General features: G+C 38.4%; 2 protein-coding genes across 2 annotated transcripts in view; one reads left to right on the forward strand and one right to left on the reverse strand.

Annotated features, from left to right (window-relative positions):
* The first annotated feature begins 13,324 nt into the window (after window positions 1-13,324).
* On the forward strand, window positions 13,325-75,766 carry LOC133984537 (contactin-associated protein-like 4). The gene is made up of 22 exons (XM_062423936.1): window positions 13,325-13,396; window positions 19,795-19,942; window positions 21,511-21,714; window positions 31,550-31,725; window positions 32,455-32,601; window positions 35,042-35,309; window positions 35,823-35,969; window positions 38,192-38,363; window positions 46,453-46,559; window positions 49,466-49,585; window positions 49,849-50,049; window positions 51,114-51,276; window positions 53,710-53,837; window positions 54,540-54,710; window positions 57,482-57,700; window positions 61,719-61,958; window positions 66,789-67,013; window positions 68,306-68,439; window positions 69,094-69,181; window positions 73,241-73,456; window positions 73,946-74,017; window positions 75,570-75,766. The coding sequence occupies exons 1-22, from the start codon at window positions 13,340-13,342 to the stop codon at window positions 75,764-75,766; spliced, it is 3,600 nt and encodes a 1,199-aa protein (XP_062279920.1). The 5' UTR covers window positions 13,325-13,339.
* A 58,046-nt stretch (window positions 75,767-133,812) lies between these two features.
* Window positions 133,813-144,179, reverse strand: part of cp (ceruloplasmin) — a 12,503-nt gene continuing 2,136 nt past the window's right edge. The window contains exons 4-24 of the mRNA XM_062424800.1: window positions 143,760-143,930; window positions 143,359-143,450; window positions 142,552-142,714; window positions 142,318-142,456; window positions 142,060-142,199; window positions 141,412-141,552; window positions 141,260-141,304; window positions 140,627-140,841; window positions 139,726-139,876; window positions 139,415-139,627; window positions 138,236-138,440; window positions 137,300-137,439; window positions 137,002-137,130; window positions 136,137-136,243; window positions 135,994-136,049; window positions 135,771-135,842; window positions 135,245-135,336; window positions 134,947-135,086; window positions 134,788-134,844; window positions 134,174-134,279; window positions 133,813-134,071 (exon numbers count right to left, since the gene is read on the reverse strand). Coding sequence (XP_062280784.1) covers window positions 134,046-134,071; window positions 134,174-134,279; window positions 134,788-134,844; window positions 134,947-135,086; window positions 135,245-135,336; window positions 135,771-135,842; window positions 135,994-136,049; window positions 136,137-136,243; window positions 137,002-137,130; window positions 137,300-137,439; window positions 138,236-138,440; window positions 139,415-139,627; window positions 139,726-139,876; window positions 140,627-140,841; window positions 141,260-141,304; window positions 141,412-141,552; window positions 142,060-142,199; window positions 142,318-142,456; window positions 142,552-142,714; window positions 143,359-143,450; window positions 143,760-143,930 — 2,600 coding nt within the window. The 3' untranslated portion in view covers window positions 133,813-134,045. The remainder of the gene's footprint in view (window positions 134,072-134,173; window positions 134,280-134,787; window positions 134,845-134,946; window positions 135,087-135,244; window positions 135,337-135,770; window positions 135,843-135,993; window positions 136,050-136,136; window positions 136,244-137,001; window positions 137,131-137,299; window positions 137,440-138,235; window positions 138,441-139,414; window positions 139,628-139,725; window positions 139,877-140,626; window positions 140,842-141,259; window positions 141,305-141,411; window positions 141,553-142,059; window positions 142,200-142,317; window positions 142,457-142,551; window positions 142,715-143,358; window positions 143,451-143,759; window positions 143,931-144,179) is intronic.

Here is a 144,179-nt window from a genome sequence, read left to right on the forward strand (position 1 = left end):
TATCTTCCGGTCACAATAGCATGTAGCATTGCGCTATGTTTTTAAAAAAAAAAAAAAAAATTATTTTTTTTTTATTGCAAAATATAGATAGCCATTTATTGTCCCCAGAGGGAAATTCTCTTTCACAAACTTTCAACTAGAAACTGATGGGTTGAAGAAACCCCACCAACATTGAACAATATACATACAAACACAGAGTGTTCGACCTATAAACAACATGTAAATACACACATACACCACCAGACATTGAACAACCGACACATATATATAGCACACTCAGGAGGGCTGGGTCCATATGAGGTTATTGGGGGAGGTTATTGAGTGCTGAGATGGCAGATGGGACCAGGCTCTTGCTGAAGCGTGCCCGTCTCCATCTCAGAGTCCTGTATCTGCGACCAGACGGCAGCAGTGTGAAGTGAGGGTAGAGAGGGTGATCCGGGTTGTTGGTTATTGCTTGTGCGAGGCGTGTGACTGCTCTGTGGTTGAGCTCTGTAAGGTTGGGTGTGGGATGGTTGATGATCTTGGATGAGGTGTGTGTTATTTTTGTTAGTTTGTTCCTGTTAGCGGTGGACAGCATGTTGTATTAACAGGGTGAACAGTACAGGAGGATGGGTTGGATGATGCTGGTGTACAGTAGTGACAGAAGGTGGGGGTCAACAGAGAGGGCACAGAGTTTGCGGATGACATGGAGTCTCTGTTGGGACCTTTTGTGTATGTTGGTGATGTGTTGATCAAATGTCAGTTTATTGTCTATGGTGAGTCCGAGGTATTTGAAGTGTGCATTGCGCTATGTGCGCTAATAACAGAACACACATACCTTTTGTTCATTATAAATAATAATGCTGGTGTGGCAGGAAGAAAGACCGGAAAAAGCAACTGCCAGAGGAACTGACGTTTTGAGCGGACCAATCACAGCCCTTGTGGTCCGCATTGCCGTGACGCGTAGTTAGGATTTTTCGGAGGTGCACGTCAGGCTACGGCGTAGGGGTTCGCGTCGACGCAGAGAACTCTGCGTAGGTACGCTGTAGCTACGCGTCGTTCCGACTCAGAAGCCTAAATCAGGCTTAAGGCATTCTCACTTGTTCTCTTCCTAAGTGCACTTTAAGGCATTCTCATGTTAAAATGTTAAACTGTTTTACAAAACAGCTGTTTAGCAGTAATATGCAATAATAATTTTAAAAAAAAAGGGTATTGTCCTTGTTAAATTGTGTATAATAAATAAAAATACACATGAAGGTGAAGAAGTGACTGTTATTTAGGGAGGGAGAAGGTGGGGAGTAGGGATACGGCTCAACTTACCCCATACACGGGGTAAGTTGTGCCACGAGATGGACATGCTATATTATCGAAACAGTTATGTTTACACTCATTCTGTTTGTTTGAAGGGATGCACAACATCCTGAAATATATGCAAATATATTAGTTAGCGACAAAACTATGATTGCCTTGATGTAGTGATCCTAAATATGAAAAATGGCTCATCTTACCCCAGTCTCCCTACAGTGATTTCCTAATTTGGATTGCACCATTAAAGTTTAGGAATTGTCTTAGCTAATTATTATAATATATACATCAGGTAATATCTATAGCATCTTCCAGTGTATGTTTCAGAGTTAGTATTACATTCAATTATTCAGTCTGATGGTAGCCATTGTATTATTTTTGAAATGTAATATAACATTTTTCCAGTTTACATTGTTATTGACTGACTATATTTCATATTTCCTTTACTCCTCAATATAATTGGGTCATATATTCGCAAACTAATGTTAGTTTGGGCAGTTGGCTCAATGAGCCATGCAATGGTTACCCATGGTGGGTAGCATGTTTCAGTCCAGAGTACTATAGTTATGTTCAGGGCAGGTAAGGTCATTCAGAAATAATAATTTAGCAGTGGGAAGTTGATTCGTTCACCAACAAAGTGAAATCTGCTCCACATTCAAGTTAATTTGTGTCCCAGTGGCAAAGTGATTGAGGTTTCCAAGTTGGGTCCACTAATGCAGATGCATATTATGTCTAAGATGGTGCTCTTATTGAGAGTAAATCAAGGACACTTGTAAAACACTTGTGGTTTCTGATGGGCACAAACTCTTTGGAGCTGGGGACCATAAACATGTAGTAATCCAGCCCTGACACCACACATCCTTGGCCTGTATCCTAGCATGGAGCCAGGAGGAGGCAGCCGAAATAACATTCCCTTTGATGCTTTCATGCTAGCCCAAATAAATGTATGTATGATTAGCAGCAATGACACATATTTACTGGAGGAATGCACATATCTTTTGGGTGATAATAACATGGACACTAAAATCCTCCATGTACCTTCAGTAGATTAACACAGGATTGACCTTTTAGTAGAAAAACATTTTTTCAGTAGCTTCTTTATGAATACATTTTAATAATAAAGCATCCCACCAGCCATGGGATGCTTTATTTATTTCACATCCTAGGAAAAGAAAAAGGTCACTCCAAACTTGTGGTTAGAGAAAACTTTTGGCGTGATATCAGAATCATAATTCAAAACAGGATAGCTGAGTATCAAACCTCAATACTTGTTGGTATACATTAAAAAGTATTTCTTTAACACTGTCTCAAAAACTCTCAACTACCCAAAAAAACCTAATTTCTGGTTTTATTTAAGTTTGGGGGTAAATAGAGTAAAGATTGTTGTCTTGGTTAAATATGAAAAAACATGATGTGCTGTTTGTCAGTTAACAGTTCCAGGGGTTAACTTGTCTTGCTCAAGGACACATTTAATGGCTTTGACTCAGTGAGGAAAGGATCATTATTCACCCACTTTTCATCTGGATTGATGACCTTCCATCTCACTTCTCCATCCTCAGACCACTGCTACACCCTGAAGTCAGTCCTCTGATGTAGTTGACCCCAAAGTCATACTCTCTTTATTAGTTAATTCATTGTGGTAATGTGCTCATTTGAATGTCCAGCAGAGCAGCGATGCAATGCATCTGACCTGTCTTTAACCTCAATTACCTTCATTAGTGCTTTGGTGTCATAACAGGCAGTTGTTGAGAGAAAACAGAGAACATGTACTGGATCTGTACTGACAGACCTGCTTGACAGAAAGTATTATTTTAGTGGTCAAACAAGTACTGGGTGAGTAACGTGGATTTAATGTATAATTGTACCACATAGACATCCATGTTTACACTTTTGGCTCTTTCATTTGTATTCTTCTGCTTTCCTCTCTAGTTGTTGATGAGCTGTGGTATCTACCTCTCTTCCTGTCTCTCTCACTTCCTAATTCCTCCTCTGCAATCCCATATATGTCAAGTTACCTCTCTCTTTCTCTCCCTCTCTTTCTCTGTCACTCCTTCTCCTTGCTTCTGTTCTTCCCTCTCACTTTCCTCTCCAACCCATACATAGTGGGTAAAGGTCAGTGTGTCTGCTCTCTCCTGTTGTGCTGTCAGTGTTCATGTCTGTTACCGGGGTACTTATTAGCCCTGGCCTTTAGCTGCTGCCCTAACGAGCACTGAAACAGCTGGTGGAGGAAAAACGGCAAAGCCAGAGGAAGGAAAATGACCTTAGACACAATTCAAATCGCGATACCACATCTGTTTCTTACTCATAAACCCAATCAAATCAGCTTTTAATTGGCATGGAAACAAAACACTGTTCATCTTGAATTTTATATCTATATTGGTTTTGTAAATGGTAAATGGTCTGTACTTATGTACCTTTATCAATACATTATATTCATTAAAAAATGAAAAACTCCAGCTGGTACAGAACACAGCCGCCCGTATCATAACCAGAACTCCCTCTATTGAACACATCACTCCTGCCCTGCAGCAACTTCATTGGCTCCCTATTAAATCCCGCTTTGACTTTAAGATTCTGCTCCTCACTTACAAGATCCTTCACAACCTGGCACCATCATATCTCTCGGAACTGATTCACATCTACACACCCTCCCGAACTCTCCGATCCTCCTCTGCCAACCAGCTCTTTGCCTCATCTGCCAACTTAACTACCATGGGGTCAAGAGCTTTCAGCCGATCTGCCCCCCGCCTTTGGAACTCTCTCCCACCAGACATTTGCACTTTCCACGTTTCCACCTTTAAATCCCGCCTGAAAACGCACCTATTCAGAGTGGCATACTCTGTCTCACACTAACTATGCAATCACGTACTTGTTTATTTACTGATGCACTTTATTGTCACATTCATATTTAATTATTTATCTTTGCACTAAATGTTACCTGATTTTTATTGTTTGATGTACTGTTGTCATGTTTTATGTGCCTTGTAAGGTGTCCTTGAGTGCTTTGAAAGGTGCCTGATAATGATTTTAATTATGCAGCCCATACATCAATGGAGAGAGTAGACAGGAGTCCAGGATGTCTTGCATTGAAAAGGTTTATTTACTTCATCAAGGAGAAATGAGCAAATGATCAGTACACGTTATGTTCTGATGCTCCCTTCAATTCTGAAGTTTCTGTCCTCCGGGGATAGACTTTAAACCACACAGATAATGCCCAAGGTTGAGCCATGCCCAAATATGGGCAGATCCAACATATCTACAATATACAGAATTTAGTCTACTGGTCTATAGCCAAAACATTGCTTAGACCTCACTCAGGACCTTTGTCCTACATCCAACACTTTATCAAACCTCTGACTCCAGTTACCTTTACCCCATTCAGGGAAAACAGTCAAAGACATATCTGACCTTGGCTGCTATAGCAACACTATCATAATGCCTCCTGTTTTCCCCAAAAGGAGCAGCCTCACTGCTTACCACTATCTCAAGAGGAGACAGTGTCTAAACCCAATATTTGGTGTGGCCTTGCTATGACCGCAAAGCCTAGTTTGACCCAGTGCATATTAGTTATGGAAAATTCCCTAACAGCGCCTTTAAATAAAATGCATTATTATTATTATTATCATTATTATTATTACTACAGCCTTTGTTAAGTTTTGAACACTCACTCCTCACATATCCTGCTTAAATATCCTGTGTCACCTGGAGTATGAGTTAAATAATATGCCCAAGGTATTTGGGTATTATTTCAAATGAATGGGAAAGTGTGTCCACATTTTTGACTGGTACTGTTTATATAGTATATACACATTTGTAGGTGCATAATTTGCATACATTTTATCATCAAATGAGTAGAGCTTCAATGATTAGTCAAATATTTGATAAACAGAAGTTAATCTCTAATCTATTGTGATAATCTATCAGTTGGTTTTTTCAAGCCACAATGTTAAAAATTCACTGGTTCCAGGTTCTCAGATGTGCTTCTACTTGATAGTAAATTAAATCTCTCAGGGTTTTGGACTTTCGGTAGAACAAAACAAGACATTTACAGATGGTACCTTGGAGTCTGGGAAACTGGGATTGACATTTTTCACAGCTTCCTGCAGTTTTAGAGACAAAATGAATCAATTACCTAAGAAAATTATTGGCAGATTAATGAGAAATGAAAATAATTGTAATTTGCAGCTCTAGAACTGAGTTTTAGAAATAAAAACCTTAAAACTCTGTAGTGACACCCTGTGAGACAATTGCTGCTCATTACACTAACACACACAAAAAAAGAAATGTTGGATTGATGGAAGATGAAGAGCCTTCATTATCACTAGCCTGGATTAGAACATATATTGTTTGTAAAACTTTGTCAAACTGCAGGCAGAGATCGGTAACAGGTAGGCAATTAAAACACGTAACCAAGTTGAAAAAGGCAGGCAGGGTTCACAAAACACGACAGGCAGCAAACAGTAAGCTCAAAAACTGTAACGAGGAAGGTTATTGAGTGAAGTGTTGGTGCAAATGAGCTGGTGTTTACTACGAGGAGGGTAACAGGTTCACAAGTGAATCAGTGGTGTGTGAATCAGGTGTGAGTCAGGTAATGTCACATACCTTTTTGTTTTTGTATGTGCTATAGTATTTTATTTTCTGCATTTTGGGATTTGGAGGCCATTTTTGTTCATATTTCTGCTTTTTATTTTGTATTTTTTTCTTCCTTAGTGGCAACTGTACTGTAGTTACTGATGTATTTTACTTTCTACCAACTGAATTTCAATTTCCAACTGTGGCTGCATGCAGCTATCATGGTTCATCAAGAGGCATTGTGTCAACAGCGTGTAATCCTAATGAGGTTCATAGTGGGTTATGATACTACAATAACAGTGTTTTCCACAGAATTAGTGTGATTAATAATGATACCGCACATGAGGTGCTCCACAGCAAATATTTTAATTGCCAAGTACTTTGTTACCAACAATTGTGTTGTCGTTTTATGTAAGACGTGTTGTGGAAACAGCTTTAATGTAGTAATATTAATATGTGTCACTGTATACATCATTGTAAGATCAGGAAAAATACCTGTTGAATGACGGCACCAACAGCAGCTTTCCCTATTTATTCTTAAAATATGAATAACTGAATCATGAATCGTCATAAAAACATGAACCAAAAGGATTCTCCTTTCTTCTTTTCTATCTCAATGTCTCAGCTCCATCAGGAGGACATGACACCACATTTTTAAAAACATGTTATGCAGGATAGAGCTGTTTTTATTGTTCCTTTACGTCAGTTCTGTTCTTTCAGTAATTAATGCATTTAAAAAGATATTTGTATCTCATTCTGTGAGAGCCAGATGCTGCTTTAGATCTATAACCAAATTATAAAAATTGGAGCAGTTATCAGGTGTTTTCCTCCCAGTTACCACTACGTACACATGATTAACAGTAACAGTGTTGAGTGTTAATTAATGTACATTCATTTTAAGTTTAAAATGAAGAGTTTAAACTTTTAATATCGTAATATTTTTCTATATGATATATTGATAGATGATTTCTACTTACTTGACAGTTTAGATGCTGGGCATCATAGTCGTCTCCTCAAAATGACACCGAAATGAGCGAGGATGTCTCATTTGATGAATTAAATTCCCCCTTTTCTCACATCCTCATTGGGAGGACCGGAGAGATGAGTGAAGGAAGACAGGAGGAGCCACATGAGGACTCTCACTTTTGTCAAAAATCAAGTTAGAAGAAATACCAAATGTCATGCAATTCGTCAAATGTATTCCAATATCTGCAAACCTCCCCCGCCCCCCCCCAAAAAAACAACCCAGTGTAACGCAGTTTCAAGGTCCGTGTATCATTCGTTCATTTGATCTGCCATGTTTGTCTAAATGTAAAGTGAAGCGTCATGTTTTTACTGGCCAGAAACTGCTAAATTAGTGCTTCAGATCAGGGGTTCCCAAACTTTTCCATGCCAAGGCCCCCTAAACAGCATTAGCCTCTGCCCGGGGACCCCCTTGGCAAACCCACTGACAAAATGTGGAGAGACTTTTAGAATGATTTCCTTATTTTTATTCAATATTCAATTATTATTTAAATTTTAGATTTCAAGAACAAAAAAATAAGATGTAATAACAAAAAAGGAATACAATCAAATAAAAAACATATATGACTCTAACCCTTCCTCACTTATTTATAAATAGATCAAAACCGCTTAAGAGTCTCTTTACAATGAAATATAAACATACAAACTACTTTCATTTACCACAAAGAATTAAAAAAACCCCAAGAAACATTGATCAACGGTCAACAACAATCACCTCATGACGTCACGAATGACAATTTTATATTATAAGTTATATTTATAATAATGATTTTAAAATAATTCGAATATTTCTTTTATATTTCTTTTAAAAATATATTATTTTAATTTTTTTTTCATATTTGCACTTTTTTGTCATCTTCCCTCTGATTTCCTGAGGCCCCCCTAGCGCCCCCTGGCGGCCCCCCAGGGGGCCGCGGCCCCCACTTTGAAAACCACTGCTTCAGATGAATTAACATTACTTTACACACACAGACAGGGCGTGAATACCTAACCATTCACAGCGTAGAACCCACAATATTTCCATCTGCTTTTCAGATGACTTGGAGTCGCAATTATCCGCTCAAGGCGCCTGCTCTGCGTGTCTTCCATTTTCGAAACAAAACATATAATTTGCTTAATTCACCGAAGGGTCAAGAGAGGGCATACTAGCCCACTGCTGCATGAGATGGCAAACAACAAAATAAAAACAAATGTGCTACGTGTCACATTTTAAGATTCGATAAGGTTAATTATAGTTCCAATATCAAATAAAAAGTGACAGCCCTAAGCCACATTAGCTGAATGAAAAGCACATATATACATACTTTTCTTTTTCCTTCTTCTTCTTCTTCTTTGGTGTTACTAGCGGACTACAAACCAGCGTTGAAGGTGCATGCTGCCACCTACTGTACTGAAGTGTGTAACATCATGCTGTTCATAGACGAGTCTGTTGACATGTGTTTGTGTGAAAAAGAGCAAGCGAGAGCAGCAGAACAGGAAATCAATATGTGTGTATAAATGAAAGTATGGGAAACCCTGAATAATTGTAGCTTTATAATAGATGTGGTTAGTTTGATAATGGGAAGCTGTATGTGTCCACTTCATACTGCGTGTCTAAAGTGTTATGATATTGATTTGTATTGGCCTTGTGTCAGCATGACATCACCTTGGCAACACAATCTAAATTGCTCTTTAAACTGGTTGTTTGTATCATGTGTGACTGTGTGTATGTGTGTGTGGTCTGCCATAGACTACTTTTGGGAACAAATTCAGACTAAGGACTGGTTAATTGGGAATAGCTTGCAGACAAAAGTTAGGATAAGTCTCCAGGAAATAAATGTAAGTCAATGTAATGTCCTCATAAGTGACCATGATCTGATATGCGTGTATGTGTGTGTGCTCTTTGGAGGAGAAATCCCTCCATCTGCTGTTTGGGCACCACGTGTTTGCTTTGGCCTGACTCAGCACTTTCTCTCAACCATATACACACACACACACACACACACACACACACACACACACACGCCCTTCTCAGTATTCAAAGTGTCGTTATCTTGTAGCAGCCTTTTCCATCACCTCCAATGTTTCTTCATAATCAGGTTCTGCCATTGCTCTCCCTTCACTCTGTCTCTGTTTCCCTCTCTCACTCTCTCTCTCTCTCTCTCTCTCTCTCTCTCTCTCTCTCACACATCCACACACACGCACACACACACACATGCAAACACACAGTCCTTTGAGTAGTGAATGCCAGCAGCATCCAAAGTAGAAATGAGATTGCAGCTGGATGAGTTTTGGCAATGTCCTTGTTGCAAAGGTTAGCTACTGTATTACAGTTGTTGTTGTTGTTGTTGTTGTTGCTTTTTAACAATTGCTAATATTCTTTTGTCCAATCTGTAGTCACATTTTCCAAACTCCTAAACACAAAACAAATACAATCTAAGCTGTCCCAAAATGAATATGAAGGTGACCTTTAACATAAATAAAACATCATACAAAGATCATCTGAAAAGATTAAATTAGAGACTAGAAGTAAATCAATCACACCACAAAGGACTCTCATAAGATGAGGAAAACTGATAAAAACTGCTTTAATGGAGCAGAAACTTTTAACTGTGTATAATACATAAAATAAACCCTGATAAAACCTTTTAAAATTCCTCTCTGTCTGACACATTACAGTAATGCACAGTTAATGAGGCATTTTTCCCCACTGAGTGATCAGTTGAAGAAGCAACTTCGACCTCTAAAGTCTTGAGCAACATGATATTCACATGCAACCTTGGTGAAAGAAATATTAAATAATTGCTCTTGATTATTCAGCTCTTAAAAAGTCAGGTGGCCAGTTTATCACCAGATGACTCAACTTACCCCTAACCTCAGATCAATTTACCCCTAAAATGGGGCAACGTGAGCCACAGAAACACTTTTTTTCTTTTGAAAAGTCAATTTATTTTCAGGCCCCTTTTTCATAGATGTATTCTTACATGTGATAGGAGACATCCTGAAATAAATGTAGATGTTTTCATTCTACTTCTGTACCATTTTTCTTGGACTCATCTTACCCCACTCTCCCCTAATGTGGGTTGCTGCCATCGACTGTATATAAAGATGGCATAACGCATTCAGTCGTTCACATGCAATCACAAACTGGTTTGCAGCCCATCCAAGACGGTTTCCCTTTTCTTCCCCCCTACTTGCTTTTCCTCAATCCCAGTGAGGAATTTTTTTTCTGTCTGGAGGTGGGAAGCGTCAGCCACATGACCTAATGTCCCTCCATGCCAGCTGCAGAGAAATCTCAGCTGAAGTCTGCCAGCGGTGGATAAGGCTGCCAAGCTGAGTTTAGAAAAAGTTTGAAGATGTCACGTCCCTGAAAATGTGGGATAAGGGGAAAATGAGGAGGGGAAAATGAATGTGTGAACGAAATTAAAAATTGATTCACGTAAATTTGGAATTACATTGATGGAGAGCGAATTTCCTCTTCAAAAGGAGGAGACCAGTCTACGTATTACAAAGTTAAATTTAGTTAGACCAAAGCCAACAACAATCATCATCCTCCCTTCAAAAATTGAGTAAACCTACTGATCCCAGTGCACAACCACTCGGGTATGGTTAACAGTCATACAGTACAAAGGCTGCCAACTGGCCCACTGGACCCATCTAGAGCTCTCCTCAAGCTTTTAAGCTCCAGACCTTGATATCATAATTGATCACTGGTGTGATCCACCACCCACTGCAGGAGTAGGAAGGGGAAGGGTGGAAGCCTGAGTAACACAGGAGAGAAAAACACACAGAGAAATGCACAAGTCCACAGCCATAACGTAAGTATACTGTAGGTTTATGCTTGTAAGCAATTGTAAATAAGCAACAACTGTAAGGCACAATTGTCTTTCTGTCTTTTCTTTCTCCGATCCTTTCTGCAACAAGTTATACATTTTCTAATTAAGACACATCAAACTAACGGGTTCTCTGGTCATGACACAGGAGAGAGTTCAGATTGTGTAAATACAGGAGGGTTGATATTCAGGCCATGTTTCCCACTTAGCACCGGACCACTCAGTGAGATTTATGTGAAAACACTACACCTTTCTGTGTTCAAATCGAGCCCTTTTTACTTTCATGGCTTTTTGCTGATCTATCAGTTTTAAATACCACGCACTTTTAGCTCAGTTTTAAAAAGGTTGACCATACCAAAAGGTTAAATTAGAAACTTAAGCTCAGGATAATTACTGGGCATAAGCAAGATAATGTATAACTGGAGCTTATTATATTTTTTTTATTAGAATGTATCCAGAAATATATATATTAAAATGTGAAAATTAAGTAGAATTGCTAGGTCATTAAAGTTTTTTTTTTTAGCATAAACAGTTTAATGTATTCCCACTTCTTGTCTTCTACACCTTTAATGAACCATGGTGCACCTCAGGTCATTAATACGTTCAGCTCATAGCAACAGGTTCTTGTTTATTTTAAACTCTCTTCATGAAGCAGGAAAACAGGCATGCTGAGTGTCCTAAAATCCAAGTGAAAGTCTATTTAAACCTTCCTTGGACAACTTTTGGTAGGTACTGACCAGTGAATCCTGGGAAGACCGCACAAGACCTGCCGTTTTGGTGATTCTCTGGCACAATCATCCAGCCATCACAAATGTCGATCCTTACATTTTTCCTGCTTCCAACACATCAACTTCAAGAACTGACTGTTCACTTGCTGTGTAATATATCCCAGCACTTGACAGGTGCCATAAGAAGATCAATGTTATTCACTTCACCAGTCAGTGGTTTTTATGTTTTTGGCTAATCGGTATATGATCTTTGGCACTATACTCTTACAAGATGAGCGACAATGATAAACCACCCAGCAATATGATGAAACCTGTCCTTGATCATGTATCCTTATACTTTTTCACATAAAGAGTTGTGTACTGTGTCTGCTGCTGAAGCTGAAGGTTTTTTTTCTTCATATATTTGCCGTGAACCACCATAATAGGAATGAAAAAAGGTGTTAAGTACTTAGCATTGTCTGCTGCAGATAGTAAAACACCTTTGTCTTTTTGCGTGGTTGAATCATTCCTGTTCCCTACTTGGAAAATGTATCCCAGAAGCAATGTGGAATACATTTTAAACATTTTAAATTGAACTGAAATGTCACATTGCACTTTATACAAACAGATTATTTACATGCAGTGGTATCAAACTTAAAAAAATTACTTTGTCATATTTTCTATGAGTTTGCCATTGCCATGACAGACATCCCACAGTGCTGATACCAACTTTTTATTTATTTATGAACACAGTGTGAGATAATCTCATACCTCCCTGGATGTCCCCTCCAGCTGTTGCAACAGCTGTTGCCAGGACAGAAAGAGAGCACATTACCCTGAAGAACATCGGATGGACATCAGCTCTGCAAATCTCTGTTGAAAAGACCAAAGCTTCAGCTCAGTGATTTAGATCATATCAGAGTGGAAATGCTGAGTGAATGAACTATCAAATAGTTTAATGGCATATTCCACACTGCAACAGTGTTGTCACCTTGGTGGTCCCATAATAACCAAAGCAGATACATTAAATGGCAGCACATATCGTGACACCTATTGTGAAGCGTCATCACATTGCTTTAAATACCATCCCACTGCTGCACAGTCTGATTCATTTCCTTCAGGTGTCTGTGACTGGGATATATCCTTCTTTATGTCTTTAATTATGAGGATTTATTATTTATCATTACCAAACCAGATGAAGTGTTTGGCATATCACAGGGTTTTAACTGCATGAGTGAATAAGTGGACTTAAATCAAAGCCAGTAGCAGCATAAACTATATTTATACTATATTTTGCAACTTATCAACTTAAAAGCAGAGCTTCCTCTATATGTGCTGACTGCCGGTAGCTGCAGACACAGAGCTTTAGCTGCTATACCTTCTAGTACCTTAACCTTTATCTTTGGCATTCCTGTCGTATGCAAATACCTCACCACTAAACACATTTCTCAAACATATAAGCAAGCTGTTTGCATTCATATCCAAACTGTGAGATTTATTATTGCCCAGCTTTACAGTTTTAGCACGGAGTACCTACTCCAGACTATAAATCCACAGATTTAAAGTTTAATTTCAAGTAGATTAAAATGTAATAAATCACATTTCACTTCCACAGTTTGTCTCTTGAGCCTCGCTCTCTTCTTTTATCTCTGCCAGCATCTGTATCTCTCCGTCACACACACACACACACACACACACACACACACACACACACACACACACACACACACACACACACACACACACACACACACACACAGTATTGTTATATGAAGTGAAAACTGATTGTTTGTGTTCTCTGCAGGGGCTGGAGGTTGGTCTCCTCTCGTCTCTGACCGATACCAGTGGTTGGAGGTGGACCTGGGCAGGAGGACTCAAGTCACTGCTGTTGCCACACAGGGACGCTATGGCAGCTCTGATTGGCTGACGGCTTACCTGTTGATGTTCAGTGACACGGGTCACAACTGGAGACAGCACCGGCAGGAAGACAGTTTAGGGGTAATTACACCAACATCAAATAAGTGGTAAATGGAAAACAAGTACCTGTTCCACAAAACCAATTTGCTTACACAGAGATCACAAAAAGTGGCAGATTCATATTTCGTAAATGACTGTCGCTTGCAAATTATAGATAAATGTGTAGATTCTGTGTAACAAGTGTGGCATTTGTTTTGATTGTTGAAATCTGTTAATATTGATAGGTGAGGAAAAGATTGGTGAAAATAGGAAGAAAAATTAGGAGAAAATTTAAACTTGCATATCTGGTGAAATGGGGCCTTGCGTCAGTGAAAAAGGAAATATACTGACTCCAAACCACAAATGTTTGAAATGGACAACTTTTCAATGCAACGTGGATTCAACTCCAAAATATGATTTTCCATTATCACTGATAGAAAAACACATGTTAGTTAGCTGATGGGTCAGTAATGCTAAACACATAAACAATAAGGGCAATGCATAGTGGTAAGTTTATAGTAAAAAATAGTTTTTATTCATACAATTACAATAAGGTCAAACAATTACTTTTATCAACCCTCAGATTGAAAACACACATATTTTTTGTCTGGTTCATTTTTTTATTTAAATTTAATTCGGTTTTTAAAGTAAGTAGCTCATGCAACTTAAAATCTCTAAACAAAATTTATTTAAAAAAAGGTTTCCTGTGGGACATTTATCCAAGCAATTCTGTAATAAATGTCAAAGTGTACACCATTTATTTTTTTTACTTGGATTAAAACATACATATTAACATTTGTTTTACACAATACTGTATATTTTGACAGCTTAGAAACACAACTTTGGAGAACTCGAAACTAAAGTTCATTGAAGTTAAAACAGTTGGCCTCACTGTCATAGACATAATTTACATTATCTGTGGGGACTGGTACTGCCTGCAGCGGCAAGCCTGCTCACCAGGAGCCTTTCACTCTCTATTAATAATGGATGGAATAATGAAAGGAACCTGGGCATGGCTCTGTCGACTGCATGGAGCTGCTGTCAGACAGTTTAACCTCTGCTGACAGGAGGTTGGTGCTGTTGTTAGAAAGCTTGCCTGGTGTACAGAAAGTCACAGCTTTGATTCCTGCAGCGTTGAAGGTGTCCATCAACAGTCTTGGAGCAAATAACTAAAGACTTGCTAGCTCAGGCATTGTGAGCCAGACTTGATAAGAGTGTCAGCTCAGAGCCTTAAAATGTAAATGTGAACGAGAAATCGGCAGTAAAACATCAGCCGGCTGAGATCATATGGTGACTTAAAGATTTTGTAGTGCAACTAATACTCAAAGCTCATGTATGAAGTCGTCCCTGTAGACTGGGAGGAAATTCACAGCTGAATGACTTTCCTCTCATCTCCTTATATCTTCCTCAATTTATGTTTCACTCTAGAAATCATTATTTTCCAGCATTATATAGATTTTTTTAGACTAGTACTGATGCCATGTTTCAGTGAAGAAAAAACAATACTAAATTGCAGAATGATCAAGACTGAGCAAACTTCAGTGCTGTATGTCAGAATGACTGGAAGCTGTGTTAGCCTCTGTTGATTGAACAATATTAGATATGATTCAGAGACAGCTCAGCATCTCTTCCCTCCTTTATAGAAGACAGTACACCCTTCTTGTTACAACAGCCCAACCCAGAGAACAGCTTTTGATTTGAGTTTGACAGATTACCATTTTCTCACAGTGAAGAATTCAAACTCTCTGAAGCCCGGGAGTCATTGCTAAAAAGAGGGAGAGCGTGGTATGACTTCTCACAGCTTAAAAACTTGTTGATTTGACACCCAGCTTGAAAGGTGGTGAACCCAGATTAGCTTTCAGAGTGTTTTTAAAGCTCCATATATTAGTCATGGCAGCTTAGTCTGTCGGTTAAGGAGGACATTTGACTGCAAAAACATCTGTAACTATCACTGCTCCTCACTGACTTCTTAACTTAGATGCTCCATCTTTCTTCTCTTTCTTCTAACATTTTGCTATCCATTGGTGGATAGTATCATAGTAGATTGACTTAAGTACTGTACAAAACGATTATGAGGTACTTATTTGATGGGTATAGTTAATAGTTAGTTTTCAGATTAGGAATGTATCTATAAAACATTGATTTATTTGATGTAATATTTTTTCAAAGACAAAGACAGAGGCAACTCCCCTCCAGACTTTTATGGTTTAATTTAAACATCTGCTAGAGTAGAGGAAAGGACAAAAAAAGGACATGTGCAACAAAACTAGTTTATTTCTATTCTTTTATACCCCACTATTCATCTCATGAAACCCCAGATTAATGATATCACCCTTCATACCCTTAGGTTGAGAGCCATAGTTACAGTTTCCCATCTAGCCTCCAACCTAATCACCCCCTGCAGAATACATTTGCACAAACACACTGGGGAGTGATGAGTAACTATCTTCTCCCATGCCAAAGCTTGCAGGTGGATACCAGACTTGTGGGGGGTAATTAACAGGCAGCAATATGTGGTGCAGAGAAGCAGTGGCATTGGTATAGCAGAGAGAGAGAAATTGGGATTGGAAAGATGTGTGTGGTAGATGATATGGAGAGTGGGGCATGTCACATGTGTATGCAGCAGTGCAGCTGGACATGACTACCTGAACTAGCTCAGATTCAGATCAATTGTATTATCCAACAATGGGAAATTTGTTTGGTCGCAGCTTGCAGGCTTCTCTTCATTAGTTAAAACTATGCACCTCAACAAGCTACAAGAGTAAAATGCTCTTAACAATCCGATAATGTCATATACTAGTATCAATCACAGGGGGCATTTTTCTGTACAGTCAGCACTTCTACTTTTCATACTTCATACATAAATCTTGTTTCTGCTGACATCCACTGGTTTAACTTCTTACCTTGTTGCAGTGATGTACAGGTGTGCTCCAGGACCAAATTAAATCACTGCTGGGTGTGGTTCCAGGTGTAACAGAGCACACTTTCGCTTTTCATACACACCCGTCATTACTCCTGGGTGTGGTCAGCAGGTGAAACAGACCTGAAACTGACAACATTGCTTTACTCTTGTTGGGATCTTTAAGATTTTAGTCCTGGTCGATTTGAAGAGGCCTGTGACACAGCATGTGTGGTTTAGTACTCAAGCAAACACTCCTTCAGCAGCTACTTTCACAGAAGAGAAACTGGTGTATTTGTTTACTATGCAGCCAAACAAACTCACATTGCGTTTCATACTACACACGGTGCAAGTAGTTTTCAGCACAATAGCAGGGCACAGTTAAGTTTGCTACCTTGCTGAGGAGTCTTGACCTAAACTTGTTTCATTACTCCCTGCTATATTTAAAATTGACCCACAATAGCATTTTTTTGGTAATGGATAGCCGTCAGCAATAACTGCTGTGATAAATACACTGCGTTTCCTGTGACTGCTTCACCATAAAAAATGACAAGAATAAGGACAGTTTCTTCCTGTCTGCAGCTGGCCTTATCAGCAAGGCCCGGGACACCCATTGGACTCTATCCCACCCACAGACCTTGCACATTAATATAAAAAATAATTATCTTCAATTTGAAATTCAAACCTGTAGCAGCGCTTCTCGCTTTGAATATATATTTACTTACTAAGAAATCTTTTCATTCTTTCCCTTTTTATATTATTTCATTTTGTGTATATTTCTGACTGCTACGAACTGCAGCACAAAGGCAAATTCCTTGCTATAGATAGATAATTGTTGAATGTAAAGATATAGAGTGGCTATTACAGAAAATATACCATAAATAGTAACAAAAACAGGGTTTGATTTCTTGAACATCTGAAGGATGAAAACTTGAAGTAGAATTTGAAGGCTGGAGCTTACGTTGCTGCATTTTACTTACATAAAGATTTATTGAAAATGTATCCATTACATTTCTTGAAAATCTGAAGGATGAAAACTTGAAGTATAATTTTGAGTGCTGGACCTTTAGCTGTTGATGAAGTATTTTTATGTTGCTGCATTTGTACTTACATAAAGGATCTGAATACCTCTTCCACCACAGTTTCTCTCTGATTCATTCTCATGCCCCTTCTCTTTCTTCTCTCACCCTCCTTGACTGAAAGCTTGTCAGAGGCTACTCATATTTCAAAAGATGCTCGGCAAGTAAATGAGATGCCGCTCTTCTCAGCCTCCTCAGCGGGAAACAGAGCCATTTGTTGAGCTTAACGCTCTGTTGCCCAGTCGGCTCAGCCCTTCAGAGCACTGAAGATGGCACTGAGATCACAATTATGCAGCTCCAGGGAAGCCAATTTCACTCACGTAGCCACATCAGTACACACTCAGCAGACACACAAACATACAATGTTACACACTCAGCTTCCCAAGTAGGGAGTACATGCACTTGAACACATCTACATATAACCACAAATGCAACTTGGTTATTTTTTCCCCTACATATGTTAATACAAGTGTTGCTCTGAGTGTGCCTGTCAACCACAGAATCCCCTTGGATTCCCACCGGGAGCTGATTGGGAAAATAGAAGCCATTAGTCTTTTGGTACGGAGACAGAATAGATCCCAGAGTTATTGATCACTGAACAGAGAGAGGGAGAGACATTATCAGCAGTTAGGATCAATGGCCTCTGTGAGCTCACAGCTTGAAAATGCAGAAAGTCTATTTCGGGATGAGAAAGGTTGCTGAGAGTTTTTCCTAAACACTCCGCCGCAAACTCAAACGTGGACTAGTGCTGCAGTTTAGGACACTTTGAATAAATGGGACCTATTATGCACAATTTGAGCTCTATATATTTTTTATTCTGGGACTCCACTAGAATAGCTCTACATGATTCAGAGCTCAACAATCTCTGTATATATGTTATACTGGACCTTTATGCAACCCCTCAGTTCAGCCTCTGTCTGAAACAGGGCGTTTTAGCTCCTGTCTCTTTAAGCCCCCCTCCCTCCTAATGAGCACCCTGTTGTGATTGGCTAGATTTATGAAAGCTGATGCACACCCAACATGTTCTGCTTTACTGCTAATGACTTTAATTGTGAAGAATTTACAGTGAATGAAATGTGTTTCTCACCGAATTAGCAGAGCTTTATCAGTGCCAAAACAACATATGTATATATTTGGAGCTGTTTGTTCAGTGGATGATTGACTAATGCAAGGAGGAAAAGTACAAGCAGAAACAGCCACATTGATGATGATGCTTGATAAAGAGCTGCAGACGACCAGCACACCTCAAACAGCTAAACTACTTATTTGACTAACTGGGCTGTGTAATAGAGTCATGGCTCAGCGTAACTAGCCCCAAAACAATGGAAAAATGCTATATTAGCAGAGCAGAACAGTAAATTTGTGTACTGTGCGTAGAGCAGATGACTATATGAAGTAGAAAAAAATGTTGATGTTAGGGACCAAGCAGGTAATGAGGAGAGAGGAGTGCAAATTAGAAATAGGGTTTTATTTACCCAAAAGAAAGCAAATACTTTTACAAACCCAAGACAAACCTAATAAATAGGCCTATAAAAGAGGTCAACAAAAGATAACTACACTCAATATAACAACAAAGAAATGAGACCTGAACTGAACAGAAATTACTTGAGATAATGACATAAGGGAACACATACTGACTTGGCCAAACAAAATAACACACAAGGCATACTAACTAAACCCAAATCCCCCCCATGACACAGCAGCACATGGTTTGGCCTGAGCTTTCTCCAGGATTTAAGAGTCCTCAGCCCTTAGCTACACCTTTTGCTCAAACCAGGAAGAGTCCTCTCCCAACCATGGTAACTCAAAAACAAAGAAATATAATTATTAATGAAACAGAAAATTGTGCAGAACCCCACATTGTCAAAATGTGTGCACTTCATCTAAAAATGTAAGGCTCAAAGTAAATAAACTAATTCCAAGTCAAACTATTGTCAAGTGTTTAATGTTAAGTGTTCGGTGTGGTAGTCTGCTAATGAAATTAACCAGGGTAGATAAGCAAACTAAAGTGAAAAGTGAGCAGGGTGGATATTAAAATGTGTTGCTGTGACCATCACAGTTGGAAGATGAGCATTCAGAGCAGTCTGAAGCTGGTGCTTTTTGCTCACAGAGATAATGTCTGTATATGTTCACTTCATTATTTGAAACATAGGTCACAATTAATATGAACAATCCACATTGTAAAATTATATATATATGACTGAGAATAAGGAAAACCATAATAAGTCCCCTTTAAGAAGGCTGCATCACACTTTTCATCTATATGAAGTTCAAAGATTGTAACTTTTTGCCTCTAGACTGGCCATGAAACTTCAAAAGATCATGAAGGAGACAGCTTGATTATGAGCATCAAAGTACAAAAAAAGAGATCCTATTTCCTTGCTGGAGGAACTATTCATTACAGACTATTACATGGTTTGCTGTCAGAGCTGTACACCTAATGTGTTGCTCTGTTGTTTCAGGCTTTTTCAGGTAACAGTAACGCTGACACCGTGGTCCAGTACAAACTTCAACAACCGGTGATAGCTCGCTACCTCCGCCTGATCCCTCTGGACTGGAACCCTACTGGGCGGATTGGACTTAGACTGGAAATATATGGATGTCGATACAGTAAGTGTTTCTGTCTGTGGCAGTTTTAGCTTGTGCACCTCAAAAACTTTTTATTTGCATTAATGTGCTCATTGAAATGTTTACATTTATTATATTAGTAGGGAAAATGTTAAGAATATTCATTATTTTACATGATTAAGACAGTGATACAGTAATATAGATTTAAGATATTTTACCTGTAAAACTCTAATATTGGTCATCATAACTACATTCATTTTTATGTGTCACAAACAAAACTCATATAATCTATTAACCTTATTTCTGAGAGTGATATTAAAAAATAAATACATTTTATGTCTGTGTGTTTCGCACAGAGATGGATTCAGGTGGTTAGTCTAGGTTGGAGGCAGGGGCAGCAGGTAGCCTGGCTCTTTCCAGAGTTATAGCTACAGTACATGTCTCTGTATAGGCATTATGGCCCCAAACCTGTCAACTTATATCAGAAATAGTCATTTTTGCATTACTGTTTGTGTAGAGATTTACTAAACAAGATATGTGATAATTAATTTGTGAATTTTGAGGTGTAAGAAGTTGTATTTTAGATTTTTGGATTAAGAAAGTTTCCCTTTTTTCAGTCTTTATGATAAGCTAGGCTAATCATGTCCTGGGTCTAGCTCTGCACCTAATGCACAAACATGTGAATGGTGTCAATCTTCTCAGGGAACCCAATCATGATGGTCCAAGATAGCACTTTGGTTGGTGAGAGCCTGGCCATATCAGGTGGACCCATGTTGGCCAGATTGTTCCATTGTGAACTCAGGAAGGACTCAAACACAGGACAGTGTGATGTTGGTTAAGGGACAATGTTTATAACAGGATAGTTCTGGGCTTACAGTGAGGATGGGGAAAGCAATCTGGCGGCAGTAGGTGGATAGAAAGAGGGAATGGAGGTGCATGGCTGTGAGTGGGGAATGAGGGGAAGCGTAGTTGGCAGGTGGAGCTTGGAAACTAGGAGGCGGCTGGCAGACAGGCAGGATGGCAGGCAGGAATGAGGATCCTGGGACACAAAAAATACAGGTTAGCATTCAATAGCACCATTAACGCAAGGATTTTACTGACTAAGTTGGCCTGGAAACATGTACTACCATTGAGGTTGAAACAAAAATCTGCAGACAAATGGATAACAGTGTGGGGTTGATGTGCTGGAGAGATGATGGATTGTGAGTGTGTTGACTGAGGGAGAATATGATTGAAAGCAGATGTGCAGGTGAAGAAGGGAGCCAGGAAAGTGAAGCCACACCCACATCAACACACACACACACACACACACACACACACACACACACACACACACACACACACACACACACACACACACACACACACACACACACACACACACAGAAACTGGCAGGGGAGCACTAGTAACACAGAGGAGGGAAACACAAGAAAACTGCCAGAATAGGCCATATTGTTTCCAAATGGTGTTTCATATATATTTTTAAAAAAGGAGAAAAAATAAGGGACACTATCAATACATGAGAAATTCCTCCACAAGCAGCACACTTCAGCTTGATTAATTATAAACATCCAAAACTGAATGTTGCCTGTTCTGTGTTGTTATGTAGCTTCTGATGTGGCAAACTTTGATGGCAGCAGCAACCTGGTCTACAGGCTGAGTATGCTGCCGAGCCGGACGTCCATGGAGATCATTTCTCTGAAGTTTAAAACCCTGAAGAATTCGGGGACATTGTTCCACGCAGAGGGATGGCGGGATCACAGCCTCACTCTGGTGCTGGAGAAAGGAAGGCTGCTTCTCTATCACCAAAAAGGTACAACATTATTGCACAGCTATGTATTGATAGTATGATGGTATTGTATTCCATTCAAATATCACTGAACACAAAGTCCATAACTGATTATTTTTTGATCATTTACAGTTTACATTGTATTTAATATTACTGTTAAATATGGATTGTCATCAAACTTGTAGCACTAACTGCACTTACTAACTACAAAACAAGATTTTTCTGGTTTTGGTGAGATTAAATTAGATTAGTGATTAACAGTTATTTTCATCATCAATTAATCTGTCTGTTACTCTCTTGATTCATCACTTGGTCTATAAAATGTCTGAAAATGGTGAAAAATGTTGATTGCTGTTTCCCAAAGCCCAAAGAGATGTCCACTTGTCTTGTTTCACTATCATAGAGGTCTTAATTACCACATTTGAGAAGCAAGTTTTCTTAAACACGACTTAAAATGATTAATCTATAATGAAAACAGCTGGCGATTAATTTTATGTTCATTAACTAGTCTTTGCGGCCTTAATTTTAACCCTAATCCTAACCAATCAGAATAGAGTGGGCTCAGCAGAGGGGGGGCCTTAAAGAGACAGGAGCTAAAACACCCTGTTTCAGACAGAGGCTGAACTGAGGGGCTACATAAAGCCACTGTAAGGCAGTGAAGTTTTAAAATGAAAATCATAAAAAAAGACATGCAGTGGAACCACAGAATATAAATATATATAGACCTGGAAAAGTGCATGATACGTCCCCCATAAGTAGTCTATTGCTGGTAGTTGACTTCCTGAGGACAATAATTAAAAACAACTACTTTAGGGTAAATTTAATGAAGTATTTTGAAAGTTCTTTTGGACAACTTTGCTGGAAAACTTTGCCGCTTTGTCTATTTGTTCTTTCATTGTTCATTGCTCTGTGTAAATGCAGAGCTGGGGACTCGGACTCGCGACTCGGACTCGAGTTGCACTTAAGTCTCACTAAACTGTGACTTCAGACTCGACTTGGACTCGACCTCAAAAGACTTCAGACTTGACTTCGACTCGAGGCTCGAGACTCGCGAACAACCTTTATTTCATGTTATTATTATTATTCTCATTATTTATCTGTCATTCATCTTTTTGTATGATCTCTGGCTCTGAGCTAGATGTAAACACCAACGTCATGCCACGCGCATGCGCCATGTGTGAAGCGCGCATCTTCAGTATCAGACATTGACAATGGCGAGTGCGATAAGTTCAGCAGGAGTGCCTCAGATCATTACGTTTGGATACAATGCCTTCACACTCCCGTTTTTCCCTGGTTCTCCCATATTTCGAAACCATCTCCCGCCGCCCTCCCGTCATTTCTCCCGTAATTGACAAGCCCCAAATTTGTTTGTTAATAATAATAAGAAGCGCACAATAGCAAAGGTTTTATTTTAAAAGCTCAGACAGGAAACCACCGCAACTCTTATTATGCTTAGTGCCACTAACTTAGTGGCTCCGCTACTAATTATTAAAAAACACAACGTTGCGTTAACTATGGTCATTTTATATATATATATATATATATATATATATATATATATATATATATATATATTTTATAATATCCCCACACATTCCCTGCTGTGTGTTGTGTTAAGCAGCAGATAAAAGGCAGCTTGGAGAAAAAAATAATGAACATGTGTTTGTACCACAGTGTTAAACTGCAGTGCAGTGTTTCTGTGATGTTCATGTTTTGTTCATTTTGTTATATTTTACAACATTGTTAAAATAATTATTTTTTTGTTGAAGAAAATACAGTTATGGAATTGAAATAATTCTTAGTGTATGTTTCTTCACATCACATTGCAGTAGATTCTCTATAGTGAACCTACAATTGGTACATTTTCATACTGTCCTATATCAAGGTCTAGGTCAAGGTAATAGCCAAAGGTAAATTTGGTAACAGTTTCAGGAGAGGACATCTCAACATACAAACAGATACATACATACAAACTTCAGTGACAGCACACCACAAAAACAGACATGGGCAGGTGCTCGCAAGGCTAACTGATCAGGATGAAGGATTGTACAGCTCTAAGGTCAGAATTTGAATTAGTGTTGGCGAGAGACTTGAGACTTGACTCGGACTCTTGACCAGAGACTTGAGACTTGACTTGGACTTGACCCTCAAAGACTTGAGACTTGACTTGGACTTGACCCTCAAAGACTTGAGACTTGACTTGGACTCTAGCTCAAAGACTTGAGACTTGACTTGGACTTGTAAAAAATGACTTGTGAACAGCTCTGTGTAAATGTCAGCTAAACGCCTAAACCATACGGTGTTATTATACACTCACTCAGGCTACAGAGCCTCAACCATCCAGTTTCTATATGAGGAATTTAATATCAAACACTTTTTCGTCCCCACAATGAAATGAAAGGTGCTTTAAATCAGTCTCCATCCATCTGCTGGTTTGCTTATGTTTGTCAGATGTGATTTTTAAGATACCGCTGATCCAATTTTGGGGATACTCGCGAGGATTGTGCATCTTTCTGCATATGCCGATTATTCTCTCTGTAGTGTTTATTTGTTTATCCATATGTCAAACAAAAACTAATTAGATTCGGGAGAAACTTTGGGAATTGGTGCATGTCACTCTTGCAGGCTTGCAGTTACAGGTCAATACAAAGAATTATACATGCTTTTGATTTTGAAGGAAGACAGCGTCATCTGTCGGGGGAAACATGTTTACAGTACACTTCTTTTAACTCTCTGTTTCTTTTTCATCACTCTCCCTTCCATCTACCACATCTCTCTCTCCATCTCACTCTGTTTTCCTCACAGCTTGAAACCCTCTCTCATATTCTCTCTTTTAATCTATGATGGATGGAAGCAACATGTGTTAAGAATGAATTCGGTGGAGCACAGTGGGCAAGCTCAGTACTACATGATCCATGGTCTCCACCTACCCTGAGTGGAGCACTTTAGAGACCATGGGATGAAGTGTGTGTGTGTGTGTGTGTGTGTGTGTGTGTGTGTGTGTGTGTGTGTGTGTGTGTGTGTGTGTGTGTGTGTGTGTGTGTGTGTGTGTGTGTGTGTGTGTGTGTGTGTGTGTGTGTGTGTGTGTAGCTGTAGCTGTAGCTGTAAACAAGGTTAAACCTATCGTATTTTCACCACATGGCAAATGCCATGCCATCTGGCATCTGGAGTACTCATTCTTTTCTGTCCTTCGTTAGGGTTGAAAGTTTTTATCTGTGATTATTTCTCAGGAATATATCTCATTTTTTTCTGGGTAAAACTGGATTTTTTCCCCTAATTACATTTGGATTTGAAAACACTTTAGGCACTTAGTCATAAAATGGAATTAATCAAAATGTTCTGCTGTTTCTAATGTGGACAAACCATTGTGAATTGTGATGCTCTTTTTTTGTCAGAATATCCTATTATTTAATCAAAATAGGTTAATGTAAATTATTCATGCATTTTTGATGGACTTTGTTATTTAATTGTTATTTGTAAGACTATATGGTGGAATTAGATAAACATTGATGGTGGCTGGAAAAGTGAGCAGGTCACGGCATTCAGATGAGACTGCCTGTCAAGCCAGTAGGGCCAGGCGATGCTATTTAGCTTAAGCAGATACAATGCACATGTAAGGCCTATAAGCAGCTGAGTATATGCTACTTGCTTGGGTAAGATAGGGATTCAAACACAGTTTAGGTTGGGTCTGGGTTAGAGAACGTCGTCACCTGTCAGAGGGTAGCAGATTTATGTCAGCCTGATTCACCCTTTAGGGGTATAATAATAGATCAAAATATCATGTAATATTTGTACTTTCATTTCACTATGTGTAAATGTGGAAATATTAAAGTTTATGTTGATAGTGTAAAGCTGAAGGGAAATGTATCCTTTGCTAACACTTTGGTGTGTTGTTTTAGTGTTCTGATATGTAGTTGGATGTGGTGTTTTAAGATGGGTTCACAATTTTTTAGGTCTGTCTTAGAGCAATATGAGCATTGAAACAGGTTTTGCTTGCAGTATTTCTATAATTAATTATTCTCCTACTGACCATTAGGACATCCCCTCCTTGTGCACTTACAATGTAAGTGATGGGGGACAAAATCCACAGCCCTCGCTTTGAGCAAAAGATGCATTTAAAAGTTTGTCTGAAGACAGTATGAGGTATCTCTCTTTGAGTTGAAAAGGGAAGTGTTTTCCACTACACTGACAGGGTCGTCACAAAAAGAGGCAATTTGGCACTCAAAACACTGACTGTGAAATATATTGACTTGATTTGACTAATTTGGACATCTGAAACCTCATTAGCTTCAAACAAACTAAAATTAAATACATTTATGAATTCAACTGGAGTTGCTATTTCGGCATGAAATGTAGTTCAAAGAAACCACTGCAACATTAAAGTTATATTGCTAGTAATGTTTGTAGAATGTCTCTTTCTTTTATTTCTGTACATTCAACAGCTGCAAACAAACACACAAGCACGCAAATAGAAAAACCCAAGGTCCTCACAATCTCAGGCATTTTCCAATGAAAAAGTAAATTTTTCCAAGAATCCTAATTCATTGTGTTCAACCCTTGTTCATCTCTCTCTTCTTCCTTCTATCCTTCACACTTGTCTAAACCCCCGTCTGTCAGTCCCTCTCAACAGTCCTACAATGAAAACAGAATCTCACTCTTTGGGATGGGGTGGAGGAGTATTAATTCCCAGGTGGTATTGTCTAGTGTGTATGTGTCAGCTGTAGAGGGGTGTCATCTGCACAAGCCATCAGTCTGACACTAGCTCCCTGAGTGACGTCTGTCACATCTCCCTGGAAGACCAGAGCTGATAGTCAACAAGCTGCTTAAAGAACTGAAGGTAGCAGAGGACGAAAATAAACATTGCCTGTTCTTGTAAAGGAGCAGAGGTTAGATTGAGCTATGATAATCAAGCGATACAGCCAACACTAGGAAAAAAAACAACCCAAAAAACATTGTCTGCCTCAATCACACCACTGTCACTGCCTCCTGCATCATAACTCTCTCTTTCTCTGGCTCTTTGTTCCCTTGTCTGGATGCCCCTCCCCCCATAGCCTTTCTTTTTCTGCCTTTTTTATTTTCCTCTTTCTCTCTCCATTGTTATTTATCACAGCCTTTCTCATATTTTGCCCCAATTCTGCCCCTGCTGGAATTTTCTTTTTCTTTTTTTTCCAGAGGAGATTATTTGCCTTTTTCAATTGCATGCTCGCTCCCTCCCTCTCTCCCTCTCTCCCATGAGTTTACAGTCTGCAGACAGTGTTATTTGGATCAATAGCTTGGAGCATCCACCCTGAGCCACAACATGCTCTTCTACTGTCAGCTGTTGGCTCAAGAGTAAGAAAGAAGAGAAGAGAAGAGCAGAGATAAACCTGAAGATTTAGATTTAAAAGTATAATCTCCAGAGTTTCCCGGACCTCTTTAACATTGATGAATGTTGCATTATGAGGAAAACAAGCTGGCTGTGACAGAAATACACTAATGGCTAAAACTGAGTATTGAGCATTATAAAATGCATGCATAAATAGCTCAGGAATGGCACACACTAAAAAACAATTAGCATAAATTGGCGATTGCATGTAACAGTCACACCAATAGAGAGAAAGCAAGAAGATACACAGATAGGCTAACAAACAGATAAATACAGCAGGTCTTCTCTATCTGCCTGCAGCTGCCCAAGCAGTTGGAATAAATTGGCTGGCTCATTAAGATTTATGTCTGCTATCCAAAACCATCTCATTTCCTCTCTGCTTTACATTTATCAAAATGTCAGTTGGCTGTAATGTAGTCCACTGCTTCATAATTCAGTTCAATTCTGAGCTGTCACCAGGAAGCTGTAATACACATCAGTAAATACACCGAGGGCTGGTGTGTCCTGCTCCAGTGCGTTCTGGACAAATGGTGTTAAGTGTTGCTGACTAAATTAGGATGGCATCAGAAAGACATGCAGGGCAATGCTGCATGTTAAGTGAAAGCCTGTTTTCCCCCTGTATTCCCAATAAATGGGGATCTGCTGTTGTTAGTTTTTGGTTGCTGGCTATGTTTTGGTTCTATAAAGCGCAGCCAGTTCCAGCTTTTACAATAACAAAACATAACCACAATCTCAAAGGTTTTCACTAATCGCACAGAGCAACATAAGCTATGATCAGATCCTCCCCTGGGTATCTGCAGTACGCTGTTACCAGACAAAAAGATGGATATCTCCGGACAAAATATGCCAGTTGGCAGAGAAAATAGAAGGCTGTGAATCGTGGTGATTACTGTTGCATTTGCTTACTTTATTACTCTTTGTCTAAAGTGATTTACAGTGAGCCTCCAGGAGTGTTATAAACGGCCTCATAAGACTTTTATTCAGCAGCCTGTGTATTTTCAGAGCAGCCTGAAACTGCTATGATAGCCATGGGACTCTTACTGTACTGTACTCCCCTACTGTGTAATATGTTGCTCACTGATAATTCTCTCTGTGCGGCAACAATACAATTTGTGTTCCAAAGCAAAACCCTGAAGCTTGAAAATGCATACCTTCATGCAGTTACACTTTCGAGAACTTGCTACTGTCGTCCTTGGTCTCTTTCCAACATATAACTCATTGAGCCAAAAACAAGACTCTATAACAGAGTTTATAAAATGTAGTCTTAAACTTCCTCATTAAACTCATCACTCTGTAGTGCTTCGCAGACTAACGCTTTGAATTTCATAATTGCACAGAATAACTTTCTTCTGTCTCATGTTGTTTTACAAGACTAACACTGCAAGACGTGGGCTAATCACCACAGCCGAATAAACTCAAACACACAGTATGGCTTAAGATATATTTTTTTCTGTACATATAAATGTAATAAAATCCCACATAAATGAGAAGCACTTCATCCTTTATATAATTTAACAACCCTGTCTATGTCTTTTAAATGTGTCTATACCACTAAATTGCTTTGAACTCATCACATAGCAAACATAATTGCTGCCTGGATTATGTTCGTAGGTACAATTTTTTTTCTAATGAGAGAAGCAATGCATTTGTGTATACCTCACCCAAGTCAGGGTGGATGGCGAGTGTATAAAACACAGACCAAGGTTAACACCCTGAGTCCTGTCTATGGTTCGGTTTAGGCAACAAAAGCTCTTTAGTTAACGCTAGCGAAAGGTCGAGGCTTCATTTAGATACAAATAAAGTTTCAAGTCACTGAAGTATGAGACAATATTATGCGTAAACCAAGATCATGATCTGTCCTTAACCTTAACCAAGTGCTGCCAGTGCCTAAACGGAACCATGAAAAAGTTTTATAATGCAGTAGTCACTGTAGCTACTGCAAGATTGGATATTTTGGCATAACAAATTATACACGTCGCTGAAAATGTTTCATTAATATTAGATATGAAATATGAGTAACTAGTTGTTTCATTCCATAGTGTAGACCACCACCAAATGTATTCATTACTTTACTCTTTTTACTTTTACTTTACACTTTGGCAATGTCACAATATCATGCTAATACAGCTTCATCTATTTAAATCGAATAGAAACAGAAAGAGAGAAAAGAGAGAAAAAAGAGTGAAACTGTTGCCAGAATACCACTGTGCCATTTCCTTTTTTCCCCCAGTTTGTTTTAAGATAAAAACCCAATTCCCAACTGTGTCTAAAGCTTGAAATATGTTTAGATAAAGTACATTATTTTTTACAGTCAAGCTGTATTTGAAATGCTAGCAACACGTGGTACAGTGAAATTCTGAAACAATTGAAACAACAGTCTGTCTCCTGATAAGACCTGTCACTGCCGTCCTTCACAAACAGATTTAGAGCCTGAGTGAAAAAGTTGTGCTGGAATAGCAGACAGAATATGATTAGCTGATATTTCCTCAGGGTACTGTCTGGAACGGTAGAAAGTGGAAACTAGTGTTCAGCCCGGACTCCTTAGCTTAAAGACAAGAACATTCAATATTAGTCTACTCGGCGTGGATAAATCAAGCAGTTATTGCCGTGTGACGCACTTGTGTTACTGCCAGTCGGACAATAAAAAAGTAAGTTTGGATGCTCTCAGGCTCACAAGCATGCAGACACGGAGAGCAGGGAAATAAAGACGAACATGAGAGGGAGTTTTATGAATCAAAAGTTTTGTTTTTTTGCCCTTACACTTCTTGTATTCATGCGATGCTTTCTATTACCACTTAATTAAGCCTAACAAAATATCTCATCCCATTAAATGGCCAAATCATTAAAGGAATAGAGCTACATTTTTGAGACTTTTGTTATCGATACCATTCTCTCAAACTCTATTGTAATCTTATTAAGGAGCACATATGTGTTTGTTTAAACAGGACTCAAAGGTAATGTAAATGATAATGTGTGGTTTTGAGAGGAGTTCTGTTTTGTAGTATATTCCTTGCGTTTCTAAGATATAAAATGTTAATTAGTGAACATTAGAGGTGCTGATAGGCAGATTTTTCAACTCCAGAGAAAGCAAGGCTAGCTGTTTTGCCTTATTTTCAGTATTGAAGCTAATCGCTAATCACCTCCTTATCTATAGCTCCAGCTCCAAACTTAACCCATGACAGTGGTATAACAGTATTTTCAAAATAAGATGTAGAACTTTACTTTAAAGGAATAATTTGACTTCTTACAAGAAATTCTTATTCTCTGTCTTGTCTGGAGTTAGATGGGAAGATAGTCCATACACTGTACGGGCATAGAAATGTGAGGTTAACACTGGAGCAGGTTTGAAGCCCAGAGCTGCACCTTATGCTCAGCGCCATCTTTTATGTTTGGAGCCAGGACTTTCCAAATAAGCAGGGTCTGGTGTTACCATTCACACTCTGGAAATACAACCAGCCATCTTGGGCTGAAGAGAACAGCTGGAAACACTTTTACTGAAATATTGCAATGATAGTCTGACTCAGTGCGAGTCCTGGAGCCGGAGAGAGCAGCAGGCTAGCAAGCTGTCAATCACACCTGTCAATCAATGCTGACACGGCAGATATTAAAGCTGCTATAAGTTTTAAAATCTTAAGAATGGAGCAATAATTTTCAAAATGACCACCAGACTCAGGCCCATTAGACATCTGAGTTTAGCGATTAGACCATAATGGCTCGTTGGAGAAAAAAAAGAGAGAAGTTGAGAGAAGTCAACACTTTATCGCAGCATTTAGCAGCTGTCAGTGGAGTTGCACTTTAAGGTACAAATGCATTGGCTTTAGCCTCAATCTATCTATCTATCTAGAAAATGTCCTTCATACTCAATGAGTGTGTGTATTTCTCTCCGTCTCTCTGTTGTGTAGCTCCTTTTGTCAGCAGAAACTCTTCTCCCTTCACGTTGGGGGAAGCAGAGATGGATCCACTGATTTGAACCTGCTATTGGGTCTGTCATTAAATATTTCCTGTTGTCATTTTTGCAGCATCATCATTTATTGTGCTCAGTCCTTCTCCCCACCAACATACAGATATGATGACGCTAATGAGAGAGGTATGACCTCTGTGACCTGCTCTCTGTTTGAAACAAAGATGAAATATTCCACTTGGGCGAAATTTCTGCAGTTTCTTTTGATAAATCAAATGTGAAACTTCTTTCAGTTTTTCCTGCTGAGAAATAAAAGACATTTTTACAGATTTCTTAAAGCATGTTTGTCCTTGTTAAAATTATGGAAGAGGGGGACACAAGATGCTGACCTTGAAGTGGTTTTCAGTGCACTTCTCAAGTAGTACATCTCATAAGAGAGAAATCAAAGTTTCTGAGCAGCATAAGTGCACATAAGAGGGTTTCCACATTAAATGCTATCAAAAAAAGCACCATCGTCAAAACATAATTGATTGCTTTTCACATTCTCACCTCCTCCTCATTCTTCTGCTCCTCCGTGTCTTCATGTGTTGCAGGTGTGACTTCACCCTCCGGCGGCAAGCTTCTTGTTTCTCTGGGAAGTCTACTAGACGATCAGCACTGGCACTATGTAAAGCTGGAGCGTCTCAGCACTCACCTTAACCTCATAGTGGATAAAAACACACAGCAAGTTCACATACCAGCAGAGCTCAGCCACTGGGACATTCACCAGGTGAGAGAAAGTGGTTTCCAACCTGGTTTTAAGCATAAAACACTCATCCACTTTATACTTGAATAGCAGTTACGAAAGTGTGTAGCTTCCTTTTATAGATAATGGCATCAATTGTCTGCTCAGGTTCATGCTGGTTATAATTGATTCCAGTAGTGACCAGTTTAGGGTGTAAAATATGTATCAAAATCAAAGAAATTCATGAAACCACTCCTGCAGCATATTCCACTTCTCTAACCACCAGCAATTAGTTTCCTTTTATAGTTCACTGATTGGCTCCCAGGCATGCCACTTGAATGTCTTCTTTCTCATTAAATAAACCAAAAACCAGACGCAAGCCAGGCAGTTATCCTGACAAAATATCTGCACAAATAAGCAAATCACAACCAATTTGACTGAAAAGATAGACTCGGATGAGATAGAAATTGTGCATTTAGTCATGTTCTAGTGAAATATGCCTGCAGATTACAGCTGCATGCTGAGTGAATGATAAAAAAACCAAAAACATTTTTGGCTTTTTCCTTTATTTGAGGGTGACTGACAGGATATAAACAGGAAATATAAAGAACGTTGCAATTATGTGGAATATGTCTTAACCACTCGGTTACTGTAGTGGACACAAACACACAAAAAAAGCAAACCTTTTATGGAAATCTTTGTGGAAGTAACTGTATTTTGTACTGCCGTTTTATTATTGTACGTTGTTCTTTTGTATGTTCTTTTCTTGTGCAGCTAAGTCTGGGAGCTGTCCAAAGCCACGGACTTCAGAAACCCATCCTTTCCAACAGGAACTTCCATGGCTGCCTGGAAAACCTGCTCTACAATAATCTCAACCTGATAGACCTGGCTAAAAAGACCAACCCCCAAGTCACTGTGGTGGTAAGTTATTGTGTTTCGTCATCTTTGGAGCATCATTATGGTAATCTTCCTTTCAGAGTTCATCAATGTAAAAAATAGGAGACTGTGGAGATATGTTGGTTGACAGTGGACTTGCTCACACACAGACCAGTAAATCCCAACTGTTTTGTGACTCTTTATATCAAACCATTTCCTACTCACAACCCTTTATTATAGTTATGTCTAAGCTGCTATGAACAGTTCAACCAGTGATGTTTAACCTCTAGATTTCATTTAATAGGTTCTAGTCATGAAGAGATGGAATAATCCAGTATTTCAAAAGCAAATATTTGATATTTGAAGTGATTAATCTTCTCACAACCTCACATTTATCTTGTGACTGCTCTGAGGGTCCGTATCCTCAGCTTAAAATTACTTTTCTATTTTACCTTACCAGAAAAGATGAGATTTCTTTAGGCAGGTTTCACATAAATGTTTTCCTGGGTTTCACTCATATTTTCTCCCAGTGTGTTCACATTTTGTTGTTTCTCCTGGGAAACCCTAATTTGCTTTGCTTTCAACCATTATTATGAATAGTCATCATACACACAGATCCATAAGTTGTTTTATGTTTGTCTGATGCTACCCAAGTTGCCAGATTGTCTGTGAAACACAATCTAACCCCCCCTACTCACCTGCTGAAAAAGACGTTTTGAAACCTAAATGTTGGCAGGTATGGATTTATTTGTACTGCATCCTTCAACAAGGCAAAGAGCTTCACATAAAACATAAAATGCATTAACACAAAATATATAAGAATCAAAAGACATTATAAAGGAATAGCATGAATAGTTTTTAAAATAGTTAGATAAAATAGAAAATTATAATAAGCTAAAATAGAATACAGCAGATAAAACTAGAGAACAGAAATAACAGTGCAGCTATGGTACAGTGTGAGATATAAATAAATAGTCCTAAATGTACTTTATTAAAGGCAAACAAACAAAAAAAGTTAAAAGAAAAAGCTTATAATTTCTAAAAGAAGTAGAAATGTACTTTGTTTTTTAAATTATATTTATATATTCTATAATTATGTATTGTTTATAAAGCTATTAAATTACCCAAAAGTACTGTTATTGAATAATCTAGGGCTGTATGTGAGACTGGCCTCTACACATACTGTAATTATATGTTTTTTCTACACTGAATCATATCTACTGAGTAACTGTAAAAAGGGCTTCATTTGATTTCATATTATTCAGCTTGGCAACAACACATATGAAACCTTTGAGTATGTTTGTGTGGGTGACTCCAAAGTTATTAAAGCTGTTGTCTGATGGTGTTACAGGGCAACAGTCAATGAGACACAGAGTTACTTATGTTAAAACTTTGCTTCCTTCACATGCTTTATGATCCTAGTAAAGCCGATAAGTGTAGCTTTGGCTATCTCTTATCATGTCGATAACTAATTATGTTTGTCCAGTACTCAGCTGTTAACCTTTCTGATCAGCGCAATAATTAAATGCTGCCATGATAAGAAACTTTACAATGAGTTGATCACTTTTGTTCATTTCAGAATCTTATGTGCTCTTCCTCCTACTCATTCCTCCTCTTCTTCCCTTTTAGCATCAATGTCATTATCACACTAAAGGTCACTGTCATGATTATTATTATCATCATCATTATTTTCATCATCTGCATCATAGACCCTCTTCATTTTTATACCCGACATCATCACCAAAATCATTATGGTCTCCCTCATTATCATCACCATTGTCATCACATCTGCATTTTACAAAGCCCAAAGCCAAAAACTAAAAAGAGAATCGGCAAAGAAAGTAGAGAAGACGAGAAGAAAAAGAAAGGAGGTGGTGAATGAAAATAGAAGAGAAGTGTGGGAAAACGGAGACAGAGGAGTGAAAGACAGCGAGAAAACAGCACTGTTTGACGCACATTGGTTATCAAAGTTTATATGATATAAATGTTTATGACACTGACTTCTCTGAATATATCAATTAATATTCTGATACAGTCAATTAACACTAACAATATCACATATCCATTCCACTGAGTATCTTTATTTCCCTACAGATGCATAGACAGTATGTACTAATGGGTGAAAGTTTTGGTAATGTGCTATGGAAGTTTTAGTCATGGATCATTTCTGAAAATAATTATTCTAGTCTGATATCAGTTTATTTGTTGTATAAGTTGTATTTTGTGATGCCACGCTCTGATTAGAAGATGACATGGGGTGCAAAAGCTGTGTAACTCTGATGCTTCAGGTTTTCTATATCATCGCTTATTTTAGCTGTTCAGCAAATATCAATATGGAAATACAGGTGGCCTTTTTCAGAGAGCTGCTGATGAGACCTCTGGGACACCAAGTCAAACCAAGTCAGCCACTGCAATGACTGAATATTCATGTCTTATTATCTCTTTTACAATCATTTTTCTCTGCCTGTCCTCCTCTCTTTCTCAGGGCAATGTGACCTTTTCTTGTGCTGAGCCAGTATCAGTTGGTGTGACGTTCACTGACTCTCACAGCTTCCTCCAGTTGCCGGGGCCGACATCGTGGTCATCAGGGTTCATCTCCGTAGCTCTGCAGTTCAGGACGTGGAACAAGGCGGGGCTGCTCTTGACCTATAACCTTCCGCAGCAGCAGGGCATCGTCTGGCTGTACCTGAGTGAGACCAGGCTCCACCTACAGATCAATAAAACTGGCAGGACCCTGCTGGAGCTCAGCGCAGGTTTGTCCAATCATGATCTTACAACCTTTGTTAAACCTTTGTCATTTAAAGTTGTTCTGCAGCAATTTAATATCATTCTTCCGTGAAGTACATAAGGGACTCGCAAAAGACAAATCAAAGCAAAAGAAGCTGATTTTTAGTCCCTTAGTGTGAGAAAGCTCCAAAAAACAATGCACCCTACATTTCCCATAATTCAAACCAATATAAAGTAATTTTGATTGTTGTATACGGACTATGGCACGTTAGTCCTGTCAAGCTACATCCACTATGGAAGACCATGAGATTTGGTCAGAAGCTCTGGAAATAACTTGCATTTTTCAGACCACTCATTATTACAACTATTCCTCAATCCCAAACTTAAAACCACTACTTGATACAGTTTAAACCTCATCAATCTTCAGAAATTGAAATATACGTTTTTAATCCTGATTTGATTTTAAAGAAAAAAATAACCGAAACCATTAATTGTTACTTGCATGTTTTATGTGTCTGTGTGTCCATGTGCACTGTTAGGCTCGGGTCTGAGTGATGGTCAGTGGCATTCAGTTGAGTTCAACTCTACACACGATCATCTGAGCATCACAGTGGACAAAGACGAAGGAGCCATTGCTCACACCAGCATCCCACTTCCTCTCACAAATAGTCAACTCTTGTTTGGTGGTAAGAAGAACTGAAATAAATTCTTCATTATGTGCACTGTTCCTAGTTCTGTTTACAATTGTCTTCTTCTGTTAGTGGTGACAATATATTTCTGCAAAGTTAAGTAAAACACTGAATGTCTTTTCTTTCTTTCTAGTTTTCAATTTGACACCTATCAGTGCTTCAATATATCTAAACTAGGAGCCTCTGCTCAGTCAAGTTACCCTGAATGAAATTACATATTATACCTAGATGTTTTCTTATTGGGAGCTGATTTGCTTGTACATATATATATGACTTTGCGAACTCTGCCCATGTCCAAGTTCTATGCTGTTGATCAGGAAATGATCTTGTCAAAAACAGTGCAAATATTCACCATGTCAGTTGTACTTTCCGCTATGGAAAGCTTCCAAATGGTGTGTTTCTTCATCTAAAAGCATTCTCATGTCAAATATTTAAAAGTTTTTGCTGTGAAAGATCAGGAAAATTGCTGACATGCACATTACTGACTGGTTAAAATTCATGGAGGCACTCATGGAGGTAATAATTATCATCTTCAGATCTCCTTTGGAGGTTTAGTGCCACCCAGAGAGAGATGAAGTCATAAAGCTGCTTATTCTCTCCCTCTCTGTTCCCTCCTCCTCTCCTTGCTCGTTCTCTCTGTGTTCTGTTACTTTTACTTTCCTTCAATCTTCCCTTCTCTTATTTTTCCAGTGTATTCTCTCATCCCTTCTCTTTTAATCTTTCATCTTTGCTCTTCACTGCACTTCTTTCCTCTCTGAGGTTTTCCCCCTCTTTACTTGGCTAAGCAACACTTAATTGCAGTGTTTTCGTATGATCTCTCTCCATTCACGTAGACTTTTATACCTTAAAGTTAACTTACAGATGCAACTCTGCCATTAATTAGCACTTTAACACCAAATACCATCTGTCTAAATTCACATAGGCTGTGAGAACTTCAACCACACGTCACTGTCACAGGAAAAAACAGAATCTTCTTTTGAGCCCCTGATATTCAAAGTAACAATAAACAGTGACTCATCATCCTCCCCCTCCTCTGCTGGGAGGTGGCAAAGTGTGCCTGATGGGCCAGCTGTAATTAGAGCAATGCAGTGCCTAGAGCAGGAAAGCAGTATTTGGCCACAGAATGCCGCCATCCAGGATCAACATCAAACAGGCGTCACTGACGGATAAGACATGGAGCTTGTTCACGCGCTGTGGTGACGGTGCCTGAAGTTTTCCACTGTAAACGGCTCAAATAAAGGGAAAAATAGAGAATCTAAAATGAGTGTCAAGTTTCATCACACAGGCCAAGATAGCAGGGTGGATAGGAAAAACACTCACAAACAAGTCAACGGTATTTGCTATTTTTCCAAACTGAATGTGGACTTATAGTCTTGCATTAACAGACAATCAGATCTGTCTACTGAAGTCTGCAAGGTTTCTTGAGCTGCAACAAGAATAGCCAATAAAAAAACCTACACCCCCTATATTTTGTCATGCCTGACTGGAAATGAGACCCCCCTTTTCGTACCTTTGTGTACTACATGTCACCACACCAATATGTAGGGCCACCCAAAAGACTTTCAAATGGTTCTGCAATGCAGGTTTTTTTTAATTCTCTAATTGTTTCCTCACAGTTTTTAATAACAATTCCTGAGAGATTGTCCTCAGTCTCTATGAGCCTCTGGTGAGGCTTCTCTCAGCAACTAGCTGCTTTGTTCAGAGAGAGAATCAACCTACAGCAGGGCTCTAAATGATAATCCCTTTTAATGTGACAAGGCTAAGAGTAGGCTGTAATACAAATGTGGTGCATAATCACCTGGACGGGCTGTTTTCTGGACAATGGTGGCGGTTACAGTGTCTGTTGGCCTTTATGTCATCCTGTATCACGAGTGTCTTGTTGGCTTGAATTCTCAATCTGTGTCTGAGATGAGAAATATTCAGTGTTCTTCCCAACTTGGCACTCAGAGATAATTTTACACTTCAACTATAAATCACAATCACTTTTAACACCCGGCAATGTGTGTATTAACCCCATATAGTAATTTACAGAAGTTTAAACCCCTTTTAACCTGAATTGATCCACACATTTACACATGTTAACATTGCCCAGTAGAAGCTGCCCAGTACAATCAAAGTCATTCAGTAATTAAATCAGCATGAACATTAATGACTCAAAGTTCACTGCTGCCATTAATCTCAACAATTGACTGAGTACTGTCATGTGTTTCCATCCTCAGGTTGTCCTGTTCAGGAGAGCAGTCAGGAGTGTAGGAACCCCTTTAAAGCTTTCCAGGGCTGTATGCGTCTCTTGAGTCTAGACAGCCAATCTGTTGACCTCATCAAGGTGCAACAAAGGCTGCTAGGAAACTACAGCCACTTGAAGATTGACATGTGCGGCATCATCGACAGGTTAGTCTCCTAAAGTAGAGTCTGAATGTTGTTTTTTTACTTGCTGTTACATCCATTAAACCCACACCTCCCACAGGTGTTATGTGACACCAGTCAGCTCCCCCCCTCCCCCCCCCCCCCCCCATTTTTCAAGGTAACTGCCCTCATTAGTGTTCTTACAATGTTTCGCTTTTTTATATATTATTTTGGTTCAAAGTGGCTTCCACAGCCATCCTGAGATTTGTGACCACTGTGGTGGGAATACGTTTTCTTATTATAATTTATTTACATTTTTTGTAGACACTGCTTCTCATTTTAGCATGGTCAGTATGATACACAATACACAGTTTAATGTAATTGAATTTGTTGCTTCCCTCTCTGTAGCAGATTAGAAAATCAGTAGATGTATTCAAGTGACTTTTGTTGACTTTGAACAAACAAACAAAAACGAGACTACAGCCAACAAGTTGTGATAGAAAGACTGACTCCAAAAAGAACATATAGCCAAGGGAATCATGATTCAAAGAACAAGTCTGGTAATATTCTACATTTTTCATACTGCCAGCAAATTACAGACAGTTAGAGTTACCAGTATTGTCTTTGAAGCCTGATACAGCGTATTCCTCTGTGTCATATATCTCTATTTTACATTTGCTAAAAGTGAATGTCTAGCTGCTTTAGGAAATTATTTTGCGCTTTTTAAACTTGAAACTATGTATCTGTAACCTGTTTTTTGAAGTTTTTCCATTTTCAGTGGGAGTGCATAGGCTTGTGAGAGCCTCAGTCACGCCAGGGAGGTTGGAAACAGACTAGCGCACTTTTGTTTTTTGGGAGTTTTTTTTTGAGGATTTGTTGGCACTAACAGGAATATAGATTATTGCCAGCTTTTAACAGAGCTGCTGGAGAGAGGCAGTGAGACAAGTAAATAAGACGAGGGAGGTGAACTCGAGTACTAGCCTAGTTTATGTTTAAGCTATCATAGAGATTAAATCAATGATTATATATGGTGCTCATTGGCTGGAACTTTTCAGTGGCTGTGTGTGGACAGCTCCCTGCTGCAGATGCTGTCTGCAGATCAGGACCTTGGAGAGTGCTGCAGCCTCCATGTTACTTGTCTTTCTAAACCCATTCATAGGTATATTTATATGTGCATTTGCTTTTTAATGGGTGCATTGTGGGTTTTTTTCCACAGCATACAAATTCACAGTCCTTAACAATACCTAAGTGCACTCAGATAGACAGGTAGAAAATATAATTCACAATCAAAGAATAAAAGAGGTAATTTGTATGTGAGGTGAATACAAAGTGTTGCATTTACTGGGTGTCGCCTTACATTAAGATTAAAGAGATGCAAAGAAAAATGGTGGTAGATATCAAGCTATTATATTTGACAACTTGCTGACTGAAGCTTTTTACTGAAGGAATAGCTCTGGAGGCTGAGGGTTCTTACAATCCACAATCCTCCGTCCACACACAGTTATGTATGTTTCCACATCTGAGCCGTCTCTCCTGGGTGGCTAAATCTCTTGCTTGTTAGGTAGAATGGAAAAGATCAAGTTGAAAAACAATCTCCTCCTGAGGCACAAGAGCTTATTAATCCACACCTCCTGTTCTTGGACACTTAACACAATGGTTGTATCTAACTGTAACCGCCTTACAGAGAAAAACTGCAAAGGAGAAATTAAAAATGTACTGTATGCATAACTGATTGGATTAATTAGCACTGATACGTAAAAGTGTTTCATTTCCTTGTTTATTTAAGGTGATTATCAAATCCCAAAATGGTAAGTATTGTAGGTTCTTTCCAAGCTGTTTTGGAGAGAATCTAACTCTTAAGTGCATCCTAGGACCATCATACAATCTGTCTAATTCACTTTCTTTTTTTTCTTCCCCTTATATTCCTCAAATTACTGGTTTTCAAAGGGTAAAATTGTTGAAAATCATTGTTTTTCTGATGTTTATGCTTAAACCTTTACAGGGATTTTAGATACCTTGTGTTTATAACAGTGATGCATTTTTTTCATGGTATGCAGGTAGCAGGTAATAGCAGGTATTCCTTGTTTTCTGTAAATAGTTTCATTTAATAAATGTTTCTTTTGTGTGCCCTCCCTCCTCCTTTGTGAGAGATCACAAAAAATGTGGGCTTCATCCAATCAGTTAATGAAAGGACCTGCAGTTTGGATAGCCTGGTCTAATTTGGCTGTTTTCTGAATTGATTTTGGTAAGTTAATGTATGCTACGTTTGGTGGACTCTGGTGGTCATTGTTTTAGGTGGTAGAACTATACTTTTTTTGTTTGTTTCAATTGTTATTTTGAAAGTGAGGGAGCTTCTGTCAGTCCTGTGCACAGTTGAGCCCAGAATGGTCAAAATAGCTTTTGACATTTAATTAGACTGTGTTTAGACTTGTTCCTCTCCCCTAATGGGTTTATGCCATTGGTTATTTTTTGGAAATCCATCGTGTTTACTTTAGGATTTAAAACAAACTGTTACTGTTTTCCTGTTCTGTGCCACAGATACTAAAAACCAATGCAAACAAAAGGATTAAGAAGTTGGTTTATGTTATTTCACTGTACTGTTTTAGCTCCGGTGTGTCACGTTTGTTTGTTTATTCATTTACACATATAAAAATAAATACTAAAAATACACAGTAATGATGTGTACACAACAATGTGAAGGACATTTGCTGAAAAGCCCTCATGGGGCTTGCAGAATGGCACTCTCCAAACAAACAAGGATCACAAACACACAATTACAATACAATAATTCAAAGTTCACTGCAGACCAGCTGTTTGGATGATAGTAACTCTGAAAATGAAGATGTGTAAACCAGCTCATGAGAGTATATTTTTGTATTTGATCAGACAATTTAGAAGCATAATATTAACATGGGTGCAACAATGGTAGCTCAATGGATATGAGCTTGACTGCAATTGTGTTAGCCACTTGTGTAGCACTCCAACATAAAATTCAAGACAAAGGTATAAACAAGTGTCAATAACAAAGTGGAAACAGTAAAACTGTAAAAACATCCCATTAAAAATAAGTTAGGAATGCCAACATCAATACTGATAATATATTTATAATAACAAATCATATTATTATCCCACCCACTTCTTGTACGATATAGTCATATGTTTATTTTTAATTATCTTTGTTGGGTTTGTTTTCCTTTTGTATCTTTCTGAAGATTGTTGTGTGTAAGCACATTGAAGGCTACTAAACCAGAGTCAAATGTATTGTATGTGTAGACATACTTAGTGAATATAGTTGATTCTGATTCTGAAATATAATGGATTACATTGAAAGTTATTAAGTTCGGTAAATGGCAGTTTTGTGCTGTGAAAAAGATATGGAAGAACAAAATTATGAATGAAAAAAAAAACTGTTTTGGGAGAGGGAGGTTATTAGTGTTGATATGTTTTGAAAACGTTAACAAGCAATGTTGTTTTAATTCATAGCTCGATGGGTCTCTAAAGACCTGAGGTGTGTAGGAAGGTTTGACAAAGCACCATTTAACCCTTACATACTGTTCATATTCTGACTCATAATTAGTCTCTTAACCAATTCACATTCATAAATTCCTCCATCAGTTATTAATACATGTTTTATTAATCCTTAATGAAGCTGTCAGAGAGCAAAAAGAGTATTCTCTTTGTGTATCAGGTGCACAAATTTAAAAAAAAAAAAGCGTTTTTATTTCCATTTTTGTATACTGTGGGTCACTAAAGAAATGTGTTTAGGGTGTTTTTACAGCAGTCAAATGTTTAAAAAAAGGGTCAAAATAACCCTTAACAGTATGTAAGGGTTAGGGCTTGATTACTCATTAATATGAGCAAACTGATTTTATCCATCAAACTGGTAATACATGTTGGACTTCCCATTGTTCCTTTTGGTCAATATATTAATTGCCTCCTCATGTGGCTACTGCAGAAACTTTAGCCACCCCTGTTTTGTTTTTGGCTATTGAATATATATAGAACACACCATGGAGGTTGCAAGAACTGACAAGATTGAAAATTCAGGAAGAGTTTTAGTTTACCTCTTGGAGGAAACACTTGTTTTCGAAGGCTATGAAGTGTCTGAACTCACTGTCTCCTCGCTTCCGACCTCTCTCCTCAACGTGCAAGTGTGTGTGAGTGTATGTTTTGAAGTAAGATAGATGAAGCTGTCTGAAGGCAGTAATTCTGACCTCTTTCTTCTGTTCCTGTCGGTTCCTGACAACTTAATAATACACCTTGTCAAAGCAAACCCACACATCCACATAAAAAGAAACACAGGTCACCAAAAGGTCCATTCTGCTTGTAGTGTCTGACTGTCTGTGTATGTGTCAGTACGTCTGACTGTCAACCACTGACTTCATGACACGTCTGTTCCTCGCTGTGGCCAGGGAGTCGCATGCACACGTTCATGCTCATGCATACATCTTACCCTGCAAACTGTGTGTGTGTGTGTGTGTGAGAGAGACCAGGTAAAAAGCAGTCTGAAAGGATAAAAATACACACCTTTACTGACTGCAGTTATTTGAAGTCTTTTTAGGACGTTCCCGTCTACCTGTCCAGTAATAGTATGCAGACCAGGGGGTTGCAGAGCTGTGTTGGTTTAGCCAGAGGCAGTAATAGAAACGGGTGAGATTGGATGTAAGCTCTGTGATCCAAGCTACATTACAGGACACTGTCACACCGCACTACAGACTTTTAGATAAGCTACAAAGTCTCTTCTCAGTTAAGTCAGTAGTTCTGTGATCTAAGCTCTGGTTCAGTATGCTGTCACGTTTCATTGCAAATTCTTAGTCAAGCTAGGAGGCCTGCGGACATTTATACAGTACAATGTGTTTGCAAAAGTAGGAACTTTTAGCCCTGAAAAGATTTTTTAATGATAGAGGCCACAGTGCAGTTCACTGTTTGACCCAGACTTGTTTTACTGATTTTTTCTATTTATTTTCTTTCTGCATTCCTGTTCGAGGCTACATGTGGCAGTAGGCTGGATGTGGAGGCAACGACAGAAAACTCAGTCAACGCTGTTGGAAAGAATTGCCCACTGGAGCCACAGATGGTTCCTGGAGTTGAATTTTCTCAACTTTTTGCAGAGTACAGTGGGAGTACGGACAAATTCAATAAAATGGGTGGAAGAAAATGGATTTGTCTACCTGCTTTTCCTACCCCCTCTTGCAGTGAAGATAATATGAATAAACCAGAAATGTTATCTTGGCATTCATTCTGAGGCCAGCAAGAAATAATGGTTTATTGATGGTAAACTGTTTGGTTGGTCCTATTTATTTGGGTTTTTTTTAGGAGAAAGGTTTAAAGGTTTGATGAAAATATGGCTTATTACTCATCTTAAAATGAAACGAAAAATAATTAAATTAACGTGTCTTGATACTGTGCCACCAAGGTCCTCTTCATGAAAGAGCCTCTACGTGATGGCTGCTGTTTCCTCATGAAATAAATACCCATGATTCAGATTAAGACAGTTTAGTTTCAGAATTGAGTGGAAAAGGGGAATAAGTTAATTGATTCAGGATTACAGGAAGACAGTTTCACCCATATTCATTTTATTTCAAGTTTCACTTCAATCACATCGTACCACAATTCAGATTTTTTTTTTTAAATCACATTTCTCTGTCCCCTGTCTCTCTCAAGCCACAGCTCCCTGACCTCGTTTCCACTGGTTCACTGTCCAAATACAGTTGATATCCAGTCACTGTCTACATCTCACCGCTGCTCTCTTCACCTATGCTTACCTCATTACCCTCAGTCTCACCTCATCCTCCCAACCTCTGCTTCTCTCTTCTGCTGCCTCCCTCAAATCCATGCTTCCTAATTCTTAAATTCTCTGGTCCTACATCCTTTCCTTCATCCCTGTGGATACCTACCTTTCCAGATAAAGATTTTGTGTCACTGTGTGTGCACACTTTGTGAGGTCCAAATTGAGTTTTAGACCTTGAAAGTGAGGCCATTTTGGTCAAAGTTGGGGGGGATGAAGGGAATGAAGTTATGATGGTAAAGGTTGGGGTTAGGGGATAGGGTTTTATTTATTTGAAATAGGGTATTCACAAGCATAGAGGTACTTGTACTTGTGTGAATGTGTGTTGACAGCCACTGTCTGAAGTATTTTGAGGAAAATTATGTTGTGGAATTAGTAGAGGGCGAACCAATGCATAATTCAATACATCGTTTCAAAGTTTCACATGAAAACATTTTAAATGAGTCCAAGTTTATTTCCTATCCTGTTGTGTTGTTTGCTAGTATCTGCATATGACAGGAAATTAACTTGAATCCAAGCTATTTCTGGGAACACAATTACAGTAGAATGCATTTTAGAGATTAGATGGTGTTGAGTGTTTTTCATTAGCGTGTTGACTGTTTAGTATGGACCACTGGTTTGGAATTTACTTTTGTGGCTCCCCAGCTTTATATTTGTTTTTGTTTTCTTATTAATTCAGTTAGGAAATACAGTTAAGACTGTATATTTAATATTGAAAATTCGCTGATGAAAAATGCATGTTTGGATTGTGCATTAACGTTCATGTGGAGAAAAAAAAGATATTAGATAATGTGCCATCTAGAAAGTTTGAAATAAACAACTCAACACAACAACACTAAGCTGACTTCTGGTAGAATCTTCTTTTATTTCACCAATTGCATTTCACACTGGGCCTTCATCAACAACAAAAAGCAGGTTCTACAAAATTTTACATTGGATAATAATAATGCGGGAAGAGGTTTTTGCACAGTGGCATTGGCACGGCGATGGGTGCGATCCCCAAATATACATCCTATACATTGTACTCCAGCTAAATGACAACAGAGACAAGCCAATAAATAAAACCATATTTTACTGAATGAAACTGTAATTTAGTGTCCTGGAATTTATATGAACAGAGGACAAACATATCTCTCTTTCTCTCTGCATTTATTTCTTCTCTCTCTCTCTGTGTCCTGTCACCTCTCTCTTGAGTTTGTTGTCCTCTGTCTCTCCTGCCTCTCACTCTGATCTATTTTTCCATCTCTCTTCCTCCTGTCTTCAGAATTTTAAAAATGTTTCTATCAGCAGACTAATCCAGCTACTGTGACCTTCAGAAGCCAGAATGTGAAACGATTTAAAAAAACAAACAAAAAAAACAACTTAATAAGAGAGTGTGATTAAACTGGAATAAGTCAAAACACTCATATCACATGTTGTGTGTATTTGTGTTGCATTTTCTGCACATGGACAGTAAATAAAAATGATTGTATTAGTATACAGTTGATTTGATATCAATTGGTCCCACAGCTAAATATGCAATACATTAAATTATTTTGCAGCTAACACTTAAATGTCTTAGGATCCCAACAGAAGATAATAGCATTTCACCTCTGACAGCACCACCACATCCACCCTGAATACAATTCCATCCTTAGGGGAAACAGTTTGGACATCATCCACTGCAGACACTCTCTACTGCACTCTTTTACTAGCTTTGCTGTTGCGTTTGCATGTTGTATGGACATTTTGAAAGAGGTAATACAGAGCAGTGAGTGGTTTTAGTCAAGCAGCCACAATAATATAGCAGCAAGTGTTCGGTACCAATAGTTTAAAAAAAAAAAACATAATAGAATTAATAATAATAAAAACAGGAACTCACTGCTCACCAATTAATATTTCATATGTGAGAAAAGAAGAAAGAGAAAGTCCAGAAATGTCTGGCAGCCATGAGGAGCAGTGTTTAATGAGGAACTTGGCAGATGTTAAGAAGATAAATGTCTCTCCACGTCTTCTTTCATAGTCTCCGAAACATGAAAATAAATAATTAAACTTTATTCTTTTAGAGACAGGTTGGGTGGGAGTTGATGCAATGATGGTTAACATTACCAACAAAGAGATATTTCAAACCACCTTCTTCTCAGAACATGCACCTGTGCTCCGGTTGACGTGAAAATAAAGTATTCTGAGATTTTCTTTAAAGTTTTAAGACTGCTTTTATTCAGGTTCCTCCTACACTGCTGCTCATCAGAACAGTCAGGTGTGCTGAAGCCCATTGTTCCTTTTCATACCAACATCCTTGAGAAACTATTTTAAGAGAACATTTGACAATTCACTTCTCTCTCTCCCTGTTTGTCTTTCTCTCAGGTGTTCCCCCAGTCATTGTGAACATGGAGGTAGATGCACTCAGTCGTGGAGCGCCTTCCACTGTAACTGCTCCAACGGTGGCTACAGAGGAGCCACCTGCCACAGCTGTAAGCCACATGTCATCCACAGGTCGTTAACACGAAGATACAAGATCTTAAAGTGTTGAAATGTGGTCAAGAAAGAATAGGTTTTGACCAAATTTAAGTTTCATGTGAATGTCCCCTAAATGCACCGATAGAAAAACATGTTGAATCTTTAAACATGCAAACAGTTGATGATTTACATATCTTGCATACTTGGAGCAACCTCAGCATTAAGTCTGGGCAATGTGGCCAACAATGAAATCTTTTTTTCAATCCTGGGGATGATTCACTATTTTAAATTTTTTTCCTGCAAAATGCATCCTTTAATTTTATGACATGATGTGTAAGAACAATGTAGACCTTCACCTCATAGTCATTTGACCAATTGCCTATAAAAATCTTGAGCAGCCTTTGATGAATAAAGTATAGAGTTAATATTCCAGACATGTTTTCATAGTAACAGCTTTAATAACGACACCATGTCCCCTAACCTTAATGTTCTTGTCTTTTTTTAATTCCATTGTTTCAGAACTTTAATTAGCCGTGTTCAGTCGGGAATAGGCTAAACAGATTGGTGATACTTTATTGTGCCGAGTAAATTAGACTTCCATTTAATTTCAGAGTTTTTTAAGGTCTTATTTTTGGCTTTCCGACACCTGCAGGTAGCCTACTGTTTCATTTTGCATTTTGTGTGTGCATGTTTGGGAGGTGTGTGTGTCTGTGCATGTTTGGGAGGTGTGTGTGTGTGTGTGTGTGTGTGTGTGTGTGTGTGTGTGTGTGTGTGTGTGTGTGTGTGTGTGTGTGTGTGTGTGTGTGTGTGTGTGTGTGTGTGTGTGTGTGTGTGTGTCAATGTCTAGGCCAGTCTGTATAGTGATGTGACAGGTTGCTTTTCGCTCAAGTCCCATTGGACATGATTGAGGCTGAGGTTCATGCTGAAATCAAACACCTGTCACTCAGACTTTATCACTTTGTCACATTAAGACTCTTCTTATAGAGTAAAGTAAATAAAAACATGGAAGTGAGCTCTCATGTTCTTCAGAAACTGGTGAAGGGAGGAAAATAATGTGCTTTGCAGAACAAATGCATGATTTGAAGATTGGCACCTGGAGGAAGTTAATGTTTTGCAGAGATTGGTCAGTTTTGAGATAGTCGTATTTTTGTCCTAAGCTTTATAACAATGATCAAAGCAATTCTGAATACTTAAGTTGCTCATTTTCTCCCAGCAGCATTGTTGCATCAGGCATTTCAAGTGCAAATTAAGTTAAACATGCTTTTAGTACAAAACAAGCTCAAAAAAATAAATAAATAAATAAAACTAAAAATTATACCTTACCTGCAGGGACATTGTGAATAATTGCGCACCAAATTTGATATCCTGCTTCTTAACAAAAATAGCCTGGTTGGTAATTCATAATGCAGAAATGAGGTGTCACTTTAACCACTGAGAGAAAGCTGAAGACAGAACAAAGGGATGGCATCCTGCTGTAAATGGAAGCTACAATGTTCACCCACTTCTCACTTTAAACATCACACATCAACCACAATATCAGCACAACTGATGTGAACTTCTTTCTACTTACTAAGTATTTCGATTTTAGAAGTACGACGTTTCCAGGCAAGTAATTGGAGAAGGTTAACAGAAGATAATTGTAAAGTGGTTATATCTATTCTCAGAAGCAACCTTGATATAGAGTGCTTGTTGGCTAATAAGTTATACATGTTGCTATTTAGATCAAAACATTTGAACTGGAATTAAAGACTGCAAAATTAGTCAATTCCCCCCAGTGTGGTATCAATAAGAATGACAGAGATGAAATGGAGAAAATGTGATGAAACCAAAACAGAGGACTGAAGGAGTCATGCAGAGTGAAGAGAAGAGAGTAAGAGGGAGGTAGACGGAGAGATACAAGGAGAGAGATGGAGATAGAGGCAGAAAGCATGTCAGAAAAGGAGTCCTAAGGCAGACTGTTCTTTCCACATAAATGGATTTCAAACGTAGACACTGCCTACAGTATTTTAGTTGAGTCAAATTAGAAAATTAAAGAAATTGTTGCTTTGATTACACTGCCAAGCATTGATTGAATCTGCACTTGTGATCAGCTCCAGGCTGGATCAAAGCACACACACACACGCGCTGCTCACCTCTCTGAATCTTATATTTGGGTCAAAACCTTTCTGTAGCTGTATCAAGGCAACATCTTTGAAAAAGTCTTTGAATAACATGAGAATAAGAACATATGTGCACGCATGTGGGAAACTTTCTGTGTAGGTGTGTGTGTGTTCTTATATAATCAGGGGAAGGGTTATATAATTTGTTTTCACCTATTTTAGTTCCTAACTTTCATCTGGTGCAATACACACTCACTTTGGTGCCCAGGTACACACATTTTCCAATTTGTTTGATACTCAAGATGACTTTCAAAGTAAAGTATTTCAATTGGAAGTATCTTTGACTGACACACACCATCTATGACGTCTATAAAATGTACAAATTTCCATGTTTGGAGTTAGCCGGATAGATAAGGTGGAGACCAGTGTTCGCCTCCCATTTCAAACAGCAAGTCAGGATGTTTTTTTGTCTTTTGAGTTTCTATCTATATCACCTGTGTAAGGATAATGTTGACAATGGTTTGGAGAAGAGAGTGATTAAGCTTAACTAAAGACAACTTCTACAAGTGTAGAACACTGAACAGTCACATCTAGAGTTTTTATAAATCAATTATTAAATACCATCTTTCCACCAACATCTGCGCTGAAAATAAAGCTGATTGTGATTTCAACCTGTCTTGGTTTCTTTCTTCAGTCAAATAATATCAGCTGGGTCTCACTAGGCGCTAGATTTGGGGAGCAGAAATGAAACTAAAATTGATAAAAAAAAGTTGTTATTCTTGAGATAAGTTGATTGCATTGTGTATGTTTTTTGTTCACAGCAACATATGAACAGTCATGTGAGGTGTACAAACACAAAGGCAACACATCAGGACATTATTACATAGACGTGGATGGCAGTGGACCAATCAAACCTCAGCTCATATACTGTAACATGACAGGTAACACACACACACACACACACACACACACACACACACACACACACACACACACACGTACATAAACACACCATCAGGCTCAACCAATTTGACTCTCTAATTTCATTTCACAGAAATGTTATTTCATAGGATTCAAAAAATAATAATTATTGTTATAATTTCCTCCTCTACTCCAATATTCCTATTTTCACTCAGTACTTAATAATACATTATTTATTTTCCCTGTTTCTCAGCCTCTCTCCTCTGTTTTTTCCCTCTACCAGAAGACAGGGCATGGATGGTGATCCAGCACAATAACACAGAGCTGACCACAGTGCATTCATCGCCTGAGATAAACCAACATTCAGCCCATTTTGACTACATTTCTGAAGAGGAGCAGATAGCTGCCATCATCAGTCAATCAGAGCACTGTGAGCAGGAACTGTCCTACCACTGCAGGAGGTCCCGTCTCCTCAACACACCAGGTAAACACAGCAGGATCCTTTCTCTTGTATCAACATTGAGACGTGACATTTTGGAGGGCATTAAGATATCTACATTTTATTGTTAAGCAGGTTTGAGTGCAAGATGGAGAAAAGACAGGGGTATTTAAATGGAAAATGGATATTATTTGCCAAGCAAGCTTTTCTGCATCTGGTCTACAGTATATCTGGGGCCAGAGAGGAGTGGTGTGAAGTACTGATTTAGTTAATATAGTAACTAATTAAAACATCAATTACATTTATGTTGTGCATTTCTCCTCCTCATTCCCACAGCAGCAGCTAAACATTTATCTGCACTTCTCAATTTCTTTAGTAAATCTTTAGCCAGTTAAAAGCTGATTTTGTTTCTGTTCTTTTTCTTTTTCTTTGGTAAGGACTACACAATACAACAATTAGTTTTTACAATGCACAAGGTAAAAAATAGGCACTTACAACGTGATGCTACACTGCTTGCCAGAAGAATCTAAACTTTGACATCTTCTTTCCCTTATAAAAGGGAGAACAGAGTACTTTAGTTTCAAACTGTATTGAGGAATTTTGCCTATTTTGTTTTGACCTAAGAGCCACCACTGTGTACACTTAGAAAGCCTACTTACCACAAGGTGTGTGGGAGAGATGTGTGGATAGAGAAGCTGCCCATTATCTATCCAATTTTAGCCGGTGTAACAGCAGTAAAACAAAGTTGAGGGGCTGGACAGCAAGAATGCAAGTAAAGTAAAAATAAAGGGCAGTGACAGAAAGGTGTTGTTGAACAGAGAGAGAGAGAGAGAGAGAGAGAGAGAGAGAGAGAGAGAGAGAGAGAGAGAGAGAGAGAGAGAGAGAGAGAGAGAGAGAGAGAGAGAGAGAGAGAGAGAGAGAGAGAGAGAGAGAGAGAGAGAGAGAGAGAGAAAACAAGTCAGCTGCTAAAACATACATCTATAACATCGGTTGTGTTTAAAAAATATGAGTAACAATCTTCTGTTTGACACATCTCTCATTAAGCCCTCAGTTATACATCTATCTTGCCTTTTTCCTAGTGGTTAATGGTGTGCCTGTGCGTGTTTCAGAGGGTGATCCATTCAGCTGGTGGGTGGGAGGTCCAGGTCCAGGCCAGGTCCAGAAGTACTGGGGTGGAGCTCTGCCAGGAAGCCAGCAGTGTGCCTGTGGCCTGCAGGATAGCTGTCTGGATCGAAATCACTACTGCAACTGTGATGCAGACTACGACCAATGGTGCAGTCATTTACTAGGCTCCTATGTCCTCCTGTTCATATCCATCACACAAATTGTGTTTTTAATGATTCACCTACAGTAGGAGGTGGTCTATAAATGCTGGTCTATAAAAACACCTCCCAATGGCTGTATGTTTATGAGAATTTACAGGCCTCTACAATCACATTTATTCATCCACATTATAAAGAAAGGTAAAATGCACTCAAAGCTGTTCCAATATAAGGAAATAAAGGATGAAGTGATGGCGAAGGATCATATGACAAGTCGATGTCTTTTGTATAACAGGATACCTTGAAGTGCATTTAAGTGATTGAATAGTATCAAACACAAGAAGAAAATATATGTTTAGATCGTTATCCATATTTTAAAGTTTAATATTAGTTTAACCACTACTTCATTACATTTTCACATGCGTAGGCCTAAGTGAATATGATTTGACCATGACAAGTAATCGGGCCGACTTGAAGCAGGTATGTTTCAGACGGGCTCAGTTAATGTTGACAGTCTGCAATGTTAAAGATCGTGTAAAGTGAATTCAGACATTTTCTTCTAAACACATTAAATAGGTCATAAATGTATTTCTAAAAAAGGTGTAAAAAGCATTTCAACCATTTAGATTTGAATTGTGGAGCTAGGCTTCACAAACTGTGTTTCAAGATTTCTGTGTCTGGATTTAATGGGCGGGTCTGAAAACACTGCTGCGTTACGTAACCGGCGGTGTGTTAACCAATAGCACGGTTACACACCGGAGCATAAACCCGCCCCTGCTGCTGTAGGTATAAATACAGTCAGCGCACACTACTACTACTACTACTACTACAGTCTACAGTTAGCTGAGTTAGCCGCCGAGCTAACCGCTGAGTTAGCCACCGAGCTAGCCGCCGAGATAGCAGCTGATTTTTTTAATCATTCAAATTTGGCAGGGTGGTTAACAACACACTTTTTTGTGGTATGTCAAACTCAGAACACATATTTATTTTTTACTTTACACAGACTTTAAAGCTGGAGTGTGACTTTTTTGTACCCCTTCTGGCCATGAGGGTAATTACAAAAATACTGTCGACACATGTTGACGTCAAAGGTTCGGCTGTAGCCTATTCCATCACCACTGTTGCGGCTGTAAAGTGGTGGATGAATTGGTTTGAACATCACAGAAACCCATAAAATGACTTATTTCACTATCAGAATCTGATCCATTTGGTCTGATAACATTTGGAAAGTCATTAGAAAAGCTGCACAATTAGTCCTCAGGTTTGTCCCCAGTTTAACTGGTAACATCTTGTGAAGAGTAACTATTGTCTCCATGCTTCTCTGCTGTTTAATATACATTAAACCATGATTAAAAATGGTTGTTAGTCTATGTATAACCAGAACTATGTCTGATTTTTAACTGACACCTGCCTAAAAAGCCTCTGAAGAAGTTATTAATGTTTCCAATAAATACAATTATAAAGACATGGTTAAGACTTTAAAACATGTTTAACAGACATTTTTTGTTTGATTTATCAAAATTTCAGTTTTGGATGCAATCGTGAGTCATTAATTAGAAGTCTTGTTTCCATCACATCCTACCTTACTGGACAGAAAGAGACATCTGCTACAAATCCCAAGATATTTAAACATCCCACTTCACGTTTTATCCAATCCTGTATTTAAATCCTTTTATCCATGCTGTCAGCAATTCTGTATTTAGGTCACCTTCTCCAATCCTGAGACCAATTCTGCTGGTAGACCCATTTTCCCTTTATTGTAACCAATCTCACTACTGTCTGCATAGCCAAAGGTCCTTTTTTCTATTATCTTCCTCCCCAAATCAGTGCAACTCTATTTTTATAGACTTTCTCCTGCCATCAATATCTCATCAGTTTTCAGCTGTATGTGCCTACAGTCCTAGATTTATTCTTTGACTAAAAATTCCCAGGAACGTAGTTGGAAACACCACAGAGCTGTGTGTGTAGGTGTGTGTGTGGTGAATGTGCAGATGAATCACTCAGTCTTTCGTTCCTTCAGAAAAGGGTTCCACAAACACGTCGGCTCAGACATGCTGTGTCAGCCCGAAATGCTTGTCTTCATTTGAACACCTGTAAACCTCCAAGAACAAATGAACAAAGTTAAGAGATGGAGTGTTACTAATCTGAATCTCACTTTTATAAAAAGCTTAGTAAAAGTTTGATACAACTTTTTAGTGTTGATGTCTTCCTCTTCCTTTTTCTTTTTCTTCTTCCCTTCTCCTACTACTCCATTTTGTTTTTTCCCACATCTCCATTGTGATCCTTTTCCTCTTTGTTCTCACCATTCTCGTCTTCCTTTTTCTTCTTCATTGTCCACCATCTCCTTCCTCCTCATAATCTCCTCCTCTTCATATTTCTTCTCATCCTCCTCTTTGTTCTTCTTCCTCTTCCTAACTCGTGTCCACTTTCTCTCCTCCTACAGGGCTAATGATTCAGGCCTGCTCACCCATAAGGAGACACTTCCTGTCAAGTCTCTGGTGCTAGGTGACATCCAGCGGCCGGGGTCGGAGGCTGCCTACAGGGTGGGACCCCTCCGTTGTCATGGAGACAGTAAGTCTATTTAAGCATCCTGGTAATTGCTTTAGACAATGCTTAATTTTCACATAAATGTTGACATTTTATGAGCGCTAATTTGTGTCACCATTTGTTACCTCTTTGGCTATTTCGATATTCTACACATTGAGCATTTTTTAATGTGTTGTTTTGAATACTTTTCAAATTATAGGTTTTATCCAACTGTACAGTGAACTGAAACCCTTCATTCAATCTCCCTCCTGACATGTAATTGGTTAATGGAAAAATAGGCTGCAGTCAGTTATCTAATTAGCAGATCAATTGCTAAAATAAAACTCCCCATGTGCTCTCTAATAACAAGGTCTAATGAAAATATACATAATAAACTAATCTAAGTGATATATTTTACCTTTTTTAATTGCTTCTAATTTCAGCCTTCAAATAAATAAATGCCTTGCGAGATAAATCAACATAAATGAGATAGCGTAGATGGAGTTATGCCTCCGTCCTTAGCTAATTAGCTGAACAGTTGGTTCATTTGTTTACTACATGATTTTCATTATGCAGCCATCATAATGAGTTTTCATTTAACAAGCTTTGTTCTAGAGTAATTTATACAGTTTTTTGAAAAAGAGATTTACATCTTTTTATATTGGACAACAATAAAACGAGGACGTTTTAAGACATTTTATAACGATATGAAGCGTTAACTAAGTGAGGCCTTTGTTTTTGTCGCAGGGAACTTCTGGAACGCTGCGTTTTTTGACAAGGAGACGTCTTACCTTCACTTCCCCACATTTCATGGAGAGCTGAATGCAGACATCTCCTTTCTGTTTAAAACAACATCCTCCTCTGGGGTCTTCCTGGAAAATCTGGGTATCAAGGATTTCATCCGGATTGAACTCAGCTGTAAGTAAGAGCTCAGTTTTTTTGTTGTGAGAAGTGTGCAGGTGATCTGTGGGAGCCGAGGCGTAATCTCTCTCTAATATATCCCTTTCTCATCTCACACACATTGACACAGCAGGATAAATGGTCCCTCCTCCTTAGGGAAACCCCGTATTGTTACGGCAGAGCACGTCTCTTATCTCGCCGCAGCACTTTCTGTTATTATGACAGTCCGTGTTGAGATGGCTCTGTATCATTATTACTGCTGTTAACATGACTGTACCCGGAGCCAGAGAGCGCTTTCTAAATTAAGTTATGCCTCTGGGTTTTTCTATCAAATGGTTCCACAATCCCACAGCGGTGCAGCTTCTCTCTCCACAGGAATGATGTTCAGTTCGTGCAGAAATGTCACCACTCTGCTAACTTCACCCCTAAATGAGGAGCGCAGACATTTCGGCAGTGCAGTGGTGGATGAAAGGACATGTGGCCTTGAGCTCACCTCTCTTTATTATAGGTTAAGCTTGTTTTTGGTTGTTGGAGCTGAGTAAATGTTGTGAAGATTAATGACTAGAGCACACTAACCCAGATTACTTTCAGTCTCACAGGGATAGCACATCCTCACAATGTTATGTCCATCTGATGACATACAGTACATTTTAATGTCTTTAAATTGTTTGTTGAATGTTGTCTAACTGCGTGATATGCCTAAGTGTGTGGAAAAAGTATCAAATCATCTAAATTTAAATACTATTACTGCAAGTTTAGTTAAGTAGAGGTAAAACTACAAGTGAGAGTGACAGTAAGTTAGTGGCTTGGTGAGGCTCACAATGACAAAAGTATAACATTAAGTATGTTATCAATTTCACATTATAGCATTCTAAAACTAGCTAGGTGGGTGGGGTCTCTGATGATGTTGTGAGCGCTGGTCAGACAGCGTTTTTGTGCAACTTCCTTGCTGGTAGGAAATGAAGCCCAAATGATCAACTCAACTGTCTTCATCACTTTCTGCAGGGACTTCCAGTCTGAGACACTGCAGGCTCCTGACCTGACAGAGATGCAGCTTGTCAGTATGTTCTCTATAGTGCCTCTGTAGAAAGTGGTGAGGATGGGAGGGGGGAGGTGTGCTCTCCTCATCCGGCGTAAAAAGTGCAAATGCTGCTGTGCTCTCTTTAAAAGAGCTTCGGTGTGAAGAGACCAGGACATAGTGTCTGTTATCTGCAACCCTAGGAACTTGGTGCTGTTGAATCCCTCCACTGCCTTGTTGTTGATGAGGAGTGGGGTGTGACTGTCCCGGTTCCTCCTGAAGTCGACAGTGATCTCCTTTGTTAGTTCAACATTCATTGTCTTGCACCAGTCCACCAGTTAGTTCATCTCCTCTCTGTAGGCCAAGTCAATGATGGTTCTAGATGAAAAGTTAAGGGATCATTATTCATTGTGGGGGAAAATTTGTCGCAATCCATCTAGAAGCTGTTGAGACATCACACTCAAAAGCACAAATTCCAGGTTCATGGTGGCACTATAGGAAAATTCAACACATAACCAAAGTTTTTATGTAGCATACAAAACTAGCACTGGATGTAAATCTGATTTTAAGATCTAAAATGTTATTAAAATAACAATGCTTAACTTGACAAAGCATAGTTACGTTAAAGTCAGATGATCAATTTTAGAAATTATTACGATTTGGGGCGGGGGGGGGGACTTTATGCTGGTAGCAGATTGTAATAGTGGGGAGATGACAGGAAAAGTGGGCAACAAAGGTCTCCAACCTGTTTCGAACCAGGGATGTTGAGGTTTATGGTCAGCATCTTAATCCCTTTGTCAAACAGGTGCCTTAATTTTAGAAGAGGAAAAAATCAACAGAAGTGTTGTTTATTTGCCGACAGTGCAGAGCTGGACTAAAGAATGTAGTACCTATAAACATAGATGACACCACACAACTGTACAATGTTTTTGTAAATGGTGTTTCAGCAGCTTTGGCACTCACAAAAGAGTTGGACCCAGAGCTGGTCTCTGAATCATCTCAGATCTGCGTCCAGCTGTGTGTCCATCCTGCCAACAGATGGACGGGTGGGAGGAAGTCACCTCACACTTTTGCCAACATATGATGAACATGACTGACTAATGCGTTCATTGAAAGGCGGCCCAGACAAGAGCCAAAGTCTGAAAATAATTTTTCAGTTAACAATGTGACAATAAAAGGAACTTGTACACCAATCTTTCAAATTTTAACAACTGGAGCATCTGTCATGGTTAGAAAAACAAACTATTTCTAGGGGGGGAAGAATATTATTATTAAAAATCTTAAACAAAGAGAAAGACTGTAATCACTGCCATTCCTCCCACTACACCCCTATAAGTAACTATAGGAAGAGGTCTATAAAATAATAAAAAGGACATACTCTTCAGACTTTGCCATAGACTTACATGTGAAATATGTGAATTCTTGCAAATACAAATAATTTCCATCATTTTAAGAGTGTCAGAATCATCGCAGGGCCATGATGGATTGTTTAAAGTCTGTTTCTCTCTGCACAGATGGACCTGCGGCATCTTTGGCAGTGACACAAGGGATTTACAATGTCTCCCTCATCAGAGGACACAATTATCTCAAAGTGTCAGGGAGGGTTTGTTAATTAGCTCATTAGAATTCGGCAGCAAGAAGTCAAACTCACTCTGTTGGTGTGACAGTCAACCTGTAGTCTAAATGCTACACAGTCTGTGGATACTACCATCTCTCTCTTTTTATGTTCATTGTGTGATCTCACTGTTCTGCCCGTTGCCCTCTTCTCCAGCCTCCTTTGAGGTCCTCTTCTCTTTCGATGTCGGCAACGGGCCATTGGAGGTGAGAGTGGTGACGAGCGTCCCGCTGAACGACAACCGATGGCACAGTGTACAAGCCGAGCGCAACGTGAAGGAGGCATCACTTCGTGTCGATGGGTTCCCTGCCGCTACACAGGAGGCTCCATCTGATGGACACATTCATCTGCAGCTCAACAGCCAGTTATTTATAGGTGAGAAGCAAACGTGTGTGTTTTCAAATGCCTTCAATATTGTAAGATGAAGAAAATTCAAAGTGAGAGCATTTTCAAGACTTAGTAGGTTTAGGATTTGGGTTTAACGGGTGGGGGTTATAGAATGAATTATGATTAGGAATGTAGTAGACACAGTTATGATGTTTGAACATTTGCCTCATTAGCAGCTGAGTGCCCGTGATAACTGCTCCCCGGTCTTATCCACTCTTATCTTAAACTGTGACTCTAGCAAGATAGACACACTGTATACACTGTAAAAGTATGCAAATGTGTCCACAAGTACACACACACAAAGGGAAAAAAAAATACTTAATGAGCGGAGGGAACTACAGTAGAAGATTACTTCTTTTTTTTTGTCTCACCGGCTCATCTTGAAGTATGCAGATGTTTCGAGAAATTAAACCTCAGCAGACTTCTTCCTTTTAACACAGTAAATGCTGCAGTTTCACCCCTCTTTGCCATGCAGCTGTTTAGGTAGCACTGTGGGAATTAAAGTTTTGCTACTACAACACACAAATCCCACACGGGCAGCTGCTCAACACTGCCAGGCTGCATATGCCTAACAGACTAACAACTCATCCTGCAGTATATAACTGGCCTAACTGTGTATTAACAAATGCTGATGCTTTTGACTGTGTTAGAGGGAAAAAGTCTTCAGCTTATGATGGAAAAAGGAGTTGCTGAGTCCATGCTTTCGAAGCACTGAACAATAATTACCTTTGATGGATAACCATGTTTTTAAGTGTGCTGATAGAATGGATCATGCTCTGTGTGTGTGCGTGCGTGCGTGCGTGTGCAAAGCCTGTAAAACTGCACCTGCGTCTGTATGGAGCCATATTGACTTGCTGACTGGAAAATTGCATGAAAATAGAGGCAGAGGCAGTGAACAAGCTCTCCTTTTACCATGCAATATCAAATTCATCACGCAATGTTTCACTCTAATTTCAAGCAGCTAAAGACTGTGCAGGCGTTTATGGGATGACACATTGACTTTGGCACTTTTAAAGTTAAGGCTGACAAGGCTGGTGTTATTCTATTTCTCTTAACTGTCAACAAATCACAATAAAAAGACTGGCAATGCATTAGTCTGTCTCTCAATCCTCTCTTGCTTCTCTACCCTATGCCAAGCATATTTTTTCCTATTGATGATGTAACTATGTGAATCTTTAATATTAGGTTACACGTATATAGTTTTATTTTAAAAGTGTTAAAAAAGGTTAAAGGGGAACTTTTATATACTTTTTTTTTTATCATGTTTGCGGTTGTGTGTTAATCTTATATTGTTATGACATTGGAGATCTACGTTAAACATGGCTAAAAGTCCAAAACTTGAGATTAATATATGTTTAAAAAAAATGCTGCTTGCAAGTCAAAAGCCAGGTGCTTTTTTTTTTACAAATATACTTCTCAAACATGTACGCATGTATTTGAGAAGTTGAAGTTTCAAGTAAAGAATGAGAAAAAAGAAGTGAAATCACACTATTATTGTTTGTTCATGTAGACTACCGAGCTGCCAGACGTTCCTCTAGAAGCCACTCAATCAAAAACAGAGTGGGCTCAATGGGAGGGGGGCCTTAAAGAGACAGGAGCTAAAACAGCCTGTTTCAGACAGAGGCTGAACTAAGGAGATGCATTAAGGGCCAATATATAAGATCAATTCGTTTTTTAAATCATGAAGATATTCCAGTTGAGTCTTAGAATGTAAATTTAGACCTGGAAATGCATATGATAAGTTTCCTTTAAGTACAACATCTGGGCCCTTTAGTTTTAAGCCAAGGTGACTCAAAGAGGAGTAAATAGTGCATTTGTTGGGGACCATTTTCATCCATAAATGAATACACATTTGGTGTTTTAGCGAGTATTTACAACAGTGGTATGACTCCAAATAAACTCCATTGCCCACATTCATCATAATGAAGGGACATGTGCAACGGTGTGGCTCACTGATGTGTTTTTAATAGTTTTAGGACAACAACAGAGGAATATCAGGCTTTTACTACACAGGCATTACTTTCTAATATATATAATTTCATCACTGGCTTTGTTTTTGTTTTTTTACAAAGAAAATATTTAATATCACCAGACTTATCAATGACTGAATGGCTGGAAGCAGTAAGATTTTTTATTTTTGGTTTAAGAAAATAAATATGTAATAAATCCTAGCTGAATTGCTACTGAAATTATATCTATTGCGCCATTTTAAGGCACTGAGGCCTTTAATAAACTTCTACGTAGTCCCTCTGTTTTCTGTTTATCTAAACTCCACCAGTTCAAACTCTCTTATCTTCACTTCATCTCTTCCACAGCTTTTCATAATTCTGTTTAACCTCTCGCCATTATCTGCCCTGTTTGAGAGGAAGAAAATCCATCTTGTATTATGAGGCTTTATCTTCCTGCAAATATTGTGGACATTCATTCATTTGTAAACACACATTTTGAAGGGAAAATCAACAAACAATGAGGAGAATTGAGAGATGCAGACAGACAGGAGATGAGCATTGATTGGATAGCTGTGTTAAACTAATAATCCTCCCTGAACAGTTAGGAAGAAGTGAACATGTGTCGTTATCCTTGATTTACAGCAGCACATTTCATCTCAACTCTTTTCCTGTTACAGAAAATGAAGAGCCATGTGTTTTAGAGATTGTTATTGTTAATCCATAATGTTAGCAGCATGCCTTCATATTTCACAATACTGCAAAGACATCTATATTGCTGCAGTTTGAATAGTGTATCTCATTTGTAATATATAACATTGTTCCATATAACTTAATAAGACAGGGTATTCCATAGTTTGAATTAATAAGCCGTAATATTGCCTTGGGTGAATTTATATGACACAAAGTTATTCTAGTCCAACTTCATTTATTGCCTGAGGAAAAAATCATTTTGCACACACACTGTTACACAAATCCTTGTGCAAGCCATATTTAAAATTATACTCCCATGCAAAAGTCAATGTGATGTTGGCTGCTGAAAACATATATGTTTAAGTGCTCATGTCCGCTTGCTTAGCTTGTTATGTCACATTAGAAAGTTGTGAAAAGTGATTGGCCCGACTGACATACTGCCATAAAAGTATTGTCGCATATCAGTCAACATATAGGCCAATACTAATATTGGTTGACCCATATATCGGTTGGGCTCTAGATCCGATATTATTAAAATACGGAAATCTTGGTCTTGGCTTTCTTTCTCTGGCACTTACTGTTGTTTGCTTTGTTCCTTCAGTCAGAGGAGGTGTCCCCCAGGAGTCTGTCATTGGCCTTTTTAGCCACAGTGCATTCAGGATTTCATCCCTTTTTGCAATCACAGCCAGCAGTTTATACATAATAGCCTTTGCCAAAAGCATATTCACATAGAAGTTTGCTGTGCAGGTGTTCTTAAAACTTTTCTTTATTGAGGTTTTTAGAGAATGCGTAATTAAATTTCCAAATCTGAGTGCTCCTAATGTGTTTTGTCTGTACAGAAAGAGAGTCTCATTGAGGTTATTGAGTTAGCGTTATGAAAAAGCTGCTCTGGCTGAACATTTGAGGCTTTTCCAGATACAAACTGAGAGAGTAATACCCTGCCAATTCCAATCTGCAAGAACAATAACAACTGTCAAGCATGAATATAAAATAAGATGTCACCAGCTTGGAACTCCAAGAGAGAGATCATTTTGCCAAGTTTAAACTGTTTGAACAGTGTGAGGTTGCTATATTAGAATGTTAATTGTCAGATGAAAGGAAAACGAGATTCTTCTTGTCGCCTGTTAGAGGGAAGGATGAATATCAGACACCCCACCTGATGGCTCATCAGCAATCAACAGCCAGCACAATGCAACGCAATGTCAGTGTTACAGTGTCCTACAGGGTAGACATGGCCTACAGTGGCAATATGTGGCTGTGAGAAGATCATCATGTAGAGACAGAATTATAGTAAGAGTGTGACATACTAAGAGAAAAGCTAACAGCAGTGTGTATTATGTGTGCGTTATGTGGGTTTTTTTTGGCAGGAGGCACAGCATCCAGGCAGAAAGGGTTTCTAGGCTGTATCCGCTCTCTGCAGCTGAACGGCATCACTCTGGACCTGGAGGAAAGGGCGAGGATCACCCCAGGGGTCCGACCAGGATGCCCAGGCCACTGCAGCAGCTACGGCTCACTCTGCCAGAACCAAGGTCGCTGTGTGGAGAGAGCCAATGGTTTCTCCTGTGACTGTGGCCAGTCAGCTTACACTGGAGCCTTCTGTCATAAAGGTACAGACATTCAAATTCACACCACTGTCTGTAAATACACAAACCCATTGCTTTGATTTGTTGATGTTCTGTGCCGTAGTGTTAAAATGTACTGTTGTATCATTCAAACAATAGGGACTTAACTAATACCCAGTACATGAGAACTTTTATAAGTTATGAGTAATATGACCCTTAATTACAGCTGAAGATAACATTATTTAGAATGTATAACATTTTCATTCTGCGGATATCTCAAGATCCAACAGGCTGACAGGTTAAATCATATTTCTCTCGTCTTCCTCTTCTCCCTCGTCTAACTTCAAATTAGTTAACAAGTGCCTCGACAATTTAATTTTTCCCTATATAGTACATTAGAGATGATGGGATTCAGCTCAAAGCTCATTATAAGTTTGTGTCTAAGGAAGGCAGAGTGAGACACTTGCTTATTATAATACCTGAGAAATAACTGAAGGGATAGAGAATGAAAAAATAGATTGAATTGTAGGTTTTACAAATGACATTTTTTCTACAGCTATTTTAAAGTCCATTTTATCATTCAAAACCTTGTATAATATTACAGAACACACCTTCATTGGACAAATATATACACATTTCTAAACATGTCTTAACTCATTAACTTTATGGTTTAGTAACTTAAATGACCTTTATACTTATTTTCTTTAGTACTCAACAGAAAGTTTATCATATTTTTATCATACCAGTATAGTATTATAGGGTTGTTGCCGTTTTATTTGAACAGCAACCTATTCCATTGGTTTTTATTGCATTTTACTTTGCCAGCTCAGTCTGGGCGTCCTATCCAGAGGCTCTCCAAATGAAGAGGAAGAGATTTGTTTGCCAGTTTGATATGACAGATATATGTCAGTGATGCATTAGTCAATCTCACAGTGGAATAACACACATACATCATCAGTGTCACACTCATTGTAATGGTATGGGTAGGTCCTGCAGACAAATTAATTTTAAAAAAATAATATGATTTTATTCTTCTCACCATCTCATTTTTTTTATATATAACTAATGAGTTGTCAATGTTGAGTCAATGTTGATGTCATTAGATGTGATCTTTGTGGGGGCGTGCCCTATTTGAATCAAAAGAAAAAAATGAAAGAATGGAATAAAGTTTGTTACGAAGATTGCTGAAGAAACACTCCCCGGACGTCAGGTCAGCCCAAATCATCACAAACCACAAGCTGGAAGGCCTCCCATGCTATGACTGTGGCCATCTTCAACAGATTTAAACAGATTGCTGACTGGATCCAGTGGCATGACTCTGTGAAGACCATACTGGCCGGTGCAAAGACTGAAAAAGTCATTTTTAACCAGAAGTTACATAACTCCAAAGTAACAGTGAACAGGCTTGAGGCAGGTCTAATGACTAAAGAGAGGGAGTTTGCAGAGGAACTCAAAAAGGGGAGCAACATCATCTTTGAGAGAGATTCTGAGATTTCCTCCATCAAGATAAAGACCCTGGAGACTGACAAAATTGAACATTTTTTGAAGGAGTGCATCTCCTTGAAAGCAAAATGGGAGGCAGAGAAAGGAGCTGCATCTGAGCTGAGTAAGGAGTTGCTCTAGTTGAAGCTGCAGATTCAGAATGAGTGGCTTTAAAAGGTGAAACAGCTGGAAGTTAGAGACACTGAAATCCTCACTCTCAGGAAGGAGAAGGAGGATTTCTCTGAGACACTGACGAAGACCTCCAACCAGCTGACCAGCAAAGATAATGCACTTTTCCAGATACAGTGTCCCACTCTGGAGAAGTTTAAAAAATAACTAGATAGAGGAGCAGAAGGTGCTTAAAATAGCAGGATGATCTCTCCAAGAGACTGATGGATACCTCCAACGAGCTGGGCGGTAAACAGATCAAAGAACAGATTTTAGAGCCAGGAAACTCTGGAAGAGAAACTTAGAAAGGAGCAGACAAAGGGAGAAGAGATCTGGAAGGCCAGACTAAAATAGTTGAAGGAGGAGGAACTCTGTTTGAAGGAGAAAGAAGATCTCACTAAGAAACTGATGGAGATCTCAAACGAGCTGATCAGTAAACACACCAAACTTCTCTGAAGCCAGAAAAATCTGAAGGAAAAACTTTCAGAATATGTATCTCAATTAGGTTTTTTATAGCTTGGTTTGCTAGTTTGTGACACATGGCCTCTGTAACTGTTTACAGACAGCTCTGTATGTTGTAATCAAACCAACTAGCCAACAGTTTGCAAGGCTTGGGTGGAGATGCAAGCCCTTAAGTTAAGCCCACATTTATGGTTGGAAGGAGAAACACATATTTTAAACATTTTGAAAGACTAGGATATCAATAGGTTTTTGGATATGTGCAAATGTTGCAATGCTGACCTTTTCAAGCACTATGGTTGAACAAATGAAAGAAGAAAGCTGTGTTTGCACAGTCGAACAAGTCTGCCATGGCTGGAAAACTTGGTGGTCAACTCCATGGTCTTTGATTTCACATTTTAGTTAGCTTAAGTTGTCATTATACTGTATGATGTGTGTAGAGCTAAAGCTGCATGTAAACATTCTCACCAGTTGATGATCCACACAGACAACGTGAAAAATAAGGACACAGCATTGTTTGCTTTAGAGCTGGTTAGCTACCTGTAGTGTTTTAAGTATGATTTGACAGTTATAATAGAGCCGAAAAGACTCACAGACATTGCCCTAAACTCTGACAGCATCAAGGAGCAGCGTTGTGCATGAACACATTCAGTGAACGATCGTTCATGAACTCGTTCATATTTTGGGCAAACGTGAACTGAACGTACTGTATTTCTGCCTGATGAATGTTATTGTGAACGTGTTCATTCTGGCGTTTGTAAACGGCGCTCTCTCTCAGTTTAACTTCGTTCAAGAGAGTGCCAGATTTCCATAGAGCCTTCCAGGCGAAAACCCGGCTAAAACACACTGTAAACAGGCCTTAATATGTAGAGGAAAAAACAGCCAATCTGGCAACACCAGCCACCACAGAGTCGCACCGCCGCATGAGTCATCAACATGCGAAGCATGGAGGCAAAAACAAATGAAGGCAGCAGCACTTCATCAGACTAATTGCTGTCTGTGGTTCTATATGGGCTGTAGCAATAATTTTGAAAAATAATAGCTCGCAGCAACATATGAACTAGTTCATTTTTGGAACTGTGAACTTAGTTCAGAATTTTGAATTATGAACTATGAACTGAACTAGTTCATTTTAAAATGTGTTAACTGAACTTTGAACTAGTTCATGTAGAAAGTGAACTTTCCCAACACTGTCCAGGAGACACTGTGGATGTATGAAATGCCCCTGGCTTTGGAAGTAACGCAGGGTTACTACTGTAGGTTACTGTAGATAGCCGGACTTGCTAACATTTGCAGCTCACAAAAGACCAGATCAAACAAAATTATTATGACCTATCATGCCCTGGTGCTTTAATGAGGAGGAGAGAGCTGAGATCAGACAGCTTTCTGAAGAGGATTCTTCAGACAGCAGATATTAGACTGACCCTGATTTTCTATCTCATTCGTTGTCTGCATAGCTCAACGTCTCAACACTGGCTCTGAGTGGGTCATAATGAACCCATTCTGTCCTGAAGGTCAAGCATCAAGATTATCTCAAAGGACTGTTGTAACCCACTATGCCATTGTGTCTAAAATATGATGCATCGAGGGCTTTTTGGACAGAGTGGTAAAAGTCAACATATGTCAAAGTCAATCAGTGTTGTAGAAATATATTGTGTTGTGTTGTTAAGGTGCGACAATTTCAACTGTTAAAGACATAAATTAACAGTAGAGGACATTCAACAAAAAAGTATTTATGGTCTTTGATATATGTTGTAAAGAAAAATGAAAAAGAACTTCAACCAACTTTCTATGTAGAAGGTTTTACTGTAGTTTGGGACATGGAGTAACAGAAATATATATGGAAGTAATCCATCTAGTTATCTGTGTTTGCTGATAGTTGGCCAATTGTTAACACATTTAATCACATTTCCAAACAAACAAAGGAAATATTAAGCTTATTAAGTTAAAGAACTGAGCTTATGTCCAATACTGTATATGTATCTCATTCAGAAAGTTTCACATGAAAATGCAGATTCATTTTTGTTAACAAAATAAGGAGGTATTTTAATTAACATGTTAGCCCATTCATAAAAAGACTGGCAATGTATTTAATTTACATTTACATTTTGTCCTTTGGAAATTGCTTTTATCTGAAGCGACTTAGAAGCAAGGCAAAACAATCAAGTGTAATAGGACAGTGACTCAGAAGAGCCATGGTACTAACTCACAAATAGCTGACCAGGTGCAAGCGCAATAAAAAGAAGAGAGGTATACAAATGCATAAAGAATACCATTAACAACAAGAAAGTACTTTAAAAATGTAAATGGTTAAAGGGGCTGTGTTGTGATGAAATGTTCATGGAAGCACTGAGTTTTTAGGGGTTTCTTGAATGCACCAAAGGAGTCAGCAGACCAGGTGGAGATGAGTACCTCATTTCACCATTGGGGAACCACAGTTCATTACTACAATATTCATTTGGCACAACTAAATCATGATAAAACATTGTTGTGGCTCTGTTTAGGGACTAGAGATTGGGGTGTCAGTTAAATATTGAAAAGGTCAACATTGACTTGAAGCACAAAGCAGGCAGTGTCAACTTTATTAATATTACCTAAAGCCGTGATCTTCCCTAACGAGTGTTTTGTTGCTTGTGTATTACCAGACACGGGACTCTAGTGTCTGGTGTCAAAGCTCTATTACTTCACCCATCAACCTCGACCTTCTTCCCATGAGTTGTGTGCAGCTTCACCACTGACACACTTCAATAACTTCCTAACTTTCAGAGATTTCAGCCAACTTCAAGTCAACAACGTCCATTGCCTACATCCTCAAGGAGCCCTATGAACTGAGCAGGAACAGCAGTGCCTTGCCTTGGTCCGTCTACTCCGATATGACTCTGAAAGGAGAAAACATCTCCCTGAGCTTCAGGACCAGCCAGAGTCCTGCTCTGCTTCTCTACGTCAACTCTTTCTACAGAGAGTACCTGGCTCTGCTCATCAATAAACATGGTGAGGAAGCCCAATCATTTTTTTCTCTTTTTGTTTTCTGTATTTACTCCTTTCTTCTTAGATTACTTAATTTCTTTGTCCCTGTAGAATCAGTCAATCATCCTCTCCTGACACCTTTTCTGTGCATCCTGGCTAATGCACAGCATCAGATTCAAGGAAAACATTTGGTACAGTTACTATTAAATAATAATCCTATCTTCAGTGGGTGTCTTCTTCCCCAGTGTTTTTTGTCATTGTGATTATTGATTGTGTTTAAATTTTCATCACTTTCTTCATGTAGGGGCTTTACATACTGTAGCTCCACATCCCAGGGAGCAACTCCAGCATTCCTAATAGGATGTTCTCTAATCCGGTGCCTTAAACATACACAATATTTTCAATTGAATGAACAACCCTAGGTGTGGATATTGTTTGTTTTTTTGTAATTTTGAACAAAATCAGCCCTTATCATACCAACAACTAAGCATATGAAGTGAATATATTTGGAGGTATTTCCTCACCAGTAAATTATCCAGAAAATTTAATTTTGTTTTGGCTCTTTGACTTTAGAAAGGTTAAATACAAGCAGCAGTTATACATCAGATCAATATATTGCATATTTTTAAATAATTCACAGCATGGGCTTTTCTTTATTGTTGGTGATCCCTGATAACAGCCCATAAAGAAATTGCTAGAAAAGCAAAGCACTAAAGCACTTACAAGCTATATTGTTAATAAAAATGTATCGAATGACATGTAATGTCAGAGCTTTATCACTCAACTCTGCAGCTCTCCTTGGCTTTACAGGGCTTCCTAGCAACTTTCTGCTCATTGGTTATCTGTCCAAAACAGCTCTAAAAACTCATTCTACACTACTTGCTCAGCACCAAAGGGCAAACAGACACAGTCAGTGACTAGCGGGTGAAACATAGTGGAACATTTGGCAACTAAAGAGCCAGATATTTCCCTCAGGAGTTGGTAGAGTGCAAAAACAGAACTGAAAGAGAGTGAATATTGACTTAATAAAGTGGACAGAAACATAACTCCAAATGACTGATAATGTTGCCAGAGATGCCAAAAAATCTGATTAATTCAGGGTCATATATGAAAAGAAATTATTGTGTGTGTTAGATCTGTTTCATCTGATGGGTAATAAAAGAGGTAACATTTAGAATATGTTATAGATGTACTGACCTTTTAATAAGGCTCCAATATCTCTTCAGTATTGTATCTTTTTAAAGATTTGATATTTTTGATTCTGTATGGGTTTGCACTGTAGAGTAAGAATGTGTTGCTATTTTGTGTTTGCAAAGATGAGCTGGAATTGAGGTACAAGTTGCACAGCAGCAGAGATGTGGACGTGTTGGAGAGCAGAGTCATGAACTTGGCTGATGGAAATCTGCACACGGTGGTTATTAGGAGACTTGCAGACTCTGTCTCCATTCAGGTACCCTTACATACTCTCACACATTCCCTTTATGTTTGCTCACACAGCCACCAAATTTGTCACCTAGTTTGACAGAGATGACCATAATGATATTTCTGTGAACCCAGCATTGGGCTTGTAGAATAAAATTTTATAAATAGTTTCCTGTTTTCAAGCTACTTTTTCTTGTTAGTTTTCTGTGGCTCTGCCGAAGTCTCAGGCTGATCAACATTAGCAGATGTCTTAGTGATAAATGATTCACTAAAGCATGAATCTCTGTGTTTGCGAGCAATACATCACAGCCTCTCTGTTTTTATTACAAAAGGTCTGTCTCTCTAAGGTGTTCACTACCTCAGAAACTTTCCACTTAGACTTCTCTGCTCAGCCACTGTGAACCACAAAGTCTCATGGGTCTATTGGTTTCCAGCTTTGAGGTTTAATCCCAGTTGAATATGCAGGTCAGACCAGAGGTTGAGCTTGCAGCTAGCTTTTCATGTTTAATTGCTGGCTTCTCTACAGCCGTTTGTTGAAGTCTCTTCAGAAAGCAGCCCTTGTTTAAACACTTAATGGAGACAAAATCCATCCTTGACAGCTTGTCATTTACAATGTTATCAGGCTTTGCTTTCAACCTGTTAATCCTTTGCCTTTACAGATGTGACATACATTATGTTTCAGATTGACCAGAATGCCAAAGAGGACTTCAACTTGACATCTGATGTGGAATTCAACAGCATCAAATCGCTCATTCTGGGTAGAGTGCATGGTAAGTGGTGCAGAATCCTGCACTTAGACTCCCTCATTTGAATAACCGCACTGAGATGTTTGGCCTCATGTGACAAAGCATTGTTCTGGAGCCTTCTGCTTATTTTCTATTCATCATGTTGGGTGGACCAGAGGGGAAACTGCAGTCTGTGCAACAGCTGGGCTGCTTTAAAAAAAATAAAATAAAAAAAAAACAGATGACATCCATATTTAGATGGTCACAAAGAGAGCACTTTACTGGTGAAATGCAAAATAAGGAAAACTTTGAATATGACTAAAGGTGGAGCCACTCAAGTTGATGTTATGTGGCATTAAGATGCATTTTATAACCATACAGTATGGGTAAGTAATGTATTTGTATAAATGGCAGAACTGTTTTTTGCTAATGCAGAAGTTCAGAAAATACAGGATACATCAGTGAACTTTTATCTGTGTTATCGAAGTGGTGAGTAATCCCTCATGTCCTTCTACCTGAGCTGGGCTTCAGCCAGCTGTAATGATAATAACTTGAGAAAGGGTCCTTCACTTTGTATGGTAATGAGGAGAGATTAAAAAGAACAAATTACTAGGAAGATTGGAGTCAGCACCCTGCGTTTCAACATAACAACCAATAAGCCTTAGCTGGTGTGGGTGGGGTCAAACTAAACCAGGAAGTCAGGCGGTACAGTTAAACTTCGATCTGCATGACAGAAATTGTACTTTAATATTACTCCTGTCGGTCTCTACAGTGCTGCTCTGTCTGTGATTCATTTGGGTTTTCCTCTTCTGTAACTAATTTATTTTGGGTAAGACCATCTGAGACAAATTGGGAAATACACAGTTTTAAGAAGGAGGGGCTCAGACAGGTTTCAGTATCAACAAAGGGTTGTTAATCAACTAGATTCCAAATATGTAAGAACCAGAAATTTGTTATAAACTGCATGTATTTCCAAAAACATAACTCAATGGTTATGGGTGTAGGTTAGCGTTACTGTATGATTAACTGTATCATTAATCATTAACCTATCCCTAAAGCTGGATTTATACTTGACATAATGGGTCAAAGCAATCTCACCATAGATACATACGGCTTATGTTTTGATTGAACACAGTAAATCAGAGTCAGAACTAGAATCGATTGAATATACCAACCCTAAGCTGACATGAGGGGTTTTTAACTGCAGTTGAAAATATAGTTTAGGCTTATACTGTAAGTACTGAAATATTTTGACTTTTAACAGAGCATAAACAACTCAAAAGGTCTCATTACTGATAAGTGAGTGGCTTTGAAACGTACAAATTGATGCTTGTGTGGTTTTTAGGTTCAGCTCCCTTCTTTCTTTTTTATTTTGTTGTTTTGTTTGTTTTTTGTTACTGACCCAGGCCATGTTAAATGGAAATATTAGATATCCTTTCTAGTCTTCCAACTACTCAAAGTTCCTTACATTACATGTCAACATTCACCTATTCACACACACATTCATATACTCAAGGCTGCCAGCCGGAATAATTTGGGGTTCAGTATCTTGTTAGACGACTGGAGGAGCTGGGGATCAAACCTCCGATCTTTCAATTAGAGGATGACCTGTGCTACTTCCTTAGCTACTGCCAGCCCGGCATGTGACTTCCCTCAACTGAGCCAGGAGACTCAGACTGTCATATCAGTATCAGAGAGGCAGCAAGATAGTTGATATACTGTCACTCCCTTCCAGCTCTGTCATCCATCAGCCCGACTAATGGACCAGGAAAGAATGGAGAGACTGAGATACTCAGAGAGATAGACAGCGAGAGAGTGATGGAGGACAGACAGAGGCAGGGAAAGATAGCGATATATGAGAGGGGTGGAGGTAAAGGGCAGCAGCTGGGAGGAGGTGGACAGTTCACAGTGCTGTCGCTGTGGAATTTGAATACTTTTTGGTGACGTTACAGATTATTTTCAGCTTTTTTAACATTCACCAATAGGTAAATAAAGTAACATTTTAATGCTTTTAATATCTTTGAAGTTGTACCATATCAACTTATACTGCTGTCTTTTACATAATTTAGTTTTGCATCAGTCTATAGATAAACTCCCCTATTTAAATTCATTAGAATAATAAAAATGTGTCCTATTAACCACTTAAGAAAAATATTGTACACAAACCACTAGAATATCTGCTGCTTCAGCTGTCACTTAAATCTGTTGTGTATTGAGTTTTTCCTCCCATCTCCATCATTTTGCCCCCAATCCTGCAATAGATATGCATGTGCCATGAGATATATAATTCAAAGTCAAATTATTTCCTGCCAGTCAGAGGATCACATTCAATTTAAAACTCAATCAAAGCTTGATCAAATACACAGCTGATAAACAGCTCTCTCCAGCCTGGCCACTCTGCAATGTCCCATTTGAGTGGTGAAAAGTTAGATGACTGGCGATGATGTGCTGTGTAATCAAAGTGCACTGCAGGAATAATTGTAGTTCAGACTGACATTTATAGCCACTGAAGATTTTATTAAGCATCTGGTAGAACTGTCACAGGGATGTGAGTACATTAGCCAACACTGAGACTCACTGGTAGATTTCTTAAGGAAGCTGAAAAGCATTGCAATGACGGAAACAATGAGTTTTCAATGCTGGTATATTACCTGCGATGCTCTATCATCAGTTACAAAGATATTAAAAAGCATGTGACCAACTACAATAGATTTGCTGGCAGATATCTATTATACTTGTCTAAGTCACCACAGCAAACTTTGGCAATTGATTACCTACCTTTTCCTTGACCACAATGTTCCAGTCACTCAGATGTTTTCCTCCAGTATTAGACTAAAACCTCCACTTTTACACAAGACATAGGCTAATTATGAGATGAAAGGAAGATCGCCATACAAATTGTCTACACAAATTCATGCAATCAAGGGAATTAACGTTTTTGATGTTAATGAACCAACTGGTGTTTTTCTTCTCCACCTTCTGGACGCTGGATTTTATTTTCTGTCACAAAACAATTGATGTTTCTAATGAAAACATAGAGTTTTAGCTACCTAACCTTACCTATGACTTAATGTCCACTCAAAAATATGTTATTCTTCTTGTTCCTACAGTTGAATGGTTGAGCTTTACTGAAAAGAGTGATATATGTGCAGAGTTTGACACTAGAAGGCTGTTTTCACATTTATCAGCTGAAATAGGAAAGCTTCTGAAAACTCAATGAACATCCAATTTTAAGGGGTGGACTTACCTGCATGGTTTGTGGCATCAAAACAATTTTGGAAGCCAATTCTGGTCCTATATTCAACTTACACAAGTGTGAATTTGAAGCCTCCAGTGCACATACGAGGAGACATTTTGTGTTCAGCAGTTGAACTTATATATTTACATATTTATAGATTCAAGAGTTTTCAATTAGGGAGAAACAGATGCCATTTTAAGGAATATAACATGGTAATTAAACATCTTTGTGTGAAAAACACATTATAGTTCCAAGGAGAGTAATTGTTTATGTTTGGTCTCAAGTAAAGCTTCTAAAGCATATCCCTAATTACTACGGGTGTGGCTAATTTGCTAATCAGCAGCCAAGCTTTCAATCAAAATCAGTGAATCAGAGCCCTAACCAAAACATATAGGAAGTCTTTAAATAATAATTATTCTTCTTTCTCATGCAGGAATGACTCTACCACTTACAATTAAAACTTTTGTATATAAACGTTATTAGGGAATGTAAATACAATAAATTGCTTTTACTTAAAACATGTCGATAATTAACAATATCAATTACAATGTTTGATTTATTGAAACTTTAATGGATAGTAATTTAAGTCATTCTCCAGATGCCATGGATGGATTTTGTGAGAGAATGATTTCAAAATATGGTGTCTTTCAGAATTGTGCTATATCTAATATATATGTTTTGTTTGGGACGTGGGTTTGGAAAAACAACTTCCATATATATCTATAATGATACAGATAGAAGCTACTTATCATCAATACTCTCATCAAGATAAATGATATAAGAACCATTAGATGTGTAAATGGACCTCACTGATAATAAATCTCTCTTTTATTTTCTTTTGTGTGCTTTTCTCTGTCTGTATCCAGAGTCTGATGAGTTGGATGCAGAACTGGCCACGTTGGCCTCTCTTGGGTTCACTGGCTGTCTATCAGCAGTTCATTTTAACTCCATCAGTCCTCTGAAAGCTGCACTGCTCCACTCTGACAGCCCTGTTATCATCACAGGTCCACTGGCCGAGTCAAGCTGCGGTTCGTCCTCTGCTGTCAATCCCTATGTAGCAGAAACCACACACTCCTTATCAGGTACAAATAATTGACTCAGCCCTTTGAGTAGCCCATATTCTTCTATGTATATCATTAGAGTAGCTACGACTCCTCCAGTGTGGGCATGATGCTGGTAAGTCTTTACTATTATTCTTAAGGCTGTTCATTGGACTTTTTATGGGCTTATCAACCATCCTCCTCAGTAAACAGACAGCGATGGCACAACAACAGATTCAATTGGTCTGACAACTGTAGTGAAGAAATTATTTCAATGAGCCCTGTATGCAATCACTGACCTATGATTCTCACTCTGAGTCTACCTTTTCTCCTTTCTATATGCCAATTTACTTCATCCCCTTACCTTTCTTATTTTTTTAAATTCTATTTCATTTTTTTCCCTAATGTCTTCTGTTTATTCTCTCCCTCTCATCATCCCTAACATCCTCTCTCCTCTGTATCTTTTTTGTCTATTGCTCCTCTTTCTCTCTCTCTCTCTCTCTCTCTCTCTCTCTCTCTGTCCCCCTGCAGACCAGCCTGCTTCAGTAGATCCAGGTCAACCTTTAGTCAATGCCATCAGGAGTGACTCAGCTCTAATTGGAGGTAATACAAACTGCAATCCATCTCACCAGGATTCATGAAACAGCAATTACAAGCATCATAATAGCTGATGTAAACCTTTACATTTCACTATAGGCATCTGCATGTCCTATGGTACAAACAAAATATACAATTTCCAGTTTTGAGGACAATTAAAGTGATGAATGTATTATCATGGAGGCTAAGAGGGGAAAAAAGGAGTTATTGAGGAGAAAGTCTGAGGCTGGCTTTGGAAAGATAACATTTTAGGTTAGAATTCACACAAAGAGTGAAAATGTTGCTGTCAAAGAGATGTTTAAAGCATTTTAAAACCACTTTAATGCAACATTTAACCCAGGCAACTACCAGCTCAACTTCACAGAAATTCCATTATCTTTTGATAAATATGAGTGTGCTAGATTGAGATGAAAATGTCAGCAGGGTGACGACTGTCAGAACCCAAATTGTCCCAGAACAAAACACATGCAGATATCAGAGCTCAACAGCAATACGAACACAGCGCTTCCAGAAGGATTAATTAACACCATAGATCATAGAGGATAAAAATGATCTAATCCTCAAACATTTTGTTTTACATGTGGATGATTTAGTTTCATTCTTCAAGGTAATATATATTTACCTGGGTTAAATGATACTCATTCATATATTTAAATGACAAAGAGTCTAATCTGTAAATATTAAGATGCCTGCTGTATTTAAATGGTATGTTTTGCTATCAATATCAATCATTTCAGAATACAGTAAGTGGTAGCATATGGTAAATAAATGGTTAATATCACATGGATACATAGTTGATAATATAATAGCTGTATGGTTGCTTTGAATATTAAATATTTATACTGATTTGTAGGTATTATGATGATCTACTATGACGGAGCATGGATGAAATCCTGTTTTATATGTTTATGATCAGTGTACAGTCTGTATATGAGGTGATTCAAAGAAATTAGGCTAATTCACAAAGCAGGATGTTGTTACAGTACATGAAGTGCAATATTGTGATTATTGAACACCTGCATGCAGCTCATTTCAGATTTCTCCCCATATTCTTGAAGCATGGCTGGCAATTAATCTGTGTTAGTGATAAATGATGATTATTTTTCTTTATTGGCCACAGCATTTGGACTAATGGCACAGTTTGAGAACAGGCCTGTGGTGATAGAGAGTGTTAGAGGTAGAGTTTCTCCTTCAGCCATGGAAATCAAATTATATAGACTTTTTTTTTCAATTTGAGTTTTAGTCGGAACTTGAATTTAATTGTTTTGGACAGAAGCAACTTTCAAGTTATGATATTTTCTTCATCCTTCAGCACTGATACCAAAGCAATACTTTCCTGTCTGAAGTATTTGTAATTCAAAACCTTTTCATAAATGTGGATATAAATGGAAAAAAGCATTCCAGTAAAAATAACCTGGGCCGTGTGTCTCTTTTAAGTGATGTTCAGGAAGTCACTGCAAAAAAATGACTTATGACTCCCCTAAGCAACTTTCTACATGTGATTTTGATTTATTTTTTTTAAAATTAGTTTCAAAATCTTTGTTTCTGTGGCGTTTAGGGGTAATTGCAGTGGTGATCTTCGTTGCTGTGTCTGCGTTGGCGATAATGGCGAGATTCATCTGCAGCAGGAAAGAGACGTATCGGAACCAGGAAGTAAAGGCAGCGCAGCCTGAAGACAGTCATGAATTCCCCTTTAGTAGCCAGGCGGACTCCCAGAGCGCTCCCAGTGAAAACCAAAAGGAGTATTTCATTTAGTAGGAGCTTTGACTTCTCACTGACCTAACAGGACAGAGCGGGATGATTTACCAAGCACTCAGTGCTTTACAAGACACCACAGGGTCCCTCAGCTTCTGGTAGCCATGGATCAACAAGATGTGAAGGCACAAACAGAACAATTTATAGTTTCCTTTTTTCTTTTCTGGTTGTAAATATTATACACTTTGCACAAACTAGCAAACGTGTTAAACGAGGACATGAAGTGAACTTTAAGTTGTCAACGAGGTGTAAATATTTATAAATGTAAATGGTGATTTGTGTGGTTATTACAATTTGTTTCTCTGCCATGAAATGTGACAAATAGAAGGGATGTCCCGATCCGATTTCAGAGATCAATATTGGGGCCGATCAAGGCATTTTTTAACTGATCAGTATCTGCTATAATGAGAAAGAGCCTAAGCCCGGTCCTTTGTTTTATGTCTTCTGTCACATAGGTGTCGTACACGGAGAGCACAATTTATGGCAATATACAGAAGCATACTTTGACATACCTGCGGCTAAAATGTCTACAGTGTGGAAGTATATTTATTTAAATTGGAAAATGAAAGCAGTCCATCATCCATTTGTAATGTCTGCAATGCAAGTAAATATATATTTTTTGAGGCGGTATTAACAGAGCTGCATTCAATGCTACCAATTTGATACGGCACCTAAAAAATAAACACTCAACAGAACACAGTGAGTTCACTCAGGTAACTCAACAAACACTGCAGGATACATTTAAAAAGGAGAGACATTTCCTCCAGACAGCAACAAGGCCAAAAACATTACAGACAATATCATTGAATTCCCTGCTATGGATGATCAGCCCATCGCTATCTTCTGGAGCTTTTAGAGTCATAGTATGGCTAACCCTCTAAAACCTTCATTTCAGACTCTACCCTAGAGCTATACAACAAAAAAACAAAAACAACCCATTAAGGAACAGCTTAATTCATTGCAGTGCTATTGAACTGTCAAGCATGTACACTGGATTAATCTTAATAACTTTAATGTACTTGAAGTGTGTTCTGTGCAGAAAATACAACTATCAGATCAGTACTCAGTTTTGGCAGATACTTAAGACTGAGATCAGCAAAAAAAAACTTGATCGGGATATCCCTAACAAATGATTTATTAAAAAGGAAATGTGCAGAGTAGATGTGATGATCAAAACACAACTTTGTTCCAGTTAAACTAGATTTTTGGACTCAGTGTTGGTTCACAAAAAACACTTTTTCTATGAGGACGATGACTCTTATGAAATTTGATATGCTTGAGCCATCCACCGTGTGTCCAAGTAAGAAAAGGATTGACGTGTTTCACATATAAAAGCACAACCACAGAATCCACTCAAATCTATCTGTTATGACTGAACATAATTTCAACCCCTGCTGTATATATGAATACAAAATTAAAGTTACTCTAAAAACTTTATTTCCACACTTGGTTTTAAGGCTTTTATGTTACTCACTGTGCATTTTCCTTATATAAAGAGCAAAATAAAAGCTTTGCAATTGTACAAATACTTACTGTTACTTTCTGAATGTGCCGCCAGTTGTGAGCAGCAAACACCCAAACTCTCAAAGTAGATTTTTAACAGTGAAGCTTTTAGCTGCACTCTATAAAATATTGTCTGTCTGTCACCTTTCTGCTGAAGCACTAATCTGTGTTTGCCTGACAGGTAGTCTAAGAGATTAACAGAACAGGAAATAGTGAGACCTGGAGAGAGCGTGACAATGAGACATAAATGATGCAATAAAAGCCAACCACCCAAATATTAATATTGGATATTTATACTTCACTGTCTCTGCAGTACTTGTGGGGGAGATTTTAAAGGCATGATGTATAAAAAAGTACAAAATTGATCTCTCTTCTTGCTCTATGATTCTACCTCCTTATTGCTAAGTGGGAGTATTTTATGTTTTAAGTGTTAAAAAAGTAATGTGCAGCCTTTTCATATGAACAAAGTGTCTCTTTTGATACTCTTTAGCTCATAATAATATCACAATATAATGATATATGGCTCATGGAAGCATTTACACTCACTGTTCTTTGAAAATTCCTGTCGTGTTAATAAAGTGATGCATTTTTCAGTTCCTGGGTAGTTAACAGGAGCACTGATTGTATCTGTACATGGGCAGACAAAGATACACCACCAAACTACATGAACAGAAAATACCATTAAAAGAACACAGTGCTTGAGACCTTTTTTGATTGACAGGAAAAGTATAGAAAATTGTAATAAAGTAAAGTACAATAATGTCTTTGTTGTAAGGAAGATGTCACTAGAAAAAAATGAAGATCTTGTACATAGAGCAATCATAAAGATGTGTTTGCAATTCTGTTTTGTACCAAACCTGTAGGCCCAACTCATTGTTCGAAACAAAGTCTTTAAGATGTGTCACAACTCAACCAAGATGTTTTTATCAGTACTGATGAATTCAAATTACCTTGCAGCTCGATTTAAGTCGTCCACTTGTGGTCGATTCCACAGTGGTTCTGACTGATGGGCATCCTGTGAGGAACTACCGGCAGCTTCAGGTGTAGTTTAGGTGTGACGACAGCGAGAAGTTAGCCCGGGATAGACAGTGATAGACAGATGGCTCATCCAATCACCTGCCATGTTTTTTTTGTTTTTTGTTTTTTTTAAAAGCCTGCCCTTTTACAAACAGTTTCCAAACAGGACGTTGTTGGAAGCAGCTCAGATAGGCACAGACATCTGAGTAAGGAGTCTGCTGATGGCCTTATTCTCTGGTGGATAAAGAGGTTAAAGGGTGATACATTTCAACTTGGATCCTACTGAAATGATATAAGCTGTGCAAACACCCTTTTTAACTGACTGTCTGCTTCCTCGTGTGCAGCTTTTGATCTGCATCACTCTTTTGGCACTCATCGTTACAAATGAGGCATTCAGAGAAAACTCTGGTAATATGTGTCTAATGTTTTTGAATCATGAAGATGTAAGATGTTTACATTTTGTCCTGCTAGTATGGGGGTTTCCATAATCATAGCTGATGATCCTAAAGTAAACTTTCATGGATTGCATAAATCCCAGTGTCAGAAATAAAAAAGAATCATTACTGTAGCAGAAAATGTTGTGTTAAGAGGCAGCTGAGGTCTTTTGTTTTCCTGTTAAATGAAGCTGAAACACAGCAACACTTTCCCTCTCTACAGCAAATTAAATTAACATAAATTTACATCACAGATTGTTCAACTTTTCAGTGGAGGGTTGTCTTTATGCACTACATGACATTATTGATGGGTATTAATATGCTTCTGTCTGCAGAGTGGAGATAAAGCGGGTGGACTAAATGACTAAAACTGAAACAGTCAGGAGATGGAAATGTCAAGTAGTTTTTTATGAAGACCAAACTCTTCTCCGCTGTTCTAAAAGCTGGAGGTTGAAGCAAATCATTAGAGTTTGCAGTGACACCCCAACACTGTGTACCCCCCGTAGAGCCCTACGACAGTGCACCTCCAAACAATTGTAACTAAATCGAAAAGAACTTCGAAAGGTTCACAATGGTGTTGAGGCAATGGTGTACCTCCGGTGTAGAGTTGACGTAGTACCATAAACCTGGCTTAAGAAGTAGCAAACCTACTGCAGTAGTGTTAAGTATTTAACAAAGGACTAAAACCACTTTAACTGAAGGCATAAAACAAACACGGCAAACATGCAATCAAACCATTAACTACACAAGTCAGACAATCTGGAAATATACAATACATTTGCCGAAATTATTCTGAATTGTTTACAAGTCTACGATGGAAAAAAAAAAGCTCAGAAACACATGATGCTACAAAAGCTGCACCGGGCAACATTGACTCTCAGTAGCAATCTGTCAACATCGTATCGTCAAAACAAAGTGTTACGAACCAGCTCAGAGTCTGTAATAAAAAAGGGAATCACACATGAATAAAGCTTCTAAAATAACATTTACTATCAAACAAATATAATAATGTTAGTCAGTGAAGTCAGTAATGAATGCAATGTGTGAATGAGTGGGTGTGAGATGTGTGCAAACAAAACTAAACCCTTACCCTTCCAGGCTGGTGGAGGCCTGGAAGGAAGACAAGAGAGAGATTGGTTAGCAGAGACGCCAGCTACATAAGCTGAGGCCTAAACTACCCAAGTCCCGGGCCTGGAAACTTAAGCAAAAGGGAGAGAGGATGTCACACCAGATACTGTAAAACTTAACAGTAAACACCACACAGCCTGTTCATATCATCAATGGATGGTTTAAATCAAAGAAAACCAAACAAAAGATCAAAAGTTGTTAAAGACTGCAACTTTCTCAGCTTCCTGCTGTTTTGGATTTTACACTTCAGTTTCAGTTCATCACTCTACACTGAACACCATAATTTAATTTTAAACAAAAAGGCTGCATCTACAGCATCTCAAATTAGCAGAGATCTTTTTTTGTTGTGCTGGAGTTGATATCACAAGTGTTGTTTTCAATATGAATATTGCATAATAAAGTAGAAATGCCTCCAAAGATTTAGACTTAGATGGTATTTTATCCTGTTTGCATATTATCTGCATGAAGTTAATAGAGCCTCTCACGAGTCTCCCCAAGACGATGGACTGAAAGTGGAAATGAAGTTCAGAGCAAGATGACATCTAATTATCCTGTAATGGAACCGTGGGGATTGCAGGTCTGATAGAGCATCCGTGGAAGAAGAAATAAGGAAAATATTCATTAACTCCTGTTATACAATATAGTCCATTTGTCCCAGAGGTGCTTAAAATCCTATTCAATGGGTCATTTGAAGTCATGGCATTTTCAAACTAATTGAAGTGGACATGTTGAGTGTTTCCAGTTCTTTGACCTTTGCCCTCTTTTCTACTTTTTTTGGCTCAGATTTTGTCACACATTTATTCTGAAGGACATATTCATGGGAGATTTCTGGTAATATCTCATCATGTCATAAACATTATGTGGCTCCAGGAGATTTTGATTGGGATGAATTATTTAGATTATTGCCCTTAAAAATTGAGAGTATGGTGAGTTGCCAAACGATATTTGGTCCTCTAATGTCAGCTATCATTACCTGATATCGGATGTGACATGAATTATGCTCTTTATACATACAAATGTGTAGTTTGGTAGATTTGGTACAACTGAGGCTGATGGAGTGTTCCCAGTTTTACACATTTGGTCAAAAACCAAATTATCCATTATCCATTCCATGGTCATATGACGGCATTATGAAAAGTCTCAGAGGTTTACCAAAGTAATTACAGTTTATCTTGTGAAAAAAAATTAATGTATGTACAACATATGTTGCACAATAACAATGTATGTGCCAGTCCATCTAGAAGATGTTGAACTGGATATCTGAAACCGTGGTTTGCTAGTGAGCTAGATGAAAAGTACAATAAGGGTCCATCAAAGACACTCAGATTTACGTATCCTCCTGGGACCATGAATATTTGTCCAAAATGCCATGGCAATCCATCCAATATATATTGACATATTGGACCAAAGTGGTAGACTGACTGATTCACTGAGGCAGGGTAGTGTGAAACCTCAAATGTCTATAATAAGATGAAAGTAAAAGTGCAAGGTAAGAGCTGGCCAAAGCAGACAGGTGTATGAGCTGGAACAGCTGCTATTACCATCAGCCTACTGGGAGGATGGGTCATACAGAGTTCAGCAATGACGTTATGTCCCCTGGACCAGCGGAACAAAACACACAAACACTTGTAACAGGAACATCCTCACATCAAACTGGGGACACAGTTTCAGACACACACACACAGGCCGTGTATCAACTCGCATGACTCTAGCTCAAAGCGTATTCTTACGTCTATTTTCTCTTCGTTCTATGCATCTAACTGCAGTTATTGTGTGCCGGGCTCTAAGCACTTCCAAAACGCTGCTGACCTAAACTCAACACTGTGACTAAACGCCTGTTTACACACACAGACAAAGCTGAAACTGCTGCTGCTGCTCTTCTGTTGAAGATTTTCCCAACTTAACAACACATGTGTGATGGCGACACTTTGAAGCCTCAGACAGGCTGTTAAAATCAGATTCATCCCACGGCCAACCTGCCTGACATCGTCTTTTTGTTTGTTGCCTTTTCTCTCTTATTCTTTGTATACAAAGGAGAAGTAATTCAAGCCTGTAATCAACAGCTACCTGGGCAAAAAATTGTAAAGGCAGAAATCCAGAGAAATTTTTTTGCAGACCGGCACTGCCTTTCTTCTCACTTTTTATGATTCCAAGTAATCAAAGAAAAACACAGTAAACTGTTAAAAAATGTGTTACACTGTGTCAGGAAGCTATTGATAGAAATTTTATAATACATGTTCTCCTCTTTAGCAATTTATTGCTGTTTTTCATTGTTTTAAAAATGTAGAAACTACTACAGAGGCACAGAAATGAAGAAATGGGTTGAATGTTAATAACTGTGATTCTGACTCTGTGGGACCATTCCTCTGATAATCCATCTACAAATTAAACACTGTCTGCTTGACATGGAGAGAGGTTTTTGGATTAGTTCTTTGAAGTCTGAAAAGTGGACCTCAGTGTATTCATTCCATGCCTTTTGTTCCACAGATTCGCTCCTTTTACTGTTCAAAGTACTTTTTCATTTCATCACTCTGACAGGACAAAGCATTGCAGAATTCCTGAAGGTTTGACTTTGCTCAGTGCAGCATTTAAATTTACATGACCGTCAGATTATTTTACAATCCCTCAGAGCAATTTTTACAACTGCTAATTTTTTAATAATTCAATTGTATCAGTACCAGTTCATGCTTACATGATTCAAAATTACCTAAATACCATTAAGATTTCCGCTCATCTCTAATGTATTGTGTGGGCATGAGCATTGTACGGCTCACTAGAATGATAATTGAATATAACATGCTGCTCACTCAAGTTTGGTGTCAAGTGTTATGAATAAACGGGCCCTCACCTGAATGAGGAGAGTTGATTAATGCTTCTCCACACAGATGAAACAGCAGCAATCAGCGGTAAGAGAAGAGGCGGGTGGAGAGGGCTGTGACTCTCTGCTGCTGTTTCCTTCTGCATTCTGGAGGTGGGCTGGATAATTACCAGCGGCCCTCTCCCTGATTAGTGATCTGATGAGATTGCAGCGCTACAAGCAGAAACATCATCGCCACCCACCTGATTATAAACGACACTGCAGACCTCTGTTGTTAGTTTGTATCCATCATAATCATTCTCTGAAATGTATGTGGAATAGTAATGATGGCAAAACACGGTATCCAGTTTAAACACACAGTTGAGCAACTGTTTGTAACATGAGTTAAAAAAAGGCGATGCAGGTTATGAGCTGACTTAGGTGAAACCCTGGCGTAATACAAACATGAGACTCGCCTCTTTCCAGCTCCCATGAACCACCCGTAACAGGAGCCCTATTGGCAGTGGTGGTACTAAGGTGAGAGAAGCAATCTTGTGGTCGTTAACTCAATCGGCAGGATAAATCTGGTTGGGGAAAGTGAAAAAGCAGCATTTGCCCCTCTCTCATTACCCCCACCTTGCCAGCTTCCAGGAGTGAATGTGTGAATGTGATCGAGGTGTTCCTGTAAAGGAGAGACTTCTGCTCAGTGAAACTTCCCTGATTAAAAAAAGTTTAAAAAAACAGCCCTCAGGGTATTTACTTCACACAGTTGTTCAGGAACAATAGGAAGGTGGGTTAAGAGCAAAATAACAGACAAACAGAGCTGAATTAATCAATTTCTTATACCTAATGTAGAAAAAAGAGGAGAAAAGAGATTAAATTACTATCCAACCTATAGATCGGCTACTATAGATACTTGCTTGATGCTTGTTAGCTATCTGGTTTAAAGTATAGAGAGGAGAGACCACAGGAGCTGAAGGAAACTCAATCAATCACATCACCAATCAGAGGGGCTTACCTGGAGCCCGTCACGTACAGAACCAGCACAGCAGGTTTACCAGTGAGGGAGAGAAGGTTAAAGCACATAATATACAAATATATACAAACAATAATGTCACTGTGCCCCCTCTGGGTTGTAACACCTCCCCCTTTAAAGATTAAACAATTCTCTCCTGAAGACATGTTTGATTTTACAGATCATATGAAAGCAAAAGCTATAACATTCTTTACCTCTGATTTACTGATTTTCAATCACTAAAACAGCCATATTGACACAAAAATAGCACATAATTACTACTTAACCTGGCATCACAGGCTGGCTAGATGTACCAAAAATCATTTGAAATTGAATCCTTAAGGTAAGCACACAAGACTGAAGCCTGCTTTTCACTCAATTCATATTCCTCATGCAGCAGCTCAGAAACAGCATCACAGGGGTTCAATGGAAGCAAATGGTAAATTGATTGCACTTATATAGCACCTTTCCAGCCTTCTGACCACTTTAAGTGCATGTACGCTTATATATGACATTCATTCACACACACATTCATACACTGATAGCAGGAGCTGCCACGCAGGGTGCCAACCAGCTCATCAGGAGCAACTAACCATTCACACACACACATTCACACACCACACACAACACACAGACATTAGGAGCAATTTGGGGTTAAGTATCTTGCCCAAGGACACTTCGACATGTGCACCGGAGGAGCCAGAAATCAAACCACTGATCTTCTGATAAGTGTGCCACAGCTGCCCCTAAGGAATAGCACTAAACACTGATAGATGACACTCACATTTTCTGGCATTGTGATTACATAATTGGTGTCACTTACATGGTATTCAATAAGACACAGACCCACAAATTTGGCTGCAAGCTGTAACCACAGAAACACTTTACCAACAGGTTGGGGCTCTCTCACTGGTTTATTGCCATATGTTCCTTTAGCCTTGGACTGTGTGAAGGCAAGGGGCTGGTGAGCTAATGGAAGTAGTGACAGCTGTTTAATAAAATTGTTTTCATTTCCCTACTACCTGGCATGCCTGATATAAGTGGCAAAAGTTGTCCAAGTCAGATTTTAATCCTTGCCAAAAGCAGTGCCTGAAGATGCAACAATTGTTTAATTTAAATTTTTTCAGATACCCAAATGACCCAACAGACTATGATGGAGAACTAATTGTCTGCCTAACATCACAATCACTGCCAGGTACAAGAGATTATAGACACAACAGCCAAGCATAAAAGCCTTTTTGTGAATTTTCAGTGTCTCCACTCAGGTTTTTTTATGGGTAAGTTAGATGAAACACACCTTATGACTCCATATTAATTGTCTTTTAACAACTATCTATACAGTCTTACATTAAAGAATAGACCATGTACTGTATTGAAAACGGTTGCACAGTTAGATTTGGCAAGACATGGCTCTGATCAGAGATAGCTGTAAACATAGTTATGTATATGCTGGTGCCTTTTTTAATCTGTGATGTAGAGATAACAATGGTCAGGAACATCTGGAAGGTACTATGGAAATGAGGGGATAGTTTCAAGACATCTTCTCAGTATTTCAAGAGTCTCGTCTTTGACTGCCCTCACAGGAGGATATAATATTCCCCCTGATACATATCAATTATCACCACCAAGCCACCTTGGGACCTCAACATCAGATAATACATTAATTCCTCTAAAACATTTTTCAACATCACCTTTGTGTCTTATCGCCATGATATGTGTTCGGAAGCGGGCGGAGGGCTAAGGTGAGAAACAGTGGTTGGTTTTTGACAACACAACATCTACACAACGTAGACCATTAATTAGGAACATCACTCCGTCTGGTCCCTGCCTGGCCAGCATTCAACCCCTCAGTGATCTGATAAGAGTACAGACATAGATCACTGGGCTTTGCTGCTCCGCTGATTACATCTTCAGCAGCATTATGCAGAAGAAGCTCCATAAATAAAAGTGATTTGGCGGACACAAAGTCTCTAAACACCTCATGTTTTATTGATATTCTGCATGCAAACAGTTGGAGTTCATCCTTCACCTGTGCACCGCTTCAGTTCATTTCTCAGAGTGTCACGACAGATGATGGAAACTGAACGTGTTACTCTAACACACAGTACATATATGTGAAGACTGCTCAGATGATTTTTAAGCTTGTGATGTGTCCTAAAGTTCAAAGAAGAACAAACCTTGGCATCCGTTATTATAAAGTTTGAAGGATGTTAACATTATGTCTTACTGCAGTTCAACACAAAACTTTGAGCAAGCAAGGACAGGTGTAGTCGACAGAGAGTGAACCTTGTAACCCTTTACAACACTGCAGGAGGACGCTGTGATGACAAACAGGGGTGATAATGTCATTGACTTTACTTGCTGGCTCATGTTCTTCCATTAAAGCAATAACCTGGATCATATCCCACCATCCATGTTCTCTAGTGTATGAGATGATAAGTCATTTTAATTTATTTATTTATTTGGATTGTTACACCCATATTTCCCTAGAAATAGACCTTCAAAAAGCCTCAGAATACATACTTAAAGCCATTGTGTGAAACATTTGAAATATCCCTTGGTGAAATCCCATGGTAGAGTTGAGAATAACATTATAGCAGGCAGTAATGAGCTAAATGGAAACACTGCAGTTTTGATACATGAGAACGTGTGTCATCACAATCATTTTAAATCTCAAAAATCACAAAAATTGTATTTGTAGTAAACTCGAATTGTTAGGTAAGGAGTTTGAGGTGTTTACAGTGCACTCCCACTATCAGTAGATAATATATTCATTTTTAACTAATGACTGAAATAAAGTATAAATAACTGTATCCATGTTCAAAATTAAAGAGCTTTTCACCTCTGCTTCTCCCACGATCGTGGCCTTGCTGTGGCGTGATTTGTTGTTTTCAGCTCCAGTCTCCAGGGTTTTAACCTGAGCTAACACAGTTCAGCGCTCCTCAAGGCTTCCGCAGCTCTAAGGACAGTTTAATGTGAACAATCATTGTGCCTCACAGGGAGGGTTGGAGGGTTTTTAGAAACTTTCTATTGTCCAAAGTTTTTGTCTTGTAAGTGGAACCAGGGGTGTTGGATGGTACATTGCATCTGTCTGTCATATTGTTGAAAAGGGGGTGAGCCATTCAACCAGATGAATTTAAATCAAGTAAAACATAGTCATTTAGGTTTAAGATGTTTACTATAATTGCATATACATAAGATGATGTGGCAGGAATACAGAAAATCTATACCAAGTAAAATCACTGTAATATTAGGTCCTAAGTCAGCCAGATATTATCCATTAGTAGAATGATTTATATATAGTTGGGAGAGGCACTTGAGAAAATGGGTGCCTTTAAAGATTAAAAATGACAAGTGATGAATTTTAATATTGACTTTAATGGGACAGAAAACAGGATGAGATATCAGGACATACTGTGAACATCAAGACGTTTGCATGTAAGGGCATAAGAATCACTCATATTTGAGAACGGGCATTACTGTGACCATTAAAGCGTTTTATATTTAGTGTTTATATCAGTGTTTTAGGGCCATTAAGTTACATGTGCTGCCATTTAAAAGCAGAACTCTGAGCACTGCAGTATGTATTTTGTTATTACTATGAATTCCTAATGTTTGTTTATTGCTGCTTCTTCTGATCTCTCTAAAGCTGTGGAATCACAGGAGCAGATGTCAGCGAAGAAGACACAGATAACCATAAATAATTATATAATTCAAGATGAGTTTGTTTGGTTCATTTGTTCAGACACGGAGGCACAGCTGCGAAGGCAGTCTGGCCCAGGTGGGACCACAGAATACAGTTTAATTTCACTATCGGGGAGATTGAACTGTGGCTACAATGGATGCTGCCGCTCTTTCCCTCTGTATGCGGGAAAGAAGGTCACATCAATATGTATGCAGACATACTGCAATTGAATGTTTCCTTCTCTCACCACACACACACACACACACACACACACACACACACACACACACACACACGTATATACACACACAGTTTTACCTATGTCACTTTTATTTACATAGACTTACATTTCCATACCTTCATTTCCTGGAGACTTACTCTAACCATAACCACATCTTCACTTTACCTAACCCCAACCTTAACCACTGACCCCCAAAAAAATCTGTTTGACTAATTAGGGGCACAGCTTTTGTCCCCAATTGCACAAGCTGTCCCCAATCAACTGGTGTTAAGTCTGGTTTGTGTCAATGTTAACTTAAAAACCTGAACTCCCTCTGTACACAGATGGGTTCAATAATGATATTACATTAAATTAAATTCATACATATTCTGTTTACAATCAGTAATAAATAATGGAAGATGGAGTCCTTCACATCCGAATATGAACTGTGAAATCTCCAAAAACAAGAAATATGAGTATAACTAGAAGGATCTATAAACATAGACGGTAACGTGTCTCACACTTGCTTTGACATTTTATTGTTAAAATGTCAGTAAATGTGCTTTTATACTAATAATGTTTGGACCTGATGCTTTTATCTCATCGTGTAAAGTCATATTTTATATTAAAGTCAAACTGGAAGTAGAATTATATATTTTGTATATGTTATATAGTTTGTTTTGATAGTTTCTCCTGCAGACTCATCACAGCCACCATCCACATTGTGATTTTACCCCATACAGAATCAGATTTGTTGGCGTATCTAGATTCAAATGACATATAGTATTTATACCCATCCCTGCTGGCAACATCCAGCCAGTGGAGCTGTGCATCAAATTCCCCCAACTCCTCTGTGTAATTATTCAGTCTCTGCTCCTGTAATACATCAGTAATGCTGTTTATGGCCCAAGGTCAGAGCAGGAGGGCCAGGGAGCCAAGCCTGTGATGGATTAATAGTATCCAAGGCTTTGAACTCTCGGAGACAGTGACACATTTCAGTAAAACAAGAAAATACCCCCTTTTTTTTAGACTACTTTTCACACTTGAGAGGATTGAGGTGAAAATATGGCCTGTTTCTCCATGTTATACCGTGATCTGAACACTCTCTAACTACAAAACATAAGGCTGAATCACACATATCCTTTATGTTAAGAAGAAACATCTGTGTGAAAAGCAACAAATCTACTTCTCATTTGTCAATTTTTTCCAGGAATCAGAGTCCATACAATTACTTCAAAATCTATTAAAAATGAGCGGTTAAACAGGTGTAACCTACTGATAAGAGAATTTGTCAAACTAGTAATCCCTTTTCAGTCACATTTCATTGTTGAGCTTATTGAAGGCTTAGAGCATTGATGCAATTCACCCATGAGTGATTCTGATTTGCACTTATTTACATTTACAAGCAAACGCCTAATCATTCAGCCTCGTTCCATCTGAAAATCTACATTGATTCTTGTTTGTGCTGCTCTCGACTCAAAACTAAATAATCAGCCGTTGAGCCTCACTTTGCCTGAAAACATGCTCAGAATGCCATGGGAGATCTCTTGGCATCCACCTTGAACTTGAAAGGGAAGTAGTTTTTGTTCAGCCACGGTTCAGTTGAACGCACATACAAAATAAAGGAGCTTGTTACCTCCGCCTCCAACATATCCCTCTGTGGTTTGTAGCTTTACTGCAGTTAAGATTTGTTTGCAGTCGCAGTCTCTGGGGTTTTAACCTGAGCTGGCACAGTTCAGTGCTCCGCAGGGCTTTGACAGCTATATGCACAGCCAGTTATGGGCAGAGGAAGGAGGTTTTTGGGGTTTCCAGAAAGTTCTGTGGCCGTTTTGGCCATGAAAGTGGACTCAACAGACAGGGTAGAGGACAAACTGTTCAGAAATGAACTCTCCTCAACTTTCCTTCTTGGAGTGTATCATCTGCTAGGACAGAAATGTGTTTTTGCAACGTCATGAGCAGCGATTCACTGTGGGTGACTTGAGGACAGACCGAGGTTTATTCATTTCCACTTTTTCCTTTAAAATTTTAACCAGATAAGAAAATTAGGCAGCAATTAACATCAACCAATTAAAGCAATTAAAATATTTGTTGTTGTAAGTATTGCTCAAATAGATGTTGAATAGAAGAGTGGGCAATACCTATAATTGTAATAATTACATTATCAAACAATATATGGAAAAATAAATACAAATGACAACACTTCCAATGGTTAGACCTCCACAGGGACAAAAGAAAGAGTCCCATTAAGGCCTCATATGAAAATAAAATGGGAGAGGCCTGTGGGAAAGACTCAAAAAACGTGAATCAAATCTGCTTATTTACATATTTTAATAATGTCACCAAATGAGATGCAAACATTAACTTACATAGGAATTTCCCTGTGATATGCAACACCTATGATGCCACCTTGGGTATGTCAACCAGCAAATTAGATTTGTACCCAGAAGGCTAATATATATTCCTGTAATTGTCATTCTTGGTGGTTATGATAACATAATGCTCATCAGCATTTTCTATAGATACTCAAACCAGCTCAAACAACCAACATTCTTCACCTCACTGTATCTTTGTGAGGTATATGTGTTGTCCCTGATAAATAAACAGATGACATAAAGTAAAGTAAGTTCAAGTAAAGTAATGTAAAGAATATCTGAGAATCAAGTGAATCAGTGTTTTCTGATCTGATGCTACAATCGATAGGATGACATAAGTTGTTGATTAAGTCTAAAAATAATCACTGTTGAAAAATAAAAACGTTTTTATGAGGTAACAAGCTGTTGTTAAGGTGCTCTATAATATCACCTGATTTCCTCCTCTTTTTGGCGTTATACCTATAGCTGCTATAAGAGTATGTCACTCACTTTGAGAGTGTGCTTGAACATGCCCGATTAATGTACTAGCTCGTTTTTAATCCAAGGATAAACTTAAGAAGTCCAGTGACACTAAACTCCTTGAAGGCTCTTATGAATTCTTGCTTAGATAAGGATGCATATGGTGTGAGACACAACAAGCAGAGGTGTGAAATTTAAAGACTGTCACAATATTTGTTTCTCACTCAATATTCGGTATAGTGCAAGCACTAAGGCTCGGCCCTCGGCCTGCATTTCCCCCTGTGGTCCCAGAGGGTCATGGGTGCTCTTCCATGCAGTAAAAGTGATGCATCATTATCAGACTGAATTTGTCAACCTTGACACTAAGGACCCTTATCCTTATATCTCTCTCTCTCTCTCTCTCTCTCTCTCTCTCTCTCTCTCTCTCTCTCTCTCTCTCTCTCTCTCTCTCTCTCTCTCTCTCTCTCTCTCTCTCTCTCTCTCTCTCTCTCTCTCTCTCTCTCTCTCTCTCTCTCTCTCTCTCTCTCTCTCTCTCTGTCTTTAGCTCAGACATACACTCCACTCCCACTGAGTGTCACTGAAATGTCCCCAGTCAGGGTGTACAGTGAAAGCTAATGCGATAATTATTTCTCTTTTCGACCGGTACTCTTATCAAAGGCCAACTGCCAAGCCTAAAGCATGCCAGACGCTTCCTTGGGGAACATAACTGGCCATAAGGTAATTGCCCAGTGTAGATGTCACAAGTTAGAACTGTGAAAGTCAAATGAGGGACATCTTTAAAAAGTCAAACATTTATACTCAAACTAATAATGAACACAAAAGTTAAGTCATGGTAGAGTAGCAGTCTAAACGTGTACCATACAGCGTCACTTGATTTTGGCTCAGGATTACCAACTCTGCCCAGGAGCCCCAAATAACCTGGATTTACTCCACATCACTTGTGTCTACATAATATGATTAATCACAATTTTTTTTTTCTTGAAGAGGCAGTTGTGCCTATTTATCTATAGTATTTTATCAAATTACACACAGAGAATTTAGGGCAAGGTAGTGTGAACAACACTAAAGTACAGTAAGGCTGAAATGAACAATTATTTTTATATATATTATTTATTTTATATTATATGGATTGTTCAATGTATAAAATGCCAGAAAAATGCTTATAATTTCCCTTTAAGCCTAATGTTGTACATGAGGATGGTTGGTAGTGTGAATGGGAAGGATGCACTAGCAAGCAGGCATTGATTTGTCAGCATAGGAAAATACAAAACAATTTCATTAGGTTCATCATCTGCAGATAATCAGTCTTGCAAAACCTTCATGGTCTACAAAACACTGACCCTCCTACATTTTTCCTGGAGAGGGAAAAACCGACCAAACCAGTTTGCAATCTTCCAGAGCCTTTTACACCACCTCCTATCAGCAGCCAAACAGGGAGGGTCTTTGTAATTAGTGCCACTTTGACCCAGGTGGCATCAATCTGCCATCATTTGGAGACAAATGCTACTCAATTGTACTTTGACTAAAATTACAATCAAATTTACCCCCTCAAGAGGAATCATTAAAAATATTTAACTAATGAAGTTATCAAGTAAACACCCTCTTCTTTGAAATTGGTTAATATCACAGCAGGAAAAAATACCCAAAGAGATTTCTTCAAAGGGAAGTGCACTCCTTCGTTTGTAAGGCTAAAGCAGGTCAGAGCATTAAAGTACTCCTACAGGAAATTTGGTGTGAGCAAACAAAACTAGACACAAGTGAATAAAACATATTCAAACATCATGGCTGATATGTCGATTGAGCGAGAAAGAGGAATGTGCACCTTCCTCTCAGTATTCATACCATCACTGACTCAATCACATTTTGGAAATTGAAAAAGTAGCCTCCATGTTAACATATTAAAATTACTTTGTTTTTCTCTGACCAACAGCAAAACAACCCCAAAGATGATGAGTCTGCCATCATGGAACATTGAGAATATTAGCAAATATTCCCATTTGAGAAGTTAGAGAGAGAAGGTTTTGATATGTTTGCTTAAAAAGTGTTTGTATGTTATTTGGGTCATATGCTATACCAGTTTGTGTTCTTTCAATCTCTGTCACCTACTGTGAATGGCAAAAAAGTAATCCTAGAATTAAAGAGAGAAGAGAATATACTCTGCAGCTTCCCTCAGCTCTTTGGAGGTTTATAGTGAGTTTCAGCTCATTGTTTAGCTGTCTGGCTGCCAGTTTTTGGTTCACTCTTCGCTCTCATTGCATCATCGGTAAACAGATATTTCCTTTAGAAGTTGGTTGAGAGCAAAAAACAATCAAAGACATAGTGAATATTGGATTCCAAATGAATGATAATGTTGATCCATAACTGGATGTAAAATAAGGAACTGTTCTCTAATAGTTTCAACATATAAACTCAAAAGGTGGTGATGTGTCAGTGTTGTGTTTGCAACTTGCCCCTAAGTGGCAAAACCTCTGTTAATGCAGATTAATGCAGAACTAAAAATGAACTGACAAGGTGGGAATTGTTTTCTACATCATCATCACCAAATGGATGAGGGAGATGTGGAGACAGAAAATGTGATTCAGACCAGTGGGAGTGGGTAAGAACAACAACAACACTGTACACCGTGAAATATGAAGAAACATACAGACCATGAAGAAACACCACGATGTTTAACACTATTATATATAAATTAGAAAGCAGAACAGTGACACACTTAGACAATATTGCACATCTCATCCTGCCAATTGCACAGACAATTCATGCTCAAAAGATGGCTAAGGTTGAGATCACACAGCATATTGGTTTGAAAACACCAGATTCTTGTTTCTGAAGCAAATTGTGGATGATACCACACCATCTGCTAAATGGTTCCTGAATATTGACATTCACATCTGTGATTAGAGAATCTAATCAACACTGCAGTCTCCCAAGCATATCTGTGCCAGTGAAGAAAATGGAAAATTGTGTTTTTGCTGCAAATGCATTTAAGCACATTAGATGATCTTACTCAATTTAACCAGGCATCTCCTACAAGGAGATTATGGTTCACGCAGAGACAAAATTAAAACCGATCTGAGCAACCTCTACTCATGTAAGAAGTGTGGTTAGTTCCACATATTAAACAGGAATTTTATAAGTCAGGAATCCCAGGGGAAATAAGGCTTGTCAAGGCTGATATTAAATCCACAGTTGAAGCTGACCACTTTGTTAGTTAAACATTTGGGATTTTAGATTCACAGCAAAATGGACCCTGGAGGGGACTCAGGAGAGAGCGAGTGATGGCTCTGTGTAAAGGCAGCAAAGGCAGATCCTGCCTGTATTAAATCCAAACATAAAGAGAATATAGAGACAAAGGAAAGTGAATGTTTCTGTTGTACAAAACACATCAGGCCTTGAGACTGTCCTCCAAAGAAAATGAGAGCAGTAGTTGACTCAGAAAATCCCCAAAATGACATGTGGTCATGTTCAAATGACAAAGACAATAGTGGCTGTAGTAATTATGCAAGGAGGAAATCAGGTGACATTATTATAGAGTTAAATAGTTCACAGAGGGATGAGGTTTTTAACTGTAATTAAATTTGTTTTTAAATATGTTATGTTCCTTTGTCCTACCATCAGTCAATGCTGATCTCTTAACCACGTCTAGTAATAGCCGTCAACTACTCCATAGTATCTTTAACCTAAATCTCAATGTTTTCCAAATCTTAACCCAGTTAAAGTCCACTCAAAAATGTATTTTTCTTCTTGTTCCTACAGTTAGATGTTTGGACTGTATATATGTGCAGAGTTTGACACTAGATGACCATTTTAAACGTTATCTGTGAAAATAAACATTTTCTCTATGCTCACTAAATGTATGAGATTAAGGTGTGTACCTATGAACATGATTTCTGACATCACAACTAGTAGAACCAATCTTGGTTCAGCATTCAATTTTAACAAGTTTGATGTGGAAACTTGAAGCCTTCAATGCACCAGCAGTGAGAATAGACTTTATAGTGAAGTAGGAGACATCTTTGTCCGAACGTTTAACTTTAGAAATGATCAAATATTTACATATTCATAGATTCTCACATTTTTAACCACCATGTTGCCAGATCATAGAAAAGGTTTAATTTTTTTTAAAAGTCCTGATTATAGGGCACTGACCAACAACATACTCTGTTAGTCAATTTAGGGGACTTATTTGACATGTGTCCACCAAACTCCCTTAACTGCGCAAACATGTTGTAAAGTTCTCGTTTCAACCCGATGAAACATGTTGATGAGTAGGTGCTCAGTGTTTGAAACTTCATAATTGACATTATCAGTGTCCCCAAATTCTAACATAGGGTTGCCTGTTCCCCTCCAGTTTTGGGAAAGTTTAATTCACAAAAATGTTACCAATTCACAAAAAGAAGATCAATCAGACCGCAAAGCTTCAAGTCTGATGAAACAATAAATGTGATCAGTGATCAGAGTTATTTGCATAAAGAAGCTAAAGGCAGCTACTCAACTGTATAAGATGTTGTGTCCATACTATGCCATTGACATCTATAAGTTGAATGAGGCCCATAATGTTACCTTGATGATGATGATGATGATGATGATGATGATGATGATGATGATCCCATCCCATCTCTCATCCTCAAACCTTTTTGAATTCCCCCGTGTTCTCTTCTGTTCTCCTTTCCTCTCCTACCACCCACTCCTCCTCAACACAAAGCTGAAATGTGAAGATATGTGCAGATATTCAATATTGCATATAAATTAGCTCACTTCACACTGTCAGTCTTGCAAGTGTTACTAATGGTTTTTCAATACCCTTTGAAATGCCTAAATGTTAAAGCTCCTGAATTACATAACTGTAAGATTACTGGTTGTAAAGACATAATTAAAATAAACTAGAAGCCTTTTCCGCATTCCTTCCACTTCTTCCAACCAGCCCACTGAGAATAAAGAACAGCATGCAGTAATATCACAATACAATTATACTGTGTTCTAACTGTGAAAACGCATTAAATATAAATTATTATATAATATTGCATTACTGGTTACATGTTCATTTGTGCATTGTGCAATGAGCCCTTAAATGTGGAATGCACATCATGGTCATTGGCTGAATTATTTCAGAGCTGTCAGATGATCAAACATGACACGCATCAGCATTCATTTCACACTCTCATGTCACTGAAGGAAATCTTAGCTGAAAATGACGATTCACCAGTCTACCAAATCCCTCTGCAGCTACACAGGCTTGTAGCTTTTTATTGGCGATGTGTATTTAGGTATTTAGCACAATAATAGGTTTGATTCTATAGAATGAGCTGCCTGTAATATCAATATTAATGTGTTATTGATTGGTTTGCATTAAATTTGCTAATAATTCTTACGTGATTAGCGTACACAGTGCATTTATCACACACACAGTATCCATTTGTGTGTGTGTGTGTGTGTGTGTGTGTGTGTGTGTGTGTGTGTGTGTGTGTTAGTGTGTGTGTGTGTGTGTGTGTGTGTGTGTGTGTGTGTGTGTGTGTGTGTGTGTGTGTGTGTGTATGATAAATGGTCTACAGGAATGAGTCTCCAGAGATTTATTGACACACTGATTGCTCTGACATGACTACTCTTTGCCAACCTTTAATGATTTGGCTCCAGACTCAGCAGGGCATTGCATGGATGGGGAATTTGAATATCAAAAATGGAAGAAATCTGAATAATGAGGTTTAAGCGAGCACTCTGAGGCAGAACACCACCTATGACCTCTCCCTCCCTCGTGGGCGACAAGGGGAAAGACACCAGACATGAGAAGGCCAGTAAGCGGCAGTCAAGGTGAAAGAGACACTTCTTCCTTGTCCACAGGCTCCCTTGAGGCCTTTGTCAAGTGGATGCAAAAGGTAAAAAAAGAGTATTTCAGCTGAAAGGACAGGAACTGTATTGATCAGGTGTTAGTGCTTGCATGCATGGCTGATTAGTTTGGAACTGTAGTTACTATTGGTGGGGTATCATACCAGGACAAACGTCTCAGCTAGAGCTCCTTTAGAAGTGAGTGCGGCGAGTGGAGCAGTTTCTCGTCTTTACTGCAAAAACATTAAAGAGAAGACGTGTTATTTTGTTACTGAGAAGTTAGTTCTTGCTTTCGCTGAGTATTGACCATGTATTGGGTGGTTTCAGCAAAAGTGGGACATCAGCAAATCTGGGACATTTAAGCACTGTCATATTTTAGTTTTTTTTTTTTAATGAACAATCATTGATGTTACTGTGATGTCATTATTTTGGGTGTGGCTTGAAGTAAAACACAGACTGTTCAGCATGTGGTCAGTAAAAGCCAGCCATCAAATGAATGTAACCTTAAAAAGCATAATAGATTTATTAAATATGAATTCCCCAGCTACATCAGACTTAATATTTTATTAAAACCATTATAAATAATAATACACAATATTGTCTTTATTTTTCCTGGAAACCTTTTTTTTTTTTTTTTTTTACAATGTCCCACTTTTGCTGAAGGTGTTCACCAAAACTGGGACAGTCTTTTCATGTAAAGTGCAGCACTGTTCTAAGCATAATTCATGAGGTATTCCTGCAATAATACATTTATTAGTTAAATAATATTTGACAGTTTGGTGAGGCAGTTACAGTATCTTAAGATTTTAAAGTTGTGTAACTGCGCTTGCTACTTCAAGTCAGATCAAGAATATCAACTTTTTGAATAATTGATTATCTATTTATAATCAATGTCAATATAAGTATTAATTTTTTTACTTATTCAGCCTTCTACAATCTATTGTGAGCTCTAGCCTTTGAAAAAATGTGAACGTGTCCATTAATGGATTCAGCAGTTTAAATGTTTCAATGGATCCACTGAAACTCCTCAAACCATTTCTGCAGCTTACAGCGACATACAGCTTCTGTGTGACACTATCACTCTCTTCAATCAAGCAAACTATGAAACGGTCAGTTGTGTTTGGTGTTATTTAAAAGGTACATTTGGTTGTGTTTGTTTTGTTTGTTGTTGTTTTTTCTCCACATTTTACATCTTATTGTTGTAGTTTTGGACATTTGTTAGGGACTATGCCAAAAATGGAGGCAGAAAAAGGAGAGTAGACTAATTTTCCTTAAGTATATTGTAATCTTAATACTCAACGACTTATACCACGGACATCTGGCAGCACACTGTCATGTGTCATAAATTGCAAATAGTTGATTTTCTCAGTGGCTGTAGGTTACATTCACCTCTCGTTCTTTCACACACACAGTAGATCAAGTCTCTTTTCCCATCTCATCTTATTATTCTGTCAGAAATGCGCAGACACACCAAAACACACTTGTTCTTTCTCTTTGTAATTGTCTTTCTCTGTCACACTCATACCTGCACTCTTGCATTTTTTCTAAGCATTATGGGCCATGGCTGTCTCCTTCACTGTCTCTCAAACTTGCAGACTACGAGTTTTGCAATAGCTTCAGTTGTTTCAAAACTCTTACTTTTCCTCCCCTCAGATTCTCACAAATATCAAAGAGGTTTTGACATTAAATTTGTACAGTTGTTATTGGGCTATTGGGCTATAGATCAAAAAGTAGGATGGGTACATTAAAGATACATGAATGTCAGATGGGAAAGATACACAGAATGACAGATAGATCAGTGAAACTGTATACTTGTTCAGGAAACCTCTCGTGTGAAACTGCATCACATGAATCTACTAGAATCACAAGAACAAATAACATTTTTGTAATCCCCTACAGTGTGTGTGGGACCGTACTATCATGGACTTTTTCAGACCTTGTCATTCCACCAGTGGATTTCACATTGTAGGCCTTGATGCCCAGTTGTAATTTTTCATCTGATCCAATCTGTTTGTGTTGATGGCTCACATTTGTGTATGTATCGGGGACAGTTGAGGTCTGAAACTGCCATGCATGTACATATTTAACTGGAATATGAGCTTAGTTTGTACAAAAATAACAACAATAATCATGGATGACTTGGCTGCGCTAGTATATATTCATTTACATCCAGGGTTATTTGTTGTTGAGGTTGAAAGACAGTCCAGATGATGAGGATGATAATGAGAAAAAGAAGGCGACATGTTTATTTTACTGAGCTGTAAGGTGTGAAACACTGATTGATGATGACAGGCAATATGCCCAAAAAGTGAGATGTTAAAAAGAATAAATACATTCTGACAGCAATATGAATAAAATCTAGGACCACATAAGCATATATGAAAAAAAAACTGGTTTGGTTTATTAACACTTATTGAGTCACTTGGAGGCAAGAAAAAATCTTATTTGGGCCACATCAGCATGTAAGGGGGATGTAGTTTCCAGCCTTTGCCAATCACCTGACTCTGCTCCTCCTTTCACACCTGTTCCTCATTACCTTTTTGCCTTAGAGCATATGTGCCTACCTGGTTACCCCTCTCACTTGCCAAATGGTTTCTGTTGCCTTGTGCCAGACTTTTCCTCTGCAGAGGCTTCTTGGGATTGTTTACTTGTTTTGGACAGTTGCCAAGTTGCTATCTGCAAGTCTGTCTGTCTGTTAAGTAAACACCTTTTCTGTACTGTTTCTTCAGTGATAAATAAACAGACAATTTATTTAATGATACATTTTTAAATATTAGAGACTCATTTCATCACCTTCTGCCCTCGACAGGCTCTGGTTTATCCCCAAACACAGGAACCTTAGAAACAACTTTAAAACCTGATATATGTGTAGACTGTTTTCTCCAATCAACCTTCCTGAACTAATTTCAGTGATTTCTTCATCTAAGCCATAAACCTGCCTCTTAGAAGGAAGTCTTTCCCTTAGTTGGCACTTGTGTACAATAAGATATGATCAATCTGAAAAGCTATCCACCACATTCCTTTAAAAATAGCTGTAATTAAACCTCCAACTCCTGATTTGACCATTTAGGCCAACTATAGACCTATACCTTCCCTTTCTATCTAAGGTCCTTGAGAAAGCAGTCGCCAATCAGTTGTGTAACTTTCTACATAACAATGGTTAATTTGAAGATTTTCAGTCTGGATTTAGAGCAAATCATAGCATAGAGACTTCACTGGAGAAAGTGGCAAATTACCACCTAATTGCATCGGGCAAAGGGCTTCTGTCTGTACTTGTCGTGTTAGATCTTAGTGCTGCATTTGACACCATTGACCATCACATCCTATTACAGAGAGTGGAGCATTTAATTGGCATTAAAGGAACTGCATTCACTGGTTTAAGTCCTATTTATCCGATCGATTTCAGTTAGACATGAAGTTCCACAACGATCAGTGCTGGGAACAATACGATTCACCTTTTATATGCTTCGTTTAGGTGATATTATTAGGCACTCCATAAATGTTCATTGTTATGCAAATGATACCCAGTTATATTTATCTGTGAAGCCAGATGAATCCAATCAGTTAACTAAGCTTCAAGCATATCTTAAGGACATACAGACCTGGATGACCTGCAATTTAGTAGCAATTCTGCCACTAAACTCAGACAAAAGTTAGTGTGCTTGGGAATACATCTTAGAAATACTTTATCTAATTAAAAAGCTACTCTGGATGACATTACTCTGGCCTCCAGCAACACTGTAAGGAATCTATCTCTTTCATCAGCCTATGCCCTTCAACTCTTACATAAAACACATTTCAAGGACTGCCTGTTCTTACCTACATAATCAGGCACATCCTGTCTCAAATAGATGCAGAAAAACTAGTCTATGCATTTGTAACTTCTAGGCTGGATTATTGCAATTTGCTGAAGACTCTCCAGCTGGTCTACAATGCAGCTGCATGTGTACTAACAAAAACTAGAAAAAGAGATCATATTTCTTCCATTTTTAGTTTCTCTGCGCTGGCTTCCTATAAAATCCAGAATAGAATTAAAATTTTTCTCCTAACTTTTAAACCCCTTAATGGTCAGGTGCCTTCATATCTTAAAGGATTCATAGTACCCTACACTGTTCTCCCAAACTGCAGGCTTACCCGTGGCTCCTAGTTTCTCCAAAAGTAGAACCAGCAGCTTAAACTATAAGGCTCCTCTCCTGTGGAACCATATTCCAGATCCAGTCCAGGGGACAGATACCCTCTCTACGTTTAAGAGTAGGCTTAAAGCTTTCCTTTTTGATGAAGCTTATAGTTAGGGCCAGCCAGGCTTGTCTTGGACCAGCCCTTTGTTATGCTGCTATAGGCCTAGACTGTGAAGGGACTTCCCATGATACACTGAGCTTAATGCATGTTACTTCTGTAACTTGGCTTCTTACCCGGAGTTTATGTGCTTTCTTGTCTCAAGGTCGTGGACTGCCTGGTCATGGATCGGGCTTCACATGGGTCGTGGTTTCAGCCTGCTGCTGTGGGCCTGCTTGACACCTATGCCTGCTAGTATTGTTGTTATTATTATTATTAGTCATATTTCTATTATTATTTTTATTATTGTTATTGTGCTCCTCTCATCTTTCCTTTTTCTATCTCAAACCTACCAAGCAAGGTTGTGCTCTGTGTTTTCTTCCCGTTGAGGAGATTTTTCTTGCTGTTGTTGCCAAGTGCTAGCTCATGGGGGAAGTTGGGTTTCTGTAAATTAAAAAGTACGGTCTAGACCTGCTGTATATAAAAAGTGCCCTCAAATACCTTCTGTTGTGATTTGGTGATATATAAATAAAACTTACCTGACTTCCACTAGGACTACTTCCTGAGTGGGAGACTCTCTAAGTGGTCGTTGAACAGTTTTTGCTGACACAGTCTGCCATGTCCAGACATTATCAGCCACCTGGAAATGCCTTTTCTCTTCTTTTATTCTTACAAACAGCACAGCATCGCTCTAATGCAGAAGCATCATGGTCATCAAACTTTTTTTGTTTTGTTGTATCATGCAGTACAACTGTTAGAAAGCATCTGTATATGTCATGTGTTTCAGGTTTTCTGTAATGTCACACATCTGTTTGACTACAGGGACTCAAATACTGACCGACAGAGCCAAGCAGGATAGTGACATGAACAGGCATAAACACAAAGCAGACTGTCAGCAAGTCAGTGCAAAAACCCAAGGCTGAAGCAGACTGCCAGCTGCACTGCTCAACAAAAAAGGAGAATTGAATATAAGACTTGCTGCACAACAAAGAGAAGCACAAAATAAGGAAAAAGTTTGATTTAATACACCACAGCCAACATAGGGTTTGGTCAAACATTTGAAGGCAATCTTTAAAAAGATTGACAGGCTTCATTTCTATCAGGTCATGTTTTGATATCATTCTTTCAAAATATGAGACTTTAATAGGATGGTATAGCATCTGTGGGATCTTCAGATTCTGAAAAAAAGTAATTAGGCACAAATGGAGGATAAATACAACTTTTATAAAGCTATAAAGAACAAAAACACTTAGCCACAGTCCAGGGACAAATAAAATGCACCTCTTGTACCATCTTCCTCTCTGCTTGACCTGTGATGACAAGGGTCAATGGAAAAGATTGATTTGTGGGCAAAGTGAGAGGAAAGTAAAAACAGTGAGGACTAGAGGGACGTGTCCCTGAAGAGTGGTCTGAGTGTTGGGTTGGAGGTGAAGACTGGGGCTCAGGATGAAGCTGGGACTAAGGGAGAAACCTGTGATCGTGTAGTGGTTTCATCAGTAAAGACAGGATGACAAGAAGCCTCAGGCTGAGGAGAGGAGCTGTACAAATGTGCAAAAGCTCCATGTGTGTTTGGTCTGGGAGATCGAGGTGATGCTGGATTCAGGCCAGGAGTTGAGGGCTTGAAATGAGCTGTTTGGATTGTCAGGGTACCCAGAAGGTGTGACAGTTTTTTCTTTTGTTTGATTTTCTGTCATTATCAAACAACATACATTTGCATGATTACTCAGCTTTTTTTATGCATCTTTTTGTTAGAAAAATGCAAGTGAGCCCTTGATTTTATTTGCTCTCTATTAATATAGAAAAGTATAAATTAATAGTAACTGATAATAATTGGAATTAAATTATTAGTTATTCCCTTTCAAGGCCCTGCCTGAGGGAGGTCATTCTTTTCAGTCTCCTATACTGAAAGTGCCAGAAAGCGGAGTTGAATTGCCACAACTCTTAACATGTTAATGAAGTAAATTTCTTATTTCTGGTTAAGATTTTAAGAATTAATCAGTTCACACAGCTAGATTTCTGCTTGAGGAGCTTGAGGTGCTTTGTGAAGAGTAAGAGGGTTACACTTTTAGCTTCACTTTTGCTCTAGCACCACCAGCAGGTTGTCTCAAAGTGAAATTTCTTCACAATTACTGGTTGTCATTAATTTTATTTACAAATATTCATACTCCCAAGACAAAATATCATAATTACATTGGCAGTCCCCTGATTTTTTCCTTTAGTGCCACCATCTGGTTGTCATTTGTGGTTTTGAGTGCCGCAACTGTTAGATATATTGCCATGACGTCTGGTACACACATTTATGCCCCCTTTCAGATGAATTGTAATCCATTTGGTGATTCCTTAACTTTTCCTTTCGAGCCACCATCAAGTCAAAAATTCAATTTGTCCAATAAGTTGGTAGACAACCAAATACTTGCAAAGTTAATGACATTTCCATCAGCCAAATGTGAAATCTTAAACGAAGATTTCAAACATGGTAAACATTATTAACTGCTTAATATCAACATGTTAGCATTGTATTTGTGAGCATGGTAGCATACTGACATTCAGCTTAAAGTGCCACTTTGCCTGCGCATGTACAATGGATGTAAAAGAATACAAATGTTATTGCAATCTGTTCTTTCACCAAGCCAATTGTATGCCCTCGGAGTCTAGTCATGATGGCACTAAGCCCTTAAGACAAATATGACCGTAACAAATATGAGGGCTCAGTGTGCTAGTCCATATTTGACATTTTAACTAAACTGATTGCTTTAAGTGTCCCAACTTTCTGTTGGTTGAATAGATACACATTTTGTAGGTGTGTCAGCTCTGATTTGCCAGTACAGTAAGTTTGATGACTGCTGCCAACAAGCTTGGTGTGAGTGCTCCCTGTGCTCTACTCATAGGCAGACAGACAGGCAGATATATCATACAGAGCGCTGCTGTGCCTTTAAGATCAACAGACATGCTCCTGGTCTTCATCTTCTGCATTTACACAATTAAGCGATACATTGGAAATCTATGGAGCACAGCATACGACACAGCACTCCTTTGAGTTACTTTTTTAACAAACAGAAGACTATTGGCTGAATTCTGTGGATTACTTATTCACTGAGACAGATGGAAATACAACAAGCCAGTTGGAACAGATTTATTGTATAGTATGCTGTCAAACACTAAGACACATATATAAATGAGAGACCTGGACAGGTGGCAAACTGGGATGACTGATAGCATACATATAAATACAAAAGCAGGCATGTGGACAGGTAGGTAAAAATGCACACACAGAGTCATACATACATGTATATACTCACATTCACAAAAGATATATGCTCTTGTCACAGTGTTGATATGGCTTTTCTGCGCACTGCCTATAAGAGTAATGACTGGGCTGAGACAGTTTTCATGGAATCCATAGACACCTATACCTATCTCCTGGCCTTCATACACTGCTCATCCGTCTTTCCTGCTGAAGATATCGGGATGATTTCCTCCACTGTGTAATAATGTGTGCCTGGAAAAGAGAGATGAGCAGACTCAGCTGCTTGTGGTGTGATTTGGTTTCTTTTTTTCAGCTTAAGGTGAACAGAAAAAAACAATTAATTTTAACCAGAGTACGACAGAGTGATAAACCATTCTGATACTTAAGACATTTAATATAACAATCTGTGAATCAGCTTTTCTTTGCCTGTGACATTCAGACTAAATCCCCAGTTGGGGAAGGGGTGTTTGTTTTGAATCGCTGTGACTGACTTAACTGTTCATGCAACATCATTTTCAGTCGACACAAAAGCTGCCTTTGTGTTGTCAAGGAACATTTATCTAAGCATTTATCAAGCTGATCAAAGTTCTGTGTCATTAGCAACCTGTTGAGCTCCATTTATGACTTCATTGCCGTGTGCACTCTACGCTGCATGGTCATCAAGTCTCTCTTTTATTTAATTTTCCATTTAGAGGTCGTCATGAATCTAAAAGTTTGTGATTTGTTGTTCAGTAATGTGCATAAACTAATTTTCAAAAACAGAGAAGTCAATCCTGAGCATAATTAGACCAAATCCAAAATGCAATCTACCCAAACAGAGAGAACAATGACACTGGGAACAGTAGTTGATAGCACATCTGCTCAGATCCACTCTGGTATCAGATACTGTATATTGACACACAGACTTGTGGCAAAACAATGGGTCCCTACTCAACCCAATGACATTGATTATAATTTGAATCTGAACTTGTGTCCCAGGTTGTGTCTTGGTTACTATGGACCAAACAGAAACTGCAATAAGACCATATCTCCATTATTGCAAATGACAATAAGCATACTCTTTATTGCATAAAACAAACAGCTTGGATGAGCTTCGATCCTCTGAAACTATTTCTCTCTCAATTAATATAAAGCCAGTTTAAACCTGTTCCAGGACACAAGGGATCATCAGAAAAGAGGAAATACCTTTTGTTGCATTGTGTTTCTAAACTCTGTCTGTTGATTTACAACAACCTTGATAGCCCAGTTTCAACCAAGCTTGTTGTCGAATATGTTTCTTTGGATTACGTCTCTGTTAGAGGTAGATTACATTATCTTCTTTGACCTTATCGGCTTGGTTGTGTCCTTTAACAACCATCCACAAGCTTGTTAGACAAACCTTTGTTTCCTAAATTACATTTTTTTCTGTTAAATATGATGTGTGATGTTCTTAATCACACATTAATCGGCACTGGTTTCAGTATCAGTTTATTTTAAATATTTAATGAAAAACAAATTTGGACCACACCAACACGATTACATCACAAAGTCAGAGGACCACAAGATGGTCTGATAACCAATCAACTAAGAAAGATTAAAAAAAAAAAAACTGAACTAAACGATCAAGTCAACGCATACATCCAGAAGAAACTAGCCAGCTTGATGTACACTGAAGTGTGACACTGAGCAGCCCATCACAGCTGTAGTAACCGTGCAGGCAGCCAATCATACATGTAGCTCAGCATAGTGCACACAGCTACAGCAACAGCTGCGTCAATTTCACAAGAGACAGGAAACTTTCTGAGTCATTGATGAACCGAATGGGCATCCTGTTCTTCCATCATCTTCTAGATCTGTGCTGTCTGCAGTAAAACCTTTTCTCTGAGTGATTTACAAATAAAAAAAAGCACATTATTAACTTTGCTCAACCATGCACATTGTTGTATTTTTATTTTCTTATTTTCCCCTTTTGTCACTGCACTTCCACAGGAAAACTCCACTGTTGTCATGGGAAAGTTATATTGACCATGTGATTGCCCTGATAGTGTGTTATCATCAAAGTGCACAGACAATGGTGTGATCCCTCACCGGTTTTATTTATGAGAATATAACATCAAACAGTAAGTAAAACAGGAAGTTAAAAATCTCTGCAGTGGGGGGTAAGATGTCCTATTATAGAAATAATGTATTTAAAATCACAGGCTGTATACATTTAAAGTGAGAATTTTGGACCAAGCTGGATATATTATTGAAAAATGCTAAATATACACAGTTGTTTGGTTCCCAAAGTATTTGTCAGTATTGCTCCATAGCATTTCAATAAATACAATCTTCATCAGGCGTATAACTGTGGGAGCACAGAATAATGTGAGATTCTACTTTTTGGCAACACAAATCATAATTGGACATAAACTTAATTTTTTCAAAATATCAATATTAACATGTGTAACATTTCAGTTGGAGATGGTTTGTAAATACAGAGCTGTTTGAAAAGAGGTAGTTATTTATGACAGTAACAAAGCAAACTGGCAGGATTTCATGGACATGCACCAAGTAAATCTGATGAGAGCTGGGTGTCAGTTAGCTGGCAGCTCTTGGCAAAGAGCTTCTGAGACAGTCGGTAGTCTTGGTCTTGGACAGGTGCTGTCTCCTAAAGGGAGGAATTTCCAACATGTGATTGCCGGGGTGGAAAAGGTTGGTGACAGTCCCTGCTGCCCTTTTCTTCCCGCCGGTGGCATTATACTTGTCAATGAACGGCTGCTCAGCAGTGCAGGCAATACTCAGTGGCTCTGCATCAGGGCCATAGGTGGCCTGCTGATTGATAGGTCTGGAGGGCATCTGAGCATCTCAACTAATTATGATTAATGCCTCTGTGTCTGCTGGATCACAATCTGCAGATGCGTGAAATTAACTTTAATTACTGTGTTTGTACAGTTCAGTTGTTTTTGTTTTGTTTTGTCTGATAGAATACTGACTGAGCTGCATGTGTGGAAGAGGTAAATACATCAACCATTAAAAATGGCTCAGGGTGTGCATTTCAATGTACTATGTGAATGATTATGCATCTATGGTTTATTGTTGACTTATAATTAAAAAATATGAAATTAACTGAAGCTGTGGATATTTTAAATGTATATTTTACAGCTTTCATTTTTACTTCATAGTGTTGGAAAACAGACAGATCCTCTCTTGTTTTCCACTTGTGTCTGAATATTTTTCTGTTGGATGCAGATGTGTAACATAAGCTCATAAAGAGGTTCAAATGCCTGTTGTGTAGCTAAAAACTTTTCCGTTAACGGTTAACGGTTAACGGTAATGTTCTGTCTACCTACCTTATATACGGCCTCCTGGGTGTGAACATGATAAATACTCTTTTAGAGACACATCAAACTGCATCATTTCATGCTGACTGGCCCAAAGTTGCATATATCACACTTAATGGAGTCATAAGATCCCATGCAATATTCATGAGCTCCTCTCACATTCAGGCTGCATTATCAAAATAGGCTGAGTAACTTTTCAAATTTTAAAATCGATTCTTGGTCCCGGAGCAACATTCATAATGGAGGCATAGGAAGATATAGAGAATAGATAATTTTCTGCTATATTTCTCCCAACAGGACTTTTGGGGCCTTTTTCATTTGCAAGAAATCATTGTGTGTGTTTTTTGTGTTTGTTGTTTCCTCCCTTAAAGCCGTAATAGAAATGATTAAAGTCAGCTTTGATTTGCATTTTGTGTGAAAATTCAGGAGGTTCATGTCGCTACTCAGCATGGACACCCATTACGTTCCAGTCATATCTGGAGATAATCCCTGTGGGAGGTAAATTCCTGAATCATACGAGGTCCCCAGATAATTCCAGTCCATTGTAAACAGGGCACTTGCCATGAAGACAAATGCAGACATATGGGTGTGAATGCGGTCGTGCCTGCCACGGTGTGTTGATTTCACTTTCTGTGAGAAGGACAAAAATGAGGCAACACAGCTGAGAACATAACAAAAACCTTTTTATTTCTGCTTGTGAATAAATAGCTCTGTATATGTATTTACACTGATATTTAAATTTTAAAAAGATATATTTTAGTGTATTCATTTAAGTGTATTCATGTATATAAATCCAATTCAAATCCAAGATGCCATGTTAATGTGTAAAAATGTGTCTTTCCTATATATGACTTTTGTCAGAATGTATCACCTTCCAATTTATTATTCCCCAAAAGGGTTTTGTATTGCTTTCCGTACTCCAAATTTTGCATTTCATGATACAGTTCCAGCTTCATAATTTATGTTCTCCACTGTTTGAGTTTATATAAACATATTTCAGTGTGTTATGGCACACTGCTTTATGAGAGGAGAGGTGCATTGTGAGGAGGAGTGAGCATTGTTTACTATTGAGCTTGATGTGCTCGAAGCAGAGTCCCATGGAAAAGGAGCGGCAGTAAGAAAAGTAATTTACAGTGATGAAGAACGCTCTCTTGGTTAATGTTTCGGAATAAATGCTTCAAGGCAACGGTGTGGACCATTTGTGGAGTTAATCTGTGGATTTATGAACAGTAACTGAAGTTGAAGGCCTTTCTTTATAAGGTTATTGTTGTGCTACATCAGGTGAATTTAGTGTCAGTCATCAGGGCCTTGGAGGTTATTCAAATAGACTGCTGTGTTCATATGAGCTGTGGTTAAGAGGCTATGCTGTCAATAGCATGCTTTGCATTGTATATTTAGGTTTTACTGAATGTACTTAATTATATTGTTGATTTTTTCCTACCATGTTTTGAATGTGTGAAAATGAAGACTTATCCACATGGAGATTTATTTATTTATGCAAAAATACATCTTTAGTCATAGTTTATACAAATACAGACCTGAAGTAGTTTCCATACTAAGCTTTAAGTTAACCTTTTTACTCTCCTTTATTTCTACCTGTGTCCCTCTCTTTTACTTCTGTCTCTTGTTTTTATTCACTTATACCTGCACACTCCCCTAGTAACGCTAACACACACATATATATATATATATATATATATATATATATAACTTCTCTTTTGTTTTGCAACAATATGAGTTTTGTCTTAAAAGGGTTGTCTGTATATTTTTCTGCTGTTAATAAATTCATTTATGCCATTTTTTTTGTTATGTCACATTTCACTAATAAAAAAGCTCATTTAAACCAATAACCTTAATTTAATAAATAAAATCATTAATAATTGTTAAACCAATGTTTGATTGCAAAAACTTGAGAATTTGGTGTGCTAGTAACTGCTGTTTTTTATGGTTTTCATGGAATGCACAACTCACTGTTAACATCCTTGAAAATATATTAAAAACATGATTGAACCAACGCCATCCACATAAACTCCCTCACAAATGTTACACATTCTGATCAAAGTGATTTCTTATATTTGACTGTTGAGCAGGACAAAGCTACAATAGGTGAGAATTTGAGTCACTTGATAGTCAGTATACTCGCTGAATTCCTGTGGGAGCCCACATTAACTTCTTCATGACATTACCTTGACATTTATATTTGTTACAGTGAGAGTAGAGTACTGTCCCTGCTTCGAAAATCTGCACAAGAAAGCTGTAATTCCTACTGAAACTATAGATATATACATATGTTAATCCCTCATTCTTGATTTTTAGGAGAATATTAATTATATCTAATAGAAAACTGCTTTTTCTGTAGTGATATTGCCACCAGCGGACCTCAAATACAACATCAATGTCTTCTTCTATTGTGTTTTATAGACAGTGTGTAGTGTACATGTCTTGTCACTGGTAATTCATCTTTGGTTAACCCTTTTAGTTCCAGTTTCTTCCTGTGACTTCATATTGTGTTACTGGTCTTCTTTACCATTACTAATTATACAGTATGCCCTTGAAATTGAACATAACTGGACAGATCATACACATGACTGGATTTATTTTAATATGTTTTGTCAGAACAAATGTGCCTTTGAAACGTATGGTGAAAAACAGAATATACTGAGAGAGTGGACAAGCATTATAAAATGATGTATAATTCAAACAGAATTCACTAAATATTGGTCCTGACGTGTTGTTAAAGAGACTACTAAACATTTTATCAACATGCCGTTTGTGTTTTAACTGGACATGACTTATTGTAGTGTCCACTTGTCCTCCGTATGCCCTTGTGATTCCGTGCACCATCATACAAGATAAGAAATGACCCCCGAACAAAACAGATAAACTCTCACTGTGGGCAGGCAGATTAATCACAACTTCTGCAGGAGACTCTCATAAGCATGAAAACAGCCGAGTCAAAGAACAGTCGTCTCAGCAGACGTCTGTGGACATAAAGGAGCTCACACATTATCATAATTGGTCAACAAATCCTTCGACTTGCCAACATAGATTTATCTCACTTCTTTGCTGTTTTACCAGCTTTTCATAATCGATTAAGCCCTTCTTTAATTTATGTTAGTCCCACTGAGATCATGAAGCTCAATGAAGGAAGACCTGGTTAAGACAGCAGCAGCAGCAGCAGCAGCAAGATTAAGTGTGACTAAGTGTGATTACAATCTTGATCTTGAGTGCTAATTTAACCCGGTATTATGCTTCATATCATTAGTGGTGCCGACAGTATATCAGACAGACATTTATTGAAAGGGGATGTTCTTCTCTGTTTGAGACCCTGATTTGTAATTTAAAATGACATTACCATAAAGTTGTTGTTTTATTTCAGCAGACCAAGTTAGTATTAGATCCTGGGAGCTGGTTGGATTCAGTGTTTGACGAAAGAACGCTTCAGTAAGGCAGATGCTTGTCAGGACAAATGACTGTGTATGCAGGCGTGATATTTTAAGGGGATGGCAGGTATCTATGGAAACCCACTGCATTTTACAAAGAAATAGCATTAATTACATACAGTACCAGTCAAAAAATTTCAGACATACTTTCTTATTCACTTGGATGAGAAAATGTGTCCAAAGGTTTGACTGGTACCATAAATTACTTACAGTGTCCATAATTATGAAAGAGAGCGTTTTAGGACCTGCACTTTTTTAGTCAGTTTAATCAGACTGACTAAAAGATCAGAACACACTAATAGTACACAAACCAAACACCGAAACAACACCGAAACAACCACACCAAGATTCTTCAGCAGAAGTGGTCTCGGTCGAGTACCAATCAGTCAGGACTAGTTGGACTAGTGCAATGAAGAATATTGTATTTGGCCAGAACACCAATTCAGGACTTTGTCCTTGCGTGGCCTGCGGTGCTGCGTTTCGGTTCACTTGGATTTTTCTCTGTGTGAAAGAAACAAAACCAACGGGAAAATACAACGAGTTTATCAATTCCTGCATTGATTCAGAACAGAACAAACAAACTATTTTGGGTTTTGAAAATGTGTAATCACGATAAAAGATCTCATAATTACAAGATATATCAATTATGATTATCATTATCAGTCATAACTATTAGCGGAGATAGGAATATTTGCACTGATTAGCTTTTATTTTCTTCTTGGTTTGAGACAACGGGAAATGTAACTGTTACTGAATAATGATGATGGTGTTGTTATTATTTTCATCAGATGTCCCGTTATATCAGCTTACGTGATCTGTTGCTGTTATCTCGTTATCTTGTAATTATGAGAACTTTTCTCAATGCATAATTACGAGATAAGACCTCCAAATTTTTCTTTGTTGAATGCAGTGTGTTTCTTCAGTTATCACTGGTAAAATATTTGACACACCCCAGTGACTGACTCGAGCAAACAAATTAGTAGTTTGTACCCTTAAATTAGTTACACCTGTTATACTGTTCTGCTCTACAAGCGTTATAACAGTGCCTTGATTTGTTTACTCACACTCAATAGTAATATTAAATGTACTATGCACTAATGATGTGTACTAAGTGCTTGTCTGTCAAAAGGACTCTTAAACTGGGTGCATGGTCTCACGTATGATGAACCTTTAAATTCCCTCAGAATGATTAATTCTGCAAGGTTTAAACATTAATAAACAAAAAATACACAAACATTTTAAAACCTCAAAATAAAAAGATGTATTTAACCAAAATTAGACCTGAGTAAGAATACAATAACATACAATATTATAACTGCCCAACTACCTGTTATAGGCATATCTCACATAAATTAGCACAAAATAAAGTCCAAAGTCCTCACTCGCAAGTTTGGCGGTAGCATAACTGTTAGCTTAGCTGCAAAACTCACGTTAAAACTTAGACACATTTTAAAATAAACACTGCATTTAACATAAAATATCAGCAACTTCAACTAAGTGTTTCATAACTTCAAAACTTTCTTCATCCAAGTATAATCACAGCAATAATTATGTTATGTAACCATACACAAAGAAACATGGAAAATGTACTAACCGTTTATCTCTGCTCTTCTGTGCAGCATCTCCGCTGGTTTCTTGTCAACCTCACAATGACAACAATACTCTAGGAAAGGCTAGTTGCTTGATCCTTTCGGTTCTCATACTAAACTAATCTAATTACCTCCCAGTTTTAGCTCTGAGCTTGTCATCTTACGCTCAGCAAAAAGCAAATTATTGACAGATTACTAATTAAGTGCACAAGTGACCGGAGTGTTAGTGACATTCTTGCTTTGATTGTGTGCCCACATATTACATTTTTGCTAATTAATGCAATTAAGACATCACAGTTATTCTGTTTGACCTAGATCCTTATTTTTGTATTATTTCAGTAGCCTACTGGTAGTTTATACATTGGTGGCTGTATTTGACTGCAGAATTTATCAGAATATTACAGATGATACCTGTTGGGCTCCGCAGTATCTAAAACGTTTTTTCATCTTTGTCCCTGGCAAGCTGGAACTACCCAAAAGAGACCCATATCTGCTACCTTTATAGTGGGACATCAAGTCTTTTTGGGATAGTCAGAAAATATTATAGGGTTCATGGAAAATGAGAACACCTGGCTTTACACACACACACACACACACACGCACACACACACACACACGCACACACACACACACACACACACACACACACACACACACACACACACACACACACACACACACACACACTCGGCAACAACAGACAGCACAGTTCTTGATTGTTGCTGAATGAGTCACCAAAACTTTTGAAAGGCAACTCAGTGGCATAAGATCTGAACAGGAGCGCTCAGGATAAAGGGTCAGCTCATACTCCACGACAGCCCAAACTCAAATCAGAGCTCAGGGAGGGAAAGGCATCATGGACAGGAAAAAAACACAGAAACACAGGAGGAGGTTTGAAGATCTGATAAAAAATTAAAAAACATCCACTGGAGAAACTAGATGTCATTAAGACTCCTCTACAGGGACACATCTGTCTTCGTTCACTTGTCTGTTGACAAACCTAGTTATGTCTTTGGAGGGAGAGATGACCTTGTTAGCCAATCACAACCCCATGATCCAATCATATCTTCCAATGACAGCGTGGCTTTGAAGCAATTACCACAACAGTACATCTATTGGGCTGATAGAGTCCCTGATAAACACAGTTTAAAAAAAGAAAAAATATTTCAGAGGCAATAAAGACTCTCTAGGTATATTTCTGCATCATTTTAAATAGTAAACTAATGTATTGCAATTCACTTGTCTTGAATTCCCAGCCAGTGTATTCTGTATAAACACGCAGATCATCATCTCTCATGTAATATATGCAGTATTTAATGCATCAAGACACATGGAGTGGTTCAAAACAGGATGGGAAACAGCTCAAGTCTCCAGAGACAGTAAATACAAGTCTCAGCTTAAATACCAATACCCTCAGCACAACTTAAAGTTACGCGTTAACGCTCGTTTGACAACCACATTTCCAAAAAGTTTCCACAAAAAAACGTATACCACAGTGAGCATCACTCCAAAGTAACTCAGACTTGTTCTGAGTCTGAAAGATTGACAGATTCATTCCAAGGTGAAAAAAACCACAACAGATCTTATTTTCATGGTTTCAAGTAAAACACACTTATATTCCATTTATGCTGAGTCTGTTCCATTAGAGCCCACTAAAATCTACACACTGGACATTTAAGAGACTCCACAATCAGCAGTGGTTGATACAGTTTCATTTATATCAGAAAATGACTTCAGATAACTTCCCTGACCACTCTTAGTAGTGTTGAAGAGACTGAAATTAAATGTTTGCTTCTTACTGACCTTCTCCTGTAGGGTCCTGTTTGTTTCATTTGTCCTCATGTTGCATGGAGCAGCTGGGACCAAGCAGGAACAAAACAAGCTCTGCCAGCTTTCCTCACTGCTCCAATGAGAGCTCCCAGATCTCGCCTGTAGCCGATACCTTTGTACACAATGCAAGTGTGTCTCCACTGACAGGGACCTTCTGTATCATGTTATATGGAAACTGTAGTGCTGTGAAAAGATAAAAAATAGGGTTTGTTAGGAGAACATGAAGACAATAAGCTCAGCTACAGGCATAAAAAACGTTTCACACAAATACAAATACAGACAGCAGATGAAAAGTAGCCTTTGGTCAAACTCGGACACCTTTGTTGGAAGCATCAAATAATGATGATAATAAATGTCACTCAAACCGAATATTTTACTGGCTAATGTGTTGCAGATAGAGTGAAAGCAGCTAAATGGAACAATGCATCTCACACTCATCTCGATGACCACTCTGTTATGATTGGCCAGCTTTCTGGAAGCGCCCAGCGTGCAGCCGTAGCAGAGTCGTTTTGTGTGAATTTTTATTGAAACACCAAATTCTTAGTTAGTGGTGCTAATGACATAAACCACACAGGGAGATATTTGGAGCTGTTTGTTCAGCGGACCAGTTAGAAATCATGTAGGGAGGAATAGTACAAGCAGGAATAGCTGCTTTGATGATGATGTTTGATGAAGAGCCACTGATGACCAGCACACGTCAAACAGGAAAATAGCTTATTTTACTTTGCCCTGAGGTGTAATGGAAAAACACGGGTTAGGGTTAGGGTTAGGGTTAGCTCGACTTGAGTCATGGCTCGTATATGTCGTCATTGTAGTGGAGCGGAGCAGTGAGCTTGCACATTGTTCGTAGACCAGACAACCCTATAAAAAAATCTATCATTAGATGAGGTCTGCTCAGTTTGAAAGTAGAAAAAAAACAAACATTGGAAACCAAGCGGTTCACTTTTCTTTGGTTGAAAGAGATTACTTCTACATACATTTACTGTATTATTAGGACAGTTTGGCCATTTTTAACATGAACATCTGACATTGAAACATTATATATGTGACTGAAAATAAGGAAAAGCAGAATAGATCTCCTTGCATGCATTAATGTTAACTCACATAGTGTGTTTCAATAGTGTATTTCAATATTTCTTTTATAAACCATTTTATTACGATTGAATTACATTAAACCTCACCAATAGATACTTAAATATACTCACTTGTTACTTTTTTTTCTATTTGGGGGTAACTTTTGGCCACCAATAATATACACATGCTTTTAACATACATCCTTACTGTCTAAATTGTATGTATGTAATTTAATCTTGTAAGAACTGCACAGTGTTGTTGTAATAAACATGTAACACATAATAACGAACAGAGGCGTTAACTATAGTAACCTGGATAAAACACTGTGTTTAAAACTTCATTTTAAGCAATATTTTCAAATATCACCAAGCAGTCAAAGTACAATATACCATGGCCATTGGTACTGGACTGCCTCCAACAGAAGCCATAAGCATTATGGCTATAATATATAAAGGAAAGTGAAAGGTGATATCAATAAAGAGAGGCAATTGCAAAAAGCTTGCCTGGCAGTCAACCCAGGCCCTCTCATATTCTCCTCACTTCTCCTACTCACCATAATTCATGTTGCATTTTCCAGAACTAGCCTTTTTTGACTTCCTTGTAAGCACATTGATCGTCTATTTGAACATATTTTAGCCAGACACCTGGAGAAGCACAGCATTGCAGGCACCCTGAGCAATTAGGACGCCTTGAGGTGCTTTAAAGCATGAAAGTTTAATTTAAGGAGAGGAACTTAAGGAGTGCTGCCAGCCTGACAGAGAAGATCATCAGTCGACACATACAGCAGAGTTTAAAGTAAATGGAGATGTACCAAGACGCTGTTTTGAGACATCAATATTCCTATTGCTAACTTGATGTCTAGTTCTTCCAAATAGACCACCAAAGATTTTCCAGCATATCACAGAGATGAAATGACACTGTTTGAGTCGTTCTATAAAACCAATGTTGAATTCATAAGCGCGTTGCTGTGAAACCATCGAGCGAAAGTTTGCCACCTCAACCGTTTCCCATGAATGTCAATGAGAAAGAGTTTTGAAGTGGTAGCTGTGAGACTGCTAAAGGCTGCATAGGACAGTGGCGGGATTGTGGATTGTGTGATTGTATACGTACAGAATATCATCAACACTACAGAATGATAATTCTGTGAACTCTGTCTCATCAGGGCTTCTCCCTGAGCTCCAGCCCTTACTGCAACCTACATTCTCATGCATCAATACATTGGTCTGTGGTCAGTGATACAGAAAATGCCTTTCAATGTGAACATGACTAAAAGATTTAGCATGACACTTATTTCTGCTCTTTTGTTTTGTTCTAATTAGGAAGAGAAATGGGCAACGATTCAGAAAGACGAGCAGACAGATTGACAGGTTTTCATTAGATTGTTTTGTTACGGGGTTTATAATTAATCCTTCTGAGACCACCGCTGACTATCTTCTTCACCAATGGAGAAATGAAGAAGTATATGGATTGAATACAGATAATAACATACAGTACATTATGCTGTTGTAGAGCGAGTCCATCCACAGAGAGTTCTGATTAAATATTTGCTGCTTTAAAAATGGATTTTCAAACTTCAAAGTTTCTCAAGTTCACACAGCATCACACAACATGACTGGAGACACATAAGCAAGATGATGACATTTCAGTGTGAAACACAAAGACGGGAAGTAGCCAATTCATAGCTGTCCTCATCAGTGAAACAACAGTACTGGACAGTTTTTCAAATATTTAAAACAATTGGAGCATAGCATTAGTTCAGACAGAGCCATTGGCTCGTTCACAAGTGTGTAAAATATATGCTCATATATACAGCATGGACATTATAACCTGACACTATCATTTTATACTCTGCTACCGCTCTCATGCCACCACAACCTCTTATGTGTTTTTTAATTTTGTTGATTTAACTAAGAAATATAATGTTTCTATGGAGAACTCTCTGCATAATATTAAAGCAAAGAGCAGAGCCTTCTCTGCCAAATTTAGCTGTATAACTATTTGCTGGTCAATTCTTTAATGTAAATCTCTGACTGGACTAATGGTTACATTTTCCAGACAACCTTTTGTTGCATTTATTTTTCCCTAGCCCTAACCAGATAGCTTTGGTTGCCCTAATGGTCACATATCATTAAAACTTCCAGGTCTATGTGTTTATTCTGGGTCTCTACTGGAATATATTTGCATGATTTACAGTTTAAAAACTCCTTATTTATTATTCTGACCCTTTACCCAGCCCCTCAGTTCAGCTTCTGTCTGAAACATGCTGTTTTAGTTCCTGTCTCTTTAAGCCTCTTGGTCTGTTTAATGAATTTAATTAATTTGTAACTGACTTTGTGTTTTATGCATTTCAGTGTCATATTAGGAAAAAAAAGATATGAAATTGAGACTGAAGCACTAAAGCACGCTGACAGTTTCTGTATTTTGACTTTACTAAGACTTACAATTAATTAATATGTTTGTTTAGGGCTCCATTGATCTCCTGTCATATTTATTTTTTAAAAACATAAGTATTTATCAGTGGGTCATTAACAATGACTTATTTCTGAAAATCAAACAAGACTTACAAGAAAAAGTTACATTTGTGTGGCAAGCATTGGACATTAGAGATATTGGATGTCTGCTGTGTTGATTTCTTATTGAGACCGTTTTCAGTTTTTTAACTTCCAAGTCACACAACTTGACAGCTCGTGTGAAAGATTTGTGACATCTCCATTTGACAGTTTGCACATAAAATCTATTTCAAGTCTTTGCCAGCAGACATTTTTCTGACGTTGTGTCACTCTGCTTGTGTTTAAACATTTCCAACTGAAAACTCAGAGCAGTTTTAAAGGTTTAAAACTATTGATTGACAGTAGATCTGAGGGGTTTAGCTACAACAGGTGCGACAACTCATTTTAGTTTGCGGGACATGAAGGAAATGAAACAGTCAGTCTAAATGAATACGTGCAGAAAAATAATGGCTCTGTGCACTCAGAAGCAAACTGATGCTAGTTGAATGACATCCTGCAGAGTATATTTAGACATCCTGGCTAATATAGTTTCATATTCTGTTGGAGCTGTCTTTTCCCAGACACAGATTAGCACGACAAAGCAATGGCATTATGCTGAACCCCCGAGGTCAACTTTATCCTGTGTCCTTGATTGTGAGGCTCGTCTCTCTCAGGCTTGCTTCTCTTTAATCAACCAGCAGCAATCATGAATCCTGTTTAGGTGCTGAAGCAGAGAAAGCGCTTTTGTCTCCAGCGTCTGTGCAGCCTTTGTCTCTTTCGCTCTTTGTCTCTTCTTTCTGACAGAGGACCAAACAGGATGCAGGGTAGAAAATGCTGCCCTGACAGAATAAGTGCTGATACTGTAGATGTGAAAGGTCAGCAGCATGGAGGAGCAGAGGAGGAAGAGACAGAGGATTTCAGAGCCATCTGCCTGTCAAAATGATCTCCTACGACATGGGATCTGATTCTTTTGGGAAACCAAGACAAACAGCATAAATAGATGGATGGATGGATAGATAAATAGATAAATAGGTAGATAGGAACTTTATTGATCATGAGGCATCTGGTAGCAAAACACCATTACACATGAGAATAAAAGCAGTGAAGTGATAGCCTAGCCACCAGAACTACTACACAGAGCTATCACTATGACAGAGTATGTGCCAGTAGAGGGAGTGCAAATGTGAGGTGATTAATAGCGAGAATAACATTTACTGTAACGAACAGAACGATGGCGACAACCGACTCCTGCAACTCCTGCTGAAGTTTCCTACAAATTTTGGACGGACAAGACAGACAGGAAACCAGATGGGAGTGAGGCACTTTGACAGGAAGACAGGCCAGTAAACAACAGAGACACACATGTAATCATACAGATGGACAGCAGCCAAAGAGATAGAAAACAGATTCATAAGCAGACCATCAAATAGGCTCATTCATCAAAGAGACAGTGAAACCCAGGACAGTGTTTTTGATGACGTTGACACTACTTCCTTCTATCTTTGCCTTTGTCCAGAAGGTAGCAGATTATGATGAATGAACCTTCTGTTTACAAGAAGAAACAACAGTAGTTATATGTTTAAAAAAAAATACAAACAGACAGGTACATTTTATTGTTTTGCTGAATTATCTAATGATTTGTAATATAAAACAAAACCTTTCGAGACCTGCACTGGGAGAAATGATACGACGGTCTTCACTAAAAAGGCAACAGCATTGGTTCTCTATGTTTGTCCTGAAAAGCAAATCTTCTTGCATGTGAAATGTGACATGCATTACTGTGTGCAGAAAAAAAGGACGATTCTCAAAGTATGCGTCTTCGACACTGTAGACGGCATCTTTTCTCAAGCAATCAGCATTTCAGTTCTTTAACCATTAAAGCCATTTCAAATTTTCATTTAATATTAGTACTACTTTGTTTATTGTTTTATTTTATTATTATTATGACTTTACTCTCTGGGGAAGCTGTGGCTCAGGAGGTAGAGCAGCAAGTTGTCCACTAATCAGGTTTGATGGTTCAATCCACGACTCTGCATGTCATGTTGGGCAAGATACTGAACTCTTGCTGCCATTGGTAAATGAGTCAATGAGCAGCAGACATATTGTAAAGCGCTTTGGATAAAAGCACTATACAAATGCAGACATTTAACATTTACTATTGTTATACTTTTATTCTTCTATGTTGCAATTGTGGCGAACGCCAAGATAAATTATGCTTGCATACTTGGCTAGACAGAAAGAAGGTCTCATATGCCCAAATATCAAAAATGAAAAGTACTTGATACAATGTTGATTTCACTCATGCAAACCTCACCTGGTTATGGGAGCCATTAACTTCAAACTTGCACAGTATTTCTAGTGTTTGGGTCGATTGTTGTGTTCAAATTGTACCAAGAAAGCAAACAAATTAGTCTGACTCAACTTGACAATAAGGTGTGCATTTTCCTATGTTTTTTTAGTCATTTTTTCACCATAACAAAATGTCCTACCCTGATAAGGAAGTTTAAGTTACCTAAATTAAATTCTAACTTAATAAAAATAAGTAGTTTTTGGAACTGGCATATGCTGCCGCAATGTCTGCATTGCTTCATGTCTGGTCATGTCTTTTCTTTCTCTAACGTGTCAGAGGAGTAGTAACAGTAAGGATCACTAGTCGTCCTCTTCAATTCTTCTTTTCTCCTCATCTCAGAGCTGGGAGATGATAAACACACTTTTTTTATACCTCAACAGTATTGGCACATTGGAAACTGGACTCAAGCCATGAGTCCATTGTTATACTGAAAATGAAACCTATTGAAAGTAAGGTCCTGTAATAGCACAGTAATGCTGTAGATGTGTGATCAACGAGGTACCTAGTATGGAGTATGGAAGCTGAAGAATGAAAGAGCAAAATAATACACAGGACCTTGGGAGAAAATCACTTCTGTCTGATGCATCTGTTGGCTATTTCTCATACTGTGATTACACTGATCTTTGGATTCCCAGCCTGTATAATCTGACCACGGCCAGCAGAAACATTAATAATGGAAATCCTTAAGGAGTCTCAATTAGGTTTTTATACTGGAGGAAAATGAATGATTTACATCTTAATATCTTCAGCCCTAAAGAGGCTTTTGTAGATCTCTGATGGATATTGTGTTTTTATTGTTATCACCTTTTCAGCTGCAGCAGTTTGGCCCTCAAACCATCAGGACTCAAGTCAGAGGCAAACAAGGCCTCCCTTCTGACTCTTGCGATCAGCTTTGCATGATGATTACATCCAAAAGTTTGTTTTTTAAATAAGTTGAAATAAGTTGGCTCCATCAGTTATAGATTCGGCTGATTTATCTTATGTTTTATTGTAATTAAAGCATTTTGTTGTTGGTCTGGTAGAGGTTTGTTTTCATGATGCATCATGGAGATGATTATCAATAGTTTTTCTTCAACCACTAACAGAGATCTTTATTAAGATGCTGTAGTTTGGATTGACTGCAGCCCTGAGTGCTGAGCTTTTTCTCTCTGTCTGATAAAGATGATGAGTGGTGATTTTAAATAGTCTCAAACACTAACAGTGAGGACACTGGTTCAGTGTCTGAATGTTCCCCTAATAAGGTCAAATGGCTTTAGGGAGTGCTGCTCTGTTATCTAAACAACTTTTAGATATTGTCTGTTACAAAGAAGCATCTAAAAGAATAAAAGATAAGTTTGACCATTTCAAATGATCGTCTTCCAGCAGTGGTCCTCATAACAAATATGGCTCAAAGTTGATTTTGCCTTGTGCTGTATCTTCTGTATACTACTATATTGGACATTTTACTCACAATCCAAACATGGTAAGTAAAAAGAACAACCCAAAAGGACCTGTGCTCAGGATTCAATGGGGTCTAGCCCATAAACAGAACTTTCTTGTTTACAAAATGTCTGACTAACAATATAAGCTTTCTGTTTGCCAAATGGAGTAAGATCTAAGGTATAATATTGTTTTCTCCAATACGCTACAGAAAATTTCAGATTTTTCAACTCGCTGGACTTCTTCTTTCTAAAAAGCAAGTGTTTAAATGTAGTCAGCAAACTGTCTTCTCAATATAATGAAGATGGATCGAGTGGAGAGACTTTAAACTCTGCAACCTTTTCTCTAAACAGAGGTAAATAATTTGCTATCTGTTTCTCTAATTTAACTTTCACTTGGATACAAAAACAACTTAAAGCCGCTGAAAAGGTTCATTGTATTTTGGGTTTGGAAATGTGCTGTGTACCAAGAAACACAGCAGGAAATAGCAGAAGCAAAAAGGGAAAAAAAGACCTAAAGCCCCTACTGCATATTCCCACCATTCACCCACATAGGTACCCTCACTCATATCTTATTAGACCTTTTCTGAAGATGCAGTCGCAAAGGATTTCACTCAACATTCATCTCTGTAAGGAACAAGGGTCCTTTCACAAAAGTGATTTGCAAGCACTGCATGCACATAGATTGCAAATGGTGCTAGTGTCTTGTTTCATAAATGATTGTCTCTTGCAAATTGCAGATAAATGTGGGAGTCCTGCTATTGTCTTGCATGCTCATGCATAGGTCATAGGTGTTAAGGTGTCAAACTGATTATAAAAGGAAATTGTTTCATATTGCAAGTTGCAGTTTGTATGTTGCAAATGAGGAGAAATGGGCCCCAGGGCATGACGTATTCCTTTCACATCTCCAATTGATCCCACCTTGTGGAGCGCCAAGAGGTTAGATGCCTCTTAAGATACAGTACATATCCGATAACTGCAACGTCTGCAAAGGCAGAAAAAGATCTTGCTCTGTTCTGTCAACTTTGACACGAGGCTCTCCATCCAGTTCGAGAGACGGGTTGGAACTGATCTCTCATTCAGCAAATATTGATATTCACAAAATAATACAATTGAAGAGAGAGAGCTCTGTTTGGCTGCAGTGAGACAGCAATAGAGATTCAAGACAGTGTGATAAGAAACTGTGTAATGCACAACTTTATGGCTGCTGCTATAAGCCCACTAGCCATGCTAGCTCCCATAGTTCATGTTTACAACCCCACTAATGCTACTCCGTGTACTGCTTGCTTTTTGCCACACCTCACTATTAAATTTTGTATGGTGAAATCTGCTATTACGGCGCCAAAAGGGCACTTATTAGGCAGATAATAGTGTTTTGTCATATTACAGAATTTAAACCATAGCTACAACCAGCATTAAAATGACAAGAGGGCTAATTAATGTTGAGAAATTGAAAACATTTGTATGAGTGTGCAAGGACCTTGATAATGTATCAGTGAATTAAATTACCATACAATCAATTATTATATGTCCAGGTTAAATCAGATTTAATTATCCCTCTTTGCACTCAAAAATAATGTCAACATGTTTTGTTAAATGTATTGTTACTGTAATAGGTTTGTATTATAAGAATGATGAATAAGGACTGGACAAATATCAGAAATGCTCTTTTTTGTCTTGCAGCTGGGACGCTGAGGCTTATTTGATTGACAACCAGCAGGCTGACAGTGTTACATTGTACGAGATGCACAGTAAACAAACTGCTGTAGCTACAAGTCATGAACAGACAGTGTGTCACTGACAGAGATTATTGTATCTAACAGGTCTGAAATTATATTTTCAGGTATGTTAACATGGTGTTTAATGTGCTGCAGCTGAGCAGCTAATCAGCTATCTGGTCAGTGTGGGTTTTGTTCAGACCCTGTGGCTCTTGGGTGTAACAGGATGCTGTCAGGCTCAGTGTGACTCTGTTCTGCCTATGATTAAATGCCACATTATTTATTTGTACAATATTTGATTTTGTTTATCTAAATAAGGACTAAATGAGCAGATTGTGGAAATAATGTAAACCCTTATAATTCTAATAGAAAGTTAAATATAAAGTTCTTGTTTTTGATTTTTTCTTAAAGGAGAACACAAGAAAGCTAATTTCCATGGCTGTGACATGAAGCAACATGATTCTCGTGAAATATTTTAATTTTTGAGAAGCACTAGCAGCAGCTACCACTAGTGTGAGACAGAGGTTACTATCTCTTGTTTATGGTAATTAAAGATATTTCTATTGATTTGACAGTGATCTTTGATTCTTAAAATGCTGTAGGTAGTAAAAATTGAAGGACGTGATCTGATTACAATATAATCACCACTTGACCTGTGTTGGTGTGTTTTGAAACAGAGAAAGTAATTCGGCCTCGGGGATTGAGCCAGGTTGAGGAGAACATGGAGTGAATAGTTAAACGCAGCTCCACATTACTATGAACAAAAAGTGTCTGGTCTCTAAATGTTTGATCGCCTCATTTTAATTCTCTTTGCATTGGGGGGCAAAGGTGCCAGTTGTCTCTGATATTCTGGCTCGGTGAGTGACAGCAGATGTGGGTGTGTTACTGAGTTAATGAGAACGACGCAGAAAGGCCATTCTGCTGATCGACAATGAAACCACTGACATTTTCCCCAATTATTGGACCAATACACAACTGAAACAACAGGCACTGGCTGAATATTAGAACCACATAATAAAAACATGTACTCACACTTTCCTCACATGAGCTATGGTGGTGTAGTAAGTTCACAATACAAGACAAAGGGAGACATTGTGTGCGTGTTTGTGTAGCATTAACGTTAAGTAACAAAGGGCTGGAGTGCAAACGTCATAGGACTAAAACAAGTATGTGAGCCTCTTTTTCACTGATTTGGTGCTTCTGATGTCCCAAAATGAGCAAAAGCACAGTAAGTGACACAGGAAGTATCAGAGGAGAAGACTAACACAATTTATTGAACTCAAGTAGCACGTCTGCAGGCAGGATGGCAACAGAAAATGTTACGCAGAAGAGTCCAGGCCCTACAAGACTCCATATTATTTCTTTATTGACCTCTGTGATCTTTCAACAGACGTAACATTTTCAGTTAAAATGATTTTTAGAAGAAAGAGTAACACTCAGATGAGCTAAATGCATACAAAGACGAACCAGATGTACTCCTGATATACAGTATGTTGAATCACCATCATCAATCACAACAGAGTATTCAACAAAGCCATGAATAAACTCTCTGTCTGGAGTTGGTTTAAACTTTGTAAACTGTGTGAGCAGCGTGACAGGATGTGATATGTTACTACTCAACAATAGTTTGATATCAGTCAATAATGGCATCACAGCAGTTTGAACATTTTATTTATTTATTTAAATTTAGCTATTTATGTTAAAACTAAAAAAGTCATTTTATCTGGTGACAATTTTGCTTGCACAGATAAAAATAGAGGATAAGCAAAAACAGTTATTTGTAGATCAAATCAACTTCTATATTATTATACAATCCCCTTGAATAGATTTTCTTCAGTCAAGGACAATATTGGTAGAAAGGATGAGAGCTTGTTACTTAAAAAGGCCTTGAGGGATGGACAACAAGGACAACAGGAGGGGTTGTGATTTCCAAGATGGGACTGTTTTCACTCAGAATGGCTTTTTAACCACAAACCATCAAAGATAGCTAGATCATTTCAGGAAGGTTGAGGAAGACAAATACAGATAATAACAGTAACGGGCTGTCATCTGTTTAATGTTTAAGTGAATACAGTTTAAAAAGGTTTAATACTGAACTTGATAATAGAAAGACGTGGAGAGTTTCAGCAGAAAGTAACATTGTTTGCGTGTTCATGGGTTAAGGTTAAGGTTTTGTTAGTCACATTTAAGCCTGGATGAAAGTACTGTCTGTCAATTCAATTTGTTTGACGCATTTCCATTGTACTCTGAGGACATGGCTGCTGTTTGCCTCTGATAAACCTCTGCATGACACCAGTATCCACTGGCTTCTATTAGGAGGTACTCAACCAGAAAGCCTCAGCTGAGTGAAAGCAACCAGGGAAGTTTGCCAAAAGCGCTGTCATATTTATTTGTATATCTCACCAACAACTTGCCTGCAAAAATATTTAAATATTCAGAGTCAGAGAAATAAATAAATTAAATGCAACATGATGAAAACAACCATTCAGGAGAGAGAGAATAATGTCTTAGCTCAGCTGGTCCTGTTGGACTGAAAGCCCATTCTCTGTACTGGTATTTTTGCACCATTTAGCCCATTATTCTACAGCTTTTCATTGTCATAGATCCAATGAAAAAACCAAAAACATCAATGAAACGATCCTAATAACTGGGCTTTGTATGTAGCCAAAGCCTGATATACAGTAGCTTATTCCTCTGTGCCACAGAACTGTTTTGTTATCCAAAAATACATCAGTGAGTCACACTGTTGCACTTGCTGGCACGCTCCTTCGTTGCCATGAACATGGGTGCTGAAGTTATTTTGAGACAATCCCACATACACTGTCCTGCTGCATAGGGTACTCACTGGCAAAATTACCGGGATGATTTATACGATTTAATTAATTGTAATTAAATAAAAAAATTATAATAACACATAACACAAACATTAACCAAGTGTTTTTTTGGGCCTAAGCCTATCATTCATCACTTCCAACCTCAAGAGGGCGCTTAAAACGTTCATATAAGCCTGTTCTGTCATTTTGGTATGAGAATGTGTTGGAAGAAATGTATTATATTTGTTGTCAATGTGCTGTTGTCCTTCTGTTCCAGAGGATGTTAAAGTAGACAAGTTTTACTGAAGAAGCTGACCCCGTGTTCTTACTGTACTTTAAATCAAAAGTAGTTTAAATCCAGTAACTAACATGTAAAGTGTTAATCCTTAAAGCAATCAGTGTTACAACAGTATCACAAGCCTGTTTTAGCTTGACGAGTAATCTGTCAGGGAGTTCCTGTGGAGTTGAGGCTGATGTAATGTCTTTGACCACTTTAAATGAGGTGGTTGAGGGTCAGTGTCTTACTCAGACACACAGGTGTTGATGGACGTACTATATATGAATGATTTTATTAGTAATAAGATAGCCTTTCTAAGCAATAAGCCACTCTGCCACCCACACTGCCTGCCCTCCAGTCTGGCCCAATCAGCTGTATAGTCATTTCCTCAGCTCATTGTTCATTCAATCCTTTTTAATACCATGTGCCTTAATCACTGGATTTAAAGAGGGAAATCCTTCGCACTAAATAGTTTCCATTCAGTTTGTTCAGGCTTAGCGCAGAGGACACAAATGATTTATGACTTTCTGACTTTGGGCTGCTCACTACAATGAATTCATAATTACTTTTAGGATAGACTGAAAGGTTGTCAGTGACCCCAGACAGAGTGACCATTTTTGGAGAAAGTGGCTGGGTCTGATGGGGAGCTGATTGGATATAAGGTGAAGCTTATGCCAAGCAGAGCCGACAATAATAGCGGCCTATTAAATATGTAATTAGTGAGAATTAACGGCAGCTAATGAAGTCTGCGTGTTGAAAATTGGCTGAGCAATATGGAGCATGTGTAGTCTTTTAACAGAGAAGACAAACAGGACATCTGACAGCAGTGGATGTTCGAGTCTCTGGAGAGTCTTAATCTGTTGTTGAATGGTGTGAAAAAACTTTGAGTCTCCAGAATCAAAGTCCCCAGCTTCAGCAGCACATTGTTTCAAAGTTTGACAGCCACAAACAAACCCAAGGTCATTCAATCACAACAACACAAGAGGTGTTTTTCTCACTTTTCTTTTTTTTGCCACCAGGATAATCGACTACAAAGAAAAGAGACGTCGAGTGCATACTTGTCCTTGGCTAAACTTAGTTTGAACTGTCTTATTTCAGATAAGATGACCAGCTGGCAATAATATATACATATATGTAATAAAATGAAATGAAGAGCTTTGAAATTCCAGCTGGACTTTAAAGTCTCAAGGCACTCACTTTACCTTGCCTTTTTATTCTGTTACTAGAATCTTGGATAACAAAAATTGAATCCTAACAGGGAAACTTTAATCGATATTTGTGCACTTTTAAGATGAATGATCTGGCACCAAATACTGTAAAAAAAAAAACACAAAAAAAACAACTCCTCCCTCCACTCTATGTGCAAATGTTTGTTGCTACAAGTACTGCTTGTCTTTATCTAAAATTAAATCTTTTAATTACACTGGTTTGAGTGTGACTGAACCAATCTGCTTAACAGCCAGACAGTCTGGCTAACATTTCTTCTGGAGAGAGAAATTAGGAAATTAACATTCCACTCTCATATGAGCTGTAATCATCTTCTAATTATCAGAGTACTCTGTGTGAACAAGGTAACCCGTCCCATATGCTTAGTGCAGTATATAGAGCTACAATGGACAAAAGTATGTGGACACAAAAGCATCGGTGAGATCATGTGATGACGTCTGGCTCACAGTCACCGTTACAGATCATCCCAAAACTGTTGGCTGGGGTTCAGGTCCAGGCTTTGTGCTGGCCACTCAAGTTATTCCACACCAAACTTGTAAAACTCACTGAGTGCATGAGGCACTTTCATGTTGAAAATGGATTCTGCCTTCCCCAAACTGTATTATTGCATACTGTAGTGGCTTTTGAAAACTCGGTTTCAAATCTTAAAAGTGCCCTGTGGAGTTTTCTTGCAAATAAACAAGTGGTGTTACTCACCAGTCCTTGAGGACATTCAAACATGTTGAATACATTACCTTCAATGAAAAAAAGTAGTAACACTTGCACACTTATCCTAAACCATAACATGTAATCAGACAGGATAATGTTTCAATCCCACTTTGAGTAGGTTACTACTTTTTAAAGTATTGCTACCTTTTACTAGTCTTGCACCTACCTAATTTGCATATAATTACCCTCCTTCAACTCAAATATATTACCTTTTTTACCTTTTACATATGATATGATAATGAACCTTCTGCCAAAGGAAGAGGAGTATCTGTTGTTTGAGACCTTTAAACTGAGAAGATGATAGTGCTTAACTGCAGGCATGAGAAGCATGGAGGCAGAGGAGTGGCTAAGTGGAAGAACAGATTCAGGCCAAAGTCTCCAGCTTCCACATAGATACTTGTTGGATTAATATGATGATGCTTTTCAATGTTGGAGGGATTTTACTACTGACTTTAGGGTGATGTTTTATTTCAGCACTAGCCAGACTCATACCTGGCCTGGAGGGGGGGGGGGGGGGGGGGGGGGGGGGGGGGGGGTTATTTGCTGACAAGTAGCTGTTTGTTGTAAGTTTCTCCTTGTGGGAGACCAAGGAATTAATGTGGTGTGTTTCATTGGGTTTATATATTCAGTGAAGTGAGCCACAGAGATCGCACATGCTGTCCCATGACAGTGGACTTGCTATGTTGTCAAACTCCACAAAATGTTTCCCAGGCAGAAAGGAGGAAACTGAACCTTTTCTTCTGCTATGGTGGCTCAAAGCTGCAGAGTTTTTGTTTTTCTCAAGTGAAAGGCTGTTTGGATCACATGTGTCTCTCTTTACGCTGATCTGATCTCTGACCCTGAAACTGCAAATTGGATTTTATTCTGCAGGTGTTTGTACAGTTTATGCATTAGTTTTAGTCCATTCATCTTGGTGTGTTTGGTTCATATTTGTGTATTCATTGTCTAAAGCAGACATATCAGTCACGAATTATTTCAAATCCTAAATATTGTAGCTTTGAACACTGTTATAGTTCTTTCTGTAGGTTTAGGCGAACCATTCTGAGATAATACATCATTCAGATGTTTATTTAATAACACCAAAATCTGGATAAAACTTTGAAAACCTTCTATATCTCTGATTCATAATGATCTTAAAGGACACGATTGACAATTTTCTATATTCTCAGATGCAGAGCCAAACCAACAATTATTTGATCTACTTACTAGTGCTGTGTTTATATCCAAAGCCTGGTTTATCATATTCCTCTGTGGCGTAGACCTCTATTGTCATTCAAAAACAATTAAAAACACGTCAGTCAGTCAGACTGTTGCCTTGGGTGACATGTCACCATTACCAAGTTTTGGCATGTGCGTTCGTTTAGAAACATCTCTAAAGACTAATTGCAGACAGTGATCACATTTTCACTCTCCTGACAGCAGTTCTGTGTTTGTCAGACGCCACTGAGCATGTGTGAGAATGTGGATCAGTTTACAGAGTGTTGCTAGTTTATTATGCTACATATCACAATTTTTCTGCAGTAAAGTTCTTTGAGAAGTTTACAAAGTCAACAGGTTTAAATACCAGTCACTAGGATCAGTTGTTGGTGTGGCTCTTCACATAAGATTTACTGACAATAAGAAAAATATAGAAAATCACCAGCCTTATCCTTCAAGTAGTCACTTCTTTCTGTGGATGTTTTGATGCGCTGGATGATGAAATGGCAGACTGAGTGTTTTTCATGAACGTTTTTTCACCACAAAATAACAAGGACACTGATATTGGTTATAAATTTGTGCCAGTACACAAAAAGAAACAACTAAATCCACTGTGACACCGTTAAAAGTTTAAAATCTTCATGTTTTTGATTAACAAATTCAACACTGCTGAGATCTATTATTCTTGCTTTATTTAGCCATACTGACTTTCATATCTTACAGATGGTTTACTCCATCTAGATTTAAGAACAACCAGCGGCTCCCTGTGGTGCGAAGGCCCACGGGGAGCACAGGCTTCAATAAACATCTGCTTTGCTTAGTTCTCATTTCTTCAACTTATTTCTAACTTGCAGCATGCTGTAGAGTTCACACTGAGCTGATCTGAGCAAGTGTGAAAGACGCAGAGTGAAAGGGCAAGCATGTGGTAAGAAATCCCTTCACATCATATTACTAACTAGTTTAGCTCTTATTTTTGGAACTCACGCCTGTCTCTATGCTCCTTTTTAACGCCTCTGCAGTTATCAAATCATTAATTAAGCTTATGTCGAATCTACCCAGAGAGCCTGGTGTGGGAGAGAGATACGACTGCAGGCACCACCAGCCATCTGCTGCCAACATGCTGATGTCGCAGCCGATCACTCTTAATAGGCCCTCTGTCCAGATGGAGCAGAAGAACAAGCTTTTGTTTCAACAGCATACAGACAGAGCCTGTTCAGGGCCTAATGGTCAGTCTGCATTAGAAACCATCCACTGTATAAAATAAAAAAAACAGTCATGAATTTAATTACACAGTAAAAAAAATATATATAATCTATAGTCACAGTATTGTGTAAAGTTTATCTGAAGGTAACACGAGGTGTCTGCAGCCTGATGTAGCTCAACCAGGTGATCTTCCAACTTAAGTGTTTTCAGTTCAAATTTCCCTCTTTGTCTTTAACATTTCCTGTTCACTAAATCAGACTGCCTAAAAACACGTTTGCACAGGAGGATTGTGGATTTTGTCCCATTCACATTGAAAGCACGTTAAGAGTTGGTCTTTTAATGGCTTCAGTATGAACAGGAGGAATGATAACAGCAAGAAAACTCAGTCAGTGTTCATATGGGTACCTGACTGTTGAATAAGGCACACTTGAAAATTGTGAGGCTATCCTTTAACTTTTTAGACTTTTTACAATAATAGTCAGTTCACCCAAATTACAAAAAAAGATTCCCACCTTAAGGTGCGGTCTGAGCAGATTTTATCCCCCATTCATTTTAATGAAGAGGGAGGCGAAACACATCCACCCCCAGGCTGTAATAATAGGAAAACCCTTTATTTTGTGCAAGCAATTATGACTTTGCATTGTGTATGTAGTCAGTCTGGAACAGGCTGACTTTGAGATGTCCTAAAGTAGCCACAGCACAGAAGATAAGCCTTTTTGATTTGGCCTCCTCCTTCTCCACTCTGGCCAAACTTTATCAAATTTTATCACTATCAAAGATTAATACAAGTGTCAATCTTATCTGTAACAGTTTCCTGCTGCGTAATGGTCATCACAGCCTCACACAGCACAGCCTTTAGACAGATCGCTCACTGACTCGTTCTGCTGACCGCGATACGCCGCACATTAATACAGCTGATTGAGTGGTTGGTATGTTCCCAACACTTAACAGCAGATATACAGTATTTTGGTGCAATGGAGAGGCTCAGGTAACGTTTCACCACTTGAATGTGACAGAGCTGTTAGCACATCATTGAGATTCAGCACAGGTTTAGATCAGAGCTGGCCACATTTCATGGTCTGAATCTTTTAAATTCCATTTCCTTGCCAGCTAATGGAGGATTGCAGAAGGTAGCTGCTTAGACACCGATCCGCACTCAGTACAGTGTATGTGTGTGCGAGAGACAGGTCTGTGTGTGTGCTTTTTAAGTTTGAGGTACGTGTCGGTTGTGTGGAGGTGCTGATAAGTAATCTTCACAATCAGAGATTCCTTTGAACAATGAAATGGAGCAAAATCAGTATGAAGTGGCTCCTCACAAGCCTGTCAAACTGCATATTTATTTTTAAAATGTATTCCAGGCTCTTATCAGGCTCTGGGATATCTAAAGTGACTCATCACATCTCCTATTTATGGTTTTATTTACAGAATACTAAACTGCATTGTTGAGCACTTTTTGTCGTGACACTAGACTCCAGGAATCACAGAGAAAGTTTGCAGGAGTATATGTGGCAACCTTCAGATGAACGTACAAGTGATTGAAGTGGTTCAATTTCTCATTAGTTCCTGAGGACGCACTGAATCAACAGCCTCAAAGGACCCTCTGTGGGACACTGAGAGGCTCAAAGGCTCACGCTTACATCACACTGAAGCCCTATAAGTCAGTTTATCTGTGGCTACAAACTGCCTTGTTCGCAGTGACATCAGCTGGAAGGATAGGGGAACTGTCAGCTATGTGGAGACATAAGAACGTCTTGAACTTTTCTGTTCTCAAATAAACATATAAACCCAAGTTACACGTGCATCCAGCCGAAGCCCTGAATGTGTGCTATCATCGTGTACATGTTAGTACAAAGTCAGACCTCTCATACTGGATAAAACAGATGCAATCCAGCTACTACAAAACAGATTTAATGTGTCAGCGACAGACATCCAAGGTGCTTCACACTGATCTGTAATTGAATGATCGAGCATTACAGATCACATACTGCTATGGCTGTTGAATTCCTGCATGTTTAAGTGGAGATGCTACCACCTAATTTTTGGCCAGATTGAAGCCTTGTTTGTGTCAAAAGTATGATCAGCTAAATATCACATTTGCAGGTTTCTGGTGGCTCTCATCGGCTCTCACATACTCATTATAACCAATGATTATGAGCTCACATTTTTGTCCAAATTCCCCTGTCTTCTGTTTTAAACACAACTCAAAGCACAAGTCTTCCAGAGAGAACAATTGCAGATGACTGAGATATACTTTCTTAGGGGCCCCAATAATCCCTGTTCCTGCTTCAGCATCATGACTGTGGTCAGGAAGAACTCCCCAGTACTTTGTTCTCTGCTCTGCTAACTTTGACGTTAACCAGCTTCACTCAGTCTTGAGGAGCAGTAGCATTTATTCACTGACAAACTGTAGGATAAACTTTACTCTGCTGCGATAACCAGCCACACCGTCACACACTCTCTCTCTTCTTCTACAGCACTCTATAGCACTGAGAGCGATGCTACTCTTCTAACACTGTGTGTACAGTATTCCCATGCTGGCTTGTTATACAGTCCCATTTTTGCCACGTGATAATCTGATTAAAAACAAAATTATTAAGGAACATGCACCATATAAGTACCATATCACCTTAAAGGCTATGTTACCCAGTGCAACGTGTGACTCACTGACATGTATTTAATAGTTTTTGGACAACAACGGAGCTCTGTATGGCACAGAGGAATAATATATAGGCTTTGGATACAAACACAATACTTGTATGTAGGATGAGTTTATTGTTGGTTTGGCTCTGCTCATAAGGTTTGTTGACAATAAGAAACATTTTGAAATGCACCAGCCTTATCTTTTAAAATGATATTTTGCCTCTTCAAAACAAGGCTTCAGGATCAGGTAATAAAGGCCCATATCATGCCAGTGGATATTGTGCTTTTGTATATAAAATATTCTTAAGCAGAATTAGAACAATTCAAACTGAGGAATTTTAACACCTTTTTTCTTGTAACTTGTTGATCATCTTGCAAAAGCTTTTCAGTTAGGAGTGATGCTACACATGACTGAACTGTTGCTATTTTTAAGGTGGCAGACATCACACTGAAATGTCTGGAAGCACGCCCTGATCAATAAGGCCTCCACCTCTCATACACAGAAGGCCTAAATTAGAAAAAATTAAGCGAGCAAGAAAACACCTTATATGAAGAACAGCATCATAGGCGAAGCAAAGTCTGAAAATTAATGATGGTGGAGGACAAAGACAAACCTGAGGTTCATGGTTGCTGCAAAACAACAATGATAGTGTGACAAATTGTTTTAGATTTGTTTAAGTTTATCCAGCAGCTGCACACACAGCTGTACCATCAGGCTATTGTGCCCTCTGCTGTCTGATTACTGCTATTAAGATCCACACATAAAAGTTACATGAAATTGTCAAATGTAACACACATTTAATTTGTCTTTTTATTTTTTAAGCATAATCACCGGACAGTCCTCACTTTCATTTGGAAAATATCAAAGAAGTCAGACAATTATAAAAGTGCACATTTTAATATAAAATGATAAAATGTTCCTGTTTTGTTTTGTGCTGTCATTGTTTCTGCTCATATTAAGAGGATTTCACAAAGTGATAAAGCATTTATTTATGTTTAATTAGTCTCTGATTGCTGGATTTTGGTTCAACCAAAGAGTCCTCCTTTCTTTGCTGTTGAATAGAAAAAAACATGTTATCATTCGCCATCAGCATTATTATCTGTTTTTCAGTCTATTTTTGTCTTCCAGTCACTCTGTTTTTGGAGCACATTACCTTTTTCAGTAACAGTGTACATAGCCTCCATGCCTGCTTGAATGTGGTCAGCGACGTGACAGTGGAGCAACCAGGTACCCGGATACTGAGCACGCATCTTAACTGTCTGAACAGGAAGAAGATGAGAGCACATGAGTCACTGGTCCATAATTTAACATTTATTATGTATGCTGAAAACAGTCAAAAAAGAAGATACTCTAGTTTTCCTGTAATGTATTAATGAGAAACTGGAAATCTGAATTTCCTTTTTTTCTTTGCTATTTAACATTTTAGCAAGGGACCACCAGTGCAGGGATTTTCAGCCTCAATTGTTTCGTATATATAATTCTAACAACACTGGATTTTGCTCTCTCTTTCTGGCTGTATCTTGTTAATTTATAAAAGTGATGAATCATTTTATTTTAAACATGTCACCTGCATTGGAAACACTTATATGTGTGTTTTTATTGTTTCTATTTTCTGTTTCTTTGCAGTTTTCCCCCAGCTTATTTTACTTTTTCTACAATTACATTCATCCCCTCTCACAATAATGATGTTGTTTGATGTTTAATTGCAACATTAAACATTTAGAGTAAAAAGCAGTTAAAGGCAAGTCACAAAAATTGAGGTTTTACCTGGAAGGTGGCTGGAAAAAGCTCAAACACATCAGTAGTGTGAGGACCTCCACCCAGCTGCAGAGCAAGGAGCGTTAAAGGTGTTATCGTGAGCACCAGAGTGTCTTTGTAACTATGATTGTGTGGGTGTTTACCTTATTTTTGTATGTTTTTACATACCTTATATTCCACATTGTGGGCATGCCAGTGCACGCTGTGTATGTCCACATCACTGCCCATTCCCATCAGGTACCAGTACACCTTATCACCCACCTCCATGAACAAGCCATTCAGGTTACCATACATATAACCATTAATGGCTGCAAGAACACACACACACAAAAAAAAAGCACGTTAACACATTAGAAAGAGAATTCAGAAACGTTTGTTTTATGTCTACAGTCGGTAATGTAACATTAAATCCCAACATTTCATCTTTTTTGTTAAAATGATGCATATAATAGTGTGTTTATCTCACCATGCATCTTGTTGCTCTCTATAAAGGTTTCATCATCCTTCAAGTTTGGGCGAGGGCTCCTGATGTGGGTCCTGATGTTTTGATCCAAATACCTGGAATATTAATAAAAATACAAATTTGACAAATACTGCAACATATTAATAATATAGTAATGTTATATAGTACGGCAGTTTGTGTCCCAGCATTGGTCCAAAAAGATATCGACAGTTATGTGTACAGTGTGTGTGTGTTATGCTTGATATGATGTCAAAATATGATAAAGATATTAGGTGAGATAAAATGGCTCTTGCTGGAGTGCACATTTCACTCTCAACTTAGATATTGACTAGCTGACTAGCTGAAGCCTCATATTAGCTTCTAATACATTTTACATGTATTTTTCACAAAATAAGGATTTTCCCATCACTCACATTGTAAATGAATTTGAAGGGGATCATTTAATACATACCTATTTCAGTGTTCATATGGGCACATGACTATTGTTTTAAGATTCATCCTTTAATGTCTAGTTTTAAAGTCAGCTTACCAGCTCTCATTTTCATCAAAAACCAGGAAAAGCAGTGCAAACTCTTCCACTTCTTTCTTCAGTCCAAGACTCCTGGAAGCAACACGGTTTACATAAAACTGTACATTAGCACTCTGTCAAAAGACATTACAAATAATCCACCTGCCTTTTCAGATATGGAAATCACACTGTGCATAACAACAGAGCTATTAACTGGTTCAAGTAGCTCTGTATCAACACTTACCTGCCCCAGCTACGGCGACAGATCACCAACGGACCAATCAGACCGCTGTACAGATCCTGGCAGGCAGAACGACCACAGGTTAGTGTGTGTGTGTGTGTGGCTGAGTGTTGTGTGTTTAAGTGTTAATGTCAGCATCAGCATACCTTAGTAACATCCACAGTAGAGTAGTATGCTGACACAGAGCACTCTTCCTGCTCTGTGGTTGGTCCTGTATTTTTCGTAACGTACCAGTAGTAGGTGTGAGTCTCACCTGTGAAAGGATCCAGTTCAGATTATTAAAGCTTTGAGTCCTATGTCAATATCAGAAAACTGAAGTTACACATTGTCCAGCAGTGCTGAATGGAACACCTGATGGTACAGTGACTGAGACCAACTTACATACACAGCATTTAGTTCTGAAGACTGACCTTTGATATTCTTGGTACGCACTTACTTCAGATATCTTAATTCGTATTTTTAAGTGAGGGCAAACAGAGTTACAGAAGTTTATGTTAATACTCATTTGGCAAAAATTACTCACAAGTCTGAAAATACACAAGACTAGAAATGTAACAGGTATCCACACACAATACACAGCTCTTTATTTACTGTATGGTGTATGAAGAGCCATGTAAAAAAATGTTGACGTAAACTATTAAAGGAAAACTTCAGCTTCCAGATTTGGCCCACAGGTCGCTATTTGCCTACCACTGCAATTAGACCCTGCATCATATGAAATCACTATTCAAAAAATGTGTATAAAATGGTGGCGGCACTGCTTGCTATACTTCTCAAACACTTTTTGCCTCTATAATCTACTGTAAACCTGGAAGCATTAACAAATTCATAAGAAAAATTCCAACAATGAAGGAAAACACTGAGAAAAAAACAACAAAAAGAAACAGTCTACGAGCCAAATTGGTCATTAATTTAGTCTCTTTTCCATGTTAACAACCAGGAATAGTAAGCATTCTGGGGGTTTATGTTAACTCAAATAATTTTAGATGCTTTTATCCTGCTTGTCTGTACCTGGTTTAGTGTGGTAGACATCAGGGGTTTCTGTCTTTACTCCGTGAGCATGGATAGAATAAGGTCTGGTCGCCATGTTCTTAAAAACAACCTTCACCTTGTCCCCGACATCAGCGTGGATCATTGGACCTGAAAGAAGGCAAGATATTCCAGCTACAAGATTAACCGTTAACTGCATAACATGTCATAAAGTCCATGATTATTTGCTTTTATTGTAGAAATGCTGCAGTCATATGGTTAGAACAGAGCATTTATCTGGATTAGTATTTAATCCTCATGCGTTGCTCTCACAGCCTACCCATAATGCCGAGATGTTCCATATCGGGTGATCTCTCCTTCTGCTTAGTGAACTTGTCGTTAGTGAACTGGCGGTAGACCACCTTCTTGTAACGGGAGCCTATAAACCCACCCTGCTGGTCTAGGAAGACAGGAGCAGGACTGCAAAGGGAGAGAGGGGGGATTTATTTCTAGTAAATAAAATGAAGGTGTGTGTATGTAAATGTGTGTATAAAAGAATGTGTGTTTGTTACGTTATGATAAAGAAATATAAAACATTCAAGACAAGAAAAATAATAAAAATATCTCAAATATTTACAGGACGTGAATGATTTTTGTCTGTGCTGCCAAATAAGTACATTGTGAATAGTGACAGAAGAGAGATTTTGGACTTTGTGTAAATATACTGTATAATATAAGTAAAATATTGTACTGTAAAATCTGTGGGGGGATATTCATGGACCTTTACAACATTTCCTGCTGTGGTTTTGCAATGACGGAAAGTAACTGAGTACGTTTAATCAGGTATTGTATTTAACTACCAATTTTTTAGGCAGTTGTACTTGAGTTCTCCCAGTTTCTGCTACTTTATACTTCTACTCTAAGTATTGTACTTTTTCCTGCTAAAAATGTATCTGACAGATACATTAACCCTTGCAGAGTAAGATTTAGCACACAAAATACACAATAAACTATAAAGTATGATGCATTGTTATAGAGTGAACAACATTAGTATAGAAATCAGTTTTAAATTAAGTCCACCTCCATGAGCTGCCACATTTAAAAGCTGCTTATATGTTACTGCATTAATAATAACATTGCAGTAATGTAGCATGATAAAACACTCTAAATGAGTACTTCTACTTGTTATACTGTGACTAAGTATTGTATGCAGTGGTACAGCTATTTTCATGAACAAAAAAGTAAAGTCTTAAGACGGGATATGTGCCGGCAATACTTTTGCATGCCGCGAAACATCTCGGCCTCCCAGGTACGGTTTGGAGAGTAGTCCCAGTCCATCTCCATGGCAGCGATGTAGTATGTTTTGGAGTGGAGCATCGTCTCGCCCTGACGCTGAAATACACTGCACTTCTGTACCGTGTAGTTTGCTCGCATCCCGGCACGATAATGGTTCAATGTAGCAGACACCACTTCAAACTGACCTGAAACACACACAGTGATCACATGTGTGGTTCAATACAATGCCAGGAAACATTTTAGATTTTTTTGGAGCATGATTAACATAATGTATGTCGTTTCTGAAAGGACAGAAAATGAAACATTGTCTATTTCAATAATTTTTCAAGCAAAAATGTTAACTGGTCCCAGCTTTTAAAATGTGAGAATTTGTTGCTTTCCCTTTTGTTAGTAATCTATGGCTTTTGGACTTTTAGTCAAACAAAATAAGATATCGAGAATAAAAATGTCCCTGTCTTTTCCTTCTACTAACTATTAAAGAAAAATAATCATATTAATTAATAACAAAATTAATTAGTTTCAGCCCCATTCTGGAGTCTAAATCAATGGTTAGTTTACTCTGTTTGTGTGTGTGTGTGTGTGTGTGTGTGTGTGTGTGTGTGTGTGTGTGTGTGTGTGTGTGTGTGTGTGTGTGTGTGTGTGTGTGTGTGTGTGTGTGTGATCTTGTACTTATATAATTGTGAGGACTCCAGTTGTAGACCTTCCAAGTGAGGACATTATGGGTTTTTAAATGTATGTTTTTGCTGTTTCTTACTTCTTTGAGAGAACATTTGAAGTAATTGTTTTAGAGTTTAAGTTTGGGAGGGTAGTGGTTTAGTTTAGGTCCACCGGCTATGATGGTCAAACTTAGGGGATGTAATTTAGTGTAGTGTTTAGGGTTACAACCTGGAGGTTTGTCTTATGTGATATTCTCTTGTACATGCTTTCTTTATTTTTCCTTTGGTGATATTTAATCATTGTATGTGAGAATCGAATTTGAAATAGTTTTGTTTCTTGTATTTTGTAATATTGACAAAAAATTTACAAACTATATAGTGGAAATACACACAGAGAGCGTCATGTGCTGAATAGCACAATTGGGACATACTTCACATTACAACAAGTGCTTTCACAAGTATAGAAGTACAGTGGAAAAAGTGAAGGACAAAGAAAAGCATACCCATGCTGTCTGGTTCCATAGTAACTGTGTGTGAGATGTGAGGGAAAACACTGATGCTGTCTCGTCTGTTCTGGCGGAAGAGGAAGCGGTTTCCCTGGAAATAGAGGCTGTTGATGTCTGTCTCTGTACCCAGTCCTGACAGGTGCCACGTTACTTTATCTGCCTTACACATGGTCAAGCCTGGGAGGTTCCTATACACAAACCCATTGATGGCTGAGAGAAAGAGGGAACGACATAAAAATAAAATACACAGTCAAACTAATAAAACAGTTAAGGGAAAAGATTAAAAATGTGTTATGTGCATCACACACAGTGCATCTGGTTGCTCTCCATAAAGCCCTCGTCCTCCTTCTTAACCGTGTTGGGAGCTGTAGCGTAGGTCCTAATGTTGTCATCCAGATACCAGCTCAAGTTTTCATCAAACACTGTAGCCAGTAGGTGGTACTCTTTATTATAGTTTCTCTACATGAGAAGAAGAAAGAAGCAGAAAAGGAAACGTGTTAAATTATGATCTGGTCGGTATATTTATCTTATAATCATAATGGTCATGGTCAAGGGGGCTGGGTGTGATGACCCCTGTTGTCATGTGGGAGTTTGTATGATCTCTAGTCAATATCTGTCCCCTGCAGGTGACTTAACCTTTCTTAACTGACCATCATCTGAAAAAAAACATTATGAAAAACCTGACAGAGTGGACCGTCATGCAGACATACACAGATGAAATCCAGTGTACTTTCACTTTGAATATCTGCACAAAAGCCAGTTTCATTTGATTATCAGATTGACTTTGACTGAAGTCGACACATATGCCATTATACACTGCAGCTGCAGTGACTCATAACTGCCTTTATGGATGCATTATTCAGCCATGACCACTTCTTATCCAGGTCTTAAGCCTCAATAAATGTCAAGGCTTTAATCTTAGCATTGAAATTCTCTTGTATCTTTTTCTCTGCTTTCAAAAATGTATCTGTCAATTTGAGCTGCTTTTTATTTGAAGCGTTTACAACAATTAAACAGTCAAACACCTCACTATTCCTTCATTGAGCAACTCCATCACACTGTACAGATTATTATTAAAACACATAATAACCACTATAATAACCACAACTGAAATATGATCTATTAAAACACCCATCATATTACAAAGAAATATTTTTAAAAATCTGATTTAAGTATCATCCATCCTTTAGTGTTTGTCTATCCTCTCACCTGTGCTCCTTTCTTCAGAGATCCAGGTCGACAGACAAGGAGGGGTCCAACCAGTCCAGAGTTGGTGTCTTTGACAGGGTCCACTCCAGAGTAGTAGAGATGGGTCAGACAGTCAGCCTCCCCCTGTACTGGCCCAGCTCCCACAGGCACTGACCACTCATAGGTGTACACTGTCCCAGGTTTGACCAGGGCAGCTGGAGGAGTGGTGACCACCCCTGAAAAGAGAAATGTATATATAGAGAAAATTATTATGATTATGATAAATAGACTGTAATCAATGTTTGCTAACTTGCTTTGGTGTTGTCATTTTACATGCAAGGATGTTTTTAAAAATAAAAATAATATTTCTTGTAGACTCAGAACTCAGTGTAATACAGTCACTAAAGACCCAAGATATACACTGCAGATTCTTGAGAGTTATGATAGCGTTCCCTGAGTTCCCTGAGTTCCTATTTTTAATCACTTCCCGTTTAATGATTTATTTTTGTTTGTTTGTTTGTTTGTTTGTTTGTTCTGAATATGTGAATCACTTTGTGTTATATCGCGATGTATGAAAATTGCTATACAAATAAAGATTGATTTATTGATTTATTTATTTATGTATTAAAGGTGAACAGTTATTTCTCTACTCACTCGGTTGCTTTTTGAGCTCCCGCAGCTTCTTCTCTGTGTGGGACTCTGAAGATCAGAAGGAGATTAAAGATGCATGAGGGAGACATGAAAAAATACTGAGGATGTTCTTCATTTATCATGTAGTGATCATAACGGTATGTGTGATTATTAACCTTCCAGTTCATTGTGATAGACCGTCCCATCCTGCTCTATACTGTACTGTACACCATGTGGCTGTATACTGTAAGGCCGGCTGGCTTTGTTCTTAAACACCACATTAATTGTGTCCTTCTCTTCAGCACGCAGCACAGGACCTGGAGAGATGGACACACACACACACACACACACAGACACACACACACACACACACACACACACACACACACACACACACACACACACACACACAGACACACAGTTTACTGATTTGTTAGAAGTTCAGGACAAAGATCCTCTAGATGAAGTATAGATGGGGAAAATCTGACATATCCAAAACAAAATTAGCATCCGGACAGTCACATTCCAAGAGTAATCAGTAGCACATGGTAACACATGAGAAAACCACCAATTAAATATGAAATGTGTCTGATAAAGACATTTCAGACAGATCAGGCTGTGAAATTGGAAACAGTGCAGCCCTGACTTTCCCACAGCAAGGCGGTAATAAGATCCTGCTGATGGACTCTGAAAAACACATCATGAAATGGAGGCTTGGTCTTTGTTAACTGACAAACTCAGTGAATCATTAACGTTCTTTTCTTTTAATGTAATCACAACCATGAAAATTGTTATGTTAGATATTCAAGCCCAGCCTGAATTACCCAGAATCCCAAGGTGTTGCTCCTCTGGGCTGCGTAGCATCTTTGTCATGAAGGTGTTGTCAGTGTATTCCACATAGCGAACCTTCTTGTAGCGGCTTCCAATACGACTTTGGCCTTTGGTTACAAACATGTCTGCCTCACTGTAGACACACACACACACACACACACACGCACGCACAAACACAGTTTAGAAATGGGATTGGTCTGTTACAGAAACCATTGCAATACAAATATATAAGTGCATGTGTAGAAACTAACGGGTCAGTTGGTGGCGTAGGAGCGTAGTCCCATACTTCTTCTTCTGCAGCAATGAAGAACTGTCTGAGCTCACCATGTGGACGGGGCTTATGGACGTTGGGGAAACATTTCTTGATCTCAAATGTAGCCTGCATCCCAGCTGCACAAAAGCACAAAACAAAAGCTCTTAGCCTGAAATATAATGTCTTTTTATTGAATCAAAATCCACCATCTTTGAAATTATCTTAAACTTACCCATCAGATGGTCGTTAACGGTGCATGTCAGCAGCCAGTGTCCAGGGTTGTCAGCTACCATTTCAGCCAGAGTGCTGCTGGCAGGGAAAAGACTGATTGTGTCTGTGTGGTGGTTCTGAGTAGTCAGGATCTGACCGTGGAAATGAACTGAGTGCATGTCCACCTGCATAATTGTAGATAAATGACATGTAAGTAGGGTTCAGATTTGGTGCTTGTTAACAAGATGTGACATAAGATAGCAAGTTGATCCAGTTACAATAAAATACAAGCTTAATGATCAAAGCAATCGTATGTTCACAATTTGGTTTTAACAAACTATCTGCGTGACAAGAATTGATTGTGGAGAGAGAACAAGTGTCTCTTTGATATTTGAACGTACATACAGTCTATAAAGTACATAACAAAACTGAGGAAACCCCTGTGTAGTATGAATAAAATGTTAAATCATTCGATATTGTACCATCTTACAATAATCATAGTGTTTTCAAGGTGAGGTGAAGGGTGTTTAATCTTACTTTTAATTAAAAACAAACAGGTTAGATATACTTAATTGAAAAAAAGGCCTGAAAGTACAACCTTAATACAACAAAAGTGAGTACACCTGTGACTTTCAGACACCAAATGAGAAGACTAGCTTGCATCCTTAAAACTATCTTAATACTGAAAGAATGTTTGAACAACACAAAACGTGTATTACTGAATGCTCTACAACTTATTTTTAATGTTTGGAGTTGGCAAAATACCATTAAACTCATTTAATGGTTGTCAAAGCTTTCCAGTCACTTTTAACTTTTTCATATTCATTACCTCATTGCCTAAGGCAAATAAATGCCAGTGGATCTTATTGCCTTGGCACATGCTCAGTCCAGGCAGATTTCCGTACAGATACCCGTTTATACCTGCAATACACAGTCAGGGTTAACACTTGGTCAGGGTCAAATGTGACCCATTTTTTCATTTGAGAGCTGTAAAATCACCATGTACATATGTATTTCTTTTAGTCAGACTTTTCCTTATGTGACTCTCAGTATCCAAAAATGGAAATAAAATTCATAATAGTTTTAATTTATGTGCAGCTGATATATATTCTTATATTTGCAAATGTACAAATTTGATCTGTGTTTATTTAAAAAAATCAAAAATCAGCATTAAAACATATTGTTGTATTTGTGTATCAGTGGGTTTGTATAATGACACACTCTGCTCACCATGCATCTTGTTGCTCTCAATGAAGTCTTCATCTTCTTTCAGGTTGCTGGCAGGATTAGTGATATATGTCCTGATGTTCTGATCCAGGTACCAGCTCATGTTTTCATCTGACACCATGAAGGACAGAGCGTACAGATTTGCAGACCGGTCTCTGTGCACCTCCACAGTTCCTACAGAGGAGAACAGGGACTCAGTCTGTTGTTTTGGGGATATTCAATTATATACATTAATATGAAATTCACAGTTTAATGCATTGTATATATTTTGTGAGTTGTATGTTTTAAAAGGTCAGATGTCTTAATTGTTATTTTGTGTATCGCCTCGTTAATTTCTATTTATTTTTTTAAAACGTTCTGCTGACATGTTTGTTGTCAACATTTTATAATACTATTAAAATAATAATCTATGTCATCAGACTT

The sequence above is a fragment of the Scomber scombrus genome, chromosome 8 (assembly GCF_963691925.1).
Source record: "Scomber scombrus chromosome 8, fScoSco1.1, whole genome shotgun sequence".
In the NCBI taxonomy this organism is placed as follows: domain Eukaryota; kingdom Metazoa; phylum Chordata; class Actinopteri; order Scombriformes; family Scombridae; genus Scomber; species Scomber scombrus.

Excerpts from the sequence above, each read along its gene's own strand:
- LOC133984537 (XM_062423936.1), top strand. The coding sequence starts at position 13,340 with ATGTTCAGTGACACGGGTCACAACTGGAGACAGCACCGGCAGGAAGAC. Across the intron at positions 32,602-35,041 it reads ACCCCCAAGTCACTGTGGTG|GGCAATGTGACCTTTTCTTG; the intron begins GTAAGTTATTGT and ends TCTCTTTCTCAG. Across the intron at positions 61,959-66,788 it reads TGGAGCCTTCTGTCATAAAG|AGATTTCAGCCAACTTCAAG; the intron begins GTACAGACATTC and ends CCTAACTTTCAG.